Source organism: Physella acuta, unplaced genomic scaffold (assembly GCF_028476545.2).
Source record: "Physella acuta isolate Inbredline_101_S28 unplaced genomic scaffold, ASM2847654v3 ptg000923l, whole genome shotgun sequence".
Classification (NCBI taxonomy): domain Eukaryota; kingdom Metazoa; phylum Mollusca; class Gastropoda; family Physidae; genus Physella; species Physella acuta.
The window spans coordinates 170,565-314,743 of NW_026732440.1; the positions used below are offsets into that span (position 1 = coordinate 170,565).

General features: G+C 33.3%; 8 protein-coding genes, 1 long non-coding RNA gene and 1 pseudogene across 13 annotated transcripts; 6 read left to right on the plus strand and 4 right to left on the minus strand.

Moving 5' to 3' along the window:
* Positions 1-1,356: 1,356 nt before the first annotated feature.
* Positions 1,357-10,680, plus strand: LOC131953465 (lanosterol 14-alpha demethylase). Its single transcript, XM_059316651.1, has 11 exons — positions 1,357-1,680; positions 5,774-5,881; positions 6,009-6,185; positions 7,206-7,332; positions 7,445-7,501; positions 7,642-7,759; positions 7,900-8,019; positions 8,251-8,380; positions 8,521-8,682; positions 8,974-9,083; positions 9,185-10,680. The coding sequence occupies exons 1-11, from the start codon at positions 1,543-1,545 to the stop codon at positions 9,420-9,422; spliced, it is 1,485 nt and encodes a 494-aa protein (XP_059172634.1). The 5' UTR covers positions 1,357-1,542; the 3' UTR covers positions 9,423-10,680.
* On the minus strand, positions 10,586-28,468 carry LOC131953464 (rho GTPase-activating protein 15). 5 transcript variants are annotated; one of them, XM_059316647.1, is made up of 18 exons: positions 28,285-28,468; positions 25,549-26,060; positions 24,983-25,234; positions 24,759-24,890; positions 22,663-22,707; positions 20,554-20,730; positions 18,881-18,982; positions 18,672-18,692; positions 17,543-17,607; positions 17,147-17,333; positions 16,920-17,021; positions 16,433-16,517; positions 16,150-16,299; positions 15,834-15,932; positions 15,563-15,640; positions 14,705-14,836; positions 14,368-14,473; positions 10,586-13,360 (listed from the first exon to the last, which is right to left on the minus strand). In XM_059316647.1, exons 2-18 carry the CDS (start codon positions 26,050-26,052, stop codon positions 13,189-13,191), a joined length of 2,409 nt encoding a protein of 802 aa, XP_059172630.1. In that variant the 5' UTR covers positions 26,053-26,060; positions 28,285-28,468; the 3' UTR covers positions 10,586-13,188. The 5 variants fall into 5 exon arrangements, with proteins under 5 accessions (XP_059172630.1, XP_059172628.1, XP_059172631.1 ...); XM_059316645.1 differs by having other exon boundaries at positions 22,570-22,707; XM_059316648.1 differs by lacking the exon at positions 22,663-22,707.
* Positions 28,469-31,834: 3,366 nt separating this feature from the next.
* Positions 31,835-41,798, plus strand: LOC131953466 (ribosome biogenesis protein WDR12 homolog). Its single transcript, XM_059316652.1, has 11 exons — positions 31,835-31,940; positions 38,131-38,219; positions 38,467-38,567; positions 38,670-38,776; positions 39,109-39,227; positions 39,878-40,032; positions 40,430-40,475; positions 40,640-40,881; positions 40,976-41,081; positions 41,231-41,354; positions 41,585-41,798. The coding sequence occupies exons 1-11, from the start codon at positions 31,876-31,878 to the stop codon at positions 41,712-41,714; spliced, it is 1,284 nt and encodes a 427-aa protein (XP_059172635.1). The 5' UTR covers positions 31,835-31,875; the 3' UTR covers positions 41,715-41,798.
* A 1,029-nt stretch (positions 41,799-42,827) lies between these two features.
* Positions 42,828-53,993, minus strand: LOC131953460 (male-specific lethal 1 homolog). Its single transcript, XM_059316642.1, has 8 exons — positions 53,206-53,993; positions 48,995-49,134; positions 48,230-48,627; positions 48,018-48,079; positions 46,680-46,747; positions 45,887-46,011; positions 45,448-45,520; positions 42,828-45,320 (listed from the first exon to the last, which is right to left on the minus strand). The coding sequence occupies exons 1-8, from the start codon at positions 53,713-53,715 to the stop codon at positions 45,227-45,229; spliced, it is 1,470 nt and encodes a 489-aa protein (XP_059172625.1). The 5' UTR covers positions 53,716-53,993; the 3' UTR covers positions 42,828-45,226.
* Positions 53,994-58,285: 4,292 nt separating this feature from the next.
* LOC131953456 (ras GTPase-activating protein 1) lies at positions 58,286-71,596 on the plus strand. Its single transcript, XM_059316639.1, has 24 exons — positions 58,286-58,402; positions 59,791-59,943; positions 60,391-60,526; positions 60,636-60,706; positions 61,065-61,182; positions 61,504-61,588; positions 61,789-61,933; positions 62,183-62,267; positions 62,795-62,936; positions 63,109-63,191; positions 63,337-63,410; positions 63,518-63,605; positions 64,265-64,500; positions 64,831-64,907; positions 65,233-65,402; positions 65,508-65,670; positions 65,846-65,988; positions 66,124-66,239; positions 66,925-67,011; positions 67,230-67,297; positions 67,429-67,517; positions 67,984-68,061; positions 71,011-71,133; positions 71,345-71,596. The coding sequence occupies exons 1-24, from the start codon at positions 58,287-58,289 to the stop codon at positions 71,459-71,461; spliced, it is 2,763 nt and encodes a 920-aa protein (XP_059172622.1). The 5' UTR covers position 58,286; the 3' UTR covers positions 71,462-71,596.
* On the plus strand, positions 68,210-70,053 carry LOC131953457 (uncharacterized). The gene is made up of 3 exons (XR_009388644.1): positions 68,210-68,632; positions 69,348-69,461; positions 69,601-70,053. It is a non-coding gene; the product is annotated as an uncharacterized LOC131953457 (long non-coding RNA).
* A 4,378-nt stretch (positions 71,597-75,974) lies between the features above and the next one.
* On the minus strand, positions 75,975-82,680 carry LOC131953459 (uncharacterized). Its single transcript, XM_059316641.1, has 2 exons — positions 82,626-82,680; positions 75,975-81,835 (listed from the first exon to the last, which is right to left on the minus strand). The coding sequence occupies exon 2, from the start codon at positions 81,833-81,835 to the stop codon at positions 80,783-80,785; it is 1,053 nt and encodes a 350-aa protein (XP_059172624.1). The 5' UTR covers positions 82,626-82,680; the 3' UTR covers positions 75,975-80,782.
* Positions 82,681-82,890: 210 nt separating this feature from the next.
* On the plus strand, positions 82,891-95,438 carry LOC131953458 (calcium/calmodulin-dependent protein kinase type IV). Its single transcript, XM_059316640.1, has 11 exons — positions 82,891-83,289; positions 85,995-86,073; positions 86,869-86,931; positions 87,829-87,911; positions 89,025-89,103; positions 90,084-90,122; positions 91,642-91,693; positions 92,433-92,507; positions 92,680-92,755; positions 93,681-93,798; positions 94,389-95,438. Exons 1-11 carry the CDS (start codon positions 83,198-83,200, stop codon positions 94,785-94,787), a joined length of 1,155 nt encoding a protein of 384 aa, XP_059172623.1. The 5' UTR covers positions 82,891-83,197; the 3' UTR covers positions 94,788-95,438.
* A 17,226-nt stretch (positions 95,439-112,664) lies between these two features.
* On the minus strand, positions 112,665-124,666 carry LOC131953452 (neuropeptide SIFamide receptor-like). The gene is made up of 4 exons (XM_059316635.1): positions 124,426-124,666; positions 118,717-118,816; positions 117,808-118,424; positions 112,665-112,948 (listed from the first exon to the last, which is right to left on the minus strand). Exons 1-4 carry the CDS (start codon positions 124,664-124,666, stop codon positions 112,734-112,736), a joined length of 1,173 nt encoding a protein of 390 aa, XP_059172618.1. The 3' UTR covers positions 112,665-112,733.
* Positions 124,667-142,827: 18,161 nt separating this feature from the next.
* Positions 142,828-144,179, plus strand: part of LOC131953453 (adhesive plaque matrix protein-like) — a 1,758-nt pseudogene continuing 406 nt past the window's right edge.

A 144,179-nucleotide genomic window follows, 5' to 3' on the forward strand; every position in this document is an offset into this window, starting at 1 on the left:
ATTTATTGGGGTAACACCAAGGCAAAAAAATTGCTAAGTATATAGAAGAAAAATAATGTTATTTTGCCCGTCCCATTAAGGATTAATTAAGTTAAAAATACTTTTGAGTAAAAATCGACAATGCCGATAAAAGGCGTGGGGGTGATAACATGACGTAAATTGCTAATTATAGAAAAAACAGAGCTATATCCAACTGTATTATTAAAATGCTATACATAAACATTGTTACTATTGAGTGTGCACAGATTAAAGCTATCACCTTGGGGGGGGGGGGGGTCCAACTGCAAAATGTACAGAAGATCCGCCATTGTTATGCCATTGTTTCGCAATCGTGGATTTTCAACTTATCTTCGTTGGTTTTTTTTTTTAAAATGATAAAATGGTGAAAATGGCATGAGGTTAGCGTTAACAAAAACTCATCTGCAAATTTTGAAGTTGTTTTATAACATGGAATGTCAATGATCCCATTAAAGTATTAAACTATTTAAAATAAAACCACACAGTTTAACTTAAAAAAACTAAATTCGTTTTTAATTGCTTTATTAACATGCCTTTTTTTCACCTTATGGTAGTCGCGGGTCAGTTGGAAGGTTGCCGCCCGAAAGACCTGGGAACCTGTGCTCTAGTGATTCGCAATGTTTTAGTTATAATGAAACCAGCTATATCACAGTCAACACCTTATAGATCTAGTTATAGTAGGCCTACATTTCCCCCTTATTTATTTGGTTATATCACGCTAGAAAATAGCTTATCTAATGTATGGGTATGTCACGCTATGAAAGGAAATTAAAATAGTAAATCTATTTAGAGCTTCTAACTTGCTATTAGTCACGTGTAATCGACCCCTCCCTCACCTACCCACTCACACATACGCTCACACTCACACCCTTCTTCAGGACTTCAACCAGTAGACCTGTAGAGTTACTGTCTGTATACCGAGCATCAATTTTTTTCTTCTAAACCCGCAACCTATAGATCTAGATCTTTATACTACTGTTTTTAAATCCAAACTCTATGCTAATTTAAATATCTAAATCAGAATGAAGATTATTAATAATAATTAATATAATCCTAAAGAACGTATTGGCGGAAAGCCTAAATTAAAATGTTATCTGTAGGCCTACTTGTATTATAACACAACATCATCCGATCGGAAGACAAGCACTACTTTTTCTAGAACCTCGGATCTGTAAATCAAACTTGGTGATCCTTTTGCTTTTTATTTTTTAATTAAATCAAATTTACCTTACTTAATAGCAAATATTTTTAAAATTACCAACTATCTTTGCTTTTTACAAGAACTATATTCTGGGGCTCAGCTGTTGCAATGTGACATAATTTCCGGGAAAGGTGTAATAAGGCACCGGTGCTGATCAAGAACAAAGCCTAGCCTGTGTAATTGTTAAGGGAAACCTAATGTCTAATGTTATAAGTTGCGGCAATTAAAACTACACACTGTTTTGTGTATTTATTGTTAGCAATTAATGTAGATATCTGTGTTTTTCATCATTTTTAACACCAGTGTAGCTTAGTGAGTAAAGAATGTTCGTGGATTCAACTTTGGAACAGCTTCAGGCAGCAGTCGAAAATGCGGACGTGAGCATTGGCACTGTCGCGTTGGTAACTACGACGCTGGTCTTGAGTGCTACTTTAGCATATCGCACATTGTTAGGGGAAAAGGTAAATCAGTAATACCTAAATAATAGATTATATAATTGTATTTTGTTGCCATAAAACTAATTATTATTAATAGGTCCCCTTAGACTACTGAATTCTACTTCTAACTTAGTTATTTTTAGTTAGTAGTACTTTTACTACTTAAAGTTAGGCCAAGTTGAAGTTAGTCCTACTCACTAACACTAAGCAACTCACTCAATCACTGTGATTTATTCATTATCATTATTGGGGGAGGTTTTGAGTTTGGTTTTAGAGTTACATATACTACAGTTACAATTTTCAGTAGGGACATGGATAAAATTTGAATTTTAAAAAATTGAAAAATGTAATAGCACCATCTTATAGAGCTCATTTAGCCAGGAATAAAGATATTTTCATTTTAATTTTAGCTCAAACGGTTTCAAAGTTATGAATTTTTAACGTATTTAATTTTTGGGTTTTTTTATAATGGGGTTTTTCCAATTTCTGTGACCCTTATTTTTTGGATGTGAACAAAAACCTCTGTAACTTTTTAAATACCATGTATTTTTTAATAAAAATTGACTAGGATCAAGCTTATCATATCAGTAAAAGGATAAGATACAAATAATTTCAGTGGATGTGAAAAATTGTTAAAAGCAATGTTAACCAAGAGGGCCACCCCCCTAAAATTTTTGAGAAAATGTCTTATATAGGCAATACTAAATCTGCTGCCAAATTTTTATTATATGGAATATCTCAGTAAAAATTGGCTTAAATGATGCCAACAATGTACACATTCACAGAAAGTAAAAATATTTTACTTAGCTTATGTAGTTATGTTACAGTAATGGTTAAAATCAAAAAGTACTTTCTATTCTGCGCAATTACTTTCTTGCAAAAAAGAACTACAATGCCTAGCTTATTTTAGATAACTTTGCCTATATTCTTTAAAGATAGTATAAATGATGGTTATTATATACTTTAATATGCCCACTGATCAAAGTTGATAAAAGAAATATTTTATTTAAAAAAAGGGGGCATGAAACTATGGTACCCCCCCTTAATTTGTGACAAAGAATTCTCCAACAGACAACATACATCTGTTGCCAATTTTTAACCACTTGGAATATTTAACTGAAAATTTGCTGAAATGTTATCAATATTGTATACATTCACAGAAAGTTCAGATATGTCATCTAGCTTATGTGGTTTTGTTACTGTTTGTCAAAGTTAAAAGGTCATTTTTGTCCAGCGCAGCTACTTTCTAACAAGAAAGAGGTACAAAGCTAAACTGATTTTAATTTCTTTGCTTATATCATTCAAAAACAGTAAAATTTGAAGGTGATTATGTACTTTAAATACACATTGATGTAAGTTAATTAAAAAATATTTCATTTCATAAAAGTGGGTTTGAAGCATGGGTACCCTCCTTATTTTGTAACGAAAATTTTGCTATAGGCAACCTTGGAATATTAGCTGAAAATTGGCCTTTTTGTTGATACATTGTATACATTTCATCCATCGTGTTTATGCATCATCATAAACATGTGGTATTGAATTTTTAATGTAGGATACATAATAAACATCTGCCTGCAATTAAAAATACATGTCAAATTAAAATACATCTTTTATGTTTAAATGATGTAGATATTGTATTAGCTGACTGTGCATGGGGCAAATAAGTAAAGTTTGCTGTATCAGTGACCTTGGCATATGAAGGGATAGTGTGGTGAGCACTATGCCCATCTGCCTTAACTTTAACTGAAGTGAGTCAGGTACCCATCACAGCTGGGTGGACTCAGGGACGCTCTACAAACTTGAACCAGGCAGTCTGATACCCTGTGGAAATAGCTATTCTGGCAGTGAATTTTACCAGGCCTAACCATGCACAATCCTGAGGAAGTGGCTACTCCAGCAGTGAAGGCTGTGACTTCAATTCAGCTGAACTTCTAAACCTGTTTAGAATAGATTTACAATTACATTTACGTTTTTATCTTTACATCTTTTGTGACTATTTATTTTTAGTTATTTTATTACAGAAGATCTGTGTTAACACAGACAGATATAGATCTAGTTAAAAGTAGGTGTAGAATTTTGAAAAGATCTACTTATTTAAAATGTATTGCAAATCCAAAAAGCCTAAACTAGAACGATTTTCTTCTTTCAGTGAATTTAATTAAAAATGATCTACAGGTACAATAAAATGATATCTCCTACTACCCACTGTCACCCATTATCACAAAAAGCCACAGTCCCCCCCCCCCCCCCTCCCCCTATTAAAATGACCAGAGCCTAAAACCCCTTCAAAATTGCAGCTTTATTTTTAACTTTATTTTTAACATAGCTCATGGTTTCTTTCTCAAATATTGACTATGGTCACTCTGGTCAAAAAGTATATTAATCAATTTCTATTAGTCTATTGCAATTTAAAAAAAAAAAAAAAAAGTTTAAAACGCAAATTAGAGGCTATAACAAACTCATCACACATTGTGAAAAAATGACGAAGTGTGGTCCCCCCCCCCCCCCCCCCCCCGACAGAAATGTGACATTTTTGGACACCAGCATTAAAAGCAAAGTTAGATTCTAGATCTATTATGATATAGTATTTTTGTTAAAAGTATTCTAGATTTAAGTTTATTGTTATTCATAATATATTTATAGTTCAATTTATACATGAAAAAGTTACAAATGGGCTCGATATTACAAAAAAGAGAAATTATCATAGTATCCAATATTAACAACGCAACTTCAAAGAAACTTATGTGGGAAACTTAACTCCAGTAAAATAATTCATATTAAATAAATATGTAATTATAACACGAAATATAACTACAACATCAGGAAAGAATCAATGTTTTATCAATAGAAGTGAAAATCAGTCAATAAAAAGCAAAAGGGGATGATGGATGGCTCTGATTGTAAAATCAGCTCTAATATTTTTGCTTTCGCGTCATTGACAATATTTGGGAAATTCCGATTTTTACTAACTTCCGGTTTTAGTTTCATTATTTAAATCACTATTATTATAAGCATCCGGTTTGTTGAAATCAGAGATGCTTTCTTGGTCCCAAATAAAACCTTTTTGGGTCCGATTGTCGCTAAAAATTTTTGATATTCATATAGAAAAATGGTTGTTCTATTTGTGCCTTTAAACTTATTACTGTGCCATAAAATGCTATATCTGAAAAAATTGCTCAAACTTACCTTATTTTCAATGAAAAACTCCATAAAATAATAATCCATTGGAACAAAAAACAACTTGTAAGTAAAAACGATGTCCATTTCTAGTTGTAAATCTATTAAAACCATGACAATAATCATTTGGGTTGTAGGAAAATTTTTTTTTTTCGAAACTGCCCATCGCAAAAAACGCCGTAGCGCAAAATCACGGTATCGGCGAACAGCTCTCCTCGCCCGCGGCAAATCGCGCGTCATGTCCATGTCCCTAATTTTCAGTCATATACTTCATTCACTGTGGTTGAATCAGTCATATCATGATTCTGACTAATTCAGATTTTGTTCAAGTTTAACTTTAGATCAGTGAATATGTGTTAAGTAAATCTTAAACTTCAGTTAAAAGTAGTGTAGGCATCTCCAAATATGTTATAGATAATTATAGGCCTAGGTCTTGTAGTTGGCTAAATGAAATCAAAATAGTATCAGCTAACCATTATCATCTTGACATGTCTTGAAAATTAAATTCAAATAGTCTCTAAGCTGATCAAAGGTAGTTTAGCTATAGTTTAGCATGAATGTACCCAAAAACATCATCAGCTAACCATTATCATCTTGACATGTCTTGAAAATTAAATTCAAATAGTCTCTAAGCTGATCAAAGGTGGTTTAGCTATAGTTTAGCATGAATGTACCCAAAAACATCTATGGAACACTTGTAACAGCGAAATACAACAAAACCCTGACCCTGTATAGTGCTTCCTTGCCTGCTTTTTAAAAAAATAGACGTACTAAAACCTTCCAGCATTCTTTTAGTGGAGGGTTTTGTTATCTATTTCTTAGGCTTATATTTTAGAGTAGAGCAGTATGTTTAAATATATATTTCTGTGTATCCTACACAACAGGTTTAGTTAAGTCTGATTATTGACCCTATTTTTTTATATTGATTTCCTTATTTTAGAGTACTGGAAAGCGTCCGCCACATATACCTTCCAGCATCCCGTTTTTGGGTCAGGCTGTTAGTTTTGGATCTAGTCCTATTGAGTTTCTTTTGGCAGCATATGAAAAGGTAATTTTTATAACTCAATTTTAAATATTCACCTTGGATCGGAATGGTCTTAATTGAATTTCATTAGTTAACTGGCGATTAAACATGTTTAAAATTTCCTGTTATCATGAAGACATACTTTTTTCAGTATGGCCCTGTCTTCAGCTTCACCATGGTTGGGAAGACGTTTACTTATCTTGTTGGATCAGATGCTGCTGCATTGCTTTTTAACAGCAAAAATGAAAATCTGAATGCTGAGGATGTCTATAGTCGTTTAGTGACACCAGTTTTTGGAAAAGGAGTTGCCTACGATGTGCCTAATCCAGTAAAAACCTATTTATTTGTCAAATTTTAAAGTATTTTTATTTATAAGGCATCCTAAAATGTTACTTTAGACACAAATGGCAAAATTTCAGACTGAAGTTATGTTAGAGCTTTGAAAAAAACATGAACACCCCCTGTTTAATATACAAGTTATTTAAGTCTGTATCTCACCTTCTGTTGGTAGCATAACAAAATTCCTTTGCTTTTTTTTTTTTTTTTTTTTAAAAGAACATGTTAAAGTATTTTGAAGTTTGTGTGGAACTATAGAATTAAATTAGGATGATTATTCATTTTTATTCTTTTTTTTAACAATTAATGACCCATTCATTCTACCAAAATACCATTCTTGACGGCCCAATGTAAGGAGCATAACTCTGTATGAACAAGTGAACCCTTTCACAAAATATTCGTTTTTGTCTTAATGAAATAATTGAAATAAAAACTACTGTGTAATGTTGGAATTAAATCTAGCTTTCCAGCAATATTTAAAAGAACAAAATATATTCAGAGAAAATCCAAAATTGGTCATTTTGGGTAGTCAAATTTATTTATTTTTATCTAAACAACTATGCATCGAATTTAACAGTTTAAGATAAATAATTAGTAAAATACATGCCTAGATACTTTCTTAGGCATGTTTTTATTTTATTTTAAATCAGCTAGAAATAGGACAGATGAGTCTAAAATTTTGGGATGGAAAGAGACGCATATTATGTATATTTCAAAATCGCCATTGAAACTAGTAAACCGATAAGGATGCTGAAACTATCCAACTTCCTGTTTAGTTAATATTAGGATTTGTAGGCCAAATTTTTATGAAACAAATTAAATTTTCTATGCGTATTGTAAGCGGGCGTAACAGGGCATCATGTGTCATTAATGGTTAAATTGTGTTTTTTACTTATGCAGTGAGCTGAACACTTACCAAAATCTGACTATAATATAATTGTATTCGATTAGTATGATAATATGAAAATGTTGCAATTGAATTAAAATGTAACTAAGTTTTATTCTGCTTCAGATTTTCATGGAACAAAAAAAGATGTTTAAAACTGGCTTAAACATTGCTAGATTCCGTGAGCATGTGACTATTATTGAAGATGAAACAAGAGACTATTTTAAGCGATGGGGAACTAGTGGAAAACAGGGTAAGTTCCTCATTCAATCACATAATCAAATCTAAAAGTATACTTTTAAAACTGTCAGACCGTAGTTTAATGTTAAAATGCCAGGATTAAAATCTGAATTCCTTATTCACAGATATTTTTCAAGCCCTTTCCGAACTCATCATTTTGACTGCAAGTCATTGCTTACATGGTAAATAAATATCTCTTTTTAAATTAAATAACTTGACTTATTAAAGACTTAATGTATACATTAATTAATTTAAATTATACACATGAACCAAATAAAAAGTTAAAAGCCTCAATAATTAAATTTTAATATTTCTTATATAGGTCGTGAGATTCGTTCACGCTTGGATGAACACGTTGCTCAGTTATATGCAGACTTAGATGGGGGTTTTACTCACCTTGCATGGTTATTACCAGGATGGCTGCCATTTCCAAGCTTTCGGTTAGCTATTTTTCAATATATAATTTGCTAAATGCACTGGTGGAAAGTAGCTAGAAAGTGTTTCCTCAATCCTTCTATCATCTATTTTTATTATGTTGAGCTAAAAATGCAATTAATATTGCTATTTACTATGTTTATAGCAAAAGAGACAGAGCTCAGGTGGAAATGAAAAAAATATTCCATGAAGCAATCGCCAAGAGAAGAGCAGATCCCAATCCTGATGATGACATGCTGCAGACACTCATAGAATCTAAATACAAGTAAGCCTAATAAAGAGTTTAATTAGTAGATTGCACAATCATAATGTAAAATATTATTTCTGGCAACTATTTAATTTTTAATGTTAAACAATGTTGAAAACATACTTTAATTAGTAATCTGATATAAATTAGTATACTGTCATATTAAAATGTTTCAAAAATTATTTTGATACTTTATAGATATAAAATTTTAGATAAAATTTGTCTAAATTTAAAAATGAAAATTTTTAGATCAGGGCAAAGTTTAACTGATGATGAAATATCAGGAATGCTGATTGGACTTCTGCTAGCAGGACAGCATACCTCTTCCACCACAAGTTCTTGGCTTGCTTTCTTTTTAGCTAAAGATAAGAAACTCCAGGTATTTCCAAGTAGTGTAATAAATTATCAACAACTGAAAAATATTTTAAGGTTTTTGTTATATTTTAGTTGCTGCAAGTATTCAAAATTGTTTAAATTGGCTTTATAATTTCATTTGTTTTCCTTTTTTTATTCTCATAGGAACAAGTGTATGAAGAACAAAAGCGTATATGTGGTGATTCTTTGGCACCTGTAGATTATGATCAATTAAAAGAGATGCAAGTGCTGGATCGTTGTCTAAAGGAAACTCTGAGACTACGTCCGCCAATTATGACTATGATGCGCATGTGCAGGACACCTCAGGTATTATTTTCAAAATATGGTACTTATATAAGTATTTCTAAATATTTTACTTTGTAAAACTTAATGTATAAACATACATGTATTTCTATAGTAACATTTTTAATGAAACTAGCTTAAAATGTTTTTTAGATCAAACCATAACAACCCCTCCATCGAAATCTTTAAAATTTGGTTGCTTAAATAATGTGAAAGAAATTTGTACGCATATTTTATACAATTGTGTAGTCACCATGAATAAGGTGATTCTAAAGCATTTTCTCTAATTGTCTAATAAATACCAATTATATTTAGACGGTTCTCGGCTATACTATTCCTCCTGGTCATCAAGTGTGTGTTTCTCCTACTACTAACCATCGTCTTCCAGATACATGGAAAGATTTTGACAAGTTTATGCCAGATAGGTAAGACAATGTTGTTGAATGGTTTTACATAGTATTATCCATCTCTTTTTTATTATCTGGTAAAAATTTTATATTTTCAATGTTTATAAATTTTTTTTCAGATTTCTTGACCCTGATGTGTCCAACAGTGAAAAGTTTGCATATATTCCATTTGGGGCTGGACGTCACCGTTGTATAGGAGAATCTTTTGCATATGTACAGATCAAAACTATCTTCTCAGTTCTTATACGAACTTACGCCTTAGATCTAGTTGATGGCTACTTCCCTGAGGTTAATGTTTCCACCATGATCCATACACCAACCAATCCAGTAATTAGCTATAAACTTAGAGACAAATAAACCTTATAGTTAGTTTATTGTGGGGTTTTTCTGTTAATGCATTTCAGCATTATTTTTAGCATTGATCAACATTAAGTGGTTGTGCTACATCTAATTTAATAAAGTCTGATTTATGAATCAGTGCTAATTTTTTTTAGATGGAAGTCGAATCTTAGAAGAAAAAAACTCAGCTAAAGGCTGTATTAATAATTATAGCAATATACTGTAGGCCTACGTGTTACTTAAACTTTGGCTTATGAAATGGATAAAAGCAAATTATCACATTTTAACTGTTCTGTAGCTATTTTACAACTTAACTTATACAATATTTGTTTTGCTTTTTTAAGGCTTTGTATTAAAATTTATGAAAACTGTTGATTCTTTAAATATTATATTAACCCATATTTATTTAAATTGGTTTTTGCAACATAATGGTAATTAACAAGAACAATGTTTGATTTTTTTCTAGGGGTTAGTACATTTCTAATGGTTTACTATTTCTAGAAATATTTATATATTTTTCACTGCATTTGTCAATTTGATTGTGCTTAAAATAGTTTATTTAAATGGGTAAAGTGACTTCTTTTTTCCTATCATAAATGTGCATGTGTGTTGTTTTTTGAAGGTTATTCTTCATCATCAGTGTTTGTTAATTCACAGACTATCAAGTTGATTGAGCAATTGAGATGATTTTTGACAAATTATATATCCATTCTATGAACAAAATTATGCAATCAGAAATAGTTTCTGTGTTCTAAATATATTTATAATTACATATAACCATGAATAATCAATTTTCTAATAAAACTTTTGTTTGCAAGTAATGAATTATCATTTTTTAAGCTTGTACTTACATTTAAAATTATATGGAAACAATTTAAAATTATTTTTCTGCTAGTAACATTTTAAAAGTGTATGAAGTTTGAAATTCATATAGAAACTTCTGTAATGAAACCCAAAATTTTGAATAAACTTTTCTTTTTCATGTTATGTTCATTATTTTTTTATAATAAATAATTAACAGGTTTTCCAAAAATGTTATTGAAGTGCATTGTAATCATTTATTAAATCACTTAAATAACTGGTTATGTTAATAGTCTGGTGGATGAAGTAACACTTGGAAAATAGTGAACATTTTGGGAAAAACTAATTGGGAAAATTCATGAATAAATGAGGTGTGTTTATTTTATTTTGAGTCTCATTGTTCACAACAGTACAGCACTTAACAAAGCAAAGAACAATCCATGAGATGAGAACAGTGTTATAAAAATACCCCATGTAACCTTTCAGTTCCAGACTTTATTAATTAGAGCAAATGAGTTATTTGTGGTCAGCACCATGCAACCGTTATGTCAAGGTTTATCTTGTCTTTTCTCTTTTTGCAAGCAAGTGAAGAGGCAGAGAAACAAAAAATATTTTGATTCATTTGTTCTTTATTGCATGCTTGTTGACTTTGTTCACATGAAGGAAATTTGAAAAATGTACATTTAACATTTCTAAATGAAGTAACCACCGTTTGAAGAAAGTGTCAAGAATTAAATAATCTGGTATACATATAACCTAAACAGCTTTCAAAGTTGTCTCTTGCTTAGTATATTTACAAACAAGTTTAACATACCAAATTTATATAAAGAATTAGCTTTCAAAACAATTGAATTTAACCATGGCAATACATTTAATGAGTTGAATGGCTTTACAGTGTAATTAATAATAATAGTTAAACATTTGACCATTGCATAGCTTTATTAAGTTACATAAATCATTTTGCAAACCAGGTTATAATTACAGCTTTAAAAAATTGTTTTATCTTTAATAAATTAAAATGTATATATTAATTAGTCATATTACCATTTAAATTTTCCACCTGAATAAAACAGCTAAAAATGGAAATTTATTTCTTCTTGTTTTAACTAGTGACTATTATATTATGTTGATATAACTGCTCTGGCTTCCAGTAACAACCATTGTATAATAAGTAATAATAAAATAATAGATTTAGTCTTAATTTTGAAAATGCAAAGAAAAAATTTCAAGTGCAAAGAAAATATGGAATGCCTTATAAATATTTTGAAACATTTTAATTAATTATAAACAATACTGTACAATTTACTTTAAATAAAGTATACTGTACAAAACAAAATAACAAGGCATCAACATTTATAATTTGCATCATTCTCATTTACAGTTATAGATACAGTATCCAAAAAATTCACTACAAATTATTTTTTTAAGGAATGTTTCATTACAGGAGATGTTAACAAATATAATGGGACTAGTTTGTTTGGTTGTTTAAAAAAATATATATTTGAAAGATGAAAAACAACAATAGAGGAAAAAGATTTCAAAATTATTTCCATTAATCAGATAGATGTTTTTTTAGAACTTCGCCAAATAAGTTAAAACTTCATACTTTGCTACAACTAAGTTCATTTTTTTAAAAAACCACGAGGTAGACTAATTGTAAGCTCATTCAAAGCTTTAGCTCTAGAAAAGAAAGAAATCTAATGGAAAAAATACATTAAGTGTACAGATTATTCCAATTAGTAACTAATAATTAAATAATCCGTTATGACATAGAATCTACTTTCAATTAAAATTTTTAAGAAAGATTATGCACTACAGACATTTTTAACTATCTTATGTACAGTGACAACCAAATGTGTTCTAAGGTCAAACCCATCACAACTTCTCAATATAAAGAATATATTTTCTTATGAAAGACAACAACAAAACATGGAGTTAAAAGAAAAGAAAATGTATCTGTATGGAAGCCTTATTCAATGACAGTAAGATTTTAAAAGCTTTGTTGTATATTACATAGTAATTAAATTCATTAACTGAAACCAAACACCACATGTTAACACTAAAGATAAATTGCTAGGGTTGCAGTTAGTCAAATTATGCAACATTTTTTTTAAAACAATAAATACTTTCAAACAAACAGGAAATTTTAAAATGTAAGTGTAACAAAACAAAAATCTTTTAAAATTTAATGGTAAATGTATTTTCTTTAAAAGAAAAGGAATATTTCTTTTTAGATAATATTCTAAACATTACTCTAAACATATTTTTAATAATTGTGCCCATCTTCTAAGAAAAAAACAATGAAATAAAATTGGTTATTACTTTTCTGCCATGAAATAATTTAATCATTAAACAAATCATAGGAATGATTGTTCATTAAATAATACTGTAATAAAGGTACACAAAAATATTTTAAATAATTTCAAAACAGGAAAAGAATGTGTGATTAACTTCAAAAAAAGTCATTTCAAGTTTTAAAAATGCTGTACATTTTTTCAAATTAAAGGAATATAGAAATTTTAACAATGAAGAATTTTTAAAGGCATCAAAAAATAAATGTATACATAAAAAGTTCTGAATAATAATTTAAAGGTTAATACTATTTTGACAAAATTTAAGTCGATTTAACAATTTCTGTTTGTTGTAAAATGACAATTAAATTTAGTCTTAAGTTATTTTCAATTTTTTTTAATACAGGACTATTGTAAAATTTAGGGTTTAAGTACCAATTTTTATACAAATGAGACCTGTACAGTTAAACTTTTTGTTGACACAAGATTTGTCTAAACTGATTTTAGTGTATTCTTTTAGTATATTTTACTGTTCAAGATAAATATTTTTAAAACCCAAATTGACATGAATGTGCATTCTAAAAAATATATATATTTTAAATTTACAAATTTAAATATGAATTATTATTGTACTTTTTTAAAATACAACAACCTCACAGCAATGTATACCATCAATATTTATCCTTCTGTCATTATTTAAATAATTCTTTAAACTCCAGAAGCATAAATTCCACTATTTTGCTCTGATAAACTGTTTGAACAGCTAAACTTCCTCCTTCCTCTTCCTGCCATAATAAAGTTGGACCAAAAACTATTGCAACATTTTGGGTTTGCATACGATTCACAGCACTCATTTCCACAACTCTGAGGATGATTTAAAATAAATTCATTTAACAACTTAAAACTTGAAGAGAGTTGTAATATATTTTAAAAATTAAGTGGAAGTAATTTCCCGTTAACATTCGCTTACATACTTATATAACAGTAAGGGGAAGGCACTTCCAGTGCAATCATACCATAGAATTGTTTTTATTGGTTTTTGATACTCAATTTTTTTTTAATAGAATAAAATTTAATTGTATAGAGGAAGGAATTGCGCAGCAAGTGCACACAAACAATATGTGTAGAGTAAATAGTGATTTCCAGTCACCAGAAATCACTCCAAGTTTGAAAAAAATTTAGTGAAGAAGATCTTTAAACTAAGAATAAAATTTTGTCCACCTAACTACAAATATATTATCAGTATTTTAGAAAATGGAAATAGAATCAAGTACCACTTTCAAATACGGGGGGGGGGGGGGGGGGGGGGGTCACTCAAAATTTGAGAGTAATCCAAGTATTAGATCTTATACTTATAAATGAAAATTTGTCTACCTATATGAACCAGAACAAGTTATTTTGTTCACAGGTAAATAAAGAAAAATACCAATTCTGATTACTGGAAATAGTTCAGAAGTTGATAGAAACCTGAACATACTACAAATTTGATATAATATTTAAATATGAATGATATTTTGTCAACCTAACTAAAACTCAAGTTATTGTGTTTATGTGTACACACAGACAGGCAGATAAAATTTGCAAAAATAAGTTTTCCAGATCCAGTGTAACATAAAACGTTAAACTTTGACAAAATCTTGAATTCAGACTGTATACACAATTACAATACTTCCATTATATTTCAAATACGATAAAAGTAGGTTGTAAATTGTCAAAATACATGTTAAATACTTCCTCTATAACTCTATTACTGAGAACGTAATTTAAAACTAAAATTATTTGCTGAAGTGAGTTTACTTTTAATTAACCTAAAATTTTTGTTAGGGAAAGTTTTACTTTCACGACCTTTACAAATTGAAAAATAAACATACTTGCATAAATGTGAAAACAACTCTTTTAAAGTGTGATAGTTGCATCTAGGTAAGTCTGACACAGCAGATTTAAACAAAGATAACTTTTCTTTCCTTGTTTCCTTTTCTGAAGAACAAACATTATTTGGATCAGTTATTTTCAACAATCTTTATTTAACAGTCACTCTAATATACATTTACAAAAGAAAAAGATCAACTCTACTTTATAAGCCATCAGGTAAGCCAATTAACAACAGACATGTTTAAAAATAATAGTTTAGAAAACCTTGAAGTAGTTATTTTATCAGGCAAACATTTTAAATAAATATTACAACAGAACATTACGCCATGTACTTACTTATAGCTTCAAAAAATTTGTTATACATATGAAAAGGAAAGACAGGTTCCTTAAGTTCTCTAAAAAATAGTTTAAGAGCTCCTGTGAGTACATGAATATCCCACTGGTCATCATACAAATTGTAAGAGTTATCTGTGGATTCAAATGGTAAAAAAATGATGAGAGCAACATATACTTCTTATTAAAATTCTAGACATTTTAATAACAGATAGCATTGAGTTGATGTAATGTAACTATGACATATTAGAAGCAATAACTGAGTCAACCATCCAGGACCATTGGCCAGCTCAAGCTAACCAACCAGCGATCATATGACAGGTCACAAAATTACATGATCAGAAACATTTGAGACAAAGGCAACATGCTTAGATAGAAGTCCATTATGTAGGTAGCTTTGGTAGGATAAGTCACCTAATCAGGTTTAGTAGGAGAGAGAATTATTAGTAGGAATCATTGATAAGGAGTTAAAATTAGAATTAGGTGTTGTGTTAGTATTTTCTATTTATATATAATAACTGGCCTTTGTAAATATGGACGTTAGAAAAAAAAATCACACACAACCCAAAGTTTTAACTTTATTATAAGTTTTGGTTTTTTCCGCTAAGATTATTTCTCCTTAGTTTCAAGTGGGATCTTCCTGTTTGCCTGTGAAAGTTTTTAATTTTGGGTTTTTTACTATATGAATGTCTTCCACAAACTTACATACAGAGGCACAAAGTCCATTTCATATTAAATGTTCAACTGGTGGGGGTAAAAATGGTTATTTTGTTGTTTGTACAAGTGGCTATGTGTATGTTAATTTAGCTTAAATATGAAAAGTCAAGACAGGTGCAAAAACTACCACAATACCACAAGTACCTCTGTCTACAGCACAACGCAACCTTTGGATTTCTGCCATATTACCACTGATACGATACAACCCATCGTGAGTTAATCCTTAAAAAAAAGATAATAAATACTTTTTTAACTAAAGAACATAAAATAGTGACTGATTTCAACCAATAATTTTTTGTTATTTTCTAATACTTTTCTAATACATTGTTTTTTAAAAAACTAATAATTTGATTTACCTAGTAAATAAATGTACCATACAATTCCTAAGGGTAGAACAAAAATTAGTAGAACTTACCTTTTCTTTCTACTGCTTGTATACAACTATGTACAAAATTCGGTACATGAACTTTTTCTCTATCACACAGTTCAACCAGTTTAGAACCAAAAACAGAATCTAAGATTAAAAAACAATATTTTCTACAATGACCATGAACAAAGTTATAGCTAGTCACCTCATCAGACTCTCTCTTTTTCTTACAGCATAATTTAAATTTTACATGTGGCATTTGTGAAAAATTGTATTTAACACTTAAAACCTCATTGAACCTTTAATAAATGTAGTTTTAATTAAGTAATGCTAATGTTATGTTTGGTTCTTAAACAGAAATTACCTTTGATAATCCCCCTCTTATAAAGATCTTCCTGTGTAGGACGCCGTGAAATAAAGCCTAATAGCTTTGCCCTTATCCCTACCATGTTTTTGTTCTTATCAATATTATGAATGTTTTTATTATCATCAGTTGAAATACTTCTATTAAATGCTGAAAGTAGATAATTGTAAAAGAAATCAAAATTTTATCATCCCATTGATAATTCAAATAGGAGTATAACCATTTCTTGTAGGTATATAGAATTGTTAAAAGGATTAATAATGCTTTCCTTTTGGTTTTTTACCTTTTTTGTCATCTTTTTTGTCATCCTTTTTATCATCTTTTTTATCATCTTTAATATCAAAATCTCGAGGACTAGAATCTGATAACTGAAATAAAAAGAGTTAAGATACAATGCATATTGTAAATTTATTTTTCTTTCCAATATACTGAGTTAAAAATTGAAATATAAAGTTTAAATAGCAGATAAAATAAAATTATTAGCTTAATAATGAACACTACAGCACCTACGTTTAATTGTTTAAAATATATTAAAACACCTGTTAAAATGTCGGATTATAAACAGATGACAAATCAGATAGGTACTAAAGGTAAAATGTAAACTAAATCTATTTTTTTCATCCACTACAAGCAATAGCAAAACAGGATACACCCATATAAAAGATAGAAAGCCATGCAGTTTCTTAGTCTGATTAGCAAAGAATTTTTAGAGAAAGATTCTGCAAAGAATTAAATGACTAATTAGCTTTTGTCTCTTATGAAGTACTTACAGGTGAAACATCATTGGCGATTATCTTCATCCTAAAAAAAACTTCTCGAATAAATTTCTCATTGTCAGATTGAAAAAGAAATATCCCAGTGCTGACATTTAGCTGCAGAAGAAAGACAGTCAAAATAGTAAAGAAAAATGTCCACATTTTATTGAAACTGTTTAAATTTTAAACACAAGTGAGTTACAGTACAGATAATTTTATATTCAACACAAACTAAAATATACCATAATTGTATTTTTCCTGTTTGTTATCTCTTTGGACGGGTTGAAGTCAATGTGTGCACCCTGTAGACTAACCACTGTTTCTGGTTTACCATGTGGGGAGTTTATTTTATTTGAAGCAGCCTTCTGGTCTTTGTAAAAAATTAAATTGGATCCTTGAATCACTAAATAAATCTGTGACCAGTTTTTCCTAGAAAATATAAAGCCATATATAAATATAATTCATGTTAACTAAAAATAAGCACTGAATGTAAGATTAAAAATCCACTTATTGTCATGTTTTGGTTTTCATGTAAATAAGTACATTTTAGAAATTCAAAATTTTTATTGGATTTAAACTGCACATCAAAACAATTTATATTTCATGTTTTCAAAAGAAAAAGATAAATTTGAACATACTTGATTTTCTTTTTACCTCCCACATCAGTAATCTTGGCCTTATTTATGTACCCTTCAAGAGCACCCTGTTAAAGGACGAATGACACAAAGCATTATAATAAGTTAATTATCTTCTTAACTCATTAGTCAAGAGAAGTTTTAATCATTGATTAAAAAATTTAAAAATTTAACATCCTTGTTGCTTTTTTTTTAAAAAGTAGATGTAAAAAGTATTAATCTTGTCAGTTATAGAGCAATTATATACGTTATCTGTCACATATTAAAGAAGATTTTATTGATTAAAACTTTTCCTTTTGATTCTGTCTGTTTAAGTTAACCTTATGATACCTGACAATTACCACTACTGAGTTTATTTTTTGTTAAATCTTAATGATGAATGGAAAATCTTACTGAAATTTTATTAGTCAATCATTTATTGAAGATATAATGAGTGAAGTGGGAAAATGAGGGTAAATTTCAGACCAAAATTTCATGTAAGAGAAAAATATATGAATCATAGGAACACGAATTAGGAAGTATAAAAGATAAGTTACATTTAAAGTGTGCTATATTCCATTTTCTATAGCTAGTACACATGCAAATGAATCTTGTTTTAGCCCAAAAGAAGAAGATCTTTTAAAGAATGCAAGAATTGTATTTAAATTTTTTTAAACATTTGTAACAGCATAGAGGAAATTCTCCTAACATTTTGTTATCATAAATACAATTATTGTTTGATGTTTCAAATTGGGCTGGAGAAAATGTTAGCCAAGAGTAATTGGTTCAGTGTAAAAGGTATCACAATTTACTTCCTCTTAGTTCAATTGATGCTTAATTTATCATTTCCTGCAATCACATCTAAACTTGTACATATTTTTTTCTACTGTAGGTTAAAAATATGTTAAAATGCATAGCCCATATAAAACAAAAACCATTATCTTTTGAATGACAATATTTAAATTATTTAACATGCACCACATGAAGAAAAAATCAATGTATAGCTATAATTTTTGTTTATAAGATGTTTACAAAGAAAAACATAAATTAGTTTATGTTTACATCCCAAAAACATGCAACCATGCAAATCAAATAATAATGGAAAAACACAAACTAGAAGGGGAAAAACAATATTTATCAAAAGACAACTTACAGTGTTCATAAATGGTTGAAGCTGTATCATTAAAGTAGTAAAAAGGAGAATGACTTGAAATACTACCTTCTATAGCACTACTCAAATATAAATTACAATACAGTAGGAGAATCTTACATTTCCTTAATGAAAATTTTAAATATTTTCTTCATTTATTTAAAACAATAAAAAAAACTTCATTTATTTTCAAGTAGACTTTAAAAAGTTACCTCTTGAGGCGCTAATGAACTTGTGTTGGAAGTCGGAAGATTATTGGGCCGCTGTGGGCCTGTACTGGTAGAGCTAACTTGAGTGGGGCTTCGACTACGCTCCTTGAAAAAAAGATTTAACAAAAAATTATTTATATTAGGAAGCCAAAATATTCCTTAAATTGAATGATTAATGAAAACATTTATATTAAAATGAGAACAAAAAAAAATTATATTTTCTTAATTACTACTTTTCAGTATAATTTGACATGCAAGAGAAAGAACGGCAATAAAAACATTCAAATAAAAAAAAATATTAAAACAAGATTTAAAAAAAAAAAAAAACAATGTCAAAATAATATGCTTGTTACCCCAATGCAAAACACTACCCGATTTTGATATTTAAATAATAAAATAAAATATGTATATTATATGTATGTGTGTATATATATATATATATATATATATATATATATATATATATACATGTATATACATGTATGTGTATATATATATATATATATATATGTATATATATATATATGTATGTATATATATATATATGTATATATATATATATATATATATATATATATATATATATATGTATATATATATATATGTATATATATATTTATGTATATATATATATATGTATATATATATATATATATATATATATATATATATATATATATATATATATATATATATATATATATATATATATATATATACACACACACAAAAAAATATAAACAAGGAAGCAACATACAACATATTACGATACAAACAATAAAATTTATAATCTTATTTAATTGCAATTGTTTCTTTAATTGTGCACTGTCTTTATTAATTTCTGTATTTTTTCTTTTGGTAAAATAGACTACATACAACAAGTAATAAAAACAAGCATTTGAAGTTATGTATTATAAAAGGCTATTTTCTTATAAGATATAAAGTGAATCGCTAGAACTAAGTAATAAAGCATTTTAGCCAATCTAACTATTTGCAAGAAATATGAGTACACACATTTACTAATGTATTCAAGGATTGTTAATTAACTAAGTAACACTGATGTAAGAAATAAAAAGTTAAACAAATATGAGAAATGAAAATTTGAGCACATTTAAAAGAATAATACCAAAGGAAATCAAGAGTCATAACCATATCCAAAGTAATTGTAAAATTCTGTTGTAATAATTTTTCCTTATTTTTTATTAAACTTTTAGTCAAATATGTATAAGAATAAAAATCAGAAAATTGTTTAAAATTAGTGTTTGATTTCAATTTTATCTAGATAAATTAGTCAGAGCTAAATTGAGTTTACTTTAAACATTTTTATCTCTAATAGTAGCAATACTTGTTTAGAACCCCAAAGAGGACAAAATATTAATAAGAGCAGAAAACTACCTTAAAAGTTAATTACTAACTATGTTTGTCAATAGTATGTGTTGTATCCATTGATAATTCATTTTACTTTAAAATTTGAATAGCAAAAAATCTTTTCCTAACTGTGACATTGTCTTTATTTCAATCTAGACATTTGTTTACTAAAACCAAACAAAATTGAAACATTTAACAATTGCCACTGAATACTGAAACATATTTCAATATTAGCTAATGATTTCAATAACTAGCAACTGAGTGTGACCCTCATTTAATATTTTAAGCAAGAGCAAACAAGAAATTACATTGGAAACTGGCACAGGTTTAACAGCCATAAAGTTTGATGGAAGTGTGGATGCCCTGTTGATAGGATTTGATATTTCAAGTTGGCCATATGAAGACATTGCTTTTGTTGCTCTCACAGACTTTGTTCCAAATGTGCTCATGCGAAGGCCTTGTGATTCCCATTTCACTTCCCGTGACTGAGTAGCAAGCAATATATTATATGAGACAAAAAGATATAATAATCTTTTTATACATTTGATGCAACCAGATAAAAGCACATATCATGACCTAAATCATTTTAATTCCAAAATCTTAAATACATTATGGAATTATATGATACTACCAAAATGAAAGTGCTGCAATCTTAAAATTGCCCATGCTTCTCAAGTAAACAAATTTGATTATTTTCCAACTTAAGTAAAAGAAAACAAGAACTACATTTAAAATGTATGACTTTTTAAAATAGAACTATTTCTTAACATTTAAATTGGTTAATGTTGATATACTTAAAACTGAACTTGAGAAAATGGGCTGCCTTTAATTTAGCACTTCTTCTTTTGACAGTAAGACTACTCCTATAATTTCAAGCAAGTGGTTTCTTCTATTGACATTAACCAGGTTCCATTAAAACAGCATGCAGACCAAATTAGTTAATGATTCTTTTGTTCAAAATTCTAAAATGTGTACATTTATAATAACTCTTATATGATTTACTGTTTTAAAAAATAATACTATTAACATTAATTTCAAAATCATACTATTTTGTAGTTTTAAAAACCGGTGTTTTTTTTTATTTGAATATAATGTGTAAGAAAAATTATTTTAGTCAACTGTCTTTTATTGTGCAACTTCATATTTTCATTATATTTATTTGTATTGTGCAGGGAGGGTTACAAATATCAATTTCTATTCAATAGGATATATAAACAACGCTTTTGATTTATGACTATTTATCTTTTTAATATTAATAGAGATATACAAAGATATATATATTATAAGTTATTGATAGTAAAACAATTATTAAATATATTTTCAACACAATTTTATAAGCATAATATATGGATGTTTGACAAATTCAATTTCATTAAGATACTAATTTAGTTCTAATTTTCCTTCTCTTTTAACTTTTTTTGGTTAGGATTCTTTTTAATATAATATATTATAATATATTATAATAAATTATATAATAATATAATTTTAATTAATTTGATTACTATAAATCATGCAGTAGTCACGTATCTAGTCTAGAAAGGCAAGAGAAATTATCAATCTATACCTCGTTGATTACAAGTTATTGACTATGTATCAGAGACTTTTTTTTTGCATTACACAGTTTAACAGCTTCAAATTTTAAAATCTAGCAAATTAAAATCGCCTTGAAATAGTATGGCCAGGTGGTATTTGAAGCTTGGTAAAATAACTTAGCAAAAGGCATAAATGAATAAACATTGAAAAAGTCAAATCCAATTTTATAGCTGTATTTATGATTGATAATATACTACTTAAGTACAAAAAAAAAAGCATATATGCTTTCTTTTAATATATTAGCAATAACTGGAAAAAAAACTGACAACTGTTAGATCTGTGATAATACAATTTAAGATTTTTTTTTTAAATAGAGGTAACTTACAAATAAAAGTAAAAGGAGAGGTAAATATGCAGCTGTCAAAAACAGGAGAGACTCTGATATTTAAATTGCTATGAGGCAAAAGCATGTATCTAAGCAAGGAGAGATTATATGGAATGTGAATAGAAATGCAGCTGTGTGTTAATATTTTTGTATACATTAGGTGATATGTGAATAATTTGATATATTTAGATACCAAAAATCATAATATTTATCTTTAATTTAAAAGGAAGGCCTAAATTTATTTATTCATCAGTAATTTAGTATAAATAATTATTTTTCAGAGAATTGATTCTTGCAAAAGGATAATTTTTAATTAAAGAGATATTTATCATATTTATTTTAATGTTTAAAGATAATATTAATGGCCCATGCAGAACTTATTCTGTGAAATTGGGCATTGGAATACCTGTACAACTTGCTCAGTGTTTTGCGAAGCTAAATCTTTATCAATGGTCAAAGGCGTTGTAGGAAGGGTCCACAGAGTTTCAGAGGAACCCACCTTGTGGAAATACTTGCGACCCACCTTGTCAACTAAGCTCTTCCACTGAACATCATGCAAAATTGTGTAATATATAGAAGACAGTAAATATGATTATATTCTTTAAATGCTATAAAATCAAAACAAGAAGATATTAAAGATTTAGAGAAGCAAGAATTTTTTTCTTATACAAATTACTAAATTAACCAAATGTTAGATTTTCTATTTATAAAAATTGACTTTTTTAATGCAAACACATCATCTTTTAAATGTTGCATCTAGAATGAATATTATAGTTAAAAATTCATGATGCTTCCACCAAATGATTTTTATTGTTAAGAAATGTATGATAAAATGAACATGCAAACACATTCTTCAAGTTTAAAGAGGCTGTTTGAAAACAATGACTAATCTATAAATGCATACTTTCATTCACTTTCTAGCTGACTGCAATTCTTCTGGCACATGCATGCTTTTGATACATTTTTAAATTAAAACAGCATCAACACAGAAGCACATAGAAGGGAAACTTTCCATAAATTTTTTTCTTCCTTGCTTTCAATTAATCACTCATTTAATAAAATGTATATTAAATCAAACAAATAAATAAGCAACTTAGATTTTAAAAGAAAGCATTATTGAAATTTTACTAATTTACTTCAATCTAAATTGTTAATGTTATTTTTTAATAACTTTTTATACGCATTGAAAAACCAAAAACAAATTGTTTGATGTAGAGAATATACTTATGTTGTCATCAATTTTCTGTTAGTAAAAAGTTTTCTTTACTATCAAAGATAAAATAAATGAATTACTTAATTGTAGAAGTGTAGTAGTTTATTAAAATGAGGTTAATTTATGTTTATATTGTCAACTTGTGTTGATATTCCCTAATTGTAACAATCATAATGTCATCAAAATGGTAAAAACCTTCAATCTCTAAGAGATATCACTGATTTAACGAATTTAATATTTTATAAAAGTTTTAAAAAACCATTTAACCAGCATACAAACCAAAAACATTCTTGGGGAATCATTAAATATCAGACAGAATGAATTGTGCAACTACAGTTTTTACTTACTAATGATTTAAGAACATATAAGATAAAGATTAAGACTTTAGAAAGTTTTTATTAAAAACATTAACAAAAATGAAAGAATCTAGTAAAATATCTTATTTTTAGTAGAGTAATAGTGTTTTCAATTGTGTGATAAACAGGTATTTTGTTTCTTTTATGCAATAAATTGAGTAAATAAAATTAACATTTTTTAAATATCCTGGCAGACTTGTAAACCATGTATAAACATTTCAAAACTTAACTAAAATGTGTAACTGCATAAATTTAATATGCAAAATAAAATTACAAAAATAGATAAGACTTTATTGAAAGAGTTTTCAAAAATAAGAAAAGTTGATAGGGGAAAGATGTTTTATTTACATTACAAACAATTTATTAAAAACATATTTAAAGAAACTAATATTTCTCTTTGCTTTATCACAAATTTTATTTATTATTTTGGGCAGAATAATAAATTAATAATGGGTTTGGTGACAGAATAATTTTTGAATTATCTTTTTAATTACAATTATAATTTTACAAAAATGTTTTTTAGAATAAACAACAATTCACAAAAACAGCTCAAGCTTATAAAAGACTTAATTGTTTATCATATACTGCACTAAATCCTTTTTGTAAAATAACCAACTAAGCTTAATATATTTAAAGTAAAAAGAAGTTTGGACCAACAGCTTAAATACTTTAACAAATTCATTACTGTTTTCTTCAATTTGTTTTTATAATAAATTGTGTACCTTTTTGTTTGTTGAATTTCTGTGTCAAATTTGTAAATGTAATATAAAATTTTAAGAAAATGTCTAACATGTATAAAAAGGCAAAATAGTTATCAAAAAGGGACCAGGTGTGATCAGGATTTTTATCAGTATATAATAAGTTCAACAAATAGAATTTTTTTTATATATAGAGAGGTACTTATTACTTACACATCACTACTTTGACAGAGAAGGAAAGAAAATTTGAAACTGTTAAACTTCTATGTAAATCTGAAACTTTTAAAAAAACTTTTATAAAAGATAAAAGTTGCATTAGAGGTCTTACCTTTTCTTGGGTAGATTTATGAATAAAATATACACTTCCATTATCATGAACTTGTTCATACTCTGGTGGAATGCCTGGCCAGCTTTCAGCGCTGGATACTGCATTTTGGGGTGGAGTTATGGGGCTTTTTGGCTAGAAATTTAGTAAATGTGTGCTTATTTACAACCATAGGAAATAAGAATTTTAAACATCGTTTTAAGAATAATGAACTAATATTAATTTACCTGTTCTGATGACGGTTTGTCTTTCCTGGGAGGTTTCCACATTCTTTCTCCAGTTTCCCTGTTTACATAATAGTTCCTTCCTAATGTAGGCTCTTTATAAATATCCCATGGTAATCCCTTCACAAGCACTTTAACAAAAGTACCTTCAGTTGGTAAAGGTGGTGGAATAGATCCTTGAATTAATTCCTGGGAGACAGGTGGCTTACTTACAGGTTCATTGATACTGTGAGTATTGCTTGGTTTCGCAGAGGGCTTTACAAATATCAAAAGTCAACAATTAATTGTATACTTGTTTTTAGGTTATAAAAATGATTATAAAATATTTTTTTATAAAAATAGTTCATATAGTTAAAACAAACAAATGTATTGTTGATCATAACAGCTATTACAATCAGTTAACTTACAAAGCTATCTTTATGATATAATATGAATGGATAATAACTGAATGCCAAAAAAAAAAGGCTTCTAATATTTTACTTTATAATAATTTTTTGTAATGCCTTAGGTTCATTATAATTTTTTTTTAAATTAGTGAAAAATTATATAACAGATTTTTTTTTAATTACCTGAGTTGTTATGCCAGCAGTTTTACGAAATTCGTCCAAGTTTACATATTCTCCATCATCACTGTTATTAACTATTTTTGGTAGTACATTCGTATCAATTCGAACATCCATTTGTGTTGTTGCATTATTGGAAGCTGTTATATTTTGTTTTGATTCAGTTTCAGAGATACATATTTTAGGATCATTTATTGGTGACTCAGGGTCATTTATTGGTGACTCTGATGAATCACTATCTTCCCCATCATCTTCTCCAAAAGTTAACACTTTGTCCAAATCAGATAATGCTTTCCATGGACTTTTTTCAGGAACAATTTCAACATACTGTGCAGGTACAAAGAATGATTCCCCATCATATTCTGTAGGATCATATACTTCCCACCACTCTGTATTGGTTTTTTCAATAAGTCTATATATATCACCTTGTTTTATTTCAACTTTTCCATTGTCCTCTGAATAAGTATAATCATAAAGGACTTTAACTACCTCTTCTAGTTCATCAGTCATTGTAATTTCTGAAAACAAATCATTCAATAAACATAAAAATTTGGTAAGTGATTAAATCAAGGTTTATACCAATTTTAAATTTTTACATTACTTTTTTTTATCATGCAGCCTACATAGAAACATTGCAGACAAGTAGAGTGCTTCTCTTGACCTTAATAAAATACCAATACTTTCTAAACCCAAGACCTACCATTAGCCTTACCTGAGGTCTTAGTCTTAGCCACCTAATGGCCCTTACCCTATGGCATGGCTATGGCAATACCTTATAAGTTAAAAACTATAGGCTAACTAAATTTGATAATCACTACTAACAACTTAACATTAACAAGACAAGAGTTAAACAAACAAACAGTGTCATACACTTATTTCTAATTTTAAAGTAGAATCTAATGCTAATGTAGATTACTAGACTTAGATCTAGACTATTTTCAAACAAGTCCATTCTCGAACTGGTAACAACAACAATAACAATTATAATTTTTAATAGAGCTACTGAACTTGTAAAGTACTGTATACTATTTCACTAATCTTGAGAGTATTCTAGAGTAGACACTAGATCTAGATTCTACTTTAACAACTTTAGGTAGGCCTATACTATAGACTAGTAGACTTCACTAGACAACTAGATATTAGTAGATAGAATAGATTGCATCTATATGGACCCAGGGCTGAATTGTATAAAATAGCTGTATGTAGGGCTACAACTACAACAGGGGTGACAAATAAAAGTGACATCAACGACAATCTCAAATAGAAATGGTCTTTCTATGACAAATTCTATATGGCTACACTATTCATTTCAAATTTCTAAACCCATGTGAACTTACAGTGACTCTAGCTAGACCGTGTTGGTATTTTTCTTGCACTGACAAGAAAAAGTGAACGGGCAATCATCGAGCAAAGACATTTGGAATTGGCATATTTAAAAACCTAAAATTATTTTTAAAAAAGATTAAAAAAATAACACAAATCAACTATCTAGACAGATCTACAAATTTAGTTGAATACTTTCTTCCCGCACATAACTGACTGATTACCCGGTAATCCAAGTTTAGTTAGGTTCCGAACTGAGAATTGGAAAGTGTGACGTTCTCCACAAGGCCATGACCTCTTACAATAAACAACTGATAATTGAGGATTTTGTATAGGTAGCTAAATTGGCATCGGGAATTAAGAAATAACCTAACACTAGCAAATTCAACTAAACACAACAAAAATCCACAAGAAAAATCAAATAATCATAAAAGTAAAAGCTATAGCCTAAATTAATTTTAAGCAGAATTAACCATTATTTGTTTTTTAGAAAGGTGTGGGTGGATTTCTAGATCTTTAGCTCTCAAAGTCTCAGCCCTCAGTTCAAGCTTTTTTTTACACAGTAACAGACAACATTTTACACAGTTGAGTTGACTAACAAGTTAACAACACAGTTGATTAACAGCTAAGCCTTAGGGCAAGGCTTAGGCTTAACTGTTTAAACTTTTACTTTTACAATTTACTGTAGGCCTACTTACTTATTTTATATTTTATGTTTGATACTTAGTCTTACTTACTTAATAGTATAAATACTTAGTTTTGTTTACCCTGTCGGATGATTTTAGATACTGATGTCCGATAATTATAATCTCGACTAACTTTATCATTAGAAATTAGTTAATTAGGATTAGGCGTATGGTAGGACTAGGCTTGACTAGGGTAGGGTTAGGGACAGGGTTAGCATTGACATTAGCCAGCAATGTGTATTTATTTAGTTAACTACCCAGTAACTTTAACTTAACACCCCTTTTTTACAGAAGATTTTATTATGATTATCGGACACTTTTATAAAAATTCCCTCACACAGTGTGTGTATCAGTGTATTGACTCAGTACTGAAGTATTGAATATGTAAAATTATGTAGGCCTATAATATTATAAGTTATAAGACATAAGAGTAGTGTAAGACTAAGTACAGAGTACAGTAGTACAGTTTGTACACACAGTACAGAACACAGTACTAAGTACACAGATCTACACTACACTCAACACTGACTTAACTGACTAGAGTCTAGACAGTGAGTCCAGTGACTATCACTAAGTGACATAATCACTATCCTCATTCTAGTCTCAGAGTCATTCTGCGAATGCACCATTCTAGCTCTAACTCTAGCTAGTAGCTAGATCTAGCTAGTCTAGAATAAGATCGAGACTCTTACGATCTAGATAACATCAATATAATAATATATCATGTACTTACTTTAGAACGGGTATTTTAGGTATTAATAAATCCAGTGCTTCTACACCATCATAAAAAGTAAAATTTTCTCCTTATTAGAGAGATACTTTACTTTACAAATGTACTACATAAAGTCAATACGGAAGCTTAAGGTCAGCCATTAAAAATCGCCTACTAAGACAACACCGCGGAGATGATTGCGAAAGATTTCCATTGGTCTAGATCAGGGGTCTCCAAACTACGGCCCGCGGGCCGGATGCGGCCCGCGAACTCCTCTAATCCGGCCCGCGTAGATGTTTTTGCCCAACGAAATATCGTTTGTCGGTGATTGTTGAGGAACTTTGCCCAGAAAAATCGAATGCATGCCTGGAAGAAACTGGCCCCCGAACTGAAATTCGATAGTTAATGCGGCCCTCGGACTGAAAAGTTTGGAGACCCCTGGTCTAGATTCTAGATCTATAACTTTATTTAATAACACGGCCAGTTTCTATTATACCACCTTAAGCCCTCATGGACCCTATCATTAATTTTAATTAACTAAAATCCAGTCTATATCCGAAAAAAAATAGAATCTACTTATTTTTACTTTGTTTTCATTGGTTTCTTACGTCAACAGTCAATAAGAAACGTGATTTATCGTTATAATCCAGCAAACTATACAAGCTGCTCTGCTCTAGTTAAAGGATAAAAAAAGTCTTAATTTACTTCCTAGAGGATTATAAATATTTAAAAATATAAAAATAAACCGTTTCAAATCATTGTATCTTTAACGGCAGCCTATGTGTTTATTTCCACCCCGCCTGCGTATGACGTCATTACTGTATTTTTTAAATTGAATTAATAGGGTCGTTTATAAGGGCGGCTGCCCCGGGCGCCGACAGTAGATGATAGGGGTTGAATTCATCTACGGTGGGCGCCAAAGCATGTAGAAAAATAACAGTTAGTGTTATTTTTTACTTTGCTCTTTCGAATGAGCGAGCTTTTTAATCATTATTATTTTGTGTGTTATTTCGTTCCACTTTTTTTTTTTTAAATTTCACTTATACAGAGTATAAAGAATGTATTGCAATCGTGCACAAAAATTAAAAGACATGTTGACAGTTTTCGTTGTGTTACATTTCACACCTCGGTAGAGAGCTGGGCTGCTGGCCCGTAAGTGTCGAGTTCGAATCCGGGTTCAAGTCAGTAGACCATCCCTGAGTCCACCCAACTCTGATGGGACCTAACTCACGTTAGGGAAAGTAAAGGCGGCTGGGCATAGTGCTGACCACACTATCTTTTCATATGCCGAGGTCACAGAAACAAGTGAACTCTACTTCACTTGCCCTATAGACCGTCAGATTTGAAAGGGAACTTTACTTACTTACAATTACACCTCACACTATATCATATTCGGAATATAAAATGGATATATTAATATCTTGAAATCATGACCAAATCTAAATCGTGATTTTGACAAATTTTTACATTTGACATCCTTCCAGTACCGGAAAAAAACTTAGCTTCCTGTCCGTATATGTATGTGTTTATCTGTAACCAAGATAACTTAAGTACCTTTTCAATTATGTTAACCAAATTTCATATACAATTATATTATGTCAAATGTGTAGTTTCCTACCTATTTCGGGGCGAATTCCGGTAAACGGAAGTGGTACGTACTTTATTTCCGGTCTCTTAAAAGCCGATAACTTAAGTACTATTAATGCTAGGTATACATGACTCACTTTCGATTTTTTAGTTAACTTCCTCTATTCTGAAGTGGTATTTTACTCTAAAATATTGATACCATAATTACCGTTTCAGCTAGGTGGAGGAAATTGTATACGGAGGTAACAGATCTTATTTTCTTGTTATTTCTTTTTCATATTGTTAGTAGTTACTGGTGACCGGAAAAGTACTTTACGGTATTTTCGATTTCTCAAAAAATAATACTTCGGATCACGTACGGCAAGACTTGTTGAAATTGCACTGTGACATAAACTGTGACTTAATTTGACTTGACTTAGTCCTCTTTGCTCCTAAATGGAACATAGGTCCTCCACCATTTCCTTCCATGTCATACGATCCCCCCCCCCACCCCCCAAATTGCAGTTGAAGTTTTCTTAAAACATCGATTTTTTTCCAAAATCGTGTCTGAACATAGAGTATTTTAATCAATTCCTATTACAATTTATTAAAACAGTTGTCTAAAACGCGAAATAGCGTCTAAAATTCGTTTTCTAACATTGCTGTTTTATATTGCAAAAGTGTGACGTCCCACCATCAGACCCCCTTACCCTCATCACACACCATCACAAAATTACGGACCCCCCCTCCCCCCTACGAGTGTGACGTCATTTATGGACGACCCAATAAAACATATGCATATCTTGTTCGGCAGGCCTTATTTTTTATAATATTTTATCTATTATAAGAAATAGTATGTTTTAATTTAAGGGTCATCTTTCTATGACTTCCATAAATGAGCCGGTTACATGCTGTTCCAACTCAGTGTGTGGGGAGAGGGGTCCCAATTCCTACAGTATGTTTGTAGGTTATCAAAACAAAATGCCGTTATCCTCTAAACATATCGTATACCATACATTTACGCTTCTGTGCTCGCTTTTAAGCAACATATCTTTACTTTTGTAAATTAAACATTATCAACATTTTAGAATTTGTGGAATTTAACTGTTAAGGGCTCGATTTGTTTGTGAATTGATGTTGGTTCATAAAAAACAATTTCATTCAGGCATTTAAAAGAGATTATAGTGGTAGTGGAGGTAGGACAAAGCGGTTACTTTTATGCCAATAGTGGTCATGCGATTCATTTGTCTGGAGCCAATAAGTCGGGAGTCATTTTGTCTGAAGCCAATAAGTCGGGAGCCAATATGTCGGAAGCCCATTTGTCGGTAGCCAATATGTCGGGAGACCATTTGTCGGGAGCCCATTTGTTGGGAGTTCATTTTTCGAGAGCCTAAATGTCCGGAGCCCATTTGACGGGAGCCAATAAGTCGGGGCCCTTTTGATGGGGCTATGTTGACTGAGCCGTTTTGTCGAAGTCGATTTGACGGGGTCATAATAACGGGGCCGATTTGTCCCGGGCCGTTTTGAAGATGCACCGTCATCAATAGCCCGCCGTATCTTTAAGGTAGGGCGCTTGTTAAAACGAATGGAGGCGACATAGTGTTCTTAGGTCATCGAGTAATTGGGATGCTCCTTATCACAAGAGGATGCTACTGTATAGTATGACCTTTGAATAAGCAATACTACTTAACAATAACCATTTTACAATCATATCATATGTCTCTGAATGTGTTTTGCTCCTCAAATAAATTATATTTAGGCCTAGATCACAAATTATTTATTAACATTGTAGAAAGTGATGAAATAAAAAGTTTTGAAATTTAAAAAATATTTTATTTTCAAACAATAAAGATGCTTACTATTTCTCATGATCAACCTTATAGTTATATTGTTGAACACTCGATTCATACTGTCATTCAATGTATCATAAATTCATAACAGTTACATATAGACTAGGCTAACCTATAGGTTTTTCTAGCTTTCTTATTTTCTTTTTGATAAATAGACTGATCAAGCAATCACTCAGGGACAGTCACTCTCAACAAAATGGCTTCAAAATCTATAGATACTGTTCCACATGTTCAAGCTAAATTTTTTACCAAGCACGAAAAGTAAGCCAATGTTTATTAAGATTATGTGTTAACCTTCAGCGTTAAATGTTTTTCTAAATACTAAATAAATCTAGATCTAGTATAATTTCGTTTTGCTTTCGGAAATTCAAAAGTTGAAGTAACAGCAGAATTAAAAAAAGCAGTAGGCCCAGGTGATTTAGTTGCAAGTCAGTTACTCAGTAATGAGTAAATCATAGTGACAGTCAAAGTGACTCAAAGTCTAACTTTTTAAGACTGACTTATTTAGTTAAAACATTAGTTTAGCATTGGTTATTATTCCGGAATGGTATAGCAATAAAAAGCAGTAAAACAATGGCAGGTAAAATCTTAGTTTAGCGTCGTAAATTCGGCCAAAACTAGTAATGTGGGAGAGAGTGAATTAATGAATATGTCATTAAATATGAGTATATTTTCGTATATTTTGATAAAGTATTATAGATAATTGAATAATAGATCACCATTGATGGTTAAATCAATTTAAATTTCCTGAAATTAATTTTTATCAACCCTGTTCGAGATAGTAAATTTGCTATTAAAAACAGCAGCCATCTTAAGAAAATGTTATTGAGAGTAGCTTCCCTTTCATTTCTATTCGTATGAAAATGTATTTAAATATGATCGTCTTGTTGTATAGTCCATATTACAAAGCATTTTTTTTAAATGTGAATTTCCTAACAAACAACTTTATTAATTCTAGAAGCATTGTGAGATGCAACTTGTATCCATGTATTAAATCACGTTTTTTTTTAAGCTAATGTTTATTTGATCTTACTATTACTAAATAGTTGTGAGTTTTTTCTTATTGTTTTAATGTTCACTATTTTCATTTCAGGTTTTTCTTTTCATCAATTAGTAATTCTATCGTAACTTATGACATTTTTTTTTACTTCTCTTTACCTTAATTAAACCCCAACCTCCGTCATAGTTTTGTCGTCAATGTCACAACAAGTCATAATGTAAAAAATTACGCTTCACTCTGCCTTATCTAAGATCTCTAACCATAATTTTGACAACATTAAATGTTTGTCATCATTTATATATACAGAGAGACAAAATGTATTATCCACCAGCTTCCCTCGTAAAACATCATCTAAAACAATGAGCCAGTCCACCCCTTAAGTGCGTGTTGTCATTATGGTCGATCCCAAGTCTCCACCTGCCAGACACATTTTGGTTATCCTTTGTTGTCAAATTGTCAATATCAAGTACACAAGTGAGTGATATGGGGTTGTCCATAAATGATGTCACATATGATTTGCTACGAGAGTGAGTGAAGATTTGTGACGTCAACTCAGGCGGCTTTGCAATTTATGACGTGTCGGTCTCATGAAAGGAGGTGAACGGGGAAAAATAACTAGATGGTTGATGGAGAACCTCTATAATGCTTTGTTCAATCAAAATAACGATAAATAAACATTAGTATACGTATACCTTGCTTAAAACGAATCATCACAAATGTTGCAAGCCTGCTAGTTTAAGACATTCGGCAAAACGACCGCAACACATTATCCCCGTCAAAAAGGCTTGCCACCAAATGCCTGCCGACGAATAAGCCGCGTCTAATGCGGGGCGTTAGGAATACGGCCATTAGCATGGGGCCGCGTTAGAGCACCAGTAGGCTATCGCGCTTTGTAAGATGACGTAAATACTTAAATTCAATTTCGCTAAACTGCGCGAAAATTTAGTAATGTTCCATCGTTTGAGGAAATTTATTTTCTTGGACTTAAACTTAAATTGAAATATCATGTTGACTGTCTGGCTCTTAATTTCCGAATATCACTTTTAATGTATCAAGATTCAGAACTATTATTTACTTTAATATAAGTGTCATCTTATCGTTTATTGTGGTTTTTATAAAGCGCAGAGCAGCTACAAAATCGGACGGCCATCCTGTTTTCACCAAGCTTCTTTTGGAGCTTAATATGGGTAGTCTAGTTCTATACAGTGTGAGCTTAATATATTTTTAAAGGGCCGAAAGTCTCAAGACAGCAAGCTTGCAGAAATAACTACGTACGTTTAAATGGACGAGTGATAGATGTGTTAGGGGCTGTTTAATGAACACAAACTTATGTAATCAAATTAAACGTCGCAAAAGCGTCAAAAAGGCAGTGCTTGTTGTTTTTTTTTATAAAATTAGCCTAACGGTCGGCGGTACCGCTACATGACGTCACGTGCGAGCGTTAACTCGGTGACGATGTGCTAAGTGGGGGAATGAAAAAGGTGGGGTTCAAGAAATGCGACTCGGCAAGCTTTTTGCATTTCTTGACCCTTCTTAATAGTTCTTTCGTCCCCACTGAGAAAATGTATCACCAATGAATGACACGTCATACTTCTACAGCTGGTCTTTCTCCCACAACCATCCCGTTTTCACGAAAAAAAAACCTGACCCATCTCCAAAATCACATCGCTGAGTTCTACTCAACCTCTCCTCACCACAAATCACAATTTCTATCTGAAACAATATGTTCATATGTTTGCTCTGTAATAATGCACGCTGTCATTACTATCTTAAGAGCGACGTCATTTGTGAGCGATCTAATATTGATTTGCTTACTGCAAATAAAGTGTTAAAAAGTTCGACCTCCCAACAATTGTTGTGGTCTTGGATGCACACTATTAAGTCTGATACGGTCTATTAGTCATTCATGTCAACTATATTTTAAAAAAAAAAAAAAAATTACTATACAGGGGGTCATCCATAAATGATGTCACGCTTTTTTTTACTATTTTTACCTCCCCCCCCCCCTCCCCTCCGTCACACGTCGTCACAAAAAGCCAGACCCCCCCCTAAAATGACGTCACACCTCAGCCTACAACCCCCCCCCCCCCCCCTCCAAATTGCAGTTGAATTGTTTTTAAAGAGCTATATTTTTCCAAAGTCTTGCCTGAACTCTGTCAAAATAGAGTATTTTAATCAATTGTTATTACAATGTATTAAAACAGTTTTTTAAAACGCAAAATAACATCTAAAATTCGTTTTTCAAATGCAAAAGTGTGACGTCGCACCATCTGAACCCCTCCCCCTCATCACACAACGTCACAAAATTACGGACCCCCCCTCCCCCCTACGAGTGTGACGTCATTTATGGACGACCCCCGGCATATATTAAAACAATACAAAACAATCATATTAAACCACAAAATCAACACAAAAGACATGCGAATAGACAAATTATTGTTTTTAAAACATGGCCGCTGCTTGTATTTACTCATTGTTGTCTCGAACGGGGTAGTTTAAAGTTTATTCCAGGATATTTATGACTGGTTTGGTCTTGGATTGTGATTTGTTATTCAAATATCTGTTATATTATGTAAAATATGACATAAATATGGCCAAATGAAAGAAATATTCATTAGTTACCTTCATCGCACATTACTAGCTACGTTGGAATTTACGACGCTAAACTAAGATTTTACCCAATGGCAAAGTCTGTCACACATTTCTGGGGTAAAACTCCATTTTAGCGTATTTTATTCCCCCGCTTCACATTCACCTCCAGTTGAGCGTATTTTATTATAAACACAACCAAAACACACAAAAACGTTAGGAAAACACTAGATCTACTTATTTGTTATGAATGTGATTTTTAATTAGAAAATGTAAAAAAAAAACAACATAAAAAAGCATTAGAACAGTTCCAATTAAATATCGTGTGATCGTCAGCGGGAGAAAAATCCTTACACGGTCGAGGGTTCACCGTGAGTTCACATTGACTTTAATTATCAGCATACGTCATAGCTCGGGCAATAGCTGTTTTAAATTGTGTTGGCCTCAGTTTTGGGGTCATTGCAAGTTCATAAATGTTTATTTTGTAATATTTATAGTATGCCTGGGAGATACTTGTAACAATACAAACTTAACCGCCTTGCAATCGTCACATTGTGAATACGTACTTCACCCATTGCCATGAAAATTCTAACTGACACACAAACATAGATCTAGCACATTCAATATTCTAAAATTGGATTTTTCTCAAGTTTTGACAAAAGTTAATTATCAAAATCTAAAACAAAGTCAGTCTCTTTGGGTTTTTTTATTCATTTTTATTCATTTGTTAAAACAAAAATACAATACAAATAAATAAATCGTGTTTTCCTAATGTTTTGGTTGTTATAATAAAATATGCTCAGCTGGAGGTAAACAAGCAACGGAGAATAAAATACGCTAAAATGGAGTTTTACCCATTTCTGATTCTGGTATCCACTGGAAGTACTCAAGTACTGTAAAGTTAAGTAAACTAATGTAAACTGTAAACCATACTTTATTTGGTAGGCCGGCTTGTTGCTTAGATGGCTGGATTGACTTCTGACCCTGAAACGTCACGCGTCGTTTTCTGACGGTTTTTACGTTTAATTTAGGGGTCCTATCCACGACAAATGAAAAAAACTGTTAATTTCGCAAATTCTTAGCATTATTTTAACACAGGATGCTAATAAAATGGATAATATGCCTTAGAATGCCAGAAAAAAATCGTGAGAATTGTGGTTGTAAATAATGAGAGGATTTCTAGTGGAGCACTCTCCGTATAAACTGAGCTGTGGCCAAAAACAACTGTATAATGGGGAAAACGGTCCGTATAACAGTAGATTAATATATAATTGAGATATTTACCATGTATATTTACAGTATTTTGATTATCTTTTCCAAAAATCCAATTCCCCTGTAAGTAACAATTTCTCTCTGCTATTTTTTGTAACTTTGCGTCATTGTTATGCTAGTTGCCAGACAGAAACAACTAGTTTTTGTTTTTTGCAGAATGAACTGTTAAGTCTAGTATTTTAATTATAATTCAATTGTTGCATGTGCGGAAAAAGTAAAATTATTGACATAATTATTGTATTAGTAATTTTATTTGTATATTGATTTTTTTCTTCTCTGTGGGCCGACAGTAGCTGCATTGAATTTAATTCGTGACCGGTGGTTAACCTCGTCAATAATTTCTGACGCCAAACTAAGGTTTTACCCTTACTTAAAATAATATTAATTGAGCATCGAGTAAATTGCCATTTATTTCATGAACAGTTTCCATGTCAGGTTTTTACTTTAAACAGCCTTGTTTGCTAGCAAGATTTGCTATATAACCAGCTGCCATCTGTAAATTAGAGTGGTTTCCCCTGAATCTCTAGCTAAAATGTTACCTAAAAACTTAAACAAGATGGCTGCTAAAGTAAATGAGCTTGGTTGCATCTGATCTATTTATTACTGAAAAGTTTTAATACAATTGTTTAAAAACAGGTACATGAATGAAAGTTTGAAACATTTTTGTAACTTTTAAAACATAAATTTTTTTAAACATGTGAAATAATTTTAAAAATGTGACCCTTTTTTCACATTACTAGCCTCGGCCGATTTTTACGTATTTAAATCGATAAATTACCAATGTTTTATACTATACCACACCTGATGAAGTGACCCCTGCAAAAATCTAGGGTCAGAGGGTTAGGCTGAGTGGCATAACTTGAACCAAACAATGTTAAATGTAAAGCGAAAAGATTATACTAAAAATAGCTTCTATATAAGTATAGCCGCTTAGGCCTTTATGTCTATAATTATATAATTAACTATAAAGAGATCTGCATTGTAAATTTGATACTTAGTAGTTAATGTGGTTTTTTTCTACTTATACAAGAAAAGAAGGGTTGTTAGCAGAAATATTGCAATTTTTTGGCTCTCACATTGGGCAAACTATAGTTAAAGGCCTAAAGGTTTTTAAAAATTTAATGTAATCACTTTCTGGGAGAATTTTTACACCGGTGTCCGATAATGGCATCTTCTTTAAAAAAGGGGGTGTTAGGTTACTGGTTGTTAACTAAATACACACATGGCTGGCTAATGTCAATGTTAACCCTGTCCCTAACCCCAACCCTCGTCCTGCCATACACCTAACCCTAATTTCTGACCATAAAATTAGTCGAGATTACATACAATACTACTAACAACCTAACACACCTTTTTTTGGAAGAGTCTATTATCGGACACCGGTATCTAAAATCATCCCACTTTCTTTTGAATTCAATTCAAAGTTTCTTGCGGTAATAAAATATAGTATTGTAAGATAAACTAAATTACCTAAGTTAATTATTGTACCATCTGTAAACTTGACAATACACATAGTTTTATTTGTCATTACCTCTTCCCCCCCCCCCCCCCTACATTTTTCATTAATTTAAAAAAAACTTTTTTTTTAAGGTATTCCATTCCTGATGCACCATATTCACTCCCCTCTTCAGTTTCTACAAAAGAATTGAATAACATACTTTACAGTGTTTTATTTGATGGTAAGTAACTTTTATTTAGGACTACTTTTTGCTTTGTAAATTAGGTCAGTTAAAATAGTTTATTCTCAGTTACTTAAGTTTTTTGTTGGATAAATCTAATGTTATTTTTGTTCTTTTACTTTGGTTTACATACAGCAGCTGCTTAAGTTTATAGCATGGGTCTGTCTGACAGTTGATTGATGTGTAGGCCTATTGACTTTATATTTTATTGTAACATTATTGCTAGACAATACACATTTTCATTTAGGTAACACTGATAATGAACCGATCGAGTTTGATTTTCTTATTGACGGGGAATTCCTGCGATCCACTCTTGGAGATTACATTGAAGAAAAGACTGCATCCTTTGTAAGTAAAAGCAAGTTCATAACAGTATTTTAAATAAATTTGTTAGTGATTTATTTTGTAAAGAAAAAAATGTATGCTGTTAATACCTTTTTTGAAATACAGGAAACTGTTTATGAAATCGAGTATATTGAAAGACAAGCAGCACCACGCCCTGAAACCTCCTTATCTCATGATGACTGGGTCAGCTGTGTTCGAGGAAACGGAAACTTGTAAATTTATTAATTTTTTTAGTAATAAAAAAATATCTATCATTGTACCAGAATTATTTGTTTGATAATGAGGGGTGGTGGTATTTAAAAACAGACTGCTTATTCTACTAGTTATTCTGTAATATTGTATGTACTGAATAAATATTTATCGTGCTGTGTACTAGTTTGCATTGGGCAAATGAATAGTCACACATTTTTAAAAAATTTGTACTCCATTTGCGGTCTTACTTTTCCACTTTTTTGTGGAAGTCTGTCCCCATGACAGTTGTTAAAACCGATTAGTTTACAAAATTAAAGTAATTCCATAAGTATTTTTTTTATTATTATTACAGAATTTTGTGTGGTTGCTATGACAATACCTTGCGCCTGTGGACAAAAGATGGTAACTGCTTGATGACTATTCCAGGCCATTCAGCTCCAGTAAAGTGTGTAGCCTGGCTCAATACATTGGGTAAGGATAGCTCATATAATATTAAAATGCCTTGATTATTGACTTTTTTTTAATTAAAAAACCTCTTGAAATAGTCAAATTTGACTGGATATATTTCTCATTTATTAAAAATAAATGAATGAATAAATATTAAAAATTCTATTATCAAGACAAATTTAAATTTACAACAAAGAAGAAGTCTTCCATGCGGTTGTTTACCAGATCTCATTTATATTTCCATCTTTTAATACTGATACTTGAGAATGATTTTCTCAACATTATACATCCAAAGATTTGATTAATTTTGTTGGTAAATCAATAATACACTTAGCAACTCTAAGCAATTCTTCTTCATGGCAAGTACTAGGTGTTTTTTAAGGTAAAGCAGATAGAAATTCACTTAGAGCATAACCCTTTTTGATATAATATTGGGTTAAAACATGTTGTTAGCACTTGTGTGTATAGACTACACCATTCTCTTGTGTGCTCTGACAAATGGAAGCAGGCTGTTCTGTAAGCCTCTTTGATTATCAGATTTCAAAGTTCAGTTTATTTTTTTACTCCAAGTATTGATAAATTATTTTTTTTTACAAAATAACTTCTAAAAGTGAGTTTTGGACTTCAGTTGATGGCCCATGAATGTCATGCAATTTCTTTTTTTAACATTCTAGAAACAGATGAGCACATGTTTGTCAGTGGCTCTCATGATCAGACATTATTTGTCTGGTGCTGGAAGGAGTCAAAGAAAGAAGTAGATTGTATCTATGCTTGCAAGGGACATGCTAACAGTGTTGATTGTGTGGCAGTTAACAATGATGGAGCAAGGGTAAAAACCCAGTAGTTTTTTCTAAATAGTAATTTTCAGAGCTAATGCTAGTTTAACATTTTTGAATTTCAAAGTTAAAAAGCGTGTATTTCTTCAGGGTTGGTGCTGCCTTCTCACTCATGAATTTTTTTTAGAAATCTTACAAAATTTCCTGTTCTGCAAAACTCTGACAATTTAGCAAGTTAATTAGCAAGTTGTAGCCTATCTAGATCTATAAGATGGGCAAGCAGAAGTGATAATATAATTTTTTTTTTTATTTCTTGATCTAAATTTTTATGAAATTTTTAAAAATAAGTTATTCGAGAAATATGCTAATGCCAAACTCAAGATGTTAACATTTGTCTCAGATGTTTTTTCAAACATTAATTCCAAAATCACTATTTAAAATAACTTTCAGATTGTGACAGGTTCTTGGGACAAAATGGTGAAGTTGTGGTCCATAAGTAAGAATTTTTTCCTTCACATTTCTTTCCTTTTGTATGAATTTTATATTTCAATGCTAGATGGAGACAAAATAATTTTTAAAATAAACAATAAATCTTCTCATTTTGCCATTCTTTATGTCTGATATACTGTTTAACTGGCCACCAAAATTTTTTTGTTCAAGCTGAAACAAATATTCAGGGTGAAGAGGATAATGAAGGTAAAACTGAAGAAGAGCGGAAAAGGAAAAAGATGAAGAGTGTAAATCCAAAAGTTACAACACAAGTTCCCTTAGTCACATTATCAGGTCACAAGGAGGCTGTCTCCTCTGCAGTTTGGATTGATGGGTCAAACGTTTGTACATCTTCATGGGACCATACACTTCGTGTTTGGGATATGTCACGCACAGAACAAGTTCAAGTTTTGGTACATTTTTATTTTAATAATTGTCATTACTGTTGTTTTAATTACAACAATAGTAAAAAACTATATAACTGATTCAAATCTTTTTTTATTTTAGGAAAGTTCCAAAGCATTTTTTTCAATTTCACACTCGCCTCTTTCTAACTTGATAGTGTCTGCATCAGCTGATAAGCATGTGAGGCTACATGATATTAGAACAAAAGGTGGGAAGTCATTTTGTTTATATTTGGTCATTTATTTTCTTTTTTGAAAAATAAGCTTACATGATGTTATTAATGTCAACAACCCCTTGTACTGCATTTAAAGAGAAATTCCAGCCTTTGAAATGCATTGAAAAAATTTTAACTTTCAGAAATGAAAGGAACATACACTTCACATACAGGGTGGGTTTCCAGTGTGGACTGGTCAAAGTCAAATGAATATTTATTTATTTCTGGATCACATGACATGCTAATGAAACTTTGGGACACCAGAAGGTATTTTATCTTTCTATAGCTCAAATTTTTGTTTCAGCTAAAACATTTTAACTACATTGTTTTTGTGTAATAAAATTTAAAATTGATAATCAACAAACATTATTTTAGTGGCTTCTTTTAATGTCTTTTGCAATTTGACCACTACTGTTTTTAATAAATTCCCCATTATTAAAAGTGTATTGTATTATATTGAATATATTTAAGTAAACATTTTCTTTTTTATATTTTAGCCCCAAAGCACCACTCTACAATCTGATTGGTCAAGATGATAAAATTCTTGCTGTGGACTGGTCCATTCCAGATTTAATGTTGTCTGGAGGGGCAGACAACCAACTTAAAATATTCAATTACAACAAATAAAAAGAAATTTAAAATAAACTGTTTTGTTATTTTTCACACCATATAGTTGATAATGGAAAGTGCTTTGACAACAGTAGGTGCACATTCTTTCCAAATACTTTTATAAGTTTATTGTTGAATAATTTTAAACTAATTTAGTAGCAGGTTAAATTATAAAACAAGAAATAAATTATCTTTGTAAATATCTACATGACTCTGGTGTTGAGATTGTGAAATGTCTTTACCCTTAGTACTATAGAAGTTAGAAAAAAATGATCCACATGCTACAGAAATGCTAATGCATGTTATGAGAGACAGCAATTGTTTTAAGCTATTCTTAAAAATTAGATCACAAATATTTTTCTTAATGCAAATCTGTCAATTTGACCCACTTTGAATGCATGGATTTTGTTCAAACATTCGAGGTGCATTTGTCACTTATGACTAGATCTATTTAATTCTTAAAGTGATATTAAATTAATCATTAAACATTAATTAAAAGATTACATACTAGGTCTAGAGAGGATTCTTCACTTTTATAAGAATAATACAAGCCACCAAAATACACCATAAATAAACGGTTTCTTTAAAAAGCACTTACTTGTTGCTCACATTTTATTCACCAATGCATCTAAACAAACAAGTCTGTTTTACTTTCTGATTTCCATTAAGAATTTTTCTCATTTAAGTTCTATAATTAGAGGCTCTAAGAAACTGTCATATTGTGCCTGTTTGACATAGCTCAAAAATCTTAACATGAATGAAAAGTTATCAGTGGAATAGAAATTAGCCTACTGTTACCTCCCCACTATTTTTTTGTTGGACAGTGCACACCACTGAAAGGCCAAAAAATTCCACAAGGAAAGGTAAAAATTGCTTTTGAGATCTATTTTTAAAAAAAATGTCCACTAGTTGGTATTTATAGAATTTTAAATCAAAGTGTCATAGATAATTTGACTAAAGCAATTAAAAAATAGATTAATCAATGTGTGATATAAGCAAAAAAACCTAAGATTTCATTATGGTTTATAAATAAGATGCTCCATTTTATAAATGCCATCTAAATGAGGTGCATAAGATTAATTGCAAGGATTTTTCAAATTACATGTCTTTATATAATTGTTAACACGTAAGAATGCTTTACAACTTTTATTATTTTTACATGTTGCACATTACAACAATCTGTACAATTAAGATTCAACATGTTACAAAAATGTGGAGCAGTAGGATATAACAATATATCCTATATGGTTAAAATATTTACACCATATTTACAGACTTGTTCCAAATTATTACTTTACAAGACAGACCAAGAACAAAGAAAGTAAAAGAATTTTTAAGAGCAAAGAAAACAATACTAAACTAATTCACCATTAAAATTTTTAAACTAAAAATTTATAATCTCTTCCCCCATCTTCCCTGATTTATTAATTAATTGATTTATTAATTACTGACTAAAATACTACTAATAGTGATGAAGTATTATCTAACTAGGACCAAGATTTCCATATTAAAAAAACAAAAATTACATTAACAGAATGTTTAAAAGAAATCGATAAATATTTAAAAGAAAATTTGATGTACATGAATAATTTTTTTACCTTTTACACCTATTTAAAATTGAATAGAAATTATCCCCTGAACTTAATTGCCTATAAAATAAAATAAATTCTACTGTGTTGAAAAGTTATTAAAATTTGTAACATTAAAAATAAAATAAGTTCTCTTAGCACATTATTAATTACTAATATACAATCCATTAATTAAGGCTGCCATCATTTATCACTATAATACAGTAATACATCAAAAGTATGTAAAATGTTTTAACATAATGAACTAGTTTATGTTATTGTTAGATTAAAATTCAAATATTTAAACTGATGCAAATGAAATAATATTTAAGTAATAGATATTAGAAGTGGGAAATGTTTGCACAAAATAGTAACTGAAAAGCTTTTTCCTATTTTAACAAAACTCATTTTGGAGATTTAGCACCAAATGGTGAAAGGCTTAGTTAAAAAAATAATATAGTAACTATTTTTACTTCAAATATTGCTTAATCGATTACTAATCAACTGAAACAATTGAACATTGCATGTGATAAACTTAACATTCTATAATTACACTGAAAATCCCAGTTACGGAATACATATATGTTAAACCAGGGAGTGAGGGAAATATCAATTATTATTACATTTCAACAGCTAAAAAATAACAAATCATACAAGTTAAATTACAAAAAAAAAAGTATAAAAAATCTCATTTTAATCATTGAATTTACAAATAAAATTAAGTAATTGAAATGTGGACTCATTTCTTAGAAACATTTACCAACCAAAAGAGTCTTTTAAAAATGTGGACTGAAAAATAAATCCATAAAATTATTTACGTCAACATTAAAATAAATTAAAGTAGACCACTCAAACAAAGCTGTCCACACAACAAGATTTGTAGTTTCTGTTACCACATCATGAAATATTTTTAAGATAGATGAAAGATGAGAGAACACTAGGACAAACTACATGCAGCTTCATCTCATATTCAGTCTTGTAAGTAAAAAAAAAAGAGCCTCAGTAGCTATTGCATGCTCTTCAACCTGACAACCTAGAAGTGTTTTAAACTACTGAATTTAGGCACATCAAAGCAATCACACATGTTTAAGCTAAGTTAAATCACAGCAGCAAAAATATTTTTGGGAGAATTTTCTTTACTTTGAAAAAAGTAGTGCTTAGAATAGCTATTGATGGTTTTAATTTTGTATTAATAAGTAAAGATAATCATTAATAAGTTAAGATAATTTAAAATACATCTTGAATGGACCTTCTTGTTAAAATGTTTCTGCTTTTTAATATAAAATATGTACTTCCAGAAAACTAGCCTTTTGTAGCACTTCACTATATTTTTGTTTTAAACATGTCGGTGTCAGTGTATAATATAGAAGATAAGTATAAAAACAAAGACTAATGTAATTTTAATGTTTGACTAATTTTTATAATATACTTAATATATTTATTGTTTCACTAGGTCCTACTTGGTTCTCTAGCAAAGCAACTGCAAAGAACACTGCTTCACAAACTTTGTTTTTATCAAGTTTAAAAGCGGTGTGAAACAAAGCTGTTTGAGATGGATTTTTTAAAAAATGTTACATGTTTAACTAACTTATCTTTTAAAATTTTAAACTTATATGTAGTATTTTGAAAAATAATTTATAAAAGATATTAAACAATAAATTAAGTTCAGATATATGCAACAACAATTTTATTAAAACTTTTTTATTTAATTGGTGATATTTTAATATTTTAATAGAGAGGATTTTGAAATATTTACTTTTAAACTAAATCAAGTTTACCCGTAAACTATTTACATTGGGCCTTTAGATTACAGAGGCCAGGACCTACATGTTTCACATGTGGTTTAATTGTATACTGAAAAAAAAATGGAAGGATCTTACACGTTGTTCAGAACGGTATTTGTTTTTTAGCTTAAACTGTCCAATGATAATTAAAATATGAAAGCTAAAATATGATAAGATGTCAGTGCTTTTTGGAATGCACACTGTTAATTTTTAATCGATTAATAGGAGTCATTGGTCCTGAGCTTGTAATCTCCCAAGGAATTTCAAATTCTCTGAAAAACAAAATATTTAGATTTTTACCTTTACTAGATTTTTACTTTTTACTCTAAAGATGACAAACTAAAATGGACACTCAAACATTCAACCTAAACTAAAGAGTTAACAAAAATTACTACTTACGCAGGACATACATATGGTACTGGTTGACCAAAAGCCATAACTGGTATTGATTCTGTTATTTCAATGTGCTTTACTTGAGTGGAAAAAAAATCTCGGTTAATGATGTACATTTTTTAAATGCAATATCACTTGTCTGGTCATTATTCTAATAAACTAATGTTTAAATTAAATTTTTTTTTAAATTAGGTAATTATAGTGTTTAAAGTAACATTTGAATTTTCTAGATAAATTATTCTCTTAGGGGTAGAGACATAGTCTAAGAAATTTCAGCAAAGAATGAGAGCAAAGTATATAGTGTGAATTTAGTGTATGTCGCTAAATCTCAGTCCATTAAAGCTTAAGATATGTACAACATTCCAGCTGCCAAATGTACAATTATATAAGAAAATACAATCAGCTGAATCTCAGAATGCATATATAAAAAAATTTACAAACTTACAGTCATGAACAGAGGGCAAAAAGGTTTCAACATCAACTTCATCCTGGCTCGCCCTTATTGCGTCTTCTCTTTGTCTCTGTAACTTTTCAAAAAGTCGCAGTTCACGTAGCCTCTGAAGATCCCACCTACATTGCATTATACACAGGTTAATGTACAAAAACTTTAAAACTTGCTTGTCTTGGTAAAATACATTAAGTTATAAGGCAAATATGACTATTTTGTGCATTTTATTACTGAAAAATAAATGTGTAAAAAACAAATAACATTTAATGGGATATTTTTCAGAACTGCATAGTTATTAGCAGAACAATGGGAATTAAATACTTTACTCAAAGAAAGTAATGAAATTGTACAAAATATTGAAGGTTGGCACACAAGGAAAAAGAAATTTAAAACAGAATCAAGAAAGCTTGAAGGACGAGGCAGCAAAACTAACAATGAGACAGAAGGAAAAGTGCCTTACACTTACAGTATGAACAAAATATTAAATAAAGTAGAAAATACAATTTTATCCAGAAAAGAAAGAACTGCAGAAAATTGGTATTTTGTCACATGGTGTGGCCTTTCCAGCAGATTCCTAGCTTGGAAATTATTATCTTTTATTTTCAAAGCAAAAGTTTATTTCCTATTTGTTTTCTACTTGAAGTAACTCTTCATAAGAAAATAATACCCTGTGAACTAACTTTTTTGGTTTAACTATAGCATTAGTTAAAGTTAAATATTTAAAAAAAATTATTTTACCATAATTATCAGTAGGGTAACAGAAAATGAATAACTACTTTGTAGACCTTACCGCTTTCGTCTTTTTTCTTCCATTTCAAACTTTTGATGCCTTTTATTATAAGCTTCATCAGTAATATTCTTAAATATAAAATCATAAGTTAGTATTTAATGTATTACTTCAAGGAGCATTCTTTCTTACAAGGTGCTATATCTATATAAAACTTCTTTTAAATATCTATTTATATAATAATCTTCTTGGAGACCCTAGAAAACACCAAGCTGTAAGCGCGTTCCCTACCACCCCCACCCCTACATGGTCTGGTGAAATGTGGTTCACGCTAAATGTTTACAATCGTAAAGCCGGGTTTAGTGACGGCTATTAGGGGCAGATAATGTAGTTTGAAACGATTTTAAACTTAGGGGAGATAACTAAGAGGAGTTTGTTTTCACGGGGGGGGGGGGGGGGTAGGGAGCGCGCTTACAGCGGCGGGTCTAGATACGCAGCGGGTCGGCTCGTACAAATATATTTATTACGAGCCGGCCCGCAGCATAACATACGCCGCTACTTAGTTGTTGTTTTTTCTACTTTTCAGTAATTCATAATTTGTGAATTCGACAGTACCAACGCTGACACTGAAAATATTTCTTTAAAACGCTATAAGTAGCTCGTTAAGGACCATAACTCTCCCCCCCCCCCCCCAACGTTTAAAATCATTTCAAACTAAATTATCTGCCCCTAATAGCCGTCACTAAAACCGACTCCACAAAGGTAAACATAGCGTGAACCACAGCTCACTAAGACCACGTAGGGGTGGGGATGGTAGGGAGCGCATTTACAGCTTGTTTTCTAGCGTTTCCCAGAAGAGAATTATATATATAGATAGTGATCTTCATATTTTTAAAATTGTACAAATAATAAAGTTTTGATGTTTAAAAGAAGTTTAAAACAGATTTAGCACTATTTCTTTTTAGCTTAGACAATTTTAAAAAATGTTAGCAAAAGTAATTTTGGATAGTATTGAAATGTGTATTGTTTAAATATTTATTTTTAACTGCTTTGATTATCTGTTACTTTCAAAACTTTCAGCTCAATATTTTTCAGACGATGACTTAATCTGCCAAAACTGATCAGCATTGATTTGCTAGCAAACATATGAGAAACTTAGTATTATATAAGCAAACTATGGGTAGAAATGATATTCAAATATCAAAATAGTGACAAACCAACCTCATTTATGGAAAGAGGAGTATTGTGTTTATTGCTTAATACTTTCAATGGTAAAAATACATGAAGTTAATTAACAAATATTACTACCTTTTTCTTAGCTTTTTAAAAGAAATTAAATTAATATTTAAAGCTGCTAAAATTAGAATTGTATAATTCTATATCCTTATAAACTACACATACCTCAGTTCCCTCCAATTGATACATGTTTGTTAAGGGTTTCAGCCTCCATGAAGGTGTCTCTACTATAAAGTTGAAACATTGTATATAGTTAGAGCTAATAGATCCAAAATTTTTAATACTTGTACATTTATCTTATAAGTTATTGTAATTGTTTGCTATTTGATTTTTATTTAAATTTTGTATAATTCACAACAAATGAATTTAAAAATTACCCTCTGACTGTTCATGAATTTTTTTAGCATCAGGACTAGAACAAACATGTTTTGGATAATACAGATGATAAAGTGTCTCTGTTAGCATAATAGGATAATCAATAGTTTTTTCTTCTTGCTGGGGAATATCTGCTTTGTTTTTACATTCTTCTTCCCCTTTAGGAATTTCTGATTGATCAGTTTCATTTTCACTATCCTCATTATCTTCACCAGATACTATATTTGAAGATTTATCTCCCTCTTCATTTTCATCCATTTCACTGTCTTCTTGGACATCTTTTTCTTTGAATGCAACTGTGGAGTGCAAGTATTTTGGTTTCTTGTGTCCTTTTTTTTGGGAAAAAAGTAGCTTGTGTCTTCTTTTCTTCTTGAATTCTATTTTTGTTATTTCATTTTGTCTGTAACAATATACAAGTATAAATAATAGTTAAAAAAAAACTAATTAAAAATGAACAAAAAACATTAATAGCAGTAAAGCCAACATTAACAACACTGACAAGACACATTGAAATAGAAGAGGTAGAAACATGATTTACAAAAGATTTTAACGGTAATAATATGTAAATCCAAATGTAGTATTTTAAATTCACAACTAAAATTGTAAAGTGCTAAAAAATGGAAATCTGATTAAAAGAAACATGAATAATGTTAAAGTGAAAAAACTGGGCTGAAAGATATAATGTAATTAAATTAAATAAAAAATAAAATTTGTGTGAATGAATTTTCATATTAAAAATACTAAAAGTAATCTTTAAAAGAAATTACCCCCTAAAAGTTGAAGAATGTGATGGGGCTGTTGGTTTAAGAGAAGTTTCTTCAGAAAAGGTTCCCTGTATTTCGTGTGACTCTTCTTTGTGTTTTAAAATTGACATTCGCCTTTCCATCCGTTCTAGGCGACATTGTAGCTATAAAAGAAATGAAAATATTGTTAGTTATAGCAGTAAACAATCAAAACTAAAAGAAATTTAGAAACAAATTTTAGCTTTAATTATTTTGTCATTACAAGTTTGAAAGTAATTAATTTTGTTTTCAACAGGTTTTTGTCTAAATTAAATTCAAGTGCTTTTAAAAGATACTCCATTGCAATTTTAAGTTTGTAACATTGCTGTCATGGCATTCAAATGTTGACTATAGAGACATAAAGCAATAACTGTAACTGAACTTCCATTTTGTAGATTAGTGGGGGGAAGGGAGGTGTTCTAAACCCTCAACATCCCATCTACACCACTGGTATGACAGGTAAAAGGTAACACATTTATACAAAGTAAAAATATAATTTAAGTGCTGCCTTTGCATGATTTTGTTTTATCAACAAATTAAGGGATCGATGACAGTTGAAGTACAGTAGGTTATATGTTTCTGTGACCCCCGGCATAAGAAGGAAAGTGTGGTCAGCCACATTTACTTCCCCTAGGGTAACTCAGGTAACCATCAGAGCTGGGTGGACTCTGGGACATTCTACAAACTATAATACTTAATCCAAACATTGATGTTGAAGAGAAAAGTTCAGTGGCTTAAAGGTACTCAGAAAGAAAATATTCTTTAAGTAATTAGTAATGTGCATTTAACATCAAGGTCATTCCACACTAAATCAAAAAAACTTTTGATACTGAAAATATTTGCTGTTTGGTTTTGAAAGTTTTAAATTCTATAAATAAAAACTTCCTTACAGATAATACAAACAAAATGTTTATTATGATGTGGAGAAAAAAGAAATCACAATTTTCTTGATGTGATCTTAAGTTATTTAAAGCTCAGAGACAAAACAACCAAACCTATAAATAAAAAAAAAACTACCAAGAAGGGGCTTTAGATTACTTTTATTCTGAAATCTTGATTTCTCTGGATTGTTTTCTGTTTGTAGTTTAAACTTCAAAGGCACATATTTCTGACAAAACTTCCCTTATATATATTATAAATTAGGTAAATGTGACGCAATTTTAATAAACAAAATTCAGAAATCATTACTCAGGTAGGCTACTGTTTTGATTTTATGTGGAATGACAATATTGAAATAAGTATTGTTTACCTGTTGATAAATATATTGTCCAAATCCAAAAATTACTTTCATGGCATGGATCCTATAAAAATCTACTTTTAAAATATTTATAGAAATTATTTTCAGGCCCTGTATAGTTTACTTATTTTTTGTGTAATTAGGCTAGATATATTTTAGAATTTAACAGATATATTTAGTCTTTGACCTGTAATTTATAAAAGATGCTTGCAAATATAGCTTTTACTGGCCTAATCAATATTAATATAGGGCCTACTAATATAGTAAAAAAATTTAAATGTTGAACATCTATGGATGTAGTTTTTTGTAGATGTTTTAGATATTCAAAAGTTTAATTTTTGTATGCCTACACCTGATTTTAATTTGACTTCTAGGCCTATACAAATATTATATAGTTATAGGCCTAATACTTATTAGTAAAAATTATGTCATTGCTTGACCATTATATTTTTAAAGCAGAACGTAAGTTGTAAATTAAAATCTACAAGATGGTTTTTTAACTTCTGTAATTTAAAGCTCTAGGCCTATTCAATTTTCCTTGTACCTCAAAAAATGGAGAGTAATATTAATAGCAAACAATTTAACCTGTTCAACATTTAAAATAAACCGGGAGTGATCTCCCCGAAACTTTCTCGAATATTCTTATATAAAACAACAGGGGATGGGAACTCTGGCTATAGACATGATTTTTAATCCATTTTAAATACTTAAAGTTTTAAAAATAGAATAAAATCTCGTAGACAAAAGAATTGCACACCAAGTGAACGCCAAATAAAAAAGTGCATAATAGTGCGCAATATTATTAGTACTTTAAAAATTTACTTTAGTTTTTTGAGAAATCGGAAGTAGCGTAAATTACTACTTCTGGTCAACGAAAATTACTCAAAATTTAACAGAAGGTAGAAAATTAGATCTTTTACTCACATGTGAAATTTCATTTATCTATCTGAAATAGTACTCAAGTTTTAGGCTTTTGAAAAATTCAAAGTAGAAAAAGTACCACTCCGGTTATCGGAAATCGCTCAAAAGTTGATACGGATCTACGATTTTGATAAAATACTTATATATGAAATTTCATCAACCTAGCTGTAACGGTAGTCAAGTAATCGTTTTTACACACACACAGACAGACACACAGACATATGGACAGGATTGCAAAGCCCAGTTTTTCAGAATGGATTACGCATAAAACCTCTTAATTTTGATAAATCTGGATTGATAATTTTTGCCCGATTAAAATAAGTCCTCTATACTTCTGATGTGATGAAGGACTGAGGTGTAATACGGTGAAAATTGTTAAAATTTCAAGAGATTTTTTTGCACAATTACAATACTTTCTCTATACTTCGTGTACACGAGAAAGTAAAAAGGACATATCTCTAAACTTTGAAAAGTACTGCCTTACTTATAGCAGTATAGCAGTACCCAGACATTATAAAGTGCAGTAACATAAGAAATGAGACCTTAAAATATATATATATGTAAGTTACATTATAACTGGTTATAAAATATAGTGCGTTTGTGTGTTAACTTAGACATATAGCATAGCAATTTTTTTCTAAATTAGCTAGGCCTGATCATTAGTAAATTAGCTGCATATCCGTGCTCCACCATGGTGAATCTTTTTTAAATGTACCAACTTGGGAACAGAACAAAACCAAACAACGAAAACGCAAAAGACTACACTACTACTTGGCCTATCTCTACTCTAATCTCCTTCCAAGGTTTTTTTTAAATAATAATTTTTTTATTAGGTCTAATACATAAAGCAATTTCTTAACCAGCTAAGGAAAGACTAAAAAAAGTAAAGTCAAGTTCCCTTTTCAAACATGACGGTCTATAGGGCAAGTGAAGTAGAGTTCACTTGTTTCTGTGACCTCGGCATATGAAGAGATAGTGTGGTCAGCACTATGCCCAGCCGCCTTTACTTTCCCTAACGTGAGTTAGGTCCCATCAGAGTTAGGTGGACTCAGGGACAGTCTACTGACTTGAACCCAGATTCGAACTCAAGACTTACTGGTTAGCAGTCCAGCTCTCTACCGCTAGGCCACTCCGTCCCTTAAGGAAAGACATAAGTACATATTTAACATAGGCCTATCAGTGGACCTTTGACTATCACTCTAGTGAACTAGTCTGGTGAGACTGAGTAGATTCAAAGTAGATTGTAATAAAGCAAAGCCACAAAGCAAGACCATGTCTACTAACTTGTGTAAGTCAAAGTCAATTATAATTTTAATATTGTGCATTTGCCAGTTGGGTATCATGTAGGTTATGCTATAGATCTAGATCTTTTTTTTTAAAATTGTGTTTCATTAATTTAGTTTCAAATCTAATCTAGATCTTGACTAGCTAAGCCTCAAAAATTCGGGGCCAGTTCACAGCTAGATCTAGAATCTAGATCTAGTCTTCTGGACCATAACGAACTTTTTTCTGGTCTGCTAGATCTAGATCTAGGTCTAGCTAGTAGTATAGTAGCTAGGCTAGACTCAGAAGAGAAGACTAGCCTACTCTAGCTAGATCTAGATCTAGTCTAGATTAGATCTAATCTAGATCTAGAAATCTAGTAGCTAGAATCTAGAGATCTTGAGATCGAGAATTCTGGATACTGGTAGATAGATCTACTGATATTGAGTTATTGACTGATATGCATTTATTTAGGCCCCTAATCAATGGTTTTGTCTTTAGTTATCATTAATAGAATTATACATGTAAGTTTTCATTTATTGAGCAACTGCTGTTTTAGCTACTTTACAAAAACTATACTGATGCTGAGAACAATAAACTCTAAACTGGTTAAAAATGGCTACTACTGAGAATAAGACGCCTCAGACTATTTTTTAAAACGCTTTCATTGGTCACATGATAGATCACGTGACTGCTTAAAATAATCAAGACCTTCAAAATTGAATTCCTCCCTCCATTTCAACTACAATCAAAATAACCAAATTATGAAATTTACCGCATCGTTTGCTGAAATCAGCGCTTTAATTTCTTTATCTTTTTTTGCCATTTCTTCTTGTTGACACTGAATAAGTTCCGCTTGGCTTAAAACCAAATCTTTCAAGCGACCCACTTCCTCAGTTAGGGAGACCGAATCGGATGAAGGTGCAGCCATAGCAGAGAAATTTGACTTGGTTGCTTTGTTAAAATTTGGTTGAGTCTGGGCCTTTACGTTACTGAAAATCGCTGGTTCCCTTTTATTTTCATAATCACTAGAATCACTCGATACACACAAACCGTTTTCTCTCATTTCCTCTCGTTTCTCTTGCTGGGCATACTTCAAACTTTCTTTGATAGCCAACGATAACTCCATGTCAAAATCACCAACGCCATTAAGAAGCGAAGCTTTAGTAGCAACTTTTCTTCTAGGAAACAGTCTACCTTCTGGTCGACACCTTTGTTGTAACGTGATATTTGATTTCATTGTTGATCGCTTCATTGATATTTCCAATAATGTATTTATTATCATTAAGAAATCGAATAAAATTTGCTGAACACAGCATCTCACGAAAACAACTTGAACTCTTTTGTTGATATTATTTGTCTTATTATACGCTAAACGTTAGAGAGCTCTATAATGCCAATGGTTTGAGTTTAACGAAACAACTTCAAAAAATATCTAGGTTAGCCTTGGCGGCGGTAAAACATTAATTTATCGTAGTTTAAAACCTACTTAAGGGTAGGCCTAGTCTTTAAAAAGCAGAGGAAGGGAGATATATTTAGATGCCTTCAAACTTCCATTTTGCTTCAAAATAAAATGTATTCGCGATAGCACAAGTGACTTCAGAAGTGAAGAGTCGTGATTCGAGTATTCACTTTTTTTGGCCAAAGCCCTCGTACACAAAATACTTGATAGTACTGTACTAGTACACAAAATACTTGGTAGTATAGGATTACCCCAATGGACGGCAACTTTTTTCTGAATTTAAAAAAAAAATCGTTTGTATCTGTCACTACTAGATCTATCAAATTAAAAATATTCGCGGCATAAAAACGACAACGATCCTGACAGTTCTAAACAAGCGACGACAAAAAGGCTCCAACCAATAGTGCTCCCGACTGCTGCTGTCATTACGGTTGCGTTACTGACGTGCGGCGTCAAAACGGCCAATGACAAAACGGTCCCGACATAAGAGCCCCGTCAAAAGGGCCAGCGACATATGAGCCCCGTCATATAGGCTTCCGACAAATAGGCTCCAGTCAATAAGGCTCCCGACATGTAGTCTCCCATCATTTAGGCTCTCGACAAAACGGCTCCCGTCGTTACGACTCCCGACAAAAAGGCCCCTATCATTACTACTCTCGACAAAACGGCTAACGTCATTTTGACTCCCGACAAATAGACTCCAGTCAATTTGGCTCCCGACAAAAGGACCCATGTCAATACAGTTTCCGTAGAGCCGGCGAAACACACCCGACTCAAATGATTTGCGATCGGATTTTGTTGATGCGGACGATAGAACGAACGGCCGCTGCCGACAACATCTCAAACGTGACAGTCAGCAAGACAAAGTGTGTCTAATTTTTTTCGGAGGATTTGGATCAGCAACAGTAGCGTAGCGAGGGGGGGGGGCGGGGACATATGTCCCCGGGCGCCGACCTTAGGGGGGGGGCGCCAAATTGAAAGTTTGAGGGGGGGTGCAAATGAAAAGTTCGAGGGGGGGTGCAAATCGAAAGTTTGAGGGGGGGGTGCAAATGAAAAGTTCGAGGGGGGGGGGTGCAAATCGAAAGTTTGAGGGGGGGTGCAAATGAAAAGTTCGAGGAGGGGGGTGCAAATCGAAAATTTGCTCTCGAGGGGGCGCCAAATTGGAAGTATGTCCCCGGGCGCCGGGAAGGGTCGCTACGCCTCTGATCAGCAAGCCAGATTTTTCAATATCATTGAACCCTCAACATACTTATCCTAACCCAAAGCCACTTATACAGGTGCTCGTTGATTGCTTATATTTTTGCTGTGACGAACATACTTTTTATTTGTATATGGTGGCCCAGTTGTCGACTGTTCTGATCATCAGAATGGTACGGCGTGTGGTTTCTTTCTTATTATTAACGCGCTGACCGCGACCCGCGACGTTGCATACACCGCTATTTAGTTGTTTTATTTTCTACTTTTCAGTAATTCATAATTTGTGAATTCGACGATACCAATGCTGCGACTAAAAATATTTTTTTTTGTTTAAAACACTATCAGTTCAGTAGCTCGTGAAGGACGATTATCCTCAATCCCCCCCCCCCCAAAAAAAAACTTGAGGGGGGGGGGGGTGTGCAAATCGAAAGTTTGAGGGGGGGGGGGGGGGGCTGCAAATCGAAAATTTGAAAGTTTGTCCCCGGGAAGGGTCGCTATGCCTCTGGGGGGTGACACCATTAAGTGCCGCACCGGGTGACACCCGACCTCGCTACGCCACTGCCCAAATGAATAGTAAGGGTATATCTTAATGAAGGCTCCAATTAATAACTGCAGTAGAAAGGTGTATTTGTTCAATCTGCTGATGTGCTAGAGGCCTGTTTACTTTCTGCTAGAAAGGAAATACCATAGAAAAGCAAATATTAAGTTCTAAGGGACACACTCAGAACATTAAAAAAAAACAGTTACCTTATGCCATCAGACTGGTTATGAAATTACTAACCCGATGAAAGTAGAAAAAGACCTCCCATTTAACTTTTCAGTTAATAACATAATGCGAGGCAAACTCAAGGTTGACACCTCAAAAACATTTATACACTTGTAGTTAGTTGGACTGACTGACCCAGCACAGTACGTAAAAAAACTGTGCTTGCTGATCCAAATCCTCCGAAAAAAATTAGACACAGACAGAAAGAAAGCTGGAAAGGGATTGAAAATGCTAACCAACCAAGAGTCATTTGTATAGATCCTATAAATGAGAGAATAATCGAAAGAAAGGAGGCTGGGGAAAATGTCAAATGGGAGGGCGAAGATGGATGACCACAACTTCAATTTCAAAAGAAAAAGACCAAGAAGCAGACCTTGCAATCTGGTGTGCAAACAAAAAGCTTGGAGTCCAGTTTGGAAAGTTTACATGACGCGCTTGAATGAAGTAAAATGGTGAAGCGTGGCGCGTAATTTTTTTTTTAGACATACCTCTTCCCCCCCCCCCCCCTTACCTCTATAACAGCCCCACCCCGCAATATAAACCGCATGGACATAAACCCCCTTCCGACTTTAACCCCACCTCCCTGGGGAAACAATAATACCCCCCCCCCCCCCCCCCCCCCCCACACACACACACTCACTGGTTTAAGTTTAAAATACCTGGAAATACTTTGACGTCTGAAGTAACGACGTTTGTGGGCAACCTGGCATTAGCATCTTCGCCTAAATTAGCATGGAGTGCGTGATGTTTTGCTGGAGTGTTGCTTCAGTTTTTCTGTCACTCTTGTCCTCTGCTGCAATGATATGCACACTTCGAGATGCAATGAATCTCGTCGATGCGAATGTTCATTACAACGTCTAACAAGCTGTTCACCAAGCAGTGTTTCTTCCAGACTTTTTTCTCCGGGGGGGGGGGGGGCACTTGAAATTTTCGGGGGGGCGGTAAACTTTCTTCGGGGGGGGGGGGCGGACACTGTTAAAAGTATATATTTTCTATATAAATTATATAAATTTCATTCCGTTCGGGGGGGGGGGGGGGCGGTAAAAAAATTTCGGGGGGGGGGGGGGGGGGGCTTTGCCCCCCCCCCCCCCCCCCCCCCCCCCCCCGAGGAGTTGCCTGGAAGAAACTCTGCTTTCTTTTAGCTTTGCATTCTGTTTTATTACGTCTTTTTGTACCCTTAAATGACAACGCCGTTTGGCAGACCTTTTTTCTTTATATACAGCCTTCAAATACCACATTATAAGAATAAGTGTCTTTTATTAGATTGTACGAACTCAAGTCCAAAAATTATACATGCGGAGGAAGAATTGCCGTGATATATTTATACCAAGTTTCTGTGTGCCGAGCAGGATTTGAACTACTATGCTTCCGCCGGTGAATCCATCATATCTTTTGTATTGTTAATTAAAGATTAGAATTTTTTGGTACTATGTAGCTTTTGAACCGTAGGCGCACAGCTCGCACACTTGAGTGGCCAATATCTCAGGTGTTGTCGGTACTCGCTTTTCGCATTGTCCATGTGGTTTATAATATATATCGTGTTTTTTTTTTTTTTTTTTTTTTTTTTTTTTTTTTTTTTTTTTTTGTTGTTGTCCAGGAGGTATATGCCTAGATCTATATGTTCAATTATGTTCAGAGGGTTATTGTCCGGGAGCCCTGTGGAGCCCCAAGGATGGATGGATGATGTAATTTTATTGTAAACAGCAGACGCAGAGATGCTAAAGAGGACTAACGAATTGTGAAGAAAAGTCGCATTGTATCGTTCTTGCCCAGTGTTGAACTAGGCGTCGAGTGACAATGCGAAAAAAGTGCTTTTTGGTGGGTTTTAGAAAAAAAAAAATTAAGTCTTAGTTCATGAAAGTTTTTTTTTTTACTCTAGCATCTTTACAATATGATATCTAGATTCTAGATCTAAATACTGAAAAAAAAAGAGAAGTACACGTTCACAACATGTACATATGTCTAGGCTGTAGTGGAGCACATGTCTACATGCCGGGATCTGACAATTAAAATAAATGCACTGAAATTAAGGAAATAAAACATACATTCCCTATTTAGTAAAAAGCATTTATAAAAAATTGATCTAGACTAGATCTAGATCTATTCATTGTTGTTTTTCTAAACGGAGAAAATGTGTTTTATTGTTTTATGTAAACAAACTGAACGCGCATAGCTAGACTATACACTACAAGACACAAGAGCTAAACGCAACTTTACATAATACATAGGCTATCTAAATATAGAGATCTAGATCTAACTAATCATATCCCTAGATTACAGATCTAGATCTAAATCAAGATTCTAGATCTAGATTAGATCTAGATCTAGTCTAGAATCTAGAATAAAGGCCTAATTTTAAAAACTTTAGAACCTTTTTCTAACACCTCAACGTTTCGGCCAATCAAAAAATAATATTTATCGTGAAAAAAAAATGGCAGCAGATGGGCCAACCACTGATGGCAATGATGAGTTTGATCCTAGATCAAGCGATTTAGAATATTTAGAAGAGCATGTAGGCGTTGAATTAACTGCTCCAGATGAAAAACTGTAAGAAGTTCTAATTTCATACTGCAGTACAATACTTATGTTTTATCTAGGCGTTTCATTTTACAATGGATTTTGTTACAAGATCTAGAAATCTAGACTGGCTGAATCAGTGAATGAATTCAGTTTCAGTATGAATGATCGTGATGATGCTCTGGCGCTGCTATGCTATTTCTCTACAAAACAAGTACTCAACAACACTCTACTAAACCTTTTCTAGATCTAGATCGACTCTAGATTTAGTCTAGTCTAGATACTATCACATAGGGTTACAGTACTCTACAATAAACTTATAAAACTACACTTAGTTGTTTACTACACACTACAACACTCCCTTTAATTTTTTTAAACCACTCACCAAGTACTGAAAGTAGGGTACTGAGTCAACTACTGAGGTAACACTACTCAACTACTCATTTGACAGTAGAGTCACTGTACTGTTGAATTTTGAGTATTGTTGCGTGATTTGACTGAAATAGAGATTACAGTTACAAGTTGAACACAGACACAGCAATTTTTATAGAGATTTGCAACTAGTAGACTAGGTCATCAAATTCGACAAATTGAGATCTGCACTAGTACTGACTAACAAGTACTTTCATTACTTAGTACTTGGCCTTGCATTAGGGCCTTAGGCCTAACTAACAGTTGATCACATTACAGTTGTTACATTTTATCTTGCAGTTTATTGCATACTGTGTTAGTGTACTGTTAGTCTAATTAATTATGCTAGTATTAATTGGTTAAGTGCAGAGACATCTGAACAAATTTAATTGCACCCAGTTTAACATGCAGAGGCAGAAGATTGATTAGCATTACTTTCTAATTCTGAAGACTTTTAACACCAGTTTACTGTTTTGAAGTTTATTTTTGTAAATTGTACAAGCTATTCGTACCTGTTACATTTCAATTATAGGCCTGTATTTTAAATGTTATACTTATTTGAGAAATATATTTTATAAATAGTTATTGGTCAGACGCAATGTGGTTTACTACACATTAAACAATATTAGTAATAAATAAAAGAAATAACTAAATAGCTAAAAATCTGACACATTTAATATTGGCCTAACATAGGCTTGCAATAGCTATTAGAAAAATTAAAACCAAATTATATACGTTATTAGTCAACACAACACCATATTATAATTATATGCCTAAACTGATTAAGTATGTCACTTAGTTAAAGCCCGACTATTCAATCGCATTTTGGAATTTTGTATTGTATGTAGCCACAGCCTCAGATGTTTCTTGCAATGTGTAAAGAAGTTGTAAAAGAGATTAGTTTACCAGTAGTTCAGCTGGATTATTCACATTTTACCAATACCTCTTTTCAAATTTGGCCTATGATTTGTTATCCACGTATGCTATTTATCAATATTCACATACAGTTGGTACCATGGACGCTTGGATCGTCAATCAGCAGAGGAATATCTTATTAGCAGTGGCAAAGTTGGAAGTTATCTTATTCGTGAAAGTGACAGCAAACCTGGATCTTTTGTTTTATCTTATCTTGGACAATCAGGACCCCCTACACATTTTAGGTAATTGTTGTGATTAATAGTTTAAATAGAAATTTAAATGTAGTTTAAATTTCTGAAAATCTATCACAGTAAAATCCAAAAGAGTAAAATTGATAACATGATCGTGCTGATATGCATGATCACTTGAATGGTTTCCTTAGGCCTTGCTTTTATTTCTACATCCAGATTGTAGTTTATACTCTAATAATATGACTCACGTTAGATATCTTTTTTCTTAATTAGGAAGAAGTAAAATTTCAGTCAGTGAATAATTTTGAAAATTTAATTTGAATGCTACACAATTTTAAAGAGATCATGAGAGGTTGATTGGTTGTGTAATTATAATAGGAATAAGAAGAATTTTTAAAATCAACAAATATTTTTGGAAATTCTTTTTTACAAGTCAATGCGTCAACTTTTTCTTACAAAAAGTCAAGTATTTCAAAAACATGTTTTTTCCTTTTTAAGAATCATTGCTATGTGTGGAGACTATTACATAGGAGGACGCCAGTTTGAATCTCTGTCTGATCTTATAGGCTACTATTCATCCTACTCTTGCTTATTAAAAAATGAGCAACTTCGATTCCCAGTGCCGCCAGCAGAAGTAAGAGAAAACTTTTAAAATATTTAATGTCAATTTTAGTAATTTTTGCTTTAATCAATTACTGAATAATTTATGGTGTTCAGAAAATAATTTTATTTTTAATAATCAGCCAGTGGACCATAGACGAAGAGTTTTAGCTATGCTATCATACAGAAAAATGCCTGAGACAGATGAGTTAAAGTAAGTAATGTTAAAGTTTAGTGACATTGCAAAAATTTATAAAGGTTTGGGACGTTCTGTTTTATTTTTGAAACTATTGTTTTTCAATAATAACTTCAGGTTTACATCTTAAAATTAAATCTTTCTCCTAACTGACTAACACCAAATACACCTCACTTTAACAAATTAGCTGTCAGATTATTGTTTCGTTTGGCACAAAGCCATCAGTGTTAATGTTGAACCACCATACAGTAGTTTATTAAGTCCATTAATTGTGTCTTTTAAAATTAACCCTTTTTTAACTGACAACATAAAGAAAAGAAATTCTTGACAGTTAAATTATTTCACACTGACAAATTTTTCTTTTTAAAACAAACAGCTTTGATAAAGGAGATACTTTTGTTGTACACAATGAATTGGAAAATGAATGGTTGTGGGTCACTGCTGAAAGAACTAAAGAAAGTGGATTGGTTCCTTCACAGTTTGTTGAAGAATTGGTAAGATTATGAAGTTTTTAAACATATAGACTCATTTTTTTTTTAATCAACAGTAAAATATTAACTTTAGCCGTATATTTATTGAAATAATTAAGTTGTTTACAGTATGTAAATGATAACGGTTAGGATAATGGTATTGTAATGACTGTCTTGATATTTTTATAGCCTGTGTATTTTTATTGCCTATTAATTTTTTAATTTTATTAGTTATTAAAATAAATTGTAAAAAGTTTAAAGAATTTATTAATGATAATAATAATATAATAATAATTATTAACTAAACCAAAACACTTAAATAATGACTCTTGAAAATATTTTCAGACTTGTAATGGTGATCCAGTTGAAGCACTCCCATACTTTCATGGAAATATCACAAAAGAGGTTGCAGTGGAAAAGCTTATGAAATGTATGTTTGTTACACAATTATACCTTTAAAAGTTGCATTTTTAATTTTACAATTTTATTACACTTCTATTTTATATTGATTAAGTTATTTATCTGTTTATATTAATTTATCAATGAGTGTCTTAATCAAAATAATTGTATTTTAATTAAAAGTTTAAAGAAAGTTCAATTACAATTTATCAATTATACATTTTTGTTCAGCTGGTGAAGGAAGCTATTTGGTGAGACCAAGTGAAAATTCTCCTGGAGACTACTCATTATTCTTTCTTTGTGGGAAGGATGTTAGAAGGTTTCGAATTGAAAAGAAAGGGAGATATTTACATCTGGGTGGACGGTATTTTGATAGGTATGTAACAAGCTATAGAGAATTGAATAGTTTAGTGATCCCCATTAATTAGTTTTTTATCAAGTTAACTTCTACTACCTTGCACTGTTTTAAGTTTTCCCTTGGGCTAAATAATCACTATTGATTATTGAGAATACTGTTTTATTTTATTTGTCTTTCTTCTAGCTTACTTAACTATTTTTTTTTATTAATCAGTTGTTTGTTTAAGACATGACATACCAACACTGTTTGAAATTTTTCTATCTATAGTTTGGATGATATAATCAAAAGATATACTTCAGAAGAAATAGTTGAAGGTTCAAAGCTTGTGTCTGCAGTTTATCGCAGCAGTCGTGTATGTATTTTAAAAACATGTTTGTTTACTTTGAAATATTGCTTTACCAATTTAAAAGCCAGTTCAGATTTTGTGTTTATTTGGGATAGGGCGTATACATCACACTCTTTTATTTTAAAAATAATTTAAAGTATATTATTACAGTTTTTTTTGCGTTTAAAAAAAAAATGTCATTAAAAAGTATACATATATTAGAGTTTAGAGGGGGGGGGGGAATTGGCTGAACAACAACATTAATTTTGGTAGTGCAGTAAAGTCAGTAACTTATGGACTATCCCTAATGTATCTTATAAAGTTTTGTTGTGTATGTCCAAAAGCGCTTCATAATTGTCTACCTTTATTTGATAATATTAAACAGAAATATAAAATGTAACTGCTTATTAATTCTTTTTTTCTTGTGTAACTAACTTTACTTACTTACTTTTAAGGGTAAATAACATCATAATTAACTATGTGTTCAAAATGAAATATGTAAGCTAGAATATACTTGCAAAAATGGTTTCAGTAAAATTGTTTAACTTCCATAGCATTTCAATGATATTGATGAGAAATTTGAAGCTGTTGATGGCACAGATGAAACATACTCTTCTATACGCCAAAGTTCAGGTCCCAGTCTGCTTACTCGATCCAATGATAGGATAGATATGACTGGATTTCTTAACAAAAGAAGTAAGTATATTGTTATGAATTTATTGGAATAAAATTATGTAAAACAAATATTTAAACTTGTCATATCTTTTTCTCTATTAGTTTAAAATGTTCGAAATAACTGGTTGGTTTACAATACTTTTGGTCTAGATCCAACTTATTTTAAAACATTGCATTAACGCTTTTTTTCCAGGTGACCGAAGAAAAGTGTGGAAAGCATTCTATTTTGTTTTGAATGGCACTGACAAATATCTCTATTATTTTGAGAATGACAAAGTAAAGTGTACTAATAAGTTTTAAGCTATAACAGTTTTAGATTTACATAATAGATATTTGTTTTAGTAAAATATTTAAAATCAATACATTTTTAGTTAAGTAAAACTTAACATTGGCAAAAATGTTTAAAAAATTATAATTACAGAAATCCAAACCAAAAGGAATTATCGATTTAAATTATAGTGCATTGTATCCTGTTCATGACAGCCTTTTTGGGAGGTAAAAAGTTGAACTTTACTGCAATAATATACTTTAATATTTTACTAAGTTGACTTTATTTTGTTATAAATTTTGTATAACATTACATTTTTAAAAACTTTTTTCAGACCCAATTGCTTTCAGATTGTTAGTAATTACGATAACAATACTGAGCAGATTTGTTATGTGTGTGCTGATAGTGTGGATCTTGCTCAGGTACAGTGTACTATACAGTCATTTAAAGTAAAATAATCTTAATACAATATATTTTTAAAAGCAACAACCGTTTGATTTTTGTGGGCTGTGGCAAATCTTGTAATTCAATTTTAACCCACTATAATGCACTGAAAATCAGAAAATAAAATAAATTTGCTTTCCATAATAAAAGCTTAGAACACTCATGGGCTTTCTTACATATTTTAGTTACCCTAGCTTTCATTAAAGAAAGCAAGTTTGTTTTGTTTTCTGATTTCAGTGTATTTAATGATTATTATTATTATTTTAAAAAATGTATTTAGCATTCACAACTGCTTCAATTTCCTTAGTCTCTGAGAAACATATTTCATTGTTGAATTATTTTACACACTTTTTTCCAAGTTTTTTACAATAGTTATTGGTGCACAATCTAAACAGATATTTTCTTTTAAACCTTGCTGCAAGGCTACTCCGTCAACTGCTGTCTGTGATCATGATAAACTGACTAATTAGTTATGTTAGCTATGTGACTATTCAAAATGAATAGATATTTTGTGACCAACTACCCCTCTTTATCATTGAAATATTTCAAACGTTAGCCTGCTAATGAATCAGTATGTACAATGTAGTAAATACTTGAGTATACTGTGTATATAAAACCGTTTTTCCTTTCTTTCTAGAAATGGATTCAGGTTTTGAAACCATATTGTGACAACTCCAAAGGAAATAAATCACAGCACCATGCATCACTTAAAGAGTTCCATAAACTGGAAGTGAGCATATTAGATGCACACCGCTTTTCACCTAAAGTTTTGAATCATTCATACTGTGTGCTTAGCTTGAATAATGTCAGAGTAGGAAAAACAGATGTGGTTGAAGGCTCAAGTCCATTTTGGTCAACAGATTTCTTTTTAGAGTAAGTAAATGAATAACTCAAAAATCATATCCTCAACAATAGTTTTTACTCCTTATAGTTATAGACTTAAAGAATAAAAAAAAGTTTTAACCTACTTCAACCCTTTGAACCTGCGTAACGCATTATCAGTCGGAGCCTTAAATATCCATGCCTTGAGGTACCCATAAAGCGGTACTAGACACCTTACCCCAGATTGGCAGTTTGTACATAAAATTGCTATATTAAAAAAGTATGTAACTGGTATTGATCGACTTATTGATCCGTTTTTTGTTTGTAAATGTATTTAAATACTTTTTTCTTTTATATTTAAAAATAAATTATTTTTTTCAGTGACATTCCACCTATAGTTGAATCATTTACAGTCTTGTTATTCAACAAAATTAAACGGCTTAAAGATACAGAAATAGGTAAACAGCAGTATTTTTCTTGTGCTTATTTGAGTTTGACATTTGGGCCATTGTATGAATCCCTGTTTGTCAAAGTTTATGTTCACTATAATGTAATACAATAAATGTAGCCAATATATTTTATGTCAGATGTCCCTTGCTAAAGTTCAGTTGTTCAACATACTGTGTTCCCAATTCTTGAAACACCCAGTACTGAAAAGCTAGTTTATCACTTATTTTTACACAGACATGTTTTGTCTAGTAATAGGTGTGTATGTTAATGCCTTGCAACAAAATAAAATACATGTTCTACAGCTTTATAACATAAATCTAACATAATTTCTAGCTTCAGTGACAGTTTCATTGTCAGAATTAGCTGGTAAAGGCTTTGTTGATGAAACCTATACACTTCAGCCAACACCAGGTATGAAAGGTGAAATGGGAACATTGCGCTTAAAATCTCGTTACCAGCATGAGATTATTATGCCTCAAGAGGAATATACAAGTTTAAAAGAGGTAGCTTTTTTTATAACTAATTAGCTATAATTATTTTTACAGATTTGCTAAAAAATCACAACTGGTATTTGCAAAATATTTTAGTCAAAAAGGTATTTATTTCAGTTATTGCTGGATGATGGCTATGAGCACATAATGGCATTGTCTCAAATATCAGGGGAAAGTGAGCGCACAACACTAGCTTATGCACTATTACAGATCTTTCGGCATGAACGTAAAGAAGCTGGTTTACTCTGTGCTTTAAATGACAGAGAAATAGAAAAAGAAGGTTAGAAAAAACTTAGCAACATTTTACATAAAATTTAAAAAAGGTGCATTGTCCTTTAAATTTATCCTTTAATAAAAACAAAACTGGAAAATACATTTAAAAATAAATTTTAAACCCATTTTCTCCATTATCATTTTACCTTCTGGAAAAAAGTTTTCTTTTTTTAAATCTATAGCTGAAGTTTCAACATTGTTCAGGGCTGGTTCCCTAGCCACAACACTTATGGTGCAATACATGAAATTGACATCAACTAATTTTGTACATAAAGCTGTCAAGGAGTCTGTTCAAAAGATTGTAGAACTAAAGCAGTCATGTGAGGTAACTAAATTTTAAATTTAAAAAAAAAATCTATCTTTTGTCAACAAAACTGATAATTTAGAAAACTTTTAAAAAAATTATAAAACTGCATATGTGTTAATGATATAACTTTGAAATATAAACATTTCATTTTAGCTTGATCCAAAGTTTTTGGAAAACTCTACAGACAAGCAATCAAATTCTGAATTCTTTCTTCGTCTCCTTACAGAAGTTGTGGAATCCATATTTTCTTCTATAGATTATTGCCCTATGTAGGTGTAACTTTAATTGTTAAATTGATCTTTATTGCAAATAATTCTACTAGGATATCTGAATGTTTATTAAAAAGTAATTATTTGACTCATATATTAACTACTACAAAAATCAAACTTACTCTGTTTCATGGACACACTTATTTAAGGTCCAGGGTGGGTTGTATATTTTCTTTTATTCAGAAGGAAAAATATGAATCTCATACATTTGGAAATGAACTTAATAAATAAAGATAATATAATTATAATAAATAAACACTTAAAGATCATATCAGCCATCATATCCTCAATAACATCAAGTAATTATAAGTATTAAGTTCTCTGTGTGTTAATTAATGCAACAAAAAGTATATATTTTTTTTTAGCTAAGGGTTGTTCATAAATGACATTGTGCCAACATATAGCCATTGCAACATGATTATGAGATGACCACTTAAATCTTAGGCATAAATCTTAGCCTTTGCTTAGAGAGACTTGTTTTATTTAAAAAAAAGTTTAACAGGTGCACAAGACTTAAAGCTGATAACTTTAATTCTTGTTGGGTATAAGCTATATTGTGGGGGGGGGGGGGGGGGAAATAGTTACAGAACTATTTTTATGAGCTGGTGATTTAATTAACTTATTAATTGTAGTAGTAAAATTGTATGAAAAAAAAATCTGATTAAATGCTTGCCTCTTTTTAAAGGACCCTGCGGTATGTATGTAGTTGCTTACAGAAGCGAGCCAAAACAAAATGGCCAAGTGATGATACTGTAAAAACGCGTGTTGTTAGGTATGCTATTTTTAAAAAAAAAAATTATGCATGAATAGGTTTGTTTTTAATTAGAGTTTTGGCACGTAAATAAAATAGTATTTGTAATTAATTTGTCACAAGGGCAGTTGCTCTAAGGTACCCTTTTCATGATTAGATTAGATAGTAATAGTTAGCTTGCTTCAGATAAACTAATTTATTCACAGTTTTATTAACAAAGTGCTTTATTCCTTTAACAGTGGATTTATTTTTCTTCGTCTTCTATGTCCGGCCATTTTAAACCCGAAGTCTTTCAACCTTGTATCAGGTATTAAATGTCTTCTCAACGAAGAAGTATTATGATAAAAATAAATAGTATATTATTATACATTAGTTTAAAAACAATAAACTTTTCTTGGACTTAAGCTGTTAAGGTATTGTGTTATTGTACATTTTCAGAGAATCCTTCAGAGACAGCAGCAAGAACACTAAAACTTATTGCCAAAGCATTACAAAATTTGGCTAACCTTGTTGATGTTGGTCCCAAGGTAATATATATTTTTTGTTTATTTTAAGTAAAGCATTATATTTTACTTAGTTTAGATGGTTGAAAATAGTGTTTTCAGCATTGTTTACAACATGTTATAATTCTTTAAGGCAATTCAAAAATCAGTGTAAAAGTATAGCCATCTTTTGGATTCATTTGTTTAAACTACACAAAAATTGCAAACCTTAAAAAGCGTGCTAAGGTTCTATCAGCTGTCATAATCTATAAATTGCCTGTCCATTTTGTAAGCTGGCAACAAACTATTGTTCCCACAAATAATTTCTTAACATTTTGATTTATCAACAAGTGTATATTTTAGTTCCATACCATTAGTGTTACAGCTTTTAGCATTAAGTAATTTATTTATGTACATATTAGTTTAAAAAAAATGTGTTATCATTTTCTAAAAGATATTTATTGTGTTTAATGCAACATATATTCTGATTACCAATATATTTATATATTAGGAAGCCTATATGGAAGTTGTCCAGCCTTTTGTTAAGAAAAATAAAGACAGAATGATTTCATATCTTGATGAACTTTCGGTAGGTGGAATATTGATGTAGAAATAGATTTTATTTAATATATTGGCTTCATATTTGTTAAATTTATAAGCTACCAGACAAAAAGTAGGTATTCTAAATGAGCCGAAAAAAACGTACTGCGCGCAAAAAAATTTGGTCGAGTTGCGCCAACGCTCGGAGATCCGATACCATAATACATACGATTACACTAAAAACTAATATAGAAAGTAGAATGGACGCCCTTTAAGATGATATGACTTTGCCCGCTGTAAAATATAATTTAATGCTAAAAATAATAGATTTAAAAGTTTCAAATGATTTTTTTACACGAAAAAAATATTTTACAGCCGGCAAAATTATATATTCAGATCGGGCGTCCAATTTACTATAAAAATGTTATAATTTAATTAACACTTAATGTATGGTATCGGATCGCAGAAATAAAAACGAACGCATACGTATCGTGATGACCCGCGCTAACTTTTGCCGGCTTAAATCTAGTTTTGCGTAATGTCACGGAACACCCGGCTCAAGTTCAAAGCAGGATTTTGTGTTTATTCGCGGATTACCATGGATTTTAAACAATGTCTAGGTAAGTTAAGTGCTTTATAAATTATTAGCTATATTCATTTTATTTATAATAAACTGCTGCTTTAAACCATTTGCATTTTAGTGTCCACTTATCGGTAATTGCTACACGCTTAAAAAAACATTTACCAAAAAATTATCTAGACCTTTTTAAAAGTTCTTTGTATTTAATTTACGATTACCAAAATAAAAAAGGAATGCACAATTAAATCAAAAAGATGTTTAAAAGAGTGATAGAATTTAATTTGTATTCGTGAATTTTATTAATTACTAACATCGACCGATTAAACTCAATATATTGTCGATTTCAAGCCGCTTGTCGGCCATTTTTTTTTTTGCCTTCTCGTAATGTTGGATTCAACTATTATATTACGCAGGGTTAACAGCATACTTTCAATTTATTGTAGCATTGTTTATTTTGTTTTTCCTAGTTTAATAGTTAACTATTCTATATAATTGCAGTAATTACATTAAATTTTAGAATACTACGATCGTTAATGTTTCTTATCTCTAGGTTTATTGAACTGACGACATTAAAATAAAATGTAGCCCCCCTTCCATAATAGTTTAACCCAAAATTGTTTCTAGATCTACTTAGATTAGTTAGATTCACTATTGCTTTCATGTTAATATTTAGTAGTAGAACTATCTAAAGTGTTTACATTTAATATCTAAAAAAGCATTGAGCAGCCTTACTTTTAATATTATTCTATTTACAGAGCAAGATATTAGCAAAAGAAAGGGGAAACTGAAAGGCCTGTCAAAAATGTGTATTGTTTGTGTAAGCACCAACAGGACTACTGAATACTTTTGAAGGAAACCATATGTCAGATGTTAGTATTTTCTTCACTTTGCTTATTAGTTATAATGATGTAATGTTACATGATTGATATCTAAGTAGGTATAAAGATATACAGACCTACTATATAAGTCAGTATATTGGAAATGCTAATTAATTGTTTTTATTCACAGACATTTTCTATACTCTGGACCAATGGAAAGATCCCTTACTAGTTTCCATAATTTGATGTGTGCTGCCAGTTCACAATAATTTATTACAATGCTACTCCAAACCTTGAAGAAGAAGACTAACTCAACCAAGATATTGACTATTAATTACAATGCTACCCAACCTGATAGAGAACTTTCCCAATCAGGATATTGACCTGTCTTTTTGAACCTGCTCTAAGATTTCTGATAATTGTATAAGTTAGGACCTAGACATTTCCAGAAGTTGACATTGATCAATAACTAACTAGAAGAAATAAATTTACTGATAACAAGTAAATTTAGGCTAAGCATGTCATGATTAGGGAGCAGAGTAACAAAACTAGATGAACATCACAAAGCTAACAGTTAGGATCATTTATAAAGAATTTTAGTTTAATTAGTTATCTTACTTCATCAGTGTTTAAAAGGCATGAAATTTCTTCTTAATAAGTATATAAGTAAAGTAATAGTATAGTTATTTAATATTTTATAACAAAGTAATGCTAACATGTTTCCTACACAATTTATATTACTTTCTTAAAAGTGAGGACACTTTTTGCAAGATGTTAGGTAATGAAAATTCTTGATTTTGGGCGTTAAGGAAGGATGCCTTATATTGTTTTGCAGAATGATTATTTTATGTTTCTGTGTTTATTATATATTAAGAACATCATGTGCTTTAAGATGGTGTAAAATTTATTAAGATACTTTAATTTAATATTTTTTAATCATTTTTTGAAAAAGGGTGAAATTTCTATTTTTTATAAACTGACCTTGCAGAATCTGGTCTCGCTAATTACTTTCTTTATTAATTCTTTACCTGCTTATTTCATATTAACATGCTTTGAATTTCCTTTCTTAGAACATTTATATTATCAATGTGGCTTAATTAGTTTATTTTATATGATTTTTTAAAAATGACTGTAAATTGACTTTTTGTCTCCCTTTTCGTACTTTGGTAAAATTGTGCTTTGGCTCATTTTTAAGTGAATAAATTTTCCATTTATATCTGTCTGACAACCTTGAAAAAAATTGGGTTTGCTATTTGTATTACTGGCTGTGTGTGCAAGAAATTTGTGAGTTCTAACTTAGTTATTTTAGAAGTTAGTAGGGGTCTCAAATAGACCCTTTACTGCTCGAAAAGCGAACACATTTTTCGAGTTTAAAAAAATTCATAACTTTTTTAAAAATGGACATACATCAATAAATTTGGTGTTTCTGTTCTGATGAAAGCAATCCCTATCAGGTGGAAGTGTTAAATTTTATTTAATTTCATTATGAAAATTTCATTTAGAATACCTACAAAAAGTTGAAATAATTTTTGATAATAATAGTTCCTGTTTAAAAGAAAACTTCAAAACTTTGATCCTTCAAATTTGTGTGCCTTTTCAGAATATTCCCAAGGAGCCTCTAACTCATGAAAGTTTTACAGGGGACAGTGCTAGGGAACTTGCCACCATTCATCAGCTATGTGATACCCATCTTGATGCTCTTAAAGGACTAATAACAGCCCAGGTTCGTTTAAAATAGAATATGATTATTTTTTTATTTAAGTAAACACTTCAACTGGTGAATATTAGTTACGTTAAAATGAATTGGTAGGTTTAAAACTTATTGTTTAATACTAATCAGTTATATATTTTTATACTCAGTGATAGAAATACATGTGAAATATATTTACTTTTGTTTAACAAACCATAAAAATAAATAAATATTTTTATTTCAGGTATCAACAAAAAAAATTGTGGTTGTGACTGAAATGTTGACAAATCACAAAAAAAGATACATGGGTGATTTGTGCCATACTCAGGGATTTAGCTTAGTACAAAAGAATTCAATATAATGTTTTGTACATCAAGCATGCATACACACAGATGCATATCTTTACACTATTATTTTGCAGACTGCCATTACAGCTAGTAGGTATTTTCTCCTTGTAAAAGCTAGTGACGGTAATGAGGCTATTTTTTTTTTTTTTTTTTTTGCATTCAAGCTATTTGACAACTAGCAGTATGATGCTATGCTTTATTTCCTTATGGCATGTCACTTAAGATATGAACTGTAAACATTATTTTGAGTTTTTAAAGCATTCCCTAATCAAAATCCACTGCGACCTACCTTGCAATTATGCATTTGACACCATAAGATATTGCATTTAAAATTGATTGGACTTAAAAATATATTTATTTAATTTTTAAACCACATGTTGGTAACATCTGCTTCATGTCCATTGGTACTATTCCTCCAGTGTTTTCCTTTCCACTTTGTGTTTTGTTAGTAGAATCATTTAAGGAAAATAATATTCAACAAAAAAAAAGAAAGAGTATATTTTTAAAACTTTAACTTATAAAAATTCCTGATCAGAAAATGTATTTATTGCTTAAATTATGAATTTTCAACATGGTACATCATTATTCGCCATTTTGTGAGCTAGTCATCAAAACCAATTTTAAATATTCAAAAACCAATGAAACTCACTGGTTTTATTTTTTCAAATTCGTTATGGCCAATCTAATAGACACAGTTTATTATATACTAATGTTTAGGGTAATTTGGATGCTAAGAAAAATCTTTTAGCAAAAATGTCTTTATTGTAGGGGACTTACAAAGATCAGTCAGAGTTAATTGTTTTTAGAGAAAATTAATATCTACTTTGTGTAAATGGTTAAAAGGCAAGCTGGCTTTGCCTTTTTTTTTATAATAAAAATGCAAGTGTCCATTGCACTGCTGTACTGTAAAGTAATGTATGTATTTATGCAATTTTACTTTTTATTAGACACTTTCTTAGTACATGTTTTGGTGTTACAGTTTTTATTAACATTAAAGTCATCCTAAGTTTACTAAGATCCTGTTGACTTTATTAGCTGGGTTTGGGTGGGGGGGGGGGGGGGGAGCATTTCCATTGTTGAACTTTTATACATTTTTGGTTGATGTACTTGTGTTAAATCTGCCTGGAGCACATTAAGTGGAGTAATAACAAACAATTTTTGCAAGTGCCATAAGCAAAGTGAAAGTTTTGCTCCCGGTGACTAGCTGCTAATGTTATCCAGTTTTATGATGACAGATTTGAATTTTATAGTACTACTTAGTCCAAATTTCATTCATGATAAAAATGCATTTATTATAATATTTATTCTTAGAATAGTGCCATACCAAGTATTTTAATTATGAATCTTTATTCATTAGCAACATGGTTATATGTATCAAGCCGGTTTTGTTAAAGTGAAAAGTGTTTTTTTTTTCATGAAAATAGTTCTACAGCTAATTTTATGTAATTTATGTACGCAGTAAATAATAAGGCAAACAAATATGATGTAAATACCCCATTAAGATTAGTGCATCATAATCAGTTTTGTAAAGTCTGAAGTGGATTGTAACTGTTACAAACTGTTTAAAACAAAAGTATAATGAACTTTAATCAATATCAAGACCTTGTTTGTTGCTTTAAACAGATTTCTCTAACCACAATGCAGCACCTGTAATGTTTTACTAATTGAAACAAAATATAACAGTGATAGCCTTATATACATATGGAAAATGTGATTAACATCTACAAATGTGGTATTTTTTTTCTACATAACTTGTATTCATTGTTAACAATGGAAAATATGCTACTGTAAGAAATGTTATGCATCAACAATGATTGTGATTTTTAACTTTGTTACAAAGAAATTTTGCACATTTTCTTATGTAATGTATATAGTCATATTATTCAAATTACTATAATGGGCAATGAAGAAGGTACTATGTAGTAGGATGATGAGTAACACACATCCACCATAAAGCAGTTTTGGATAAGTGTGTTGGTTAGGTTGGTCTTAATCACAGGCAGTGATCTTCTTTAATACTTTTATGCATATTCATCCCACCTACTAAAAGTTTTTTGCAATACAATTAAATAGTTGTTTCCTGACGCCTTATGGTTAATTGTAAAACATAATGTCAAAGATCTTTTGAAAATAAGTCTATTTTTTTGCATCTGTGTATTTTTCTATTAAAGTAGCATTTCCATCTGTATTTAAAGAATTTTTTAAAAATAAATTCAAATAATTTTACTTTGGAAGTAAGGAAACCGTTCATTCAACACAACCAGTTGTGATTTAAAAAAAAAAGATTCTAAGCATTGGTGTTGTTTAATAATAAATCTGTTTTATGATTATTATATATGTAATAGAACTAGTTGGTGTGAACACATCTTTGTTAAATATGCACAGATTATTTTTAAAGCAATATTTATGTAACCATGTTTTTGTTCTTTTAACAAAGGAGAATGTTTTAAGAATGTTTTATGTATTTTCTGAAAAAAGTGTCCAGTAATATTAACAGTTAAAATGAAGATCATTTTAATTTTTATAAAAAGAATTTTTTAAAATCTGACAGTCAAAATAAGTATGTTCAGCTCAGCCAATGATCACATTTATTTGTTACTGGTAATGCTGATTTAATTTCCCAAGTGCATTAGTAGATTAAAATAACATCAAGATTTGTGCCTATTTAAACTACATTTTAGTTCTTCATAGGTAAGACTACAATAAATTGAAGTTAACCCTGGACAAGTGTATGTAAATGTTAAGCAAGCGGTACCTGAGACAATTTATGCATATGCATTTATCTAATTTATAATATTTATATGAAAATTTTGTTAATGTGAATACCAACATTCTTTAAACTTTTTGAATAACAAAGCTTCATCCTGGAAGAAAAAGAGAAATTAGTTCATCTTAATCTAACAATATTATAATGAAGTGGGATATATTTTTTATAGGAATGAAGAAAATATATTTCCAATACTCTGCTACTTATAATTAGCAATGACATTTTAAAAATTACTCACCAAACTAGCATACTGTTGCATACACAGTGTAAATTTACATTTTGATCACTTTTATCTTAAAATGTATTTTGCTGTTGCAATGCAAACAGATACATGTTTGTTCTTTTTTAAAAACCAATTATCAGTGTTTTTGACTTTAAAATGTTGCACTATTTTACTGATAATTCACCTTACATTTTTAAAAAAAACTTTGTATATATGTGTAAAATAGACAGTTAATTATAATATTGACAAAGTGATTAATAATGATGTTTTTAATAGATTTCAATTTATGGCAAAATATGTCATTTATTCATTTCATTTTAAAATTATAAACAATAATACATAATTTAATTATATAAAGAAGCTAATTATTCTATTATTTTGAAGTATTGGCATGAATAAATAACTTTTTGCAATAATCTTTAAGGTTTTATTTTGTGATTTTTTTTTTCATTTGTATAATTTGCCATTGAGAACTTTGATGCTATTCTGCCCTGTTGCCAAGAAAATTAACTAATTTTACATTTGACTTATCTAACAAGGAATTAGTTCAAATTGTCATTTCAAATTAGCACCTTTTAAATAAATCTGAATTAACATTTTAATGACAAAACCCAAGAGCTATGGATCTGAGGTTTGTGTTTAAATCCTGGAGAATAATTGACCTGCATTCTATCACTTGACATGCTACAAAAAGGTACCTTGGTGCCCTTTTGAGAGCTGTCACTATATTTAACACATAGCTTTTAAGGAAGACCAAACATACAACCCTTAGTTAAAGTTCCATTTTGGCTAAATTTTGATTATTTTTATATGACTTCATTTAAGCTGGTCAGTCTGTTTTTAATCTCATAAGAGGTATTAGACATTGTACTTTTAGTATGTATGCCTAACTAAAATTGTTAAACAGGAAAAAAAAAGCAAAAATTGACTCAAATGAGATGGTAGGTAATGTATCACCATTCAATTTAGTTTTTAATATTTTTGCTGGAGTGTACTTATGATCCTTCCAGAGGGGTAGCTGTGGGTTGGGTGGTCACCAAAAGGGGTAGAAAAAAACAGCAAATTAATTTTGAACTGCATTACAGAATTTTACAGTCAAAGTTAAGAAAATAAAATACTTGGCTTTACAGATTTACTTAACTATTTTCTACATCAGTGGCATGGATACAAAGCAGGTATGTAGGTTTATCTTGAAACTAAAAAAAGGAAGGCTTGCACTTACAGTGTTTTAGTGAATCCATGTAAAGGACAGGCATGGAGCATTGTGTAAAAGGTAACAGGCATGCAGTGGTTTTATTATAATCTGTGAATTATGTCAGGATTTTATTTTTGCCTACTGATTATTAAATTTTAATTGCAAAGGTAATACAAACATGGATTCTTTTGTCAGACAACTATTTTAAAGTGTAGTTTTAAATAAACAGCACAGTCAATAGAAAAAAGTCACCCTTTATAAAATGAATATTATATTTATTTATATTATTCATGTATGTTTTAGTTTAACAAAAATCACAAAACATTTGGAAAAAGTCCAAATTTTAAAAATAAAATAAATGTTTCAATACATGAGTTTGAGAGTAACCATTTAATTTATCCCAATATATTATTTAGCAATAATGACTAACAATTTTACCTTAAGCTTTTAACACAACACAGACATGCTTAATTGAATTCCTTAAACATTTTATTTGGTTATAGGGTTATTATTTTAAACAAAGATAATAAGAGAGTTAAGGTAAACACAAAAGTTAGTTTTTTCAAAGAAGCGTATTTAAAATTACAGCTTTAGAAAAAAAATTCAAGGGCCTACAATCAAATAAAACAGTACTGTTACGGTATTGATTCATTAAACACAGTACTTTATTGATTTTTCTATTGCAGGTGGGCTAAATTGTTTCATGCTAACACCAGTAGTGCAACAAGGAGGGGTTGAAGCCAACACAAGTGTGAGACTTAACCAACACATAGTGGTTTAACAAGTTCATTAAAATACATTATTTTTTTTTGCCATTCACACCATTTAATAGGTTTGGGCTGACACCAAATTAAAATAAGTATTAATCAGTAGTTTCAAAAAGTAATAATTAGAAAAATTGGTGTAATAACTGATGTAGATAGATAATATAATACAGTTTATGCCATACAACAAAATGTTTGATCTTAATAAGATTGTAAGTACATGATTTTATTAAGACTCATCTGATCAGGTGTAAACTAATTGAGACTCAGTGGGCTGGGCTTTATATCTGCAATTTAAAAAAATAAAAACAGATTTCTTTTCAGAATAAAGATGGGTATTAGTAGTACTAATAAGGAATGCTGACAACTCAAGGAATGTGATTTCAGATGAGGAAACTGAACTCAAAACAGTTGTGCTATGGAAAACATTGGCAACAGGGGACAGTTGAATAACACAAAGGGTGCAAAAAATATAACTTTTAACTACATTGGAAAAGAAAGAGTGAGACATGTTGCACAAAACTTGCTCATGAGGAAGTTAAAGAAAGCAGCTGTTTTCTTTAGTCATTACAATTTCTGAATTTGTTTTTATTTATGTTATGGCCAATACCTAAAGTTTGGTCAGTTCACAGTTCTAGATTACTTGTCAATGTTATACATTTTTTATACATATTTGTTTGATTGTTAAGTCAGTTTTGTCAGTTTGGTTAAGTTTTTGATCTTGATTATTAAAATTATGATCAATAATAAATAAGAAAATTGTATTCTCTAGTACAACTTGTGTTTATGGGCTTAACATGTGGGTGGAGAAACCATTTATCCTCTGACAGCTAAAACATGTTTGGGTAAAATTGGATTCACTCCCCAATTTTATCTGGGGCACAACACAGCTTTTAAGCTTTATGAACTTTTCTTTGGCACAGGGCGGAACTTCACCATTTTTTAACAACATAGACTTCTGTAACATTTTGCATTAAAAAGGATGAGTTTGATAAGAACCTTGAGAAGAAATAAGGTTGCAAGAAAGCTATACTAAAAGTAAAGTAGAGCCAAAATTTATCTTTAGAATGGAAGTAACAATGGTAAGCTACAAATCTGGCTAAAAAATGTAATTAAACAACTAGCATGTATATTGAAGCAAACATGATGACAAAAAGTAATGGAACGACACTGACTGTATGGTTTTACAACTCCATCAAAGGTGAAGTTAATTGTATGAGCTTAATGGCCCATGTTATGTCCACAAAAAGGTGTTTACAATTCCATTAAAAGAGGAGTTAATTGTATGGACTGATACACCTCGCTTTCATTCAACAAATGCTGCGCATTTTTAGTCCTTGTATTTAGTTTAGGTTTTTCCACCAGTCAACTTAACATACTACAGGCTGTCTAACACAAAAATACCCCTCACAATAGTTCACACCGCTTTTATACATACATTCGAACTTGCGGTAACAATACAATAACACATGGAGTTAAATTCAACTCACAGGCGCACTACCCCTGACTTCTAGGCTATTCCAACCCGACCTAACAATGACCCGTAATATGGACTTTATGGAATATACTGTATCTACAAAAAGGCAAACAAAAAGGTGGCCTATAGTAATGTTTTTTTTTTAACAAAGGCAGCTAACATAATTTAGGAGTTGAAATTCCTGTTGAACAGGACTTTGTAAAATGACAATCACAGATTCTTCCAACTTGATATTGCTAGAGGTTTTGTTCTGCCCCACGCTGAACACAGAAGATAGTTGTAAGCATTGTCCAGGCAACTAGATCACAATGGACCAAACACTGGACAGAGATTATGCATTAACTTACAATGTTAAGGCCACAATGGCAGCACCTAAACAAAAGCATTGTGGGGGGTGCCCTAGCAAGTCAGACAGGAAACATCCACCTACATTCACTAGTTAGCAAAAGTGTACCACATACATATGTTAAAATCATACAATTTCATTAGTTCAATGTGCTTTTAATACTTTTAAAATAACCATTTCCTGTTAACAAAAACTGAATTGGTATTATGCTTTATTCTTTTTCATGTATAATTTTGTACGGCTGTAACCAAAACAAACAACATACCAACATGTTGCATTGAAAGAACTAAATTAACACTAAAATATAAAAACAATAATATTATGAAAATATAAATGGGCTCTTTAGCCCATCTAGTGGTCCCGTTAAGATTTTCACTTCCTCCATAAATTATATATACCAATCAGAATGATGCACCTTGTACGCAAATACACTTTTATACAGTGATGAAAAGGTTATATGGATAGTGTTGAGGAAGAAACTATCTTTTCAAATTTGATGGCAAAGAGAAACTTTGGTGATGGTAACAAACAGGAAATAAAATTATTTGTTTTGTGCATAAAGAAGACTTACTGAAACACTTTCCAATATTCAATTTGAAATCTGGATCTGATGGTGCACTGAACTGTATAATCCTACATAAACCTTTTGATTCAACTCAAAATGCAATGTAGATCTCATAAAAAGCCAACATTATATTCAATCCTGTTATTTTGTTTGTGAAAAGCGGAAACACAATTGTACACAACTTGAACCTTGGAATAAATTACGTTGTCAAGAATTTTTCATTGTTTTACAACTTCAGAATACATTTAATTGTATTTTTGGCACAAAATGAAAAGGAAGAACCTTATTTCAAATTTAAATGCAAGTCAAAGATTACCATGAATCCCACACGTAAGGCTGGACGATACTACTCTTTTAGTACTTTAATTAAACATAATTATTTGAATATAAGGAAAGAGTTTCATAACATTATAAAAAGTTACAAGAAAGATTAATGGAAAGAAGCACTGAGGCTGCAGAACAAGTTGAAACGTTTAAATTAGTTCTTCTATTTAAGGTTCTAGATGATATAAATATCCAATCCAAACTTTTACAAAAACAAAAATTTGATCTCATGACTGCAACTGTTTATAAACTGCAAGTAAGCATTTGAAACAATACAGAAACAAGTACAGTTTGGTTAATGAAACTAAAACCACATTAGACATTAGGTAAACAAAGGCATGGAAAAATAGTTACTAAACAGAAAGAACAAGAGGCCAATTACCAGATGTATCAGTCCACTATCCCACTAAAGATGAAGCAATTCAAATTGTGGTCAAATGGAAAATAAATCAAGCTAGTACTAAAAAAAGCACCTTCACAACAACAAGATTGGGAGTCTTAAGATGTTTTTAGAAAAAGCATCATAGTACCTAATGCATTTTATTGAGTCTTCCCCACTAAATCAAGACCCTACATAGCTCAATAAAACAATATTTAAAATTCAATAGGAAATATAGTTATAACAAGTATCCCACTTAAAAAAAAAATGAAAACCCCAAGCTCTGCTGTTCAAACAGCAAAATAAAAATTGTCACCCTTTAGAATACCACCACCACAGACGAGAAGAAACCACAACATCAGAGAATTTTTGTGTCGACAAATACAAGTATTATAAGAAAGTATAACCTCTGTTTTCATACAGCATCCTTTTGAGCTACACATAAAGTCAGAGATGAAGTTGTTTGTCCACCTTTTAAGTTCAAAGCCAAAAATAGCACATAATTAGATATCTTCTCTGTGAGTAAAGATTCACACAAAATTTTATATACATTTTTTTTATGATTTTATGACCGATACAGCACCAGACTGCCACAGACACATTGATGGTCCCAAGCACCCACTCTACAGAAAAAATACTACTCTTTTTTATTGCTATTGAATTTGTTAACATTAGGAACAGAATTAAAAAAGTATACTTTACATAGGATTTTATAGTCACATGATTTCATAATATACTTAGCTAGTAATAAATGCAGCTCATCTCTAGATAACTATTACACAAAAGTAGTTTCTGAATCAGATCTGTTGTAAAAAAAGCGGCAACAAAAACAACCTTCAACCAGACAAGTCCATTTAGTGAGCTTAACAAATTTTAAAGTTCTTAAAAATTTAATAACTTGCTTATGTTAACAAAATTATATAATCAAAATGCAGTAGCTAATAAATATAATCAAGCTTTCTTCTACTGTTAGGCAAAGCACATAATATTTCTCTATGACTTTAAAATGATCTAAACTTAGGAAACTGAAGGAAATTAAAAAAAAAAACCCTTTTAAAAATTATCACAGAATTGTACACCAGAATAAAAACACAAAGTCAGTCCATATGTATCACATAGACAAAAAAATATATAAATCAAGATTTTAAATAACACTCACTTTTAAAAAAAATAATTCAACAACATCAAATCATACCAAAATATGAAAACTCCAATCAGATGTGAGTATTAGAAAAACTAGATTATTAAAAATTTATTTACATATGGCAAGAAGTTTAAAAAATTGGAAACAAAAATCAGTAAATCTTTGCAACAGGAATAATTTTGAATATTGATGTGTGTCCAGCAAGGGATGTAGACATAGTTTTCAGATATGTGTGATACCAATGATGATTAGCAAATGCAATAGTACGTGGATCAAATTGATTGTGTGGTAAGCTTTTGAATTTTAAGTTTTGACAAGCTCTGACTTGCAATTTTGTAAGTTTTTTCACCTCACTGCACTTAGTAAACATATATTTAAGTTTTGCTGGATCAATTTCAGGGTAAAAGTATTCAGATGGTGTGACATACACTGCATTTTCAGCTTCCAAATTAGAAGGCTCATTAACATATTGTCTGTATAACAAGGTTACAAAGTGAGGTCCTGTGCTGTCTAAATAGTGCCACAATATGGAATATGCAGGGAGGTTATCTATTAGCTTTTTCATAAATGGATGCCCTTTGCGACATCCAATTAATGCATTTATAAGGAGCTTATCAAAGTTAGTATCAATAATAGGATGTTCAAATGGTTCTTGTCCTATAAAGCAAGAGTACTTCAAAGCTAAAGGAAGTATAGAACTGAGTGCTTCCATGTCCATATCTATATACAATCCACCATACTCATGAAGTATAATGTAGCGTAAGGCATCCGCTCTTCTAATAGGCTCTAAATACCCATCATAAATATCTAACAAATGAGGGTACTTGTCAGAAATTAATTTCCTAGCACTTTGATCTGTCCATAGCCAATATTCCCAGTCTGGATGATGATCTGACCAAGACTTTATCCAGGTTACAAACTCTGGTGGAACATCTTCATTCTTCCAGGTCTGATGAATAATTTTTGGTATCTTTGGAATTCCTCCTGTTGGTAAAGTTTCTCTTTTGGTTATTTGAACAGGTGAGAAATTTTCAGGGATAGAGATATCAAGGCGAATAAAAGCGTTCATATCTCCTTCTTCCCACTTCAGTAGATAGTGTAGGATAATAAAAAAGATACACCCACTAATTACAGCAATCAGTCGTGAAGATAAATGACGAGACAGGAAAATAAATTTAGGATGAGGACGTGTGATTGAAGCCATCTGAAAAGTAAAGTGATACAACATAAAATAAAGTGATTATTATTTAAAGTGCATTTTCTACTAATTAGTTGACTAACAACTTTCAAGTGCTTATAATTTTTAACCAATGGGTTGTCCTTAAATCAGGGATTTGACTAGACTATGTAAAATAAAATCTCTAGATATTTTTGGGACGAGTTTTATAGCTAAATCTAGCATATCGCAATAGGCAGTCTGGTTGCAACTAAACTTCATAACAGGCCAGGACACACACGGACTGAGGTGAAGTGTTAGATCTAGAAAGTACTTGTAACTAGTATAGATTCTATTATAGATTCTTCTTATCTAATAAACTAGACTAGAAAGTTAGAGACAAAAACTAGTAAAAAGTGTGAAGTCCCATGGATTATTTTTTTTTATTAGCATAGGGCCTAAAATCATTCATTAAAAAATTATTTTAAATATTATGATTATGATTCAATTAGTAAAAAAAAGTATCATACTTACTAATAATAAACTTATTAAACTATAACTTAATTATTAATTTATTAAACTATCATTAGTTACTTAGTGTCATGGTCATGATTTATCCCAGTTTAGAGTTTACTCAGTTTAGGGCTAGCCTTAGGGCCCTTAGGCTAACTTAGCGGCGTAACGGTTTTACCTAAAAATTTGCCTAAAAAAAAAGATTTCAAATTAGTGAAATTAGGCCTAGGCCTAATTGTAATTAGTAATTATTAATTAAAGTAATTTTAATAATTTAATTAATAATTATTAATTAGGCCTAGGGGCCTATAATTTTTAAATTTACCTTAGAAATGTTAAATAATAAATATTATAAAATGCTTATTGACATAGATCTATATGCTTTACAAAAACAGGCCTAATAATAACTAATAGTGTAATAGGCTTAATTTGTTTATGTTTATTTTAGTCTATTCATCAGTATCATAGATCCAGAATCTACACATCAATCTTCGTAAACTATTTAATCCAATTCCGTTTCTTATGCTGTTTTCTTTTTGTTGACTAAAAAGCCTAATCATAAGGCTATGAATTCTACGGCATAGGATACGAAACAAGAAAACATTTCACTGGAATATGCCATCGATCCTCATATTTACACTTCTTTATTAAAACAAAAATACATTTTAAAACTTTCAGGTTCAAGCATTAAATATCGAATTGATTATTTTTAAGTTTATTTACTAGAATCATCAACTAAATGTATTGAATAGCTAAGTTGATGTTTGAAAACATGCTTCTGAATTCTTTATTTCCTTCTCTACGTCACATAACAACGTTTACAAATGGTGGGCAAGGGGGGTTTACAATTACTTATCCAAACAACAAAAACAAGAAAAACCTCGGTAATAAACCACCATGCCAATAAAAAAGCGTGACTTTTGGATTGCTCAGAGTACGAAGAGATTTTCCTTCTTTAGTGCGTATGAATTACAGAACGAGATAGGCAGGTTAGTATTGATTATAACATTTCAATTAAATAACATTTATGATCATAGTTAATAGTAATGGGCAATAATGGGCCTATGCAAAACGAATTCAGTTGTATGTAGACTAGAAATAATAAAAATCCAGATCTATATATTTTCTCATGGTTCTGTGGGTCTATTTAAGAAAAACAAAAGTATTTTTAAAAAAACCAAGAACAGGTTTGTACAAGATCTAGATCTAAATGTAACTAAATAAATATTCAATTTAGATTCTAGTTTTGGATGTAGATCTATCTTATAATATGCAAATATATAAGGCTAATAGATGGGATCACATATAGATCACATATAGATCTAATAGTTCGTATGCTGCTCTGGTTTATTTTCTCATCGAGCATATGTATCGTTTGTATGCTATAAACAATGGTTTATTCCCTATTTTCTCATAGATCTATATGGGATCATACGTATGGTTTGTATGCTGCACTGGTCTATTCCCTATAGGCTAATAGATGGGATCACATGTATCGTTTGTATGCTTCACTTTTTAGCGCAATTTCCATAATGGGATTGCGATTATTAACTCGTCATTTCTGGATGGATGGATGGATGGATGTGTGTCCGCAGCGTGTCCGCAGCTTTTCGTATCTCCTCCTCAACGAAGCAATATCGAGGACTAGTTCCAAAAGCAAATATGTTAAGCAAATTCCGAGGATGAACATAGGCCAAAAAAAAATAATCCCGGAATTCCTTCCTGGATTTCCCGGAAAAGCAAAAAAAAAAACCGCGAAAAAAAATGCAGTTTTTGGCCCATATCTCGGCAACCAGACCACTTAGCGACTTGAAACATTTACCAATCGATTCCTGTCATAATTTAAAACAATATTGCCGAAGAATGTTTTCAAAAATATCCTTTCGTTCGGTCACAAAAAATTAATTACTACTTTTTTAAACTGAGCATCGTGTAGGCTTTTTTCCCCCTTTGATGCGTAGCTGGACGCGTTCTGCGGTACACGCTGCCATTGGCCAGACTCGCACAGATCTCTGCTCGTGTGGAGAGAAACGAAAAGGGGTGCAAACATCTACGGGTGATTCGTTCGGTCACAAAAAATTAATTAAGGAAATTGCGCTTAAATTGTCACTAGACTTTTTATTAACTTGTTTATTCCCTATAGGCTAATAGATGGGATCATACGTATGGTTTGTATGCTGCACTGGTTTATTTCCTAAAAATTAGCAGATGGTAAAAAGTTGGGGTCATCTATAAATGTCGTCATGCTTTTTTTTTGTCACCAACCGTAAAAAAGACAGACTCACACCATTAAAATGACGTTTACAATCCCCTTAAATGATTGCATTAAAAAAAAAAACATCGATTTCTTTTTAAAAAATTGCTGAGTTCGGTCTATATGAGTCAATTTCTATAACAATTTTTAAAAACCTGAAATAATGGCTAAAATATTCAGTTCCAAATATTTATTTTCAAAATCAAAAGTGTTGTCACACTTTCTGAAATACCCCCCCCCCCCCAAAATAAATAAATAAATAAAGATAAAATAAAGTAAATTAAATTCTGATCACCCTCCCCACAGAGTTTCTTCCAGGCGTCTACCGCCCCCCCCCCCGAACGAACTGGAATTTATATAGATTAAATACTTTTACTAGTGTCCGCCCCCCCCCCCCCCCGAAAATATCAAGTCTCTCTCTCCCCCCCCCCCCTCCCCGAAAGAAAAAAAAGTCAGGAAGAAACACTGCCCACAAGGAGTGTGACTGTGACATAATTTTTGGACGACGAGCCCCTTGGTCCAAAATTTCAAATATCCGGATCGCGGGAACAACACTACGAATAAAAAAAATCTTTCGGCCAAATAAGGTGGATTAAAAAAACAGACTGAGAAAATTACTTCACTAGTGGGAATAATCATTAATCTAATCCGTTAATTATCCGTTACGTTATTCAAATGAGCGCATGCTTTGTACAGGCTTAAAATCTACAACTTTCTCTTCACCAGCGGTTTCCAAACACTGGAAACAAATCTGTTATTATAACGTTTTGGTCTATCTTCAGGTAACTTCCCCTCCTGCCCTCACCTCGTAGTTGATTGACACAGATCTAATAACACAATGCTGTCACATAGGGAGAGCATGAGATGTTATCTCACTTGGCTTGCTTGAAAAATTTATATTACTACTTCACTAATCCAAGAAGCTTCCTCACCTTTCTTTCAGTTACCCCCCTTGGCCTTAAACAAGCATACTAGTGTTGTTTATACTGTTTTGACAAGATTTTTAAAAAAGTTTTTGGTTTCATACACGACGTATCATCGGGGTTTCTTTCTTACATTCTCCGAGGGAATGGTGGCGGACACTGGTTAAAGTATATATCTTCTATATAATTTTTTTTTTCATTTTGATCCGGACGGGTCGGTGGATGTGCACGGCACAATCCTTAAACAAAGGACGTCACCGGAAAGCTATATTTCTGTTGGAAGATTGTGGTCAACTTGTTTAGTGTACAGCACACTTATCGCATTCACAAAACTAGACAAAAGCTTCTTGAACTTTCCTAAGCAATCATTGAAATAAAGCTTTAGGTTTCTCTAATGATTTATACAGTTAAAAGTAACCTTCACCCATGATTTTCTTGTGGTTTGTATCGTACATTCTTACTTAAAGAAGTTTATCATTTTAAAAAATCTACGAACTTGTATTTATATTTTTTCTAGAGGACCCAACTCAATAGTCTACAAATGTCAAAGGAAAGGTCTGGATTTGTTTTGGTCAGTCAAAATCTTAACAAAAAATGTAAGTGTAACAAAGTAATGTACAATTTTTGTCGATTTATTTTTATCTCTCCAACCCTTCATATCGTCTTGAAAGTCTTTAATAAAGTATTTAATAATTTAGTCAACCCTTCCCCTATTTTTACTTAAATTGTAATATAAATATTTACCTATTAAATCAATCCAGTTTATATTTAAAACAAGGCTCGTTAATACTCCTCTCATAGTTTTTGCAACACTTTGCAATTGTTGTATGTTAAAAAAACAGCAGATGTCAGTTAATTTTATTAGTTATTTACTGCTGTTGTAGTGACTAGAATATTTGAAATAAGCTTTGAAACAAATAGCCTACGTGCTATAATATAATTATCAATTTTAAAAATAACCAAACAACATCTTATATAATCGTATTGCGGAAAGATGTTGAAATGTGTTTAAAATAATGATATAAACTATTTTTTTTTGAAAAGCTTTATCAACGTGTTTATTTGAATGAAGCAGAGTCATCTAGACCTCTAAGAGTCGCCTCGAAGTAGTAGTAGCGACAGTAAACCCTGCCTAGAGAGCATGGACTCTAGTTAAGGGTCACCCCCTCCTTCTCTCCTCCCCCCCCCCCCATCCTCAAGGCGAGAGTGACTCACGGTCTGTCATAACAGACACACACACACACACACATAACAGGCTATCCGATACATTTTTAAAAAAATTAAAAATGTTATCGAGCGCCATACTAACTATTTAATGGTTATTTCTACACACCTGACCATACCCAGCACGTTGTAAATCACTGATCACCGTGGGTTTTGTTTTTCTGCAGATAAACAAACAAGTTCCTTTAGCCAATGCGGTAGTTCTTCTCAAGCTGGACCATAAAAATTTGGTAAGCTTTACTAGACACAACTTGGATGTTTTCCGTGTCTTTGTTGTTTATTAAGAATCAATAGGAGTGACGTCATACATTGTTGTCCTCATCACATTAAAAAAGTTGATACTAAAAGTGAAATTATCACTATCACCCCCCCCCCCCCCCCTCAATGTTAACCGTCTCGGGTTAAGGTACGTCGATTGGCGACGGCGCACTCGAATCTCTTTCAATTCTCTCAGGCGCACTAGTATCTCTTTCAATTCTCTCAGGCGCACTAGTATCTCTTTCAATTCTCTCAGGCGCACTAGTATCTCTTTCAATTCTCTCAGGCGCACTCGTATCTCTTTCAATTCTCTCAGGCGCACTCGTATCTCTTTCAATTCTCTCAGTTTTAAAAATTTCGAATAACCACTAATTTACGTTGTTAAAATTGTTATGTACATTCAGTGTTTCTTCCAGACTTTTTTCTCCGGGGGGGGGGGGCACTTGATATTTCGGGGGGGGGGGGGCGGACTACATTTGAGGGAAGGGGGGGCGGACACTGGTAAAAGTATACACTTTCGATATAAATTCCATTCGTTCGGGGGGGGGGGGGCGGTAGACTTTTTTCGGGGGGGGGGGGGGGGGCAGAATGCCTGGAAGAAACTGCGCACATTCCGACACCCATCCCCTCTATCTACCATATCAAAATCTTTAAGTCTTTCCCACTTCTCAGATCAATATTAATAGATTTCTGTTTCCAAAGTTGCCACCCCCCCCCACACACACACAAGGAATACGTGACGCCAAGGGGCGTTGGGTGACTCCATTTTCAATCACCTTTGTACTTTCTACTTGAAAACTTTTGTTGAACGTAAGTCATATACTAATACACATAAAGGTTGTCTGAAGATATAAAATTTGTACTTTAAGGTGAGACTCCAAGAAATCTTTGAAACACGGACTAGAATTTATGTGGTGCAAGAGTTGATCACTGGTGAAGGGTTGTTTGAGAGGTACTTTGATGTTTGTCTACTTCAATTATAACGAAACAATAGCATCTCCATTGTCTGTAATTGATCACGAAATATATATATTTTTAAATTAAATGATTACATTAAGTAAAACAAAAGAAATATCTTCAATAGAATAAAATGAATTTTTTTTTTAAATTAAAAAAAAAAACAAAAAAAAAAAAACAAAAAAAAAAAAACAAACAAAAAAAAAACAACAACAAAAAAAAAACAGCAGCATAACTATGGCAAGCTCTTGCTTTTAGGCTGAATGAAATAACAGCTTTACTCCGTAAGGCGGTTGCACTTTTCTGTAATGTATAACACTAGGTCAATGATTGAAAAAATTCCATAGAAGCAAAAAAAAAATTAATGAGGGCGCTTGCTTACTTTTTGTTTTCCCTCTCGTTACGTCTTGTTGACAGATGTAATTAAGTTGAAGAACTGTGTCACGTGATCTCCCCACTAACCAGATTTGGAGCAAACGCTTGTTGCAAGACGTATTTTTTCCTTGCTTTTATCTAGACGAAAACAATGGAGCGGAAGCCGTATTGGGGGGGGGGGGGGGGGGGAATGGCGGAGTTTAAAAATAAAATCCAAAAACTTTACTTGTTTCATATTGGTATAAAAATATTTAAGATAAAGAAAAAGAAACTAAACATTCAGCCAAAACAATGTGTTTATTCGGGCGCAAATTGTGGTATTTTGATGATTTGTTCCATGTCAGTAGTTCTAATATCATTTTTATGTCGCTTCTAATAAACTTCTCAGACGGTGGCTAATATTGACCTAAACAACCTAATTAACGAAAATAATACAAATAACAGTAATTTACTAAACAAATAAATTGTTTGATACTCCGCCACAATAAAATCACAACAGCAAATCTTTTTTGGAAAATACCACAATGTATATAAAATTAACAAATGACTTTTTAAAAAGAACTAGCTCTACATATCTTTAGCCATGACTATTTTATACTTGTATCGAATATTAATCACCAGAATAATCAAGTTTAAAATGTTGCTGTTACTCAGTTATAACACGTAGTTTACGAAACACAATTTTAAAATGGTAGCAACTAACACACTCCGCTTGTGAACTATCCCATTACAGGATAACGAACCCAAACAGCCCGGCCTACACGGAAGGGGTCATTTCAAAAGCTGTTAGAGATGTGGTCAATGGACTAAAAGTAAGTCAGCACTTAACGAACACCGTGAGAATGATCCACTCACAGACCAAAGTAATTTATTTGATTACGTCTAGTCTGTTGTAGATGTACGAATTAGTTTAAACATTGTTACATTTGGGGAATCTGACAGGCTGGTACATAGATGTTAATGACATCAAACTATAATTGGTTGTATTGTCGATTAATGGCGTGACACTAACAGTTTTTAGATCCTGGCGTAGCCGGTCCATCGAACACTAAATGAAATGTTGTCCTCTCCTCCCCATTAACCCCACGCCCCGGGTAATTCTCCATCGGCCCCATTAGACTATAAACGTGTTACATTTAGCACTTAATCACTTAATGGCTAGGAAACTTCTCATCAAAACAAACCTAACCTTTGTCAGTGCAACAAGCTCGCGTTTATTGTTGTTCTGGTAACCTCGAGGCTTTCTCTGACAATCTTTTCATTAGTCGTATGTAATATTGTGAACATTTTGTCGATCTTTTTATAAGTCGTATGTAATATTGTGATTTTGTCAATCTCTTCATTAGTCGTATGTAATATTGTGACCATTTTGTCAATCTGTTCATTAGTCGTACGTAATATTGTGAAGATTTTGTCAATCTTTTCATTAGTCGTATGTAATATTGTGAAGATTTTGTCAATCTTTTCATTAGTCGCATGTAATATCGTGAACATTTTGTCAATCTGTTCATTAGTCGTATATGAATGAAGACTTTCTCTCTCAATCTTCTTAGTAGTCATATTGAATGTAGTGAAGACTTTTTCTGTCAACCTGCTTTAAAGTCGCTTGTACTATTGTGAAGTTTTTTCTGTCAATCTTCTTAGTAGTTGTACGTAATATCGTGAGAATAGTAGACCATTTGACCATAGTGACAATGACATTTGCTATACTATATTTAAGGCCATAATGACAATGACAATGACCAGACTATGTCAAGTTTTAAGTCATTGATTTTAATCTTTCTTTTTACAGTATCTCCACTTTTGTGATTATGTGGTCAAAAACCTTAAGGTACGGACTTCGTGTTTATTTAAAAGTTTAAAAAACTAAAGGGACCAAAATACTTTAATGTTATGTAAATATGGACATATCAACACATACCTTTTATGTTATAAAAGTATGAGCATACAAACAGGTAACTTTAAAGTATTGAAGGATTACCCAATAGATTTAAGGTTATATAAAGATGGACCTACCAATACGCATCTAACAATAGTCAAACAGCTTTGTTCTCGTTAGAATATCATGAAAACAAGTAGCCTATAAAAAAAATTAAATTGTGTTAACATTTACAAAAACCTACTCATAAACAAGTTACATACACATAGTTGACCATCCGATCGGACATCGCATAGTTCCACATCTGATATAATTTACACATAGTTGCACATCTGATATATCTTGCACATAAAGCACATCTTATCTAACATACATACAGTTGCACATCTGATAAATCATGCACATATAGCACACTTGATCTTCTTCTTCTTCTTCGTTCTTAATTATTAGTGTTGAAGGGGATCGAGATTTATCTGCCAGTCGGTTTGAACTCGAGACTTTGTTCGAATTTATCAACCATGAGCTTTTTGCCGACTCGACCACGCCTCCAACACAATTAAGCGTTACGTGTCAACTGGTTATGCGCCATTGAGGCCATTGACTCCGATTTCAGCCTGCTTTTCTTTTTGGATTTGCTTCCATAGCCTTTGTCCAACCAAGAACAAACTACAAGGCAGCAGATGTTTAATTTTGGAGTTGTCTCTCCTAGAAGAGTGGCTGTCCCCAGCTAACGAGCCTCATCTGCCCGAGGGTTCGAACTCGAGACTTTTCGGTTTAGCAACCATGAGCTTTACCGACTCGACCACGCCGACCCCTTCACACTTGATCTAACATACACATAGTTGCACATCTGATATATCATACACATATAGCACACTTGATCTAACATACACATAGTTGCACATCTGATCTAACATACACATAGTTGCACATCTGATCTAACATACACATAGTTGCACATCTGATCTAACATACACATAGTTGCACATCTGATCTAACATACACATAGTTGCACATCTGATCTAACATACACATAGTTGCACATCTGATCTAACATACACATATAGCACACTTGATCTAACATACACATAGTTGCACATCTGATCTAGCATACACATAGTTGCATATCTAATATAACATACACATAGTTGCATATCTAATATAACAAACACATAGTTGCATATCTAATATAACATACACATAGTTGCATATCTAATATAACAAACACATAGTTGCATATCTAATATAACAAACACATAGTTGCATATCTAATATAACAAACACATAGTTGCATATCTAATATAACATACACATAGTTGCATATCTAATATAACATACACATAGTTGCACATCTAATATAACATACACATAGTTGCACATCTAATATAAAATAAACATAAGTGCACATATGATCAAACAACACCTGGAACAAACTAGCTTGATTATTTAATCCATATTTATTTCCACACAGCCAGAAAACCTGTTATATGCAAATCCTTCAAGCGAAGCACCTTTAAAAATTGGTAAAAAATAGAAACCTTTAACGTGTTAAATTAGTTATTCATTTTAACTCATCGTAACTATCACTTCAATCACAGTACGAGACTTATCTAAATTAAGCAGCAATATATTATTGTAAAATTACAGGCTCAAAACTCGTGCTGTTTCGACTCAATGCTTGTAAAACATTCGCCACAAACTAAAGAAGTTTAAATTAATAGTTGAAGCATTTCTATACTTTGTGTTGCATTATCTAATCAAAGAGATATACTACTAATTCCTACACAAATATAAATGGTAAACTACTTACGAAGAGCAAATAACTTTTTAGAATAATTATTTCTATCCGGCTTTTATAATTATGTTATAAAATATTTAATTTTTGAGAACCGTTTGATATTATGTTTCTGTAGTTCAAAATACTTAATTTTTGAGAATCGTTTGATATTATGTTTCTGTAGTTCAAAATACTTAATTTTTGAGAACCGTTTGATATTATGTTTCTGTAGTTCAAAATACTTAATGTTTGAGAACCGTTTGATATTATGTTTCTGTAGTTCAAAATACTTAATGTTTGAGAACCGTTTGATATTATGTTTCTGTAGTTCAAAGCAAAGTACCACAACAAAATTATTTCCAACACGTTAAAATAATTTCTTAGAACTCTCATCGCACATAAAGTTATCACAAATTTTGTTTATGTTAAAAAATTCTATTATGTTTGAACGTAAATATTAAAATGTATCTGTTTCTCCTGAATAGCTGATTTCGCGATGTCCACAATCGTTGGACCGGAAGTTCATTTATCCTCATTATGCAAATTTCCCAGTTTTACTGGTAATTTCAGTTTTATTTACACCCGTTAACCACGGTATTACAATGTTATTATCTATATGTCAATACAATATAATCAATACAAATAAATATACCAGTGTTAATAACGGAATTTTACAGTAAGTTTAGATTGACTGAAATAGATTTCTTATTTGCTGATTTCTTTTGCACGCAGCGCCAGAAATTATGAAAGGTTCGCCGTGTGGAAAGCCTGGAGACTTATGGGCACTAGGCGTTATAACATTTATACTGTAAGACTTTCATTATACTGCGTTTTTTTGTTAGTTATATCATGTATACTGTAAGATATTCATTATTTGCTAGTTATTTCTTATATATACTCTAAGACTTTTATTATTATACTACGCTTAGGTTTACTAGTTACCTCGTATATGATGTAAGACTTTCATTATACTGCGCTTTTTTACTAGTTATATCATATATACTGCAAGACTTTCATTATACTGCGCTTGGGTTTACTAGTTACCTCGTATATGATGTAAGACTTTCATTATACTGCGCTTTGGTTTACTACCAATTACATCTTGACTTACTTGACTTATTCCTGTGTGGCCCCTGGGATCAAAGGGCTGTAAAAACAACTCTCCACCAGACTAGGCGTTGGGCAGCTCTCTTTATATGCGCCCAGCAGCCCTTGCAGGGGCGTAGCGAGGGGGGGGGGGGCGGGGGGTGCGGACCGCACCGGGTGACACCATTTAGGGGGGTGACACCAAGGCAAAAAAATAGCAAAATATATAGAGAAAAACTTGAGGGGGGTGCAAATCGAAAGTTTGAGGGGGGGGGGTGCAAATAAAAAACTTGAAAGTTTGTCCCCGGGAAGGGTCGCAACGCCTCTGGGGGGAGGGGTGACACCATTAAGTGCCGCACCGGGTGACACCCGACCTCGCTACGCCACTGAGCCCTTTCCTCCTCTTCTCCAGGATTTTCTCGGCTGGTCTGCTTTCCTCATCCCCTGGGGATTCCAGTCTAGCGCTTTCTTTAGAGTGTGCATTTTCCATTTGGCTATTGTTTTGTGTTTTGATGTCTTTACTTGAAATTTTGTCTGGCCACCTTATCTTGTGGAACCCATTACGTGCTCAATTTAAATTCGCTTTAACAATTTAACATTTACTGTGTTCGTAAAACTGAAGCTCTAATAGGTGCAATGTTCAACAGATTGTTTGGAGTCGAGCCGTTCGCCTATGAAGATCCACTATTGCTCTTCAAAAATGTTATCAAAGGGCAGTATGAGTTTCCTTCTAGAGGCGAGGAAGACATCAGTACGGGGGCAAAGGTATCATTTTTTAAAACTTTTAATCTTCCGGTTGTAATGAACAAATTGTTTATGCACGCACGCACGCACGCACGCACGCACACATACAAACACGCACACATAAAAATACACACACACGGGGTGTCGACGTGGTCAAGTCGGTAAAGCTCGTGGTTGCCTAACCGACAAGTCTTGAGCCTGAACCCCCGGCAGACGAGGTTCGTTAGCTGGGGACAGCAGTTTTTCTAGGAGAGACAACTCCAAAATCAAACAACTGCTGCCTTGTAGTTCGTTCTTGGTTGAACAAAGACTATGGAAGCAAATTTTTAAAAAAGCAGACTGAAATCGGAGTCAACGGCCCATTTGAAACATAACAAGTTGACATGTAATACTTAATTGTGTTGAAGGGAATCCCTTCCAACATTAAAAATTAAGAAAGAAGAAGAAAGAGAAGATACACACACATGCACGCACGCACACATACATACGTAAGAACGCGCGCAAACACACTCACACATAATTATATAAGTCACAATTTAGGACTAGATGTATGGGGATATTGTTTAATCTATCAGGGGATACAGCTCAGCTGATAACATCTTGTATTTCAGGATTTTCTTCGCAAAATCCTGGTCGTGGAACCAGCCAAAAGACTGACCATCGAGGCGGCGTACCGGAACTGCTGGGTCAACAGCGTCACGTGCAAGCACGCCGTCCTGGACAACGTGGTCCTCAACATCATCGACTACAACAACCGGCGACGGCAGCAACTGTACCAGCCCCCACTGCCCATCAGCACCATCCACTCGGACGACAACCCGCACTATATACTTCTGGTGGAGCCCGCGCCGGAGCGAACGGAAGAGGAGGTTCGGGAGTCAAATATAGAGCTGACCCCAGAACAGGATGCGGAAGATCCCGAGAAACCTGGGGAAGTTGGGGAAGAGACCAGTGACGTCAATATGTTTAAAGAGGACCCGGGGCAGTTGAGTCCGCCAGTGTTGGCCTAGGTGATGACACGCTGGTGCCAACGTGAGAAGTCGTCATTACGGAGTAGACTGACACGGTGCTTGCATTGGTCAGTTCTTTTCGGACAACTCGTTTATAGGAGCCGTCTCATACCCGGCTTGGGAAAACTGTCTCGCATATTCAAACACTTGTTTTTTTTTTATCAAACTAGTGTTGCATATACCATCTGTTATTGAGCAAACAATTATTGCATTTACAAACATCTATTTTTGACCAAAACTAGCTTGCAATCACTGATATCTATTTTTGTTATAAATCAAGCCCATGTAGTTGAAATATACTGACATGAAACTGTTATAACAGTAGGCATCCTAACAACATGTCCGTATCCTAATAACAATACGTATCCTAATAACAATACGTATCCTAATAACAATACGTATCATAATGTATTAATATGATAGGATTGTTTTTGTTATGACAGTCATAAAAATATATTAAAGATTCTTCTAAAATCATTCTTAATTAATACATCCATTATGTATTAAACAAAATGTATCTTTCCTTTTGGGACTCTGTTTAACTGTCTGGATAGCCACTTTGTGAGTGATAATTTTAAATTGAATGAATGTGAATGAGATATTTCAAACCATGCAATTATTATTTGATACATTCCATCAGATTATTCTTCAACAGCCAATAAAATATGTTGAAGTCAGATGTTTTTCTCTTGTGTTGATGTGTAGCGTAATGTAGCGTTTGTCAGCACATTTTATATTTATTTTAATTCACTTAGTTTTACAAAACCTAACGAAAATATTGACTTTTTTTCTTACTATCGCACCAAGTTCTTTCCCCTTAGATTCTTTAATTTCCGTTTGTAGTATTTGTTTCAGCATTCATCCTTGCTGACGTTTTTAAGTTTGCGTGTCCCATGGGAAATAACTCTAGCCTCAGCCATTTGTTGTGAAACACATAAACTACGTGCTGTCTGGCACCGTTAAAAGAAAATGTCACGAACGATGATAGCACACAGAGAAGAAGAAAATTGCGAATAGAAAATAAACTTCAAGTACGAACAATAATTGTACTAAGGCAATTATATTGGGAAAACCGTTTTCTAAATTTGGCCATTGTACAGAAAAGAAGGTGAAAAATTCATTTATTTTAAAAATTGCTCTGTCATTAAGTTTCAAAATGATTTTAACATTTTGTTGGATTTAGATTAAAGTTCGGCACTTAAAGTTTATATATAGGTGAGTTATATATATATATATATATATATATATATATATATATATATATATATATATATATATATATATATATATATACTATTTTCTTTTGTCCTATTATTGACTCGAAATGTACTTCTAAGTATAGAATTTTACAGTGTCTACGATGCAAATATTTTTAAGACATATTTCAAAAATGTTTTTAATACCAATTTAATACCAATTTGGTTTTTACATTTTTTTAATTATTGGATTTTTATAAATGCATAATACTTTTAAAATGGTACACAAGTAGTTTAATGTTGTTTACATGACATTTTATCATTAAGAACTGACCTAAACAACTGAACGTGGTCGAATGATAGAGCCTTCGACTGCTAACCCGATAGTCTTGAGTTCTGATCCAGTTTTTGTTTCTATCAATTCAACTCTATTTTCTCTTTGTTACCCAGTTGCATATTTAAGTTTTGCTCATCATTGTCAGGAAATAAAGAGGACAACCTCTTGCCTGAGATGGAATGAAATCTTCATAGGATAAAAAAATTGAATGTAGCCATCGCTATTGTTCTCTGCCAATACTGTTATTTAACGGAATGTAAGGCATGGGGGAATTTCCTCTAATCCTGATGTAACAGACACAGCTAATGTAGTTCTAGACTGGTTTCGAGACAGATAATTAGGATATTGTCTGTTATATGTACTCACATATGCACAACCAATGGAGTTTTTGGTTAACTAAATCTCTTAACAAAAGACAAGGAAGTATGTTTTTATGTATGCCTCTAAGATTTTTAAATTACACTCAAAAGATATAATTAAAAGGAATATATATATATATATATATATATATATATATATATATATATATATATATATATATATATATATGAATTTTCTTAATTAAATTAAGGTTAGTATCTATTTAACATTTATATTCTTCTGATGACATTCAGTTTTCAAAGCACAGTAAAAAGTAAATGAAACATTGTTCAGACACTGAGCTGACCTATTTTTGTTACCGTAGACATTAAAAAAAATCATGGTCTTTTAAAAACTTGTTTGGTTCCTCTAGCAACGGCTTCTTTGTCATTCTCAGATCAGGATATCTTCTATTATAGGACGAGCATCATTAGTTCGCCGGGCATTAAGAATCACATGCTGAGGATAAAGACCCTAATTTATTATTGTAACGTCGAGACTAGTGCCATCTCCCAGAAAGGAAATCAGTTTTTTTCATCTTCGTAACTCCTTATTTGCTTTTTTAACATAATCAACTTTTTTTTTAATATAGCGAGAGTGAGCTCCCGTAAATAAATCCTTACATAACAGAAGGGGGCGGGAGGTACTTCCAGTGCAATCGTGCTAAAAAAATATAGAAGTTTGTGAGAAAATCACTCGGTTCTCGAGGAGACACATAGAGGTGAAAAGCTCTTAAAATATGCTCTATGAGAATATGATATAAAATCATCGAATTCTAAAGATTTTTGAGAAATAGAAAATTTCCATTCGTTACCGTAGCTTGTTCAAACATTTATAGAAACATGCGCACACAATTTTATAACATTTGAAATTTCGTCCACGTTACTGAAATAGCTACTCCAGTAAGTACCACTTCCGGTTACCGGAAATTCTTCAAGTTTGTAGAAAATTGTTATCATGTTTACATACACACATACCAGATTGCAAAACTTTTTTCCGACGCAGGTAGGTGTAAAACGTGGAGATTTGGATTTTTTTTCTTGTTGCAAGATTACAATACTTACTCTCCTTGTACGAGGAAGTAAACATATTGAAATTAATAAACTAATGTTCACAATATACTACGATACATCTTCAAAGCTGCTGGTAGTATTGGGGAGGGGGATACTAAAAATAGCAGACCTACCACCGTGCTAGACCAGTGGCCAAATAATTACAACTGGACCAGGTTCTGTAGAGTGTGTGAACGTAATTGAACCCATGCTTGTAGGTTTTGTGGCAAAGTGGTTCACTCTTACGAAATAGGTGGTGCAACAGACAAAGCCATAAATACTGAGACAAGAGGAAGAAGAGGTGAACAGCTCTTGTACGTTTTTAAACTCAAGATCTCAAGATAATAATTTAATTCATTTCCGATGCTAAATTCCGAAAGCTGGAGATAATGCACACATTCGTGTGTCAGGTGTTCACAGAGGTCGCGGTGATTAATTTTTTAATTATAATTAAAAATTAATTTATATGGATAATAATGAACAATACCCAATTGACGAGAATCCTATCATCATTATTGTTGACATGGATTTAAAAACGTGTTTTTTTTAGATTTTGCAATCAAAGCTACCGTAAAAACAATTTAAAAAAAAACATTAGGCCTGAAAATAATTCAGAAATCTATTATTTTTAGAATCAATGTTATAAAATTTGCCAATCCAGCAGAGGCGTAGCGACCCCTCCCGGCGCCCGGGGACAAAACTTTCGATTTGCACCCCCCCCCCTCGAACTTTTCATTTGCACCCCCCTCAAACTTTCAATTTGGCGCCACCCCTAAGGTCGGCGCCCGGGGACATATGTCCCCCCCCCCCGCCCCCACCACCCCTCGCTACGCCTCTGCAATCCAGACAGCTTGAAGATATTTGTTTTAGTTTACGGCTACATTTCTATTTATTTTCATCAAGCCTAAGTTATGACCTAAGTTTCACTTTCGTAAGACAAATCTTGATTGGCTCTACAGGAACGCCGTGTTCTATATTCTGAAAACTCCACTTCTAAACTAAACTCATAGTAATTTTGCTAAGTTACCGAAAATACTAAAAACATCAGTTACATCCGATCTTTAGTAAAGTCCAACAAAAATTAAACAATCAGATTTTATATATATATTGTTTATGACATTTATTTTATTAATATCATACAAGATGCCTAAAATATTAAATGAGCCTTTCGAATAATTATGACACTATTGGCCAATCTAATACGTTATTAACCATTTCAAATTTTCACCGGCCAGTTCCCGATTTGGTCGATTGCAGGCTTTAGTCTAACTTACACACATTATATATATATATATATATATATATATATATATATATATATATATATATATATATATATATATATATAAATATATATATATATATATATATATATATATAATTATATGTATTCTGGTTTATTTACTAAGGAAAGCTGAAAAAAAATTACTAGATTTGTTCAACAAAGTGTTGTAAAGTAAAACTGATAGCTTAAAGGCTAAACTGTTTTTATTACTGCCAAATAAAAAACAAAAACAAATAAACTCTTTTTAATACTAGTTTAATTTCTATAAAAACGGCTTCCTTGACATCCACAAGTCACGTGACAGCCATAATAGGACAAATATCATTAGCTCGCCTGTCATTAAGAATCACATATTAAGCCTAAAGACCCTAATTTATTATTCTAACGCAGAGACCAGCGTAATGTCCCAGAAAGGAAATCAATTTTTGTTTCATCTTTGGAACTCCTAATTTGTTTTTTCCCCCTTAAATTTTACGTAAGCATCGTTTTTATTTTTAAGAAGTATAATAAGAATGTAAATATATCTACAAACCTAATTCAATTAGTTACCAGAGAAATCATATTGTACAACAATACAGCCTCAAAGCTGCTGGGAAATTTAGCTTGTAGACTAAATCAATTGGAGCCACATGGGCAGTAACATTTTTAATACGAACAGCCACTTTCTTCTCACGGAGGTTTATCAAGTGCACAATCCAGCGGTTCTAAAACCTTGGGGGTCCCTGTGTGTCTTTTTTCTCCTCAACTATAGTTACTGTTCTAATTAAGATAACGCGAGAATGCAACCAGCGAGATTTAAAAGTTTACAAACTACAGGGAATTCCAGCATTGATTTGTTAATTTTACCAGTCTACAAAATAATAGAATTAATTAGTTCAGTTACTTGTGAAATTAGGTTGTCTCCTGGGAGACCGACGTTTTATTACTGCCTGATCTCACATCGTATGCCATTGTTGGTTAATTCACCCATATGGATATGTTTAGCATCGGCTGCCCGTGTTGACGAGCTTAACGTTTGCCGAATATTTGCTTTTCATCATTTACACAATTCGCTTGTAGTAGCTAAAACAACACCTCATGAGTATTTCTATGACAGTGCTGAAGACGTACTGAGTTGGTCTCGCGAATGGCTCTGTTAATTTTTTTTCAGTTTATCTTTACATATAGAGATAACGCAGTTTCGATTTTAAGAAAGCATTATATATATTTAACTGTAATTGATTAAAATATTTTCTCACTGCTCAAAAGTGAGCAAAATTATCAGAGTTTCTTCAAGGTGTCTCATCGGGGATGAGACGACTATAGCCCCCCCCCTCCCCCAGAACGAAATAGTATTTATAAAGAAAATATATACTCAACTAGAGTCCACCCCCCCCCCCCCTCGAAAGTTTTAAGTTATCACCTCCCCCGGAGATTAATATCTGAAAGAAACACTAAAAATTATAAAGTAAAGATGGAACTGTATAAGCAAAATTTTTGCACAATGACTACCAATAAAGACGAGGGCACAATATATTTTTACCTTTACAAAAGTAATATTTACAGTCAAACTGCAGTTAGTGAGGAAATGTTTCAATAGTCAGCATAGAGCAACATTTTATTTTGTTCATTTGTTGCATCTGTTGTGTGATTTAATGCAGAAAATGGTGAATACTTTAAACCACAGACGACATATCCCATAATCTTTTCACCAAATGTAAGCATAACATAAACGTTAAACGTGTTAAAACTGAAACCAGTAAACACAGATTAAATATAAAAGATGATTTATTACATATACAACCATAATACAACGCATAAACCAACAAATTACTTAAATATTAAATAATAGTACCAGAGATTTGCAACTATAGGGAATCAAACTTTCGTAAAATTAAAATATCAACACGAACATTTTGTGGAAGTCTAAGGGAAGGCACTCTAGACAGACCTAGTGGCGAAGTCTTCTCGAGAGATGTACAGTAGAGATGTACTAGGAGACGTCAACATACACCGCCAGGGTCGGACAGATTAAAATATATTGGTTGAGGTCCTTGGCTCCACCCACCAGGAGTAAAGAGGACTAAATCAAGTCCCAAACGCCATGTAACCTTTATATAATTTAAAAAAATATAATAAAAAAAATACTTTAAATATTAGTTGTAAAACAATTTTACTGGTGAAAAAAATACGCTTAATTCTTAAGACACAACCTTGAGTTCATTATTGAGAAGTTATTGCGTGCGATAGGGTAATTACTCTTCGACTGACTCGTGATTCTCGTGCCGGCCTAGCAGGACGCTAACTAGACCATTTTAAACATGCTAACGAGCGCTGCGTTATAACAGGCTAATGGCCGCACCGCAATTCGGCCGTGCAGATAATTGCCTGCTTGCGTTTGAACCTCAAGTCGGCAAATGAGTTTAGTGGCATAGAAGTAACGCTGCTGAACGCTATTACCCTGTGGAGAGAGAACGATGTAGTTTAAAGTGTAAAAAAAGGGGTGGGAGTGGGGGTGGGATACTACTGCAGATTTTTAACACAGCCTGAGCTGCAACTAAAAAAGACAATACATTTTATAGTGGGGTGTTTGCCGCAACCAATTTTAATTAAAACCTTTAAAAATATAGAAATAAAACAGTTTAACCATCTCAGTATCCTACAATGTATCTCATGGGACAATGTGGTCGAATGGTAGAGCATACGACTGAATTTGAATCTGGGTTCAAGTATGTAGAACGTCCCTGAGTCCACCCAGCTCTGACAGGTACCTGGCACAAGTAAGATTCGAAAGGGAACTTAACTTACTTTACACTATATCTTCTTACGCTACTTACAATTTTAAAAAAATTAGGGGCACAGCATTAAGAAAATATCAATACAGAGGCTTAGCGACACTTAACGGCGCCCGGGGACAAACTTTCGATTTGCACTCCCTCAAGCTTTCAATTTATTTTTCCAACCCATTTTAGCGCCCCCTAAGGTCGGCGCCCGGGGACATATGCCCCCCCTCTCTCGCTACGCCTCTGTATCAATATAACTCTTATCAGTTAAGACTTTATTACGTTTTATTTATACATGACTCTAAAAGACAAGTGATAATTATAATGTTTATACTAATAACTTTTGGCTTCTGTACAAAACAGATGGACAGTTGATAGTAACTTATGACGATTTGCAAGATTTTGACTTAATTGTCGTATTAAATATATTAGTCATACTACATACAAAACAAAACTGTTTAATCTTTACACAAAAAAAGGAAGAAGAAAGCACTTAACAAACAATCAACTCTGCCGTAAATAATTGCCAATTTCAGGTTTTCAGTATTTAAGCTTTTTTAAAACAACATTTTTATTGACAAGCGTTGCCTTTCTTTTTTATTTTCTTTACTTGAATAAATGTGTTCTACTTTTTTATAAATCCCTTAACGGAAATCACAAAATGCGAATCATTCTCTTCTTTCACTAAAGCCTCATTCTGAAATCGAATTTTCAAACCTTGCCCGACCCAGACCCGGCTCATTCAATTATCGGGGATTTGTGTCACTAGAGTCAGGGGGGGGGGGGGGGGGGGGGGGACCCCGACATATTGCTGGCGGGTTTTGGCTAATAAAGTTAGTTGAATCAGTGACTGCCTTTATGATTGATACCTCTGTAAAGAAAACTAACAGGTGATTTTCTTTATCCCGGAGTGACTAAATATAAATAGATATTGATTATGCCTTGCAGTGATTTTAACAACTTTATGATAAGTTATCGGTGTAAATTATCTTCATTATCTCCTTTCTTATATAGAAATGTCTGTTATAAATAAATTTTCTGTCTAGAAATAAGATTAGAAACAAGGTGAAAGCTAATTTCTAACACGTGACGCAGATGAAAATCCCAGTGACGATGATTCAGCGGATAGAAGAAATAAATTAGCTATGGTTATATTTTATTACGCTTTCTAGACAATAAAAATATCGGCGCCTTATTAGACTGTACATTTAAGCACGTCTAAACATTTAAAAAAAATTTTAAACCTCATGATTATGTTGCATGTATTAAAACTAAATGTAGGTCTATGTTTCTTTTTTTCAGAAACCGGTCTAAGAATATAGGTTCCATAGTTCTAAAAAAAAAATTTACATTATTTCCCGGTTCATAATGTTTGGACCCTCCATTAGGCAGAGATAGGATAAAGTCTGACTAACTCTTTTAATACATTATGGTCAGTCTGACTTCATTAGATGCGATAATTTCGGCCCTAAAATAAAAAAAAATTGAATGCAATGACACATCAGACATTTGTTCTCATCTTCCGTGTTTCTTCAAGACTTTTTTCTCCGGGGGGCAATTGAAATAATTTTTTTTTTGGGGGGGGGGGGGTGGTGGTGTCTTTTACCAGTGTCCCCCCCCCCCGAAAATATCAAGAGCCCCCCCCCCCCCCCCCCCCCCCCTCGGAGAAAAAAGTCTGGAAGAAACTCTGCTCATCTTATATAGTAGGTCTGCGTGTTGCGGCGTTATACAAAGTCACGAAGAGGTAAATATAAGCTGTGCTCATTATTCCCTGTTTATTTTCTTTAGTATTAGTTAAGCTGGAACATACCAGACAAGGCATCTCATGGAATCCACAAGGATCAAGATACAGTGGGAAACCCAAAATACATGGCGAAGAGAAAAAGAAAAAGACAAGAAAACTATGGGAAAGGGTTGGAGAGAAATGGGACAAAATAGCAAAGGACATTAAAGCATGGGAAAATGTTGTAAACGGCGTATGCTCCACTTGGAGTTGAAAGATGAAGAAGAATGAAGGAGTTTTGTTACTGGTTTCATTCTAATCTTCCCTTCATTAATTCCAAATTTACCCTTCCGCCCTAAATTTAAGGTATTTAAAAAAAATAAATGAAATCAACCTTTTTTGTTTCGAGACTCAAAGTCATTCTTATAATTTAATGTCAACAGTCTAATTAGTTTATCTTTACATTTTTAACCAAACCTTTGTTTCCTTTTGTTTCGTTCTTATCCACTAAATTACAGTCTGCATTATATCAAAGTTTTTCTAGATTTTAAATCAACCCTGCAATCTATCAAAGTTTTTCTTAATTTTAAATTCAATCCTGCAATTCATCAAATGTTTTCGTGATTTCAAATTCAACCCTTATTATTCTTCGAAACTAAACGTGGTTCTTATCATTTAGTTCTAACTTAATAAACATCTGGGAAGAAAACAGTGCAAGCGGGTCATACTCTAGTTTCTATAGCACTTCCGGGTCAGTCTGGAGGTTGTTAGTTTTACATTGACCACTAGGACGTTGGCAGCTCCCATGGGAATCAAAGTCTGATGCGTCACGCCGTTCATTACGACACAACCGTGTTTATTTTATTCTATTTATTAGCTTGTACAAAATGAAAAATATGACAGGAAAAATTAAACAAATTTGAAAAAATTAAACAAAATTAAAAAAAAATTAATTCGAAAAAATTAATTCACGAAAAAAGAGAATAACTGAATGAGTTAGGCAATCAGACGGCAAGATTCGAAATACCAAGTTCGGTTCCTCGGGCTGGAGTAAGAACGTTGACGCCGAGTTCGTGTAGGTTTGGTGAATTTACGTTTTAACTGATGATTATCCTAGTAACCCCCAAAAACTATCCTAACTATCCCATTTTCCCTCCACGATCAGCTGACCTCTGCTTTTATAAGTATTACAATTCTTTAACTTCAGCACCATTGCTATCAACTAGGAAGAATATTATGCTCGTTTTATGGTTATGATATAAAGATGTAGGTTCCCGATGTAAACATGCATGCTAAAACTAGCGTCATACGAAGACAAAAGGGTAGATCAAATAACCAGACAGAAAGTTATTTTAGACTCGTGTCTCTCCTCCTATATCGAGTATTTTTAAAGTTATTTCTGAAGTCAGAAGAAGAAAAAAAAGCTCGATCGATTTTACTCAAGATGAAAAAATGATCTGTCTTCGTGAGAATTCATCTTTGAGCAAGCCATTGTTTAATTTCTAGAGAATTCCATTTCATCAAACCATTGTTTAATTTCTAGTGAATTCCATTTTATCAAACCATTGTTTAATTTCTAGTGAATTCCCTTTCATCAAACCATTGTTTAATTTCTAGTGAATTCCATGTTATCAAACCATTGTTTAATTTCTAGTGAATTCCATTTCACCAAACCATTGTTTAATTTCTAGTGAATTCCATTTCATGCAGCCTGTTTTTGAAAAACGATGACCCGCTTATGACGTAATCACGTGTCTGACTCTAACGCGTTCAGTTAAACTTAAACATCAGGGAAGGGAATAAAACGGTGGTAACAATAGAAAAATAAATATTTCTATTAATTTTTTATTGAAAATAATAACCAGGCTGCGGGCTTATTTTTTGCGCATAAACGTGTTCAAAATATGAAACTTTCAAGTATTTAAACACACATTCTTTTTAAAAAGTCCAGATTCGTTGTTAATTGGCACGATTTTTTTATAAATAGAATTTTAAACACAATTCTTGTTGTGACGTAATCCACAGGCTGAGACCTCGACTTAGACAGGTAATTACGGTCAGCGAGTTTCTTAATTACCCCAGTCACGTGCTAGGGTTGAGAATTGTCTCAAGAAAACCGTCAGGCAGGTAATTTAATACCATCTAAGCTGATTAAGAAAGATTTTTTTAACGGCAATAGAATATCTCTTTTTATCAAGAACTCTAGGGGGAAAATGTCGGAAGTAAAGTGACAGATGACACCTTGCAAGCGATTTTACACTGGCCTGATTCAATTCTTGGACGTATTACACAGCGAGGGGTGTATAAATGGCACCCGATGAAGCTGTAACGTTATGCACTATTAGTACTTTAGGTTCTTTGTTAGATGTTTCGCCTGGCTTTATACAGTGTCTTTGCAACATTTAGTTTGATATTGGTTTCTAGACATTTGTTTTTAGTTTAACATGGTTTCTAGACAAGATTTAGTTTAACATAATTAAATTAATAGACTTGTCTTATTAATTCACCCAGTCAATAGACTTTATTAATGAATTACCTAATCAATAGATTTGTGTTACTGAATTACCCAATCAATAGATTTGTCTTACTAAATTACCCAATCAATAGACTTTTCTTAATGAATTACCTAATCAATAGACTTGTCTTACTGAATTACACAATCAATAGACTTGTCTTACTGAATTACACAATCAATTGTCTCACTCAATTACCCAATCAATAGACTTGTCTTACTGAATTACCCAATCAATTGTCTTACTAAATTACCCAATCAATAGACTTGTCTTACTCAATTACCTAATCAATTGTCTTACTAAATTACCCAATCAATAGACTTGTCTTACTCAATTACCCAATCAATTGTCTTACTAAATTACCCAATCAATAAGCTTGTCTTACTCAATCACCCAATCAATAGACTTGTCTTACCGAATTACCCAATCAATAGACTTGTCTTACTGAATTACCCAATCAATAGACTTGTCTTACTGAATTACCCAATCAATAGACTTGTCTTACTAAATTACCCAATCAATAGACTTGTCTTACTGAATTACACAATCAATAGACTTGTCTTACTGAATTACACAATCAATAGACTTGTCTTACTGAATTACACAATCAATAGACTTGTCTTACTGAATTACACAATCAATTGTCTTACTGAATTACACAATCAATACACTTGTCTTACTGAATTACACAATCAATTGTCTTACTGAATTACCCAATCAATAGACTTGTCTTACTGAATTACACAATCAATTGTTTTACTGAATTACACAATCAATACACTTGTCTTACTGAATTACACAATCAATTGTCTTACTGAATTACCCAATCAATAGACTTGTCTTACTCAATTACACAATCAATTGTCTTACTAAATTACCCAATCAATAGACTTGTCTTACATCTCTTTGTCCTACATCCACACCCACGATACATCGCTATAACTTCAAGGTCGCGGACTGTAGTGGATTAAGCTAATCCCGATCTAGTCAGATCGCGAAAAGTACACAAAAATACTAGGTACAAGACAATGCGAGCTTTTTTAGTACCTGTCAGTCTAAAGTGCTAAACTCAGCGGTGGTTGTTTTTTTTTGGACTCTTATCGATTCACGTCAAAAACATTTTTTGCAAACGAGCTATTTAACAAGTTTGTTTCACACCTGAATCAGACATCTCAATGCCATTAAAATTATTTGTTTATTCCAAGTTTTAACAATATTTATACTAATTAGGTTCTTTAAAAGTATATCTGTCTTCTTTTCGTTCTTAATTGTAATGTTGTACAAGATTTCCTTTAACATAATAAAGTGTTACGTGTCAACATGTAATTAGCCAGATAGGCCGTTGACTCCGGTTTCAACCTGATTTTCTTTTAGGTTTGCTTCCATAGCCTTTGTCCATCCAATAACAAACTACAAGGCAGCAGTAGACGGGATACTGTCCCAAACTATCCGGACTCATCTGCCAGAGGATTTGAACTCGTGACTTTTCGGTGTGGCAAACATAAGCTTTACTGACCCATCCTTGTTGGTAAATATCGAGTTGTATAAACACTTTGTTCGTATTACTTATTTTACGTTATGAAGAAACATCACTAGCGTTTACTACTAAAATCTGCCAGACTTTCAACGGGTGGGGAAAAAAGTTGAAAGTTTGTCAGTAATGATTTTTTTTTAAAAAAATAAATACGATTTAAAAGGTCATTCTAATTATAAACACCGGGAACTCACAGAAAAAAACAGGGCATTAATTAATTTTATTTGTTGATCCTTCCTTGCAATCCTTGGGGTTATCTTAGACATGAGGACAACAGAACTCACTCATTTTATTTTGTCGAGCTGTCCTTGCCCTTGTCCCTGCTGTCCTTGCTGTCATCTAGACATTAGGACAGCAAAACTCAATCATTTTTTGTTGTCCTAGCATCCATTTTACCACCGATTTTATATCCAAGCCAAGCTTAAGGAGCTGGCGGACTCTAGACATACGCTCCATGATTTATGGCTATTGATTAGTGTAATGTATAGAGATTTATCATCAGGTAAATCTAATGTCATATGCTCGAGAAAGTTCGAGTATTTTTTTAAAAGCGGTGATAACAAACATCTAAAAATGTTGACTCGATTACATTTTTTTAACCTTGCATCATAATTAATGACGTCAAGCATTTTCAGGCGATTTCACGCTTCGGTGACCACAAGTCGCCACACAAAATAATTCTTTCTGATAATGACATCAAAGTACACGCGCTCTTAGAAAATTTCCGCTCAAAGATTTGACTCGTCTGTTTAAAGATTTGACTCGTCTGCTTAAAGATTTGACTCGTCTGCTTAAAGATTTGATACAGATTTGACTCGTCTGCTTAAAGATTTGATACAGATTTGACTCGTCTGCTTAAAGATTTGATACAGATTTGACTCGTCTGCTTAAAGATTTGATACAGATTTGACTCGTCTGCTTAAAGATTTGATACAGATTTGACTCGTCTGCTTAAATATTTGATACAGATTTGACTCGTCTGCTTAGAGATTTGATACAGATTTGACTCGTCTGCTTAAAGATTTGATACAGATTTGACTCGTCTGCTTAAATATTTGACTCGTCTGCTTAAAGATTTGATACAGATTTGACTCGTCTGCTTAAAGATTTGACTCGTCTGCTTAAAGATTTGATAAAGATTTGACTCGTCTGCACAAAGATTTGACATGTCCCTCAAAGATTTGAGACGTCTGCACAAAGATTTGAGATGTCTGCACAAATATTTGACCCGTATACTCAAAGATTTGACTTGTCTGGTCTTAGATTTGACACGTCTGCTTAAAGATTTGACTCGTCTGCTCATATATTTGACATGTCCCTCAAAGATTTGACATTAAATGAGTTGCTTGAGATAAAATAAATACGAAATATGGATAACATTTGTTATACATTAAAATGAATAAATCTCAGCTGTTCTTAAAATAATTGGCAGTATTAATTGCATTCAGAAAATGAATGCCCCCACCCACTCACCCACCACACGCCCGAGAAGACGCTGGGCAGCTCTGAGTTCTGTTTGTAAATACAGTTCCTCCTCCAGTTTCGTTCAATCAACGTCAAGAATAGAGTGTTAAAGTACTTTTTAAAGTGTAAACACAGTAAAACAGTTACTGTTTATGTTTTTTTCTTTGCTGTTCATTATTTAAGTACTGAACCTTATTTTTGTTCTCCTAACCCTTGGTGATTTTAGTGGAGTCTGTATTTCCGTTTGGATACCCTTACCATCTAATGTTAGATTAAGCCCCACTTGCCTGTCTTCTCCTTGCTCTGACGTTGTGTTTGTCTGGCTTCATGTGAGGAATCTACAGGAGTTACCAAGTACAAACCCGATAGAATAGATGTTTTTTTAGAACAGTTGTTGGATAATCTGTGAACCCAAGACGTCGACGGGGATTATCTGTGATAAAAAATAGCACTATATTTCAGCATTATAAAGAGAAGGCGATTTTAATCTTTGGATCGAGTAATTTGGTTCCAGACTTGTCCAGAAGTTACCCTTGGCCACCCACTCGTGTTGGGTAACTTACTATAATAGTAAGAGGAATCAAAGGCACTTGGACTAAGTGCTCAGGGCTCCCCCCCCCCCCCCCAGACATTTTTCTCCATGAGATTAGGGGGAAGAAGTCAGACCGCGCTTGAAACTACTCGAGGTTCGAAATTTTCCTAAAGTATATATTTTCCACGTAAATTATGTTGTTTTTTTCTGTTTCGTGCGTGGGGGTGTAGTGTATGAGCTCCAGTGCGAACGGTGTCCCCAGAGAGGTGCCTGAAAGAAACACTGATAGAACTAACTTTATAATCCCTTCATATGGTCAGATAAAAAGATTAACTCTGTTTCATCTGCCCTAAGGCTCGTCAAGTCTAAAAAGCTAATTTATAATTTACGAGGATTATTTTGACATCCGTATTCGCGTTATTGGCTGATGTATATGTTTAGTAACAATGATGTTCTTTGTCAGTCAAGTTAGTTTAGTTTTCTCAACGTATGAAGCAATGCACTTGGGTGAACTTCAAATTTAACTATTAGTAATCCAAATGTGCAAAAACTTTGAAATTAGAACATTATACCCAGGTAAAAAATATATTTTTACATTTTTTGATCGAGTATAATAGAAGAAAAAACAACAAAGTGTAATTACACAGAAAAACGAAAGCTTGTTTATAGTACGTTAAGGCATTTAATAATTTTCTTTGAGTAAATTTACTAAAAATGATCAAAATACGATGTTACGGTGTCATTTAAAAATGTAACATCAAATGACAATGTGAGTACAAAATCATAGCTGAAAGTGTTTTAAAAAATACAAGAGCATGATCCATAAAATAAATACAAGAGTATGATAAATAAAATAAATACAAGAGCATGATCAATAAAATAAATAGAAGAGTATCAATCAATAAAATATAAGAGCATCAATCAATAAAGCATGAAAATATATTCTCAAAAACAAGACAAACTCATCAAACATTTTTTTTTATAAATAACAAACATCTCACAAAATATTTACTGAACAAGGACATCATTACACGTAATTAAGGACCAAATATTGTAATGTACAACACAAGATTATCACTTGAGATATTTGTTTTACGTCAGCAGATCACGTTAACTAAAGTCCACTACAGATGAGGAGAAAATGGGAACCTGACGCATCTCGCTCTTCCAACAGGCTCCGCAGCGATACTACAGGATAGAAGGCGAAGATAGCCAGGTTTTTTAATAAGTTAACGTTCCCATGAACAATAAATGAAAGCAGTTAAATTATTTTCTTATATCGAAACACCGACTTATGTTTATGTTTCACATGAAGAATGTGTATACATAATTAATGAGATTAACAAAAACATTAATGCTGTAAAACTGCATGAAACTGCCGTTAATCTCGGCAAACTGATTCTCTGACAACAGAATAGCGCACTTTGCGCTTGTAATTCCATTTTTTTAAAAATCTTCAGAGTAACTAATGCGACAACATTTGAAAGGCAATGTGAGAGGCTATGACAATGAGTAAACAGATGTGTTTTGTCTCCTTCCTCGAGTTTCCCGTCTTTGACTTATGAAGACGTCTAACAGAGCAAATGAAAGACATCGTTGTAGCTCTCTCTGGACACTTGAACTCATTCAACACAAATCTAACACAACATACAAAAGTTTTACCATCCCATTCAACACAAATCTAACACAACATACAAAAGTTTTACCATCCCATTCAACACAAATCTAACACAACATACAAAAGTTTTACCATCCCATTCAACACAAGTCTAAACAAACATCATTCAAAGGTCTTACCAATGGTCCCATTCAACACAAGTCTAACACAACATCATACACAGGTCTTACCAGTGGTCCCATTCAACACAAGTCTAACACATCTTAGTAAAATCTTACCAGTGGTCCCATTCAACACAAGTCTAACACAACATCATACACAGGTCTTACCAGTGGTCCCAGTCAACACAAGTCTAACACAACATCATACACAGGTCTTACCAGTGGTCCCATTCAACACAAGTCTAACACATCTTAGTAAAATCTTACCAGTGGTCCCATTCAACACAAGTCTAACACTATATCATAAAAAAACCTGAAGATCGACATCACTACCCTATCCTAGGTTCATTCATTCACTAACATGGATTTGTGGATGCTGACTCAAGAGGGGCCTTCACTAAACTACATAGATTTTTGTTTTATAGTGCTGACCATCGCATTTATAAAAATGAGGTCTCTTTCCCGAAAATGCTCTTTGAAGAGGGGATGGGGAGAGGCCAATCCCTCCTCCCCCCACACCCCCGCTCTCTTGGCTACGCGTTTGAGGAGTGAACTTGCTTCGAAACAAAACTTGGTTTCTTACTAAACAATTTACATATTTACCTAGCATTATACACAAAGCATCCATTTTTACATTATCACAAATGTAAATCAAAAAATATTTCAAAATAACCACCAAAAACCCACCTACATATATATCAACTTCCTTTTATCTGTTCCAAAAAAATATGGAAGTATGCTTTAAGTAAACCCACAATGTTGTAGGCATACGTAATTGTGTTATAAATTCAAAGTGTTTACGAAAACATAGCAAAAGTATAAGAACGGTATACAGTTTTACAATTACTGAAACATCCTTTAATAAGCTTGCAACTGAGGTGCCTCATTCATAGGCAATTGGTTTTTAATATTCAGGAGAAAATGTTAATATAATAACACGCTACTATATTAAGTCCCCTTTAGCAAAAATATAATTGAAGATAATGAATAATGGGACAAAACTCACTAGCATATAAACAAAGATAATTTTTAAAAACTGATTTTATTTTTAAAATACATTTTAAGAAAAATTTCATTCTTCACAAAGCAACAATTAAAACATAGTTTTTAGCTGTGTGAGTCTTTGTTACATATTTTCTTGAGATATTTTTTAGTGTGTGTGTGTGTTGATAACCACTTTTACTCTTGAAAAAGCTTTTGATGAGGATCAATAGAGACAAGATGAAACTATCAATGAGCCTTGTGGAAGTATAATAGAGGCCAGCTAATACAGACAAAAATAACAACTCATCGTGGCCTCTTTAAAAGTTAAAAGCCATTGTAGTAATGAAAAGGCTTTATTGTTATACAAATATCTAATGGTAGTAATTCGAGAGTTGAATGCAACGTCGTCCAGGTCGATATCAGAGTTAAACAAAGGCTTGGTCCCTGACAGAAGACCACGAACTGTAGCTAGTGAGCGCCGACTTGCTGATATTGTTCAAACAAGTGCGATGCACATGGTCAATGGCAATGCTTTCATTAGAAATATGTTTTCCGTTTGGCCTTTTCACCAGCGAGTATCTGGCCAACATGGTCGAGTCTTCTGACACTGTTCTTGTCACTCGGCGACTGATGGTACTGCCTACAGTAGAAAAAATACGTTTCAATAATTGGATTCATAATACAATAGTTAAATTCTAAGATTTTGTTAATGTTTTAAAAGTAAATGCTAACTAATCCCTAGATAATTATTTTTATGTCAGCCAAGGAGAAATTATTGTTAAATATTTAACGAAAACAAAACACCACCATAGCTGTTAGCAAGTCTATCTGCCAGTAAGGCTATTGTAAGCCGATAAGCAGCTTTACGCGAGTGTTTATTTTATATTGTGTTAAATTATAGAACAATGTCTTTGTTTATTGTGTGTTTATATTGAATACTTTTCTTTTAAAAACTTTTTTTCCCGTTCCAGGGTTGGTCTAACCCCATAAGTCCACACAACTCAGATTGACACCTGTCTCAAGTCGTGTAAATTAAAGCTGACTGGATACAATGCTGGCCACACAATCTAATCATACCCCAAAGTCAAACAGCGCTTTACTCCATGTGCCTACATACGGTACTGTTTTAAAAGGAAGGATGCTTTTACTTTTCTTTAGCCAATATTTAAAAAACGAAGTAGATAATTCAAAGAGCAAACAAAGTTGTAATAACGAAAATAATAATACAAGGAATTTTAAAAAATAAGGATTATAATAAAAGATAAAACTGTAAGGATTCGAGATTGGAGATATCTAGCTACATATCCTGAGATTAAGCGGAGAAAATAAACAAAAATATGGATTAGCGCGTAACAACAGAAATATGGAAAGATTGGTTTAGATAGCACGGAACAACAGAGATATGGAAAGATTGGTTTAGATAGCACGGAACAATAGAGATATGGAAAGTTTGGTTTAGATAGCACGGAACAACAGAAATAATATGGAAACATTGGTTTAGATAGCACGGAACAACAGAGATATGTAAAGTTTGGTTAAGATAGCACGGAACAACATAAATAATATGGAAAGATTGGTTTAGATAACACGGAACAACAGATATATGGAATGATTAGTTTAGATAGCACGAAACAACAGAGATATGGAAAGATTGGTTTAGATAGCACGGAACAACAGAGATATGGAAAGATTTGGTTTAGATAGCACGGAACAACAGAGATATGGAAAGATTGGTTTAGATAGCACGGAACAACAAATATATGGAAAGATTGGTTTAGATAGCACGGAACAATAGAGATATGGAAAGATTGGTTTAGATAGCACGGAACAACAGAGATATGGAAAGATTGGTTTAGATAGCACGGAACAACAGAAATATGGAAAGATTGGTTTAGATAGCACGGAACAACAGAGATATGGAAAGATTGGTATAGATAGCACGGAACAACAGAGATATGGAAAGATTGGTTTAGATAGCACGGAACAACAGATATATGGAAAGATTGGTTTAGATAGCACGGAACAACAGAGATATGGAAAGATTGGTTTAGATAGCACGGAAAAATAGAATTATAGGAAGATTAGTTTAGATAGCACGGAAAAATAGAATTATAGGAAGATTAGTTTAGATAGCACGGAACAACAGAGATATGGAAAGATTGGTTTAGATAGCACGGAACAACAGAGATATGGAAAGATTAGTTTAGATAGCACGGAACAACAGAGATATGAAAAGATTGGTTTAGATAGCACGGAACAACATAAATAATATGGAAAGATTGGGTTAAATAGCACGGAACAACAGAGATATGAAAAGATTGGTTTAGATAGCACGAAACAACAGAGATATGGAAATATTGCTTTAGATAGCACGGAACAAGAGAGATATGGAAAGATTGGTTTAGATAGCACGAAACAACAGATATATGGAAAGATTGGTTTAGATAGCACGAAACAACAGATATATGGAAAGATTGGTTTAGATAGCACGGAACAACAGAGATATGGAAAGATTGGTTTAGATAGCACGGAACAACAGAGATATGGAAAGATTGGTTTAGATAGCACGGAACAACAGATATATGGAAAGATTGGTTTAGATAGCACGGAACAACAGAGATATGAAAAGATTGGTTTAGATAGCACGGAACAACAGATATATGGAAAGATTGGTTTAGATAGCACGGAACAACAGAGATATGAAAAGATTGGTTTAGATAGCACGGAACAACAGAGATATGGAAAGATTGGTTTAGATAGCACGGAACAACAGAGGTATGGAAATATTGGTTTAGATATCACGGAACAACAGATATATGGAAAGATTGGTTTAGATAGCACGGAACAATAGAGATATGGAAAGATTGGTTTAGATAGCACGGAACAACAGAAATAATATGGAAAGATTGGTTTAGATAGCACGGAACAACAGAGATATGGAAAGATTGGTTTAGATAGCACGGAACTACAGAGATATGGAAAGATTGGTTTAGATAGCACGGAACAACAGAAATAATATGGAAATATTGGTTTAGATAGCACGGAACAACAGAGATATGGAAAGATTGGTTTAGATAGCACGGAACTACAGAGATATGGAAAGATTGGTTTAGATAGCACGGAACAACAGAGATATGGAAAGATTGATTTAGATAGCACGGAACAACAGATATATGGAAATATTGGTTTAGATAGCACGGAACTACAGAGATATGGAAAGATTGGTTTAGATAGCACGGAACAACAGAAATAATATGGAAATATTGGTTTAGATAGCACGGAACAACAGATATATGGAAAGATTGGTTTAGATAGCACGGAACTACAGAGATATGGAAAGATTGGTTTAGATAGCACGGAACAACAGAGATATGGAAAGATTGATTTAGATAGCACGGAACAACAGATATATGGAAATATTGGTTTAGATAGCACGGAACAACAGAGATATGGAAAGATTGGTTTAGATAGCACGGAACTACAGAGATATGGAAAGATTGGTTTAGATAGCACGGAACAACAGAGATATGGAAAGATTGATTTAGATAGCACGGAACTACAGAGATATGGAAAGATTGGTTTAGATAGCACGGAACTACAGAGATATGGAAAGATTGGTTTAGATAGCACGGAACAACAGAAATAATATGGAAATATTGGTTTAGATAGCACGGAACAACAGAGATATGGAAAGATTGGTTTAGATAGCACGGAACTACAGAGATATGGAAAGATTGGTTTAGATAGCACGGAACAACAGAGATATGGAAAGATTGATTTAGATAGCACGGAACAACAGATATATGGAAATATTGGTTTAGATAGCACGGAACTACAGAGATATGGAAAGATTGGTTTAGATAGCACGGAACAACAGAAATAATATGGAAATATTGGTTTAGATAGCACGGAACAACAGATATATGGAAAGATTGGTTTAGATAGCACGGAACTACAGAGATATGGAAAGATTGGTTTAGATAGCACGGAACAACAGAGATATGGAAAGATTGATTTAGATAGCACGGAACAACAGATATATGGAAATATTGGTTTAGATAGCACGGAACTACAGAGATATGGAAAGATTGGTTTAGATAGCACGGAACTACAGAGATATGGAAAAATTTGGTTCAGACTATTTTAAAATAGGATCAGATAGCACTAAAATATGCATTGCATTGAAAAGACTGTCTGATCTGAAATGTCTATGGATGGAATTGACGCAGGTTAAAGGTAAACTTGTATGGTAATTTTATTTTAATATGTCCTATCATTATCACTAAGGTAAACCTGTAAAGTCATTTTATTTGATCTGTCCCATTATTAGCATTACTAAAACACACACAGGTGAACTGTCTCAAGATGAAACGTTATAATGTAAATGGGATCTTTGGCAGACATTTGTTCCTTACTGTAGTTGATGGTATTCTTGTACAGTTTTCGCTGTTATAAAATTATGAAATCCTTATATTTAGCCCTAATATCTTATGTATGCGAACATCCCTAGCACGACACATTTTTAACTTTATATTTCATATACATTAAGAACGCACATTTTACATACTCTATACCTAACCTAATCGCTAGCTCGTTATAATGATTGCGATTGTAATTAAGATGTGCAGTAAATGATAGCCATAAAAATAAATGAAGTTTGAGAATCGAAAGAAGATGTTAGATAAGAAGTAATGTACCCAATTTGTTCTATTACATGCTCGTATAAATAAAGGAAAAAAAAATGGCGACACAAAGTCGATAGAGAAGCATCATTAGTTCCGGCAAGTATCGAACCGGTGTAATGACGTGCTTACACTTACATGCACCGTGTGTTACAATTTTCTGCACCAGTAATTTACAACGTATCTCCTAATAATCGGAACTCTTGCAGACACTTGATTAAAACGGTTTCATCTTGTTTTTTTTTTCTTTTCTTTGTTTTGTAGGCCTACTTGGAAATTTATTTCAATATTTTTGCTTCCCGTTATTAACTTTGAATCATGGATCTTGATATCAGTCACTTTGTGGATAATGTCCCCATGTATACTTTAAGAACCCCTGATCTGAATAAAACCCAATAAAAGTAAGTGGGATTTAAACAAGACAGCTATCCCACGCTAGCCTCATTAAAATATTCAATCAGTATTATAGATAATTAAGAAGCACTTTCCGTTATCATAAATATTGGAAGAAACTTAAACGTACTTTAATGTCAAACATTTCTTAAACTAGTACATAAGTTATGTATAGAAAAATATGAAATAGGAAGTGCAAAATAAACGAAAGGTGGTATTTAAGAGCAGAAACGAAAGGTGGTATTTAAGTGCAAAAAAAAAAAAAAAAGAAACGAAAAGTGGTATTTGAGTGCAAAAGAAACAAAAAGTGGTATTTAAGTGCAAAATACAGAAAGGTGGTATTTCAGTGCAAAATAACGAAAAGTGGTATTTAAGTGCAAAAGAATCGAAAAGTGGTATTTAAGTGCAAAAGAAACGAACCAACCTCTCTGGGGTTTCTTCCTACCCAGCATACAAAACCAGAGGTGTGTGAAGCCACGCCTGAAGTTGCCAGAGAAAAAACTGTACACAAACGCGTTCATCCCTGAGTTACTGAGCTCCAGCCACTGGGCGAGGGGCAACCCCACCTTGGTAATCCTTTCCACCACCCCGTCGTCAGTGGGGGGGTTGAAGTGGAGGATCAGGTACAGAATGTGCAAGGGGAGCCAGGAGAGTGCAAACATGAGAACCACTGTGACCAGCATCTTGACGACGTTCATCTTGCAGCGTTTGATGACGCCGCTGCCAACCGCTACCCCCGGGGCCTGGCGGTTCCAGACCCTCCAAGCGATGAGGATGTAGCAGACGAATATCAGCACCAACGGCAGGAGGTATGTCCCCAGGAAGATGGCGACGACGTAGAAGGCACGCTGGGAATCGAAGTCCGGCCAGATAGAATGACACATGGGAATTGTTTGTAGTTGTGTGACGCTGTCGAACTGCTGGTAGTAGACCAGCCAGGGGATGATGAGGGTGAAGGAAAACAGCCAGATGACCGCCAGGGTCAGGCAAGCGCCACGTCGCATTATTCGCCAGTCGGGGTTAAAACAAATCGCCAGAAACCTGAAAGTGTAACAAGAACAAAAATTTATTGACTAAAAAAAAATTAGCACACACCATATTTTTGGTTTTATGTAAGTCTTGCTGCCTAAAATGTTGCAATAATGTAGAAGGATGGAGTTTCTAAAGCCAGAAATGAAAGATAGAATTTAAATAAACATCATACTCATCATCATCATCGTCATCTCTCTCTCTCTTTCTTTCTCTCTCTCTCTCTCTCTACTGATTTTGTCTAAGTTTGAAGCCTGCAGAGATGGGCTAACAGCCTGCAGAAATTGGCTTACAAAGACTTTACCTGTCTACTGCTATAGCCGCCAGGTTGTACACTGACGCGCACACTGAGACGCCTTGTATGTAGGGAGTCAGTTTACACAGGACAGATCCAAATGGCCAGCCTGAAACATATAACATATGAGGAGTCAGGGCCAGCCTCAAACATATAACAGGGGGAGTCAGGACCAGCCTCAAACATATAACATAATAATTTCTTCAGTTTATATTCTACAGGCATAAAAATAACACAGCCTGCAATATAACACCACCCTGTGATTTATATTATTGTTACAAAAAAAAATTTCAATTTGAAAAACGTGATTTTCAAATTTTAAGCACAATGGGAAAAAAAAATTCTAATCAAATTTTAATCAACATAATAAAATTGGATTGCGTGTTTTAACAAATTAGCAATTATTCCCTGCGAATAATAGCTGGCGTCGATTTTTGTCTTTAAAATGTTGAGACGTCTGTTGTGACGTATTTGAGCTAGCTTCAAGTAGTGTGTCAACATGAGGTGTTCATCTTTCAACCATGACTTCACTTCCTGTTTACATTCTGAGCAGAAAAAATTTGCTCCAAGTGCACCGGGGATAAAGGATAGAGCACTTCCGCTTTTCTCGAGATTAGTTGAACACGAGGCGAGTCATTATCTGGAGAGTACTGCAGATAGCGCAGATATTGATGACAGCATATTTTCATCAGCGATCGCGAAGAGCAGTTCCAACAACTGGTTGCGTGCCATGCAAACAATTTTTAAATCTCCCGCTTTTGAAGATTGCAAGCCGATTAAACTAGTTCAAGTGTAAAATTGGCTTGCGTGGCAGAACATTCTAGATTTTTAAAAAGCTGAACGACACTAACCTTGGTATTTTTACTACGTGTTAATGATGAAACTAAAAAATGGACAACGCGTCGAAGTTCTGAGAATTCGTTTGTGGACATTTTTTTCTTTAATTAACGGCTTCATGGTATTCCAGGCGAAACAAAGGAAAACTGTGTAACTCTGGGGGAAGGGGGGGGGTGGAGTTTTGTGATGAGCAGCCTGATAGAGCTACTCAACGAAACATCTCATGTTTTTGTGATGCTGTGTAAAAGTACCCCAAGTTGTTTTTCTAGTTTTTTTTTCAAAGCATTTTATTGAATGTTTTGATATAAAAGAGCTAGAACACCGTTTTGTTGTAGTTTAAGAATAGTATTAAAATCTTAAAATAATTTTTTTATGTTTAAAAAATAAATATAACTTTTTTTTTATGTTTAAAAAATAAATATAACTAAACAAATATTTGCATTTGTTAAAATATTAATTAACCATTACAAAAATCGCAATTATTTATGAGCAGTTCACTGAGGACTGAATATTTTAACAAAATGTGATGTGTATAAGCATTTGGAATGTTTGACAAAGTTTTAAATATATGACAAGTGTATTTTGTTTCGTAAACGTGTTCCCTTTTTTCACTTAGGTCTTATATTTAAAGAGCTGCTATGTATTATTTGTCTACATTAATGTTGTTTTTACTGCATACCTTCATTTTAAAAATAAATGGAGAAAAAAAAACGCCAATGCAACTAATTTTGTTAATTAAAATAAGGAATATTTCGCCACTCTAAAGACTCTAAGGTAAAATGTTTCTAACTGTTTGTGTCTGTGTCTAATAGTAATTGTGTATGTGTGTCGGGCATAGCCGTATGTCTCAACACTGCCAAGTGTGTGTGTGTGTGTGTGTGTGTGTGTGTCTAGTACACATGCTTATCCCTCCCAGTTTGTATAGGACACTATCTCTTGTTTCACTGAGCTTCGCTCCTGTATTTTCGGAAATTAAATTTGATCAAATGATAAGGTTAGGAAGTTTTCGAGAATCATTATGCATACAGGCAAAGAGGTCAAAAATTATAATACTAAAAATAAATTCCATTCAAATCAAATCTACTAAAAATGTTGCACACAAAGAATTTAATTAAAATCCTTTTATACAAGATCGAATTCTATTTTCACCTTTTCTAATATAGACAAATATTTGATTAACCTTTAAATTATAAATATTTTAAAAATTAATTAAAACTGAAGAATTAAAAAAAACTGAAGCAAACACGACAAACTAATTGCCTGTTTAGAATTTAAAGTTCCGCTAAATAATTAAACTGTCAAAAACAGTACCGACGGACGTGCTAATTAAACTTAATTAAGTTTGTGGATTTATGAGCCACAAGAGCATGTTCAGCTAACTTTTCTTTCCAGCATTTCCATTTTATCCAGGTCTTTTCCCCCCATACTTAACAATGCAAAAGGTAACACTTTGCGGTCAGCTCTTCAAACTGAAAGGTGAAAATTTGAACAGATTACAGGCTTAAAAGGTTAGGATTATGTCCTTTTTAATATTCTGACAGATGCTGACCATTTTTACGAAATTATTTAAAGTGCATAGGCGGCTTGATTTCTGAAAATGGTATGAAGATTCCATAACTAATAGTATAGAGAAAGCAACTTTAATTCAAAGAGAGTTTTTCTACTTAAATTTGTAACTTTTTAACTAGATCTCGGGCCATAACTTAAACAACGTTATCTTCCCCGCGCGTGACTGTATGCTTATGTCATAGGCATATTTTTCTAGGGGAGGGGGGAGGGACTAGAAACATTCGAGAGGGGGGGCGGATATAAATTTAAGGGAAAGGGGGAAGCTGGTTAAAGTATATATTTTGTATACTAATTCTATTCCGATGTGGGGGGCGGGGGGCCGGGGGCGGTGTAGATGTGTTTTGTGGTGCCCCCTCCCCTCCCCACACCAAAGAGATGCCCAAAAGAAACTCTGGTCATGGGTTGTTAGTGTTGTCATTACTCACCAAAAGAAAAAGCTGAATAAAACAAAGTGACCCCCACCACATGTCAAAATGACATCTTCAAAATGACATCTACAAAATGACATCTATTCCCAATAACCAGTCCTGCAGCAAGGAATAAAATGTAACAGCCTTTGTTTGAATGATTGTTCCTAAAAACCGCAGAGAAACATTAGAAACACGAGAAAGCTTTAAAATATTTTTTTTGCTTAATTAATTGCTTTCAGGAAACTGTATCAGGTTGTCCTGAATTTCCTATGAATCGAATGGTGGAATATTTCTTAGGTCATCTTTCTTCTGGAATTAAATAGGCGCTGACGTCAATCTCAAATAGCATATCTTTGCTAATAGTTTGTCTTAACTTTAAACCATACTAGCTTATTTGACTTATTTGGCTAAAATATATTTAATAGAACTACAATTTTTTGGAAATTGTTATTTGAAATGTATTAGAATCTCGGGTTCTTATTAATTTTTACTTTCTCGTATATACGTAGTATAGAGAAAGTATTGTAATCGTGCAAAAAAAAAAAATCGAGATTTTTACAAATCTCGACGTTTTACACCTCACTGATACGGAAAAACATAATTTTGCAATCTTGTCCGTATGTCTGTGTGTGTGTGTGTCTGTCCGTGTGTGTGTCTGTCCGTGTGTAAACACGATAACTTGAGTACCGTTACAGCTAGGTTGATGAAATTTCATATATAAGTATTTTATCAAAATCGTAGATCCGTATCAACTTTTGAGCGATTTCCGATAACCGGAAGTGGTACTTTTCCTACTTTGAATTTTTCAAAAGCCTATAACTTGAGTACTATTTCAGATAGATAAATGAAATTTCACATGTAAGTAAAAGATCTAATTCTCTACCTTCTGTTTAATTTTGAGTAATTTCCGTTGACTGGAAGTAGTAATTTACGCTACTTCCGATTTCTCAAAAAACTAATGTAAATTTTTAAAGTACTAATAATATTGCGCACTATTATACGCGTTTTTATTCGGCGTTTGCTTGGTGCGCAATGTTTTTTTTTATGAGATTCTATTCTATTTTTAAAAGTTTTAGTATTTAAAATGGATTAAAAATCATAACTATATCCCCAGTTACCATCCCCTGTTGTTTTATATAAGAATATTCGAGAAAGTTTAGGGGAGATCACTACCGGTTTATTGTCTTTGTGATGTAGTGTAATTATCTCTAGAACTAGCCTAACTATAACCCCTGTTTGACTCTAGCCTAACTATAACCCCTGTTTGACTCTAGCCTAACTATAACCCCTGTTGACTGTTGGAAAATCAATTGACTTTTTATAGTTTTTTTTTTTCATCTTACTCACGAGCTTCTAGAATTAATTTATATTTGTTAAAAAACAAAGTCATAACGTGCAACGAAGAAATGATTATTAACAATTGGTTGAGAAAATAAGTTACAAATTTTAATGGTAAAAAATATGTTGTTGCAATATCATTTCATCATTCCTGACATTTAAAGTCTTTGATGAAATGGAAAAGTTAGCTGAGTTTATATTCATGGAAAACCCAAGGTTTTTGTTTACAAACCATTTGCTAGACAAACCTTGGTTGATATATAGTTCCTTTTTAAGAAATATTTTTTACAGGTGTAATGGGAACTGATACCTCGTTAGAACAAAATCTCTTTCATAATGAGTGAAAGGAAATAACTAAAGAGAAATTTAAAATGGAAAACAAAATCTGTTTCGGTAAATTGAAAGAACAATAAACAAAACACTTAGCTAATGGCATGGCTAAGGTAAGGTGGAATCTGTGGTGAGTATCTGGTAGTCTTAAGGACAGTAGCACCCTGATGTGGGATAGATACATGTATATAAATAGGGTAAGATAGAATGTGTGGCTAGTCTCTGGTAGCCAAAGGGTTAAAAGCATCCAGATTTGGGATAGATACATGTGTAAAAATAGGGTAAGATAGAATGTGTGGCCAGGCTCTGGTAGCCATAAGGTTAAAAGCATCCAGATTTTGGATGAGTACGTATATAAAAATATGTATTTTAAGAATTCTGAAGTCAGGAAGTCGACCTCTGGCTTCAGTACACGTAATTGTTCACGAGTAAAACTAAAATGTACACAGCACAACAGAACATAGACCAAATGACTGACACCCTTACCATGTCTAGAGACAAATGACTGACACCCTTTAACATGTCTAGACCAAATGACTGACATACGTGCAGGGTTTCTTTCGGACATTTGTCTCCGGATGGGGAGGCATTTAAAATGTCTAACCTGAATAGATACTTTGCCCATAAAGTTATTGGTTTATAGAACTATAACACTCTTATTAATAACCAATCCGTATGCCAGTAATGTGATAGGTATACAGAACTAAAGCAGTCTATAACAATGACCTACCTGTGTATATATTAGCCAGGAAAGAGATGGGTATACAGAACTAAGTCTATATCAATGACCTACATGTGTATATATTAGCCAGGAAAGTGATGGGTATACAGAACTAAGCCTATAACAATGACATACATGTGTATATATTAGCCAGGAAAGTGATGGGTATACAGAACTAAGTCTATAACAATGACCAACCTGTGTGTATATTAGCCAGGAAAGTGATGGGTATACAGAACTAAGTCTACATCAATGACCAACCTGTGTAGATATTAGCCAGGAAAGTGATGGGTATACAGAACTAAGTCTATATCAATGACCAACCTGTGTATATATTAGCCAGGAAAGTGATGGGTATACAGAACTAAGTCTATATCAATGACTAACCTGTATAGATATTAGCCAGGAAAGTGATGGGTATACAGAACTAAGTCTATATCAATGACCAACCTATGTAGATATTAGCCAGGAAAGTGATGGGCATACAGAACTAAGTCTATATCAATGACCAACCTGTGTAGATGTTTGCCAGGAAAGTGATGGGTATACAGAACACGGCCACCAAGATGTCCGCCACGGCCAGATTGGCTATGAAGACGTTGGTGACGGTGTGCATGCGCGGGGTCACGGCCACGATGACCACGACCATGACATTGCCCACGACGGCACACAGGAAGATGAAGGTGTAGGCGATGCCGTAGACCACGATCATGTGGGTCGGGATCTTGAAGGTGGTGTAGAAGTGTCCAGTCATGTTGTCGGACGTGGTGTTCATGACGTCAAGTTCACGTGTAGCATCAATGTGACGTCATGAACTCTGGGGACATAAAACATTGGCGATGGTCATTCAAGAACTAATATGTAATTATATATATAAATAGATTAGACTTATTTAAGTTTGTGGATTTATATATATATATATATATATATATATATATATATATATATATATACTATATATATATATATATATATATCGATGGTCTCGGTCGCAAACCGTCTAACTCAAAAAAATTCGATTTTCTTTTTTTTACATAAATCAAAAGCCAATATGATTCCCCATAAGGCCTGAAAATATTAGAGAAATCTGTAGAATGATTATTGATATATAATCATTTGAACAAACCGCCTATTATTTCTAGCGCTAAAAATCTCGGCGCAAAACGAATATCGCTATATTTGTCAGTACACTTTTGATCGGGAACGCAGTCGCACGCCGCAATCACACAATTTTACAGCACAGCAGTCACAGTACTTATAGGTAAGGATATTTGATTAACTATGTTCAACTATTCTATAACATTTTATCATTTTAAAGAATAATAAACAAATAATATTTGTTTAATATAGCCTATTTCCAGATTATCAATAACCAAACTGATTTGTTTACAATTTTTTAGGCTAACACAATGCTTTGAAACTAGATCTTCATTCTAGAATCTAAATATCAATCAAAACATAATTCGAATTATATTTCCACAAGAATGTGCAATAAATTTAATAATTGTTAATTCACTACTAGCTTTAGATTGAGGGTTTAGATACGTGTTAAGAAATGTTTATATGGTAAGTTACAAAATGTTTGGCGTACATGTTCAACGACATGGTTAGTTGTCTTTAGTAAATGCTTTTATGATTAATTTTTCAACAGACAAGCCTATCTCAACACACCAGACTCTCCCAACAGACCAGCCTCTCTTAACAGACCAGCCTCTCTCAACATACCAGATTCTCTCAACATACCAGTCTCTCCCAATACACCAGTCTTACCACATATCAGACCAGCCTCTCTCAACATACCAGCCTCTCTCAACAGACCAGCCTCTCCCAACAGACCAGCCTCTCTCAACAGAACAGCCTCTCTCAACAGACCAGCCTCTTCCAACAGATCAGCCTCTCTTATCAGATCAGCCTCTCTCGACAGATCAGCCTCTCTCAACATATCAGCCTATCACAACCGATCAGCCTCTCTTAAAAGACCAACCTCTCAACAGACCAGCCTCTCTCAACAGATCAGATTCTCTCAACAGACCATTCTTACCACATAACAGACCAGCCTCTCTCAACAGATCAGCCTCTCTTAACACACCAGTCTTACCACATAACAGACCAGCCTCTCTCAACAGACCAGCCTTTCAACATATCAGCCTCTCAACATATCAGCCTCTCTCAACAGACCAGCCTCTCTCAACAGACCAGCCTCTCTGAACAGATCAGCCTCTCTCGACAGACCAGCCTCTCTCAACATACCAGCCTCTCTTAACAGATCAGCCTCTCTTAACAGACCAGCCTCTCTCAACAGACCAGCCTCTCTGAACAGATCAGCCTCTCTCGACAGACCAGCCTCTCTCAACATACCAGCCTCTCTTAACAGATCAGCCTCTCTTAACAGACCAGCCTTTCTCAACAGATCAGCCTCTCTCAACAGACCAGCCTCTCTCAAAAGACTAGCCTCTCTCAACATATCAGTCTCTCTCTCAACAGACCAGCCTCTCTCAACAGACCAGCCTCTCTCAACAGACCAGCCTCTCTCAACATATCAGCCTCTCACAACCGATCAGCCTCTCTCAAAAGACCAACCTCTCAACAGACCAGCCTCTCTCAACAGACCAGCCTCTCTCAACATATCAGCCTCTCACAACCGATCAGCCTCTCTCAAAAGACCAACCTCTCAACATACCAGCCTCTCTCAACACACCAGTCTTACCACATAACAGACCAGCCTCTCTCAACAGACCAGCCTTTCAACATATCAGCCTCTCAACATATCAGCCTCTCTCAACAGACCAGCCTCTCTCAACAGACCAGCCTCTCTTAACAGATCAGCCTCTCTCGACAGACCAGCCTCTCTCAACATACCAGCCTCTCTCAACAGACCAGCCTCTCTGAACAGATCAGCCTCTCTCGACAGACCAGCCTCTCTCAACATACCAGCCTCTCTTAACAGACCAGCCTTTCTCAACAGATCAGCCTCTCTCAACTGACCAGCCTCTCTCAAAAAACTAGCATCTCTCAACATATCAGTCTCTCTCTCAACATACCAGCCTCTCTCAACAGACCAGCCTCTCTCAACAGACCAGCCTCTCTCAACATACCAGCCTCTCTTAACAGATCAGCTTCTCTTAACATACCAGCCTCTCTCAACATATCAGCCTCTTTCAACAGACCAGCCTCTCAACATATCAGTCTCTCTCAACAGACCAGTCTTACCATACAAGACACCAGCATCTGTCAACTGACAAATCGTAAAGGCACCAGCATCTCTCAACAGACCAGTCGTAACATTAAGGCACCAGTAACTCACAAGAGACCAGTCTCTCCCAGCAGACCAGTCGTAATATACAAAAGACCAATCTCTCTCAACTGACCAATCTTACCCTCCAAGATACCAGCCTCTCTCAACAGACCATTCTTACCATAAAAGAGACCAGCCTCTCTCAAAAGATTAGTCTTATCCTACAATAGACAAGCCTCTCTCAACACACCAGTGTTACCATACAAGACACCAGCCTTTCTCAACAGATCAGTCGTAACATACAATAAACCAGCCTCACATAACAGACATTAGACACCAACCTCTCTCAAAAAGACCAGCCTTACCATACAAGAGACCAGTCGATCTCAAAAGACAAGTCAGACCTATCAAGAATTCAAAGCGACAGATATTCGTGCACTGCAGTACAAGCCTGATGCTACTGTCTACTTCAAAGTGAATTAGCAGATAGCTGGAATTTGCTAAGCTAGGGTCGTAAGATTATGATCTCATCTGTAGCCCCTGTCAAGTTGTACAAGAGCAGAAAAAAAAATAAAAGCTGTCATATTTGAGCACCTAAAAGCAAGTCATAAACACACCTTTTTATGATGATTTCCCTGATTTTAAAAATATGTTGCCATTTTAATTTGTCTTTGTGACGTTTATTCAAAGAATACATTTTAAAAATAAACACATTTTTATGTGTTAAATTTTTGTAAAATAAGTAAACATTAAGTCATTATTAATGTGATTAATGTGTTATGTCTCATTCATAATATATCTGACAATAAGGTTTCTGTTTTTACTATTATCATTCTATAAACCCAGCACCCACCAGATTTAGTAAAATAAACTGTCAGAATAGAAAGATGTAGTAAATAAAGCATAACCTTCAACGGTTAACAAGTCTAGTGCTAAATACAGCCATAATGAATAAACAGTCGAAAGCGATAAAGCAATACTACAACATCTCTATTATAAAATTAAACTGACCCCATAATGTAGAATAAACTCAAATAATTAAAATATGAACCCAAAACTATAATCTAAATATTATGAAGTGTTAATTATAACTTAAAAACATAAACATAAATAAATCACGTTCATTGGACAAAACGAACGAACGCGGCTGAGACCGAAATTCTCGGCTCAAAACAGCTAAGTCTGCGCGCGCACAGATAGACGGTTTGCACCGAGAATTTTAGACCGAGCAAACCGTCTATCTTTTTAAACCTGCTATAATTTTGTAAATATCAACAAAACCCATTTTAAAACGCTACAGTATAGTCGGTAGAGAGTTTCTTCGGAGATATCTTTAAAAAAAATTAGTGTTAGAGCGATCGAGAAGGAAATAATCAGTTTTTTGTCTCTCCTGTAAAATTTACATTTTCGGAGTTAGACGGTTTGCGACCGAGACCATCGATATATATATATATATATATATATATATATATATATATATATATATATAGTATTTATATACTTACAATATGTGTGTATGTAGGCTATGTGAATGTATGTGTTTTTGTGGACGCGAGTTTGTGTGTAAAATATAACTTTATAAAAACATCAAATTTCGCAATATGCGATTAATTTATCTAAGTGTAATCCTATCGCTTTAATATCTGTAGACAAATTTGCGGAGATGAATATATGCTTCTAGTGCACAAAAAAATTCGAGCGAGAAGTGATATTGTTTCGTTAGATAAAATGAGTAAAAACAAATATTTTCTAGTTTTTATTAGGTCTGTAATTTTTGTGAATTTTTAGCAATATAACATAAAATATTAGTTGTGCGTTTCAAAAGATAAAATTAAATAATACAATTGACACGCATTGATAAAAGAACGCAGCTCTTTAAAAAAGTAAATTCAGCGAGACAGAAAGCACTCATGTCCCGTCCGTACCACACCACACTCGTGCGACTTGCGACATATGTCGTCGGTCAAGTCAAACCTAGCCAGGGGCTAATCAAATTGAAAGACTCCGCTCTTTACACGTCTACAGTTAGGGCGTCTCGACCGCTTCATCTACACTTTTCGGAGATCTTTAATTCGATATTGTCGCTGCCTGCGGTGGCGTTGTAGGAATCTCCTGTGCCGGAAATGGATCTAAGATGTGAGACAAGGCTAAACTTGGTGACAATCTCAAAGCTTTTCTTATTACATGGTATTTTCACTGACCGTTATATAAGCACGAAAAAAAGAAGATATTTTTTGAAGTCTTTGACACATGACTCCCTTATGGGGAATATATATAATTTATATATTAATGCATATTCTACATATAAGAGCAGCATATGCAGCATGATAATTGCATCAATACAGAAGAACTTTATTTACGCCCTATGATGATTGTTTGCGGTTAGGTAGGCCTAATCCCCGAGCTTTTTTACGTATCAAGGCTTTCCCGTTCAAACTCCGCATTCACAAGCAACAACAACAACAACAACAATAATATATAAATGTAAATAAATAAATGAGTAAAAATTTATATATATATATATATATATATATACATAAACAATTAAACATACACACACATATATATATATGCGTGAATATATATATATATATATATATATATATATATATATATATATATATATATATATATATATATATATATATATGTATATATATATATATATATATATATATATATACAAGCAACAACAACAACAACAATTATATATAAATGTAAATAAATAAATGAGTAATATATATATATATATATATATATATATATATATATATATATATACATAAACAATTAAACATACACACACATATATATATATATGCGTAAATATATATATATATCTATATCTATCTATATATATATCTATCTATATATATATATATATATATATATATATATATATATATATATCTATATATATATATATACATTTTTTATATATATACATTTTTCTATACATATACATTTTTTATGCACGTTTTTACTCAATAGACGTTTGTCGGAATATAACAAATGTCCGAATATGTTTATCAATAACAACATTTTTAAAAAGTAATTTTAGCCACAATCTATAGACAAAGAAAACAATTTAAAATATCATCGGTCGATCAGATCCGCGCATTCACCAAACAAGGAGCAGGTTGAAAGCTAAGCAAAAAAAAAATAAAAAAAATCTAAAGCTCGTTACCGACTTTGCATGACATGCCACAGCGCGTGTAATTCGGGTTGAAAAATCTTGTTTGCACTCACAAAAAACCTCTCTGTGTGGTTGATGACCCCACGGTTTTCATCTCGGACTAAATTGTCTTCCGGGGCCAATCAATCGCAAAGGGAAAAACAGAATTGTCCACGTGGTTTTAAGTTTAAAGACGCTGCTGAAATTATCCCTGGGCAATGGCTTTGATTTTCTTCGAGATAAAGAGAAGTTTCAGACTGCTAGGGAGTCCACAAAAAAACTGAACAGCTGACATTGGGAGTTTATTTCGTCCAGCTTTCAAGGCCTTGATACAATCCGAGTTTCAGGAGTTACTTCCTTGTAAAGGATTTATGCGCAGTGCTTGGGTACAATTTAACAACATAGGCCTACTCTCAAACGTATTAACACTTGTTCATTAAAGGTGAATGAGATTGTACAAAGTATACAAAGTGTATTTAGACGTAGCTATGTCTAAAAGGATACTGCATTGTATGCATTACTCTTCAGTAATCAATGTTTAATATTTGAGAAGATAGAAAAAAGTGCGTATATTTAAAGAAAATAAATTTCGAAAAATGTTAGCATAGACATTTGATTAAAAATCCACTAGATTTAATAACATCTCTAATCGTGATTAATGGGAGCCAACTATTAATTTTTAAACAGGCTACAAAAAAAACTATCCAATGTAAAAAGCTAACGAAGTTGTTAAATGTTAGATTTAAAAAAAAAAAAACCTCATAAGTATTGCAAGACTTCGTTGGGATAAAATTTAACAGTGGTGCTTTGGATTTAAGTCTGGGCTAGACAACACTTAATGGTTTGTTACTTTGATTTTCAAAACGATCAAAGAGCATTTTACGAGGACAGACAATATTTAGCTAAACCATCGACTATTTTAATATGACAAGGCAAGCTGCACATCAAAACACTCATTAGTGAGACAATAATTAATGTGGACAAACGTAATGGATCGAAAAAGGGAAGAGTTTAAGAAAAAGGTATAAAAAGATATAAGAAAATAAAGAAAGATTAACGACCATCGTTAACGCTGTTTTATTGAATAAATAAAACATAAAAAGAATGCTGTATTAATCATAGGCTGGGATGTGTATTTTAGGTCCTAGGACCTTTGACCACAGGTGCTTTGACCATAGGGGGTTTGACCATAGGGGGTTTGACCACAGCGGAGCTTTGACCATAGGGGCTTTGACCATAGCGGTGCTTTGACCATAGGGGGTTTGATCATAGGGGGTTTGACCATAGGGGGTTTGACCACATATGTTTTCTCAGCAGAGGGTCTTTGATCACAGGTGGTCTATCAACTGGTGTTTGATCACAAGCGCTGTGTCCGGCTTTGATCATAGGTGTTTTGTCCACATAGGGTCTTTGATCTCAGGTGTTTTGTCCAATGCTGTCCATATATGGTAAGGATTAATTTTAAAAGTTGCTAAATTATATTTTAAATTTCGACATGATGTAATAATATGTTAAATCATCATGTATAAATACAAGTCATCTAAACTACTCTATGTCAAAACCATGGAGAATCTTGGAGAGTATAGCACGTCGAAAAAAGGTAAAAGAACTTTGTTGTATCGTGGCCACGAGTTTTGGCTACACAGAGAACGCCAGGACGGGTCACGCTTTTGGCGGTGTACGAAGAATCGCACTTGTAAGTGCAAAGCTTCAATAGTTTCCTTGAAGGTCTACAGATAGACTGCACACGGCAAATAACAACTTTCTTGCAAGGTGTCGCAGGGGCAAGCTACCCAGCTGAGAAGCGATACAAGATGCTGCACGAAAAAGTACAACGTGCTGTCCAGACATATTGTATCACACCTATGATCAAAGCCGGACACAGCGCTTGTGATCAAACACCCGTTGATAGACCACCTGTGATCAAAGACCCTCTGCTGAGAAAACACATGTGGTCAAACCCCCTATGGTCAAACCCCCTATGATCAAACCCCCTATGGTCAAAGCACCGCTATGGTCAAAGGCCCGCTGTGGTCAAACCCCCTATGGTCAAAGCTCCTATGGTCAAAGCTCCGCTGTGGTCAAACCCCCTATGGTCAAACCCCCTATGGTCAAAGGTCCGCTGTGGTCAAACCCCCTATGGTCAAACCCCCTATGGTCAAACCCCCTATGGTCAAAACACCTGTGGTCAAAGGTCCGCGCACCGTATTTTAGAGGGTTTTGGGGATTATATATAGAATTTAGGGGAATAGCCTAGGATTCTATGCCAATTCCGACATTCGCCAACAGCAATCCGCATATATATATATATATATATATATATATATATATATATATATATATATATATATATATATATATATATATATATATATATACATACATAAAGGGATATTAAAAACAGATCAAACGCATAAAATATAAAATTTACAAAGAGACTCTTCTTTAGAGACAACTCCAAAATCAAACAACTGCTGCCTTGTAGTTTGTTCTTGGCTGGACAAAGGCTATGGAAGCAAACCCAAAAAGAAAAGCAGGCTGAAATTGGAGTTAATGGCCTCAATGGCGCATAACTAGTTGATAAGAATACTTAATTGTGTCGGAGGGGATCCCTGCCAACACTAAAATTAAGAACGAAGAAGAAGACGACAAATAAACGAAACATTTGTTAACTTTTGATAAGCTGGCATTTTCCCCACCTTTTAGATCCAACTATGACGTAAATACATATTTATATCAATATCTACCATTGCCTGAATGTGTACTTTTCCTCACTTTATAGAACAACAGAACACCAAGTGCTTGACTTACCTCTCTAATATAATTGGAGTTCTCTAAATTTTCACGAACAACTCGAGACTCCATTTTTTACTTGTAGCTGAGAGATGATATTATCTTTGGTTTCGAATTAGTTTTGAAAGGTTTTGTTACAAATTAAACATTTGCTAATGTCCAGTGAATTTTATTTGGGTTTTCTAAGCTACACCCACCAGTACACAATTGACCTAGTTGCACTGAAATCCTGACCCCCCAGAGGAGACAAGAATGACAGGTAATTATATACATCAATCTTTGGACTAATTAATTAATAAGCTATCAAGTTTTCTCTAACATCATTGTTATCCAGCTCATATGACCAAGGGGCAGATAATCGTAATTGTGTTTTTATAATCTCCCTTTGAATGTTGAATTACAGAACCAGTTCTCCCTCCTAGTCTACCTGAGATTTATCCTTTTATAGATATACCTATGGAATAATGAGACAATTCTACACCTGTTATAGGTATCCCTATGGAATATTGACGACACAATTCTACACCTGTTATAGATATCCCTATGGAATATTGACGACACAATTCTACACCTGATATAGATATCCCTGTGGAATAATGACGACACAATTCTACACCTGTTATAGATATCCTTATGGAATATTGACGACACAATTCTACAAAGTTCCTTTCAATGGTGTTTAAAAGGCACATAGCTTCTATAGAAAGTTAGAAAATTCAGATTGTTTATTTTAATTGCTATAATGTTGTGAAATAGCACCGGAATAAAATGTCCCCATCCTATTCAAGGTTATATTGTAAAATTTTCTGCCTCTGCGCTTCTACGTGGGCGAACTAGTGGCAAGAGGACTTTTGAAAAATATAAAATCAAAATAATTTAATAGAGTAATAACGGAACTTATTAAGTTTTTTCTTTCAATTTATTGCGCAGCATTTTTCGCTAATAATAATACTGATAAAACTGTTATTTTATATTTTCAAATTACTGAGTAACTTTTAATTGTAATTAAAAATACTAATAACGCTATTATTTTTTCTTTCAATCTATTGGGTAACATTTAGTTTTAATTAAAATACTGATAATTTTTTTATTTTAATTTGTTTCGCTACATTTAATGATAATTAGAAATACAAATAAACTGATAATTGAAAATTTAAAAAAAAAATAGGAGTAGCAGCGAATGGCTTGGCATATTATCCAAAACATTGATAAAAAATTTTTTATTTCTGTCTGAGAAGGCGCGCATGCTCAACACGCCCACATTAACCACCTTGACAGAGGCAAGAACTAAATTTACCTTTAGACTTTGTCAAAAGCTGGAACTAACTTTGTCCTACTGGGTTAATCCGGGCACTGAAGCCACTCAAACTGTCGTGTCTGCCCGTGTCACTAAGGTTGTTTTATTCTAGGGACGTCTATTTTTATCAACACAACAATGGTAGCATCAATACTGGTGCGAAAGCGTCGTTGAGCTAATCAGTGTTTCAATTTAATGGTTTATACGGCTTGTATTTTTTTTTCTTATCTGTAGATAAAGGTAGGTTAGTGTTGGGGGGGGGGGGGGGGGAGGTGGTAAGAAAACTCGGGAATTAACAAAAAGAAGCCATAGGTTTTGCAATATAAAACAAATTAATGGAATATAATTTGGCCCTTGAAAAGATGGCGATGGTGATTCTAATGGTTTTAATAACACCAACATACACACGCACACGTAAACATACACACCCACACACGCAAACACACATGCACATCTCTAAAAGAATTGTTTTAACTTTTTTACTTAAACTTTCTCTTTAACTTTTATCAAATTAGCTTTTCAACTGCTGATTCTACCGCCACTTAAGCCTTTATCAGTAGTAGAGGACACATTAAGTGATTTGGGGGCCCGAAAACGCTGTCTGTTTTGCCGAAAACCATGTTTGGTTCAGGTTAAGGCGAAGGTTAAGGCTAAAATTAATCGCACCTCTGTTGATTAGCAGAAGGTCGAACGTTCAATTAAATTATCTGTCAAGCCTGAATAAACATGAAAGGTAATTAAGAGACATTATGTTTCGCTCATTTTGCTGGATAATGGAAAATAGGGACGGATGAGCACTCGTTAACGTTTGACTAGATCTCTTGAAATTCTTTTCATTAGACCAATTATTTTTTAAATGAAGAGGATTTTAAAAAATATCATACAGCTTTTCTTGTCTTCGAGAACGCACTAGAAATTAATTATCTTTGATTCATACGGCTTAATTAGTTTTAAAGTAATTAAAGGAGGTAAAACAAGAACAAGCCAGCTTCAGTAAATAGTGCGTATCTAAGCATATAGTCATATAGGCAATATACACGCTGAATATACTATATATATGTATATATAAATAAATAAATAAATATATATATATATATATATATATATATATATATATATATATATATATATATATATATATATGTAACTAGGGGAAGTTACCAGGAGACATAACGTGTTACAGTCTGACGTCACAGTGCAGGTGTTGGCTGATGCCAAGGCGTAATATCTCGGGAAGCGATACAAAAGACGGTCTGTCAACTTTGATGTGACAGGATGCAGGTGGCTTATTAAAATCGGACTGTACGACAGAAGCGGCGTAATTAACAGTCTGATGTAACGATTAGAATCGATTACAATTACGATTATGATAGGACCGAATATGAGTACGATGATGAAGGGGATATAAGGAAGGCGACGGCTGAGCTCAGTCGGTCTCTCAGAAAGTCAGTCTCTCTCAGTCAGTCTGTGTGGCAGTATCAAGTTGGTTATATTGTGTTAAGAAGGACGTTAGACATGTGTATTCAGTTAGATGAAGCCTAGTGAGGACTGTTGGGGGTCCGTTGATTCAGACTATTATTGTGAAACATCTCTCTTGATTCATTATATTATTGTGAAGCATTCTTTGATTCATGTAATAAAGGGATCAATAATGAACCTGCATCTTCGAGTATCTATGCTGTGGTCAATGTTGTGTGGAATGAGTGGTTAGACTCGGGAAGGTCACATTTGGCGTTGTCGGCAGGGTAGCCAGAGACTCGTTACATTTGGCGTTGTCGGCAGGATAGACTCGGGGACTCGTTACATTTGGCTCTGCGAGCAGGATAAGACTCGTTACATTTGGCGCTGCGGACAGGATGAATTCAACGAGACTTGCCGCGTTAGGCACCCATAGTCAACCTAGTTCATAACTGTGTTTAGTGTGTGTGTGAATTCGGACATTCAGGAACAGTGAAAATTGAGGAACGAGGAAAATTTTTTCATACACACACGGTAAGAAAGAATTTTTTTTTTTTTACTAAAGGGATAAAATGTCTACTCTGGACGAGAAGCAGACCCATATTGTGGTCTTGCCCAGAGAGTCCCACATTAACAAATTTTACGGGGACGGTGATCCAACTTTAACCAACAGGTTCAGTGAGGAGGTCAAAGCGGCCTGGGCCTCGAGAAACATGTCACCAGAGGAAAGATTAAGACTGCTGATGGGCAGTATAGGAGAGACGGTTAGGGCAGAGGTCAAATGCCACGATAAAACCATCCAATCAGATCCAGATAAGGTGCTGGATCTGATTATGGAGACCTTTGGGGAGAGACGGTCGGGATCGCAACTGCTAGCGGGGTTCGTAGGCTTAAAGCAGAGAATGGCGGAGAGTGTGATGGAGTATTCACACCGAATAAACAGGGCCTGTGATTCGGTAAAGGGCAAAACACCTGACATTGATGTACGCCTACTGAGGGACCAGTTCATCGAGGGGCTAGCAACCCCGATCTTAAGGAGAGAGTTGAAAGAGGAGGTCCACAAAGACCCGCAGTTGACCTTCCTTCAGGTCAGGAACTCAGCGATCCGCAGGTCCGAGGATGAGGACCAATCGAACTGTTCGGTGGACAAAGTCTCTGTGCCGGAACAGAAACAATCCCCACCCACGGGGACCGGCACGGTGGAAACCATGATGGCTCAACTGTTGGCCCACCTGGATAAGGTTAACCAAAGATTGGAGAGGTTAGAAAGCAGGTCAACAGCTGAGAATCAGGAAAAGAACGGTACAAAACAGAGACAGGTTGGACGGCCGCGACCCGCCGGTCCATCACTCCGGTGGACGGCTGACGGTCGACCAATTTGTTTGTCCTGTTCACAACCCGGACATATGGCACGGTACTGCCAGGGAAACGGTCGTCCTCTGTAAGGCAGGGCCAGGCTACAGAGGGGCGAGGTTATGGCCCAAGAAGCAAAATGATGGGAGTCTGTCCCGAAATGGTGATTACGATTGGGGACATCGCGGTGAAGGCAATTGTGGATACAGGCTCCCAGGTGACGACAATCACGGAAAATTTTTACACCAAATGGATGAAAGGAAAAGACCATAGGTTGAGGTCTGACACATGCATGCGCCTGACGGCAGCTAATGGACTAACCATTCCATACTGTGGTTATTTTCTGGCGGATGTCGTGGTGGCGGGACAGAGGTTGAAGCAGGTTGGGGTGTTCGTTACGAAACACAACCTAGAGACAAATGTGTCAAAAATACCTTGCCTGTTGGGCATGAATATTCTTGGCCAGTTGCCAGAATTTCTTACAAATATTGTCGGATCGACCACACCAGGTCGGGGATCCAAGTTGGCCAGGTTTGCCAAGACCAGAGGAAGGATATCAGTCCCGGCAAACACGGTCAAGGCAATCACATTACAAATTGGTGATAGAAGCGTGAATGGTGATGTGATGATAGAACCATGTGGCGCCGCACTGAGGGCAGGCGTCGTGTTACTGCGGACATACACATCAGCGGAAAATGGACTAGTTCAAGGACTAGTGGCAAATGTTTTGGATGAGGAAATTTTTATACCGCCTAATACTCTGGTAGGAGTACCACAGAACGTCGAGGTACAAAGGTCGGCACAGTGCATCGAACTGAGCAATACCAGCAGTAATGAAGTAACAATTAGGTCGGTCAATGTGACGGCCGAGGTGAAGAAAGAGGATGGCCGATCATATACATTCCCGGAAACTGAGGACCCAAAACTAAATGAATTGTTGAATAAGTACAGGGATATATTTGCCTCGTACGAGGGTGATTTGGGTTACACGGAAGTAATAAAACACCAGATACCCTTACTACAAGACAAGCCGGTGGCGCAACCTTATCGAAGATTACCACCGAGTCACTACTCTGCGGTGAAAGCTCACCTGAACGATCTACTAAAAAAGGGAATTATTACAACAAGCACTAGCCCGTATGCGGCACCGATAGTAGTGGTAAAAAAGAAGTCAGGGGAGATAAGACTGTGTTGTGATTACCGGAAATTGAACAATATCACAAGAAGGGATGCATTCCCCTTGCCTCGTATTGATGAATGTCTTGATGCGTTGGGGGGAGCAAGATTTTTTTCTACCTTGGATTTGGCTAGTGGCTACCACCAAGTGGCCATGCACCCCAACGATCAACATAAAACTGCATTTATTTCTCCACTGGGACTGTACGAGTGGACCCGTATGCCGTTTGGTCTAACTAATGCACCTGCTACATTCCAGCGAGTAATGCAGAGTGCTATGAGTGACTTTCTATTTCAAATAATGTTGGTGTACTTGGATGATATACTAGTTTATTCAAAAACTTGGGAGGACCATCTAGAAAGATTAGAACAAGTGTTTCTCCGTCTTAGGGAGATAGGAGTAAAGCTGAACCCAGACAAATGCTGCTTCGGTCTGAAATCGGTACATTTTTTGGGTTACGTGATTTCGTCGGATGGCATCGCCACTGACCCAGATAAAATTGCAGCTGTTAAAGAATGGAAACAGCCAACAACAACGGTAGAGGTCAGATCATTCTTGGGCTTTGCTTCCTATTATAGAAAATTTGTGCCTGGTTTTGCAAAAATTGCCGCACCATTGCATGACTTGGTAAACAAAATGACAAAGAAACACAGTAAGGAGAAAAAGAAAGGTAAAACACAACGGATAGGTGAATTATGGACTGAGGAATGCCTGAACTCGTTTAAGCTATTGAAAAAGGCTTTGACAGAGGCGCCGATATTAGGATACGCAGACTTTGACAAACCATTTCGGCTAGAAATTGACGCCAGCTCTAAAGGTCTGGGAGCTGTGCTATCACAACAACAAAAGCAAGGTTTCAGTGTTATTGCTTATGCCAGTCGAGCTCTGAAGGAATCAGAGAAGAACATGACAAATTACAGCGCCATGAAACTAGAACTTTTGACATTAAAATGGGCTGTGACGGAAAAATTCAGGGACTATCTATTAGGTGCTAAATGTGTGGTATACACTGACAATAACCCCTTGAGTCACCTAAAGACAGCAAAGTTGGGATCCATCGAACAGCGATGGGCAGCAGAATTGGCACTCTTTGACCTAGAGATAAAATATCGCCCGGGGCGGTCCAATGGCAATGCGGACGCCTTATCAAGGAATCCTTACGAGAGACCGGGCGATGAGGAAGAAACGCTGACAGGAATATGTGAGGTCAGAGCGTCAACAGATATCCCTCACGGGGTGCAAGTGAGGCAGAACGGACAGACCGGGGTGGAGCACATTTCCACAGAGCCCGGACATATGGACATTGGTGATTTTAGTTGCCTTAATCACAAAGAGATAAGAAATGCCCAGAGAACGGATAGTGGCTTACAGCCGCTGTTGAAACACGTCCAGGAACAAAAATTCCCAGGAAGAAGGGAAAGAGAACAATTTGGTCGAGAAACAAAGAAAATACTGAGTCAGTGGGACCGTCTCAGTATAAAGGATGGTGTTCTCATGCGGAGAATTCATGACCAAATTGATGGGACAATACACCAGGTGGTGGTGCCTGGACAATTACGAGAAGAAGTGCTAAGGTTGGCACATGACAGGGCAGGACACCAGGGTCAGGACAGGACGCACAAAATATTACGACGGAGGTGTTACTGGCCCAATATGGAAATGGAGGTCAAACGCCATTGTGAGGCTTGTGTGAGGTGTCAGCATGCGAAAATGCCAGTTGTCAAAATGAGACAGCCATCGGGACACCTATTAGCGACAAAACCACTAGAGATTGTGGCTATGGACTTTACGTCGTTGGAGCAATCATCGGATGGGACGGAACATGTGTTGGTAATGACTGATGTTTTCACCAAATGGACTGTGGCGGTGCCCACACGAGATCAGACCGCCAAAACAGTGGCAAAGGTCTTAATAGAACATTGGTTCATCAAATATGGCATACCAAGACAATTACACTCTGACCAAGGAAGGGCCTTCGAGTCAGAAGTAATTAACCAACTGTGCAGCCACTACGGGATCAACAAATCTAGAACAACCACATTTAATCCGAAAGGAAACGGACAGTGCGAGCGGTTCAACCGCAGCATGCATGATTTGCTGCGTACTCTAGAACCTGAACAGAAAAAACGTTGGCCTGATTTTCTCCCAGAGTTGGTATATCTATACAACTGCACACCCCATGCCACAACCGGCTTTTCGCCATACATGTTGCTGTTCGGACGGGAGGCTCGATTGCCCCTTGACTTGTTCCTAGGAAAAAAGGAGAGTATGACTGGCTCATACACTGTACTGGAATATGTGAATGAACATATGAGACGAATTAGAGAAATGTACAGGGTAGTACAGGAAAGACTAGAACATGAAGCACGGCGAAGGGAACCGCCGGTACAGACAAAGGACCCGCCACTCAAACTGAACGACAGGGTATTACTGCGTAGCCACCCGTTAGGCAGAAACAAAATCAACGATCTCTGGGGACAGGAGATATGGCAAGTCGTGGAGATGCCTAAAGTAGCAGGTGGCCCCTTTAAGATAAGACCCATCGATCACACCAAACCGGATCGGTGGGCGAATATTGCTCAATTAAAGAAATATTGTCATAGTCAAGGAGAGCAGTTACACACAAGGAAACCCAAGACAATTAGGGAACCGGAAACTATAACGGAAATTCTCATACCCATCCCGGAACCATGTCACCATCAACAGAGCAACAGCGACACACAAAGGGAGGATACCGGCAACAAGGAGGATCCCGGTCCCTCCAAAAGCAGAGAGACAGTAGACCATCAGATAAGTGGTCCGCGGAGAAGTTTGAGAAACAGAAAGAATACGAAATTTTTTGTCAGCAACCATCAATTCTTTCATGGTCGCGCTGGTATGAAAACAGACTGTTCAAAAAGTCATAAAAGTGAACTGGTGAAGGCACCAAACGAAAAAAGGTGGATGTGAATTCTAGAACTGTTTTGTGTCTGAGGAAGATGATGTAGACACATTGGATATGTGAAATAGGGATAACTGTCAATCTTATACGAATGTGACGACATTGACAGTGAGTGGAACAATGGATTTTTTTTTACGGTGGTGCGATGGACTTTGAAGGACTGCACCTGCCAAGCGTTGTTTGTGGTTGATAACACACAAAAAAAGGCAGGGGTGGATGTAACTAGGGGAAGTTACCAGGAGACATAACGTGTTACAGTCTGACGTCACAGTGCAGGTGTTGGCTGATGCCAAGGCGTAATATCTCGGGAAGCGATACAAAAGACGGTCTGTCAACTTTGATGTGACAGGATGCAGGTGGCTTATTAAAATCGGACTGTACGACAGAAGCGGCGTAATTAACAGTCTGATGTAACGATTAGAATCGATTACAATTACGATTATGATAGGACCGAATATGAGTACGATGATGAAGGGGATATAAGGAAGGCGACGGCTGAGCTCAGTCGGTCTCTCAGAAAGTCAGTCTCTCTCAGTCAGTCTGTGTGGCAGTATCAAGTTGGTTATATTGTGTTAAGAAGGACGTTAGACATGTGTATTCAGTTAGATGAAGCCTAGTGAGGACTGTTGGGGGTCCGTTGATTCAGACTATTATTGTGAAACATCTCTCTTGATTCATTATATTATTGTGAAGCATTCTTTGATTCATGTAATAAAGGGATCAATAATGAACCTGCATCTTCGAGTATCTATGCTGTGGTCAATGTTGTGTGGAATGAGTGGTTAGACTCGGGAAGGTCACATTTGGCGTTGTCGGCAGGGTAGCCAGAGACTCGTTACATTTGGCGTTGTCGGCAGGATAGACTCGGGGACTCGTTACATTTGGCTCTGCGAGCAGGATAAGACTCGTTACATATATATATATATATATATATATATATTCCAAGGTAATCGATTTTAGAAGATCAAAGGGATGCACATTGAAACGCTCAGGGCAATCTGATTTTTTAAAAATCTATTCGATCACATCATTTCATGGATCAAAAGAATCTGGTTCACATTTTTAAATGCACATTTTCCTGATGATAATGTCAGGTTCATCAAGAGATCAGTCGCTTTTCTCCTGATAATGATGCTCATTTGCACAATTACTCAGTTTTACAAAATAATGTATATACATTTCTCTCCTTATATATATATATATATATATATATATATATATATATATATATATATATATATATATATATATATATTTATTTATTTATTTTTTTATTTATAAGTTTAGATAGGGCAGCTTATAAAGCTCAAAAGTGTCGTTTGAACTAGAAATAAATTGGTAAACAACATTTTTTACTGTTTCACCACAAGGCTCTACTTGCATGATTTTATACATCCAAACCCTTAAACAAGTGAAGCTTGCATGTTAAAATAAATGTTCACATGTAACTAAAAAGCTGAGTAGAAAATTGAATGTTGTGATAATAATGAAGTACTTCTTTCAAGGATCTCAGGCTTCGGTAAAAAAAAATGACCGAATCATAAACTTTCAGCTGACTGATGTAATGTCCACAACCCTGAACCCATTGGACGATAAAGTTGGATTTGTGCCAGCCTAGATTTCTTAGACCATCATGTTGGATATGTGAACGTCAAGAGCTTTAAGGCGATAATTTTGGATTTGTGCCAGACAAGGACACGAGTGTAAATAAAAAAAGAAAAAAACTCCACTCTACAAGCAAGATCTAACACGTCATCGGGTGGAGAAAAATACCGAGAAAATATTGGTGTCCTGGAAAAACCAATTCTATATATACTCTTCCCTGATTAAAAAGACAACCTTGAAACATACACCTCCCACATATAAACCCCTGGAAACATACACCTCCCACATATAAACCCCTGGAAACATACACCTCCCACATATAAACCCCTGGAAACATACACCTCCCACATATAAACCCCTGGAAACATACACCTCCCACATATAAACCCCTGGAAACATACACCTCCCACATATAAACCCCTGGAAACATACACCTCCCACATATAAACCCCTGGAAACATACTCTCCCACATATAAACCCCTGGAAACATACACCTCCCACATATAAACCCCTGGAAACATACTCCTCCCACATATAAACCTTTGGAAACATACACCTCCCACATATAAACCCCTAGAAACATACTCCCCCACATATAAACCCCTGGAAACATACACCTCCCACAAACCCCTGGAAACATACACCTCCCACATATAAACCCCTGGAAACATACTCTCCCACATATAAACCCCTGGAAACATACACCTCCCACATATAAACCCCTGGAAACATACTCCTCCCACATATAAACCCCTGGAAACATACTCCTCCCACATATAAACCCCTGGAAACATACTCCTCCCACATATAAACCCCTGGAAACATACTCCTCCCACATATAAACCCCTGGAAACATACTCCTCCCACATATAAACCCCTGGAAACATACTCCTCCCACATATAAACCTTTGGAAACATACACCTCCCACATATAAACCCCTGGAAACATACTCCTTCCACATATAAACCCCTGGAAACATACTCCTCCCACATATAAACCCCTGGAAACATACACCTCCCACATATAAACCCCTGGAAACATACACCTCCCACAAACCCCTGGAAACATACACCTCCCACATATAAACCCCTGGAAACATACTCTCCCACATATAAACCCCTGGAAACATACACCTCCCACATATAAACCCCTGGAAACATACACCTCCCACATATAAATCCCTGGAAACATACTCCTCCCACATATAAACCCCTGGAAACATACACCTCCC

Coding starts and splice junctions, on each gene's coding strand:
- LOC131953465 (XM_059316651.1), top strand. CDS start 1,543: ATGTTCGTGGATTCAACTTTGGAACAGCTTCAGGCAGCAGTCGAAAAT. Junction 7,760..7,899: donor CTGCCATTTCCAAGCTTTCG/GTTAGCTATTTT, acceptor CTATGTTTATAG/CAAAAGAGACAGAGCTCAGG. Junction 8,020..8,250: donor CTCATAGAATCTAAATACAA/GTAAGCCTAATA, acceptor GAAAATTTTTAG/ATCAGGGCAAAGTTTAACTG.
- LOC131953464 (XM_059316645.1), bottom strand. CDS start 26,052: ATGACTGATGAACTAGAAGAGGTAGTTAAAGTCCTTTATGATTATACT. Junction 25,235..25,548: donor CTGCTGGCATAACAACTCAG/GTAATTAAAAAA, acceptor ATATTTGTAAAG/CCCTCTGCGAAACCAAGCAA. Junction 16,300..16,432: donor CAAAAAAGATGACAAAAAAG/GTAAAAAACCAA, acceptor ATCTACTTTCAG/CATTTAATAGAAGTATTTCA.
- LOC131953466 (XM_059316652.1), top strand. CDS start 31,876: ATGGCTTCAAAATCTATAGATACTGTTCCACATGTTCAAGCTAAATTT. Junction 31,941..38,130: donor TTTTTTACCAAGCACGAAAA/GTAAGCCAATGT, acceptor TTTTTTTTTAAG/GTATTCCATTCCTGATGCAC. Junction 38,220..38,466: donor TTACAGTGTTTTATTTGATG/GTAAGTAACTTT, acceptor ATTTTCATTTAG/GTAACACTGATAATGAACCG.
- LOC131953460 (XM_059316642.1), bottom strand. CDS start 53,715: ATGATAATAAATACATTATTGGAAATATCAATGAAGCGATCAACAATG. Junction 48,628..48,994: donor CATTCTTCAACTTTTAGGGG/GTAATTTCTTTT, acceptor ATATTGTTACAG/ACAAAATGAAATAACAAAAA. Junction 45,521..45,886: donor TTTGCCCTCTGTTCATGACT/GTAAGTTTGTAA, acceptor TTTCCACTCAAG/TAAAGCACATTGAAATAACA.
- LOC131953456 (XM_059316639.1), top strand. CDS start 58,287: ATGGCAGCAGATGGGCCAACCACTGATGGCAATGATGAGTTTGATCCT. Junction 59,944..60,390: donor GGACCCCCTACACATTTTAG/GTAATTGTTGTG, acceptor TTCCTTTTTAAG/AATCATTGCTATGTGTGGAG. Junction 64,501..64,830: donor TCAACAGATTTCTTTTTAGA/GTAAGTAAATGA, acceptor TATTTTTTTCAG/TGACATTCCACCTATAGTTG.
- LOC131953459 (XM_059316641.1), bottom strand. CDS start 81,835: ATGGCTTCAATCACACGTCCTCATCCTAAATTTATTTTCCTGTCTCGT.
- LOC131953458 (XM_059316640.1), top strand. CDS start 83,198: ATGCCAATAAAAAAGCGTGACTTTTGGATTGCTCAGAGTACGAAGAGA. Junction 86,074..86,868: donor TCAAAATCTTAACAAAAAAT/GTAAGTGTAACA, acceptor GTTTTTCTGCAG/ATAAACAAACAAGTTCCTTT. Junction 93,799..94,388: donor ACATCAGTACGGGGGCAAAG/GTATCATTTTTT, acceptor CTTGTATTTCAG/GATTTTCTTCGCAAAATCCT.
- LOC131953452 (XM_059316635.1), bottom strand. CDS start 124,666: ATGACTGGACACTTCTACACCACCTTCAAGATCCCGACCCACATGATC. Junction 118,425..118,716: donor GCGGCTATAGCAGTAGACAG/GTAAAGTCTTTG, acceptor TTACACTTTCAG/GTTTCTGGCGATTTGTTTTA. Junction 112,949..117,807: donor TAGGAAGAAACCCCAGAGAG/GTTGGTTCGTTT, acceptor TTTCTACTGTAG/GCAGTACCATCAGTCGCCGA.